Source organism: Zosterops lateralis (genome assembly GCF_965231275.1).
Source record: "Zosterops lateralis genome assembly, chromosome: 6".
Classification (NCBI taxonomy): Eukaryota; Metazoa; Chordata; class Aves; order Passeriformes; family Zosteropidae; genus Zosterops; species Zosterops lateralis.
This window is the reverse complement of record NC_139761.1, coordinates 3,547,044-3,682,575: the sequence shown is the minus strand read 5'-3', so window position 1 is coordinate 3,682,575 and position 135,532 is coordinate 3,547,044. Positions and strand designations below refer to the sequence as shown.

Below are 135,532 nucleotides of genomic sequence, written 5' to 3'. Positions count from 1 at the left end.
CCCAGCCACAGGGATTGTCCTCTGTGCCAGGCACTGCTGCAGCACCTCCAGTCCTGGGGGCGGCTTTGGGCCCCTCAACAAAATAAAGATGTTGAGGAGCTGGTGCATGTCCAGAAAAGGTAACAGAGCTGAGGAAGGGGTTTGGAGCACCAGGGACAGCTGAGGAGGGTCAGCCTAGAGAAAAGGAGGTTCAGGGAGAACCTTCTCACTCTCCACAACTTCCTGCCAAGAGAGTGCAGCCAGGGGGGCTCAGGCTCTGCTCCCACAGAAAAAAGGACAGGACGAGAAGAAACAGCCTCAAGTTGCACCAGAGGAGGTTTAGACTGGGTATTAGGGAAAATCTCTTCACTGAAAGGATGGCCAGGCACTGGCACTGCTGCCAAGGGCAGTGGTGGAGTCCCCATCCCTGGAGGGATTTAAAAACCATGTGGATGTGGCACTTGGGGACATGGGTTAGTGGTGGCCTTGGCAGTGCTGGGGGAATGGTTAGACTTGATCTTACAGGGCTCTTCCAACCTAAATGAATCTATATTTTTCAGCACAAGAAAGTCTTAGGAAACCAAAACATTTCTTGCAGTATTTGAGAGGATGTTTCTTGGGATAAAAGGCAGCCTGCCTCGGGACCAGTAAAAAGTGCCCTTGGCTCCACCAGACTCCAGAAACTGCAAGTTTCCCCTTTAAATCACTAGCAGCTAACACACACCTATTATCTCCAGAGTCAGAAGATAACAAATTATCTTTACACTACCTTTTTCCAAAGTGCCTGTAAAGAATCAAAGGTTTCTTTCTTCCAGCAGGAATTACTCAGCAAGTCTGCATCTTCCCATCGTTACTTCCAAGGAGTCCCTGAGGCTTCCCCAGCTCCTTCCTTCACACATTCATGTACAGACATGCTCTGCCCACATCACCATGAACTATTTGAGAAGTATTCAAACACCCAAGCAGCCAGCTCAGGCTTTTGGGCAAGCATTTCCCCTTTCCCTGCTCTCCACACAGACAGGGACCAGATCAGACATTTGCTCTTCAATCACCACCTGCTTCCATGCACAGGGAACTGGGAAACGGATACTTCTCAAAATAGGAAAGCATTAAAAAAAGATCACAGAATTTTCTCAAAATAAAACTACAAATAAGAGCCAAATCTAGCAGACTTGTGGCCAAAGCAGAGTTTAGGCTCCCAGTCTGAGCAGCAGTTCCATATGTTGTGTAGTTTTTGAGCATCAAGGGAGCTCCTGCAGCACGAGCCCATCCAAAAGCACAAGCCAGGTACAGATTCCAGCCAGGACTCTTGGGTGAGACAGGCAAAAGCATTAAACACACACAGCCACGCCTGAAATCTGCCTCTGCCCAGCACCTGGACAGGAGGGAGGGACCAGACCACACCTGTTTTTATCCTAATCAGCTGTCTGGGAAGTTCACAGAGGTTTGTACAATCTGGGTTGCTGTGACACTCCACAGCAGCTCAGCTTTACCACACACAAAGCCATTTACGCAGCTTTAAAGCCGCTGTGCACCTCAACAAAGGCCTTAAGACAGCTGTTGTGGTCTAGGGTATAAATAGACATTCACAGTATAATCTTCACCTTGCACCCATAGAAAGCCTCAGGGAGCAGCTACCAGCCTCTAAAAAGCAGGTACAATACAGGTCTGAGTCCAGCTGGGTTTGCTCACTCTAACACAGTTTAATCCCTTTCTGACGCAGGAAGAAGTTGCATTAGTGTAAGTGTGTTCATTCAGCACCTACCCCTACCATGATCTATTACTTTAACTCAATTAAAACAAGGTCTGCAGCACCCATGGGAATGATGCAGTCAACCACCCTCTGCTCACAAGCAAGGCAGAGCCCCAACTTCCAAGTAAAACAACAACAAAAAAATAATATCATCTCCTGAGAAATTTAGGACTGCTACATCCCTTTTATCTCCTTACATCCAGTTCCAAGTGTGGAAGGAAATTCTTGGCTGTGAGGGTGGTGAGACCCTGGCACAGGTTGCCCAGAGAAGCTGAGCCTGCCCCATTCCTAAAGTGTTCAAATACATTTTGGATGGGGCTTAGAGCAGCCTGGTCTAGTGGAAGGTGTCCCTGCCCATGGCATGGGGTGGAAATAAGATGGTTTTTAAGGTCCCTTCCAAACCCAAATCATCCCATGATTCTATAACAGAGGAAAGCAGGTATGAGCAGTAGCTCCTCAGTACTCAAATTCCTCTCATACCTTCACAGCAATCTGCAAAGAGAAAACAGCTGGAATGAAATTTTCCCTTTCCCAGTGTATATAGCAAATGTAACTATATAAATACACACTCCTGTATTGTGAATTCTTGTTAATATTTTAAAAAATAAATGCAAAATAAGAGGAGACAGAAACAAAAGGAGCAAAGCCCTTTGGTCCAGCTTTTTTCTTTTTTTTGCCTGAGCAGATTCTGTGAAAGTATGAATGGCATCCGACTACTGGGAGGCTAATGCTCATTCAAAAAAAAAAAAAAAAAAAAAAAAAAAAAAAAACCACAGGTTTTTATATACAAGAGCTGCAAAGAGCCAAGGAGAAGACCCGAGTGTATTACCTGCCTGTGCATCCCAGGAGAGGTAAAACCCCCTTCCTGCAAGCTTTGCACATCCCCAGCAGCAGGCACAAGCTGTGCTCCCTCTGAATCCAGGGCACAGCAGCCGCCCTCGGCGCCAGAGCGACAGGAAAACCACGACAGATTGCTAAAGAGGATGGCATGTTGTTTATGGGTTGTGTTTCTAAAGTTTGGACATAACTGAGGAGAGATCAGCCTTAATTTATTGCTCGATTCTCTACTCGGCTTGGCCCTTAACTCTGCTCGCCAGGCAGCTTTTTAGCTTATTCACTTGAATTCCTCCACACACACACACAAGGAAAGTTTTAAACCTACCACTTGTTCTGCAGCTCTCCAGACCACCTGGTGCTAAAGCTTTTCTCCCAGATTTCTCATTAAGGCAGCCAAAGAAATAGAGAAGCAAAAAACACCCAGCCTTCAAGGGCAAGCAAGTTACTCAGGGCGACTTTAGCAGGTTCCTGTAAGTTGGATTTATTAATCTTTGTACCCCCACACCCCGAGGTGCAGAGGCTGCCAGAACTACCCCAAACCGAGCCATGCACAGCCCAACAGTGTCACACTGCTGTTTTCATCAAGTTTCCACCCACACTGAATGAGATCTCACAGGAGCTCAGGGAAGGGGGAATGTGATGGGCACAAGAAACCTCAAAATAAGTGAATTTGGAAAAATTTCCTCTAGCAATGTAAGGTCTCACCAAAGGTCTCCCTGCAAGAATATATTAAAGTCATGATAAGAATATTAATCTTGTTCATATTAGAATTTCTTTCCACTACAAAAAAATAAATCACACAAAGATATTCTTAGTCTGAACACCATAAAAGTGACTTTATCCGGACTTATTTTTGAAAGTACATTGAAGGGATGAGAACAGAACTCTTCTGCCAACAAAGACAGGTATTTAACCAGAGAATCTATTTAGCTTCAGACTTCTTAACCAGACAAGATTTTACTCAAGTGTGCACACGCTGTCCTTTACCCTGTTGCGAAAGGAACAAAAGAAGAGGAAATGACTAATCAAAGCAGCAGCACATTAATACATTTTGGTATGTGGAAAGGGAAAATTGTAGCTGGTATTTTTAACATTCCCAACAGGAGAATACAGGGCCATGCATGCACCAGCTGCCACGGAGGCTCAGCAGCTCCCGGGAGGGGAAAAGAAAAAAAAAAAAAGAAGAAAAAAAAAAAAGTGAAGTTGTGTCCCAAAGAGGAGTTCTGTAATTTCCATTTTTTCAGCATGAGCTCTGCTGGAATGAGAGCCTGGAAAGGAGGCATGGCTGGGGCCAGCAGAAAGGCCTGAGTGATAACAGGTGCACTTTGTCTGAACTGTAGGGAAAACCCAGCCGGGAGAGGTGCTCTGGAGGGAAAAGGTGAGAGTTTCTTGGAGCACTGCCACCAGCAAACACTCCTGTAAATCCCACTGCCACCCTGCTCTGCTGGGTGCCCTCAGCCACAAACTGATAAGAGACAGGGCAAGAAAAGTGTCCCAGGTGACATCCAGCAAGTCACAGCTCACCCATGTGCCCCCATCCCTTAATTCCCCCTCAAAACTCTCCATTCCCTGCACGAGCAAAACACAAAACACAGCATCTTCACATCTTTCCTTGCAGTTACTTTGTCACTGAACCCACATAAGCCAAGCTACTGATGTCCCACTTCAACAGGATTTAACAACTGGGTTTTAATCTCCCCTCCATGGGAAGTTCTTTGGGGCAGCCAGGGTAACAGGCAGGCTTAGAGCAACAGGAGCCTGACTACTGTGATAAAACCAAAATTAAGAGCTTCCAAACCCCTTCCTAAAAGGGATCAAAACCAATCAATCCAGCAACAGCCTGGCACGGCCATTTGTGCAGTGGGATGGCACAGCACAAAAGCTTTGCTCGCTCAGGAAGAGGAGCTGGACTGCTGCCTGTCTGTCCAGCTCCAATTGTTCCCACACTTCATAATTAAGGGCTACAATTCACCCTTTTTCCAATGCCAAACCCCAAAAGGCTCGTAACAAAACCATTCTAAGCACTAAATGAGAGTTACTGCTGAACCGACTGTAATCGTTCAGATTTCCTCCCCTTGCTCCAACACTGCTGGATGCAAGGAGACACAGAGAAACTAATATTTAATGTTCTTGCAGAGGGATTTGTGCTCTGCCTCCCTGTAGCACAGCCAGAAGCCTGAAGCTTAGACAGGTCTTTACCCTGGTATCACAAAATGACAACCCCAGTCATTCCAGCAACAAGATTTTCCCATTATTTCTGTTCAGTGTGCTGTTCCACACAGCTATACAAAGAGGTTGGACCACTGACAAAAAGAAAAAAAAAAAAAGCTTCGTTAACCTCTCAGTGACTCAACAATCCTATTGTTGAACAGCAATGGACAAAAGGAGATGCCAGCAGCAGACTGATGCTCTCTCATCTATCCAAATTTCTAGAGGAAAATGAAATTGAGCTGTGCTGGGAACAGGCTGCAAAGCAGAGGAGAGTTGTTAGCTCAGAGGGAAATCAAAACTTCAGTGATTGTGAATCATATCAGATCTAGATGCTTTCATGTGGTTTCTTCTAACTACCTGGAGTCTCAAGACATTATTTATTGCACACATTACATCTCAGCAGTTGAGTGATTTCAGTTGTCTCTGAAGAGAAAACGTGCAATTGCTGTATCAAAATTACTGTCAATGTGGCACAGATGTAGCTAAATGAGAGCATCAGAAGGCAGCAAGTGAAACAAGATTGCTGCACCCCATCATCAGACCGAATCTTGTTAATACTTCAGCTGCAAACGGAGAGGAATCAACGGGGAAGATCTTCCTTCTTTGTCACCACACACAGTACAATAAAATAATGGGGGGGAAAAAGTATCCATCAGTTAAATAACCAAAGTACACAGAGTGGTAACAAATTTTCAAATGTGCCAAGAGTTTAAAACTCAGGGGTGTGCAGGTAGTTTCTCAACCCCAAGATTTTTAAAGGGCAGCTTCAATTTAGGCTGGATGACTGTAGGGACAGAGACTAAACAGAGAGAAGTCAAAGTTCCTGTAAGCTGACAGAGGCATCACAAATGAAATTATCACCAACATGCACAACTACCAAACTAGAATTTAGGGAGTACTACGAGGCTGGAATTGCCTCCTCTTCAGCCCACACAGCCTGGCGAGCACTGCATCAGCAGCTCTGTTTTTACTTTTAATACTCTACACCACAGTCGTGGGTCAGAAAGACACAAAAACTCTGGAAAATCCAAACAGCCAGGCTCGAGCAGGCATTACTTGCTACCCTCCCTTCCTCTGTGCACGAACAGCTCTGCTGCCCTGAATTGCACCCAAGGAACAGGACCCTGCCCAGCTTCCTCTGCTCCCACCTTGCAGGGAGGGGCTGAAGCCAGAGGACAATGCTGGCATGGGAACAAATGGGCAGCAATGGGCCATGGCTGCATTTTGGCTGTAAGTTTGGAAAAACATTCTCAATCCTCAATCCAACAAGGTGCTCAGGGCTGTAATGGTCAATCTGCAACCTCTGCATGAAGCATAAAACACAGGGGCACTGCGTTTTATCTCAGTCTTTTGCTGGTAGCAATCAATGAGTTTTAATCCATAGTCACATTAGGAACGACATCTCCAAAGAGGGTTGGATTTTATGTCAACTGTGCATTAAATTTAAAATCATTTGCCAGATTAAAGCATTGTTCACACTCTACTTACAAACCCTCTGAACACAGGCAATGTTTAGAGGTATGCTCAGGACTGGATTTGGACCACAGAAGGTTCTGCTGGTGATGGGGCTTCCTACAGCACTGATATTACAACTTTCTGCTCCAAGAGAAATTTGTGGCAGCTGAAGGCTGAACAAACTTCCATCATGAAAACTTCCACAGTAGATATGAGTTAGTTTGACTGCTCCATAGCAAAGCTGTCTTTCAACATTTATCCTAAATTATCATGAAGGCATAGAGACAGCACCTCTATATCCAAGCCAGATCCCTCCTGTTGGAGAATATGGTGCTGTTAACACTGTTAGAAATAAAGTATCAAAATAGTTTAGGAACAAAAGAGGCTTTAGAAGCAATCCCTGCAGCACTGGCACCATGCAAGTTACATCAGTGCATTTCAAAGTATAAATTGCATCATGAGCTGAAACTTCTAACTCTATTTAAAAGCACGACATGAAGTTTTAGAAATTGCTGCTGAACTGTGGTTGTTTCCCTGCTGAGGCAGGTGAAGCGTTAAGGCCTTTCTCTCCTCTCCTTTGAGACACTGCACAAATCTCATTTATCGAGGGCAGCACCAAAAGCTCACCTCATCATCCATCCAAAACACCTCCTGCACTTCAGCAAGAATTCCACTGGCTACAGCTCCACTGAGATGTCAGCCTTTCAGCTTCCACAGCAAGGAGAGATGTGCTCCTGAACAGCAGCACCGCACATTCCTCCCTACAAGGCTTCTTTTCACCTTGTTAACCTCTCTGTGCTTCACTGACCAGCCTGCTGAAGGCACTCACAGCTGAAGAAATGATACACACAGCTGGTGTCATCCCGTGGTGTCACCATCGGCATCCTTTAGGCTCTGGCAGGCGGCTTAAGAAGGTCACATGTGCTCAGGAGTCAGTGCAGTGTTTCAGCAGACCCTGAGGCTGTATTTGCCTCTTAAAACACCCAGAGGAGGGGACCAGACTCCCCTGCAGCTGCAGGGGAAAGGCTCCAGCTCCTCCATGGACTTGCTTAATGCTGGAATCACACCTGAGCCACATGGTTGATGGAGCTTTCTTTGAACACCTTCCTCATGCAGGTGTTGGTGCCCCAGGTGAGTGATGCTGAGGGTTGGTAATGCTCCTCTGAGCAGCAGAATCCCAGGGGATGCTGTACCTCTCCTTATTGGTCCCAGTTCCACAATCCAGTTCCCTGAATAACCCCACACACAATGCAATTCTGAGAGTGGGGCAACCCCACACGAGAGCCCTGCAAAAGGCATGTTCAAAGCACATCCCTAAAGTTTTCCTGGTTCTTTCCACTGGTGACCATAAGGACCAAGACTGCAGGAGTCTCTTAAAGAAATTGGAAACAGTGAAATGCACATTTGAAGAGCTTTGAGTTCAAGTCAAGAACCCAAGAACATCCCAGAGTTCTGCCCCCAAAACGGCCTAACACGAGCACACACACCCGCCCCAACACGCTCAGCACTGCTCTGAACTCAAGAACATGCCAGGTTGTTAAAAAGGCCTAAAAATGCTCAGCAACAGAAATGCAGAGTAATTGAGGTCATTTCTCTCACGCTTCTCTGGGTTCTCACTCCCTTTGCTTTGCTGTCCCACAATCTGCTCCTCTTTTGCCATGCAAGAATTGAACAAACACTTCATTGCAACCACACAGATCTAAACTTATTTGCCTCCAAGTTAAGTTACATCTCAAACTATTACTCCAGTAACCTCTAATGCCAAGCAGGGATTAAAAAAATCTACTTAGAAATAGGTACACCAGACCTGAAGCCAAAAATTTCTTCTTTTGGCACACAAACAGCATAGGAAAAGAGCTAGAAACTTGGGAGATGGAAGAGGGGGGGCCCAAAAAAGGCAGGATTGTAATGGAAACATCTGATCAAGAATTTTCACAAGCCTTTAAAACTTCTGAAACCCAACCCCTTCGCCAGCACTTCTCACATGCCTCAGACTGCAGACCATGTTATGCAAGTTCTAATTGTGCCTCCACAGCCCTCCCTTCCCACCCACGGGCTCTGCACCTCAGCAAATCCCCGTGTGGAAGTAGACTGAGGCAGAGAAGAGCCCTCCCACACCTGGCCTGAGGTGCTGCCACCTGTGCAAAGAAAGCCTGGCCTTGCTGGGCATCTTGAACCAAGCTCTAACCCCTTAAAAGCTGCTTAAAAACCCCCTCTGGTTTTACCTACACAAACCAAGCTGTAAAAGGGTTCACTAAATTTAGCACGCAACCCAATCCTAGCGGTAGTGTAGCACAGGCTGAAGATATGGAAGTGACCTTAGGTGAAGGTAACAAGGAAAAACTCTCAGCACTCCCATTGAGCTGCCATAGGAAAGCCCAGAGAACCCAATAAAATCCTAACAAAACCTCCATAAATCCTCCAGGCAGCTTGGTGGTTTCCAAGGCTTTGAGATGCCACCTCTCTTCTGGATAATGCTGCTCATTGTCCACGCTGGGGACAGGGTTGGGAGGAACCTTCTTAGCACAATTCAGGGCAAACAATTCTCCATGAGCTTGGAGAAGTAAAGCTCAATGGACATCCACCATCACTGCTATAAGCACAAAACCAGGCAGCATGAAGAGAAAAAACAGCACAGTCCTTTGTTCTTCCATCACAGCTGGAGCCACATGTGCTGCCAGCAGGTGTTGATTGAAGCAAGCAAAGGTCAGTAGGTGTGACAGGAGATACAGCACTGACCTGTAAATTCCATTTTCTGCCAGTTCCCAGCACCACACCCCCTGAGCACTGCAGACACTGCCTGCTCCAAGGGCAGGACAGAATCTCCCTGGGGAACAGCAAGCTAAAGGAGGCAAAAGAGTTCTCACCTAGTCCTGGGGAAAAAGGACTTTTCCTGGCACAGCACCCTAAACTCCCATCACTTCCCAGATCTGAAAATGGCCTGTAAAAGCTCCAGTGGCTATCAGCTGCTGTAGCCATGGTGATGCTCTCAGGTACACCTGGAGCTGAAGCAGAGAGGAGCAGCAGAGATGCTGTACCTGGTTTCATGGACCTGTTTCTAGGTCCTCACACAGAATTAAAGGCAATGCCCATGTGAAAGCCAAGCTGAGATGTCCACTTACAACATTAAGCGATGATTTAAGAGGACAAAGCAGCACTAAACACCAAGGCAGCCTTTCAAACCAGTTTGGGAGGCAAGAAGCAACACCACCTTCTGGGGCCAGGCCTGGCCTCCCACCCACACCAGAGACCCTGAAAGGAAGGGGCACATGGGAACAGCCCTGGCTGCTGCAGGAAAGCAATTTTATATATCACAGAACAATCTGGGTTGGAAAGGACCCTTAAAGATCATCACATTCCAACCCCCTGCCCATGGAGCAACTACCCCAGGGTGCTCCAAGCCCTGTCCAACCTGGCCTTGAAAACTTCCAGGGATGGGGCAGCCACAGTTTCTCTGGGCAACCTGTGCCAGGGCCTCACCACCTTCACAGGGAACAATTCCTTCCTAATATCTAATCTAAATCTCTCCTCTCTTTGTTTAAATCCATCCCACCTTGTCCTGTCACTATCTGGCAATGCAGCTCACCCACCCAAAGCTGACTGCCAGGGGTTCAGGTCACAGATGAGACCAAGAAAAAGGCACCACCAGCTGCTCTGCTGGTGATCTCCTGCCACCTTCACCTGCAGGTGCTTGGACTCTGCTTTCCCTTGTGTAAAATGGGCAGGTAAGTGCCATGCCAGAGCCTGGCAGCAGCACAGGGCAGGTGCCTGATGGAGAAACACCCATGTCAGCCAAATAAATGCAAGGTATCAGCTTAAACACTCCTGCCACGCAGCACTTCCCACCCAAGGCCTGGGAACCAATCACTTCCTCCAATAAATTGGACTTTTTAATTTGTTGTCATCAAGCATGTAGACTTTCCAACTTAAAACCCCACAGCAAACTGGCTGGGAAAGAAAAGTAGTCACAGCCAGTGGTCAGATCAAACCAGTAATAATTAAAATTAGGAGCTGACTGGTATTATAGGCCCTCTTATGAGTCAGTCATGATCCAGTCCAATCCTGGCGAGCTCCCTGAAGAGCTGCACCTTGTGCAATGGCTTAGTCATCATCTTCCTTGACAGCTACGCACTTATAAACACATTTTTGAGTCCACTCATATTTTCCCATGAAAATTTTCCCCTCTGCCCTACTACAGGCAGGACAGAGCAGAGTGGTGCCAGCCTAGGAGTGGGCAGCCTGTCCCTTGCAAGGGAGGAGATAAAGCTTTTATCTCCCAGACTCAACAACTTCCTTCCTGTGTAGTAGCAGGCAGACAAAAGACACCTTTTCACACCACAGACAGGAATGAGATGTACCAAAATTTGTCACGACCCTGAAATAAAACACCCTGTTTACCATTTCCAGTCCACACAGGAGAGTGTAAAACAGAATTAAGCCAGAGTTTCTCCTACAAGGAACTTGCAGGGTGGGATTTGGAAGCAAAAGAATAAAGAGCCCAAAATAACTCGGGTTGAGTTTGTATTGCTCTGGCAGCTAAGCAAAAGTTGATAACACTGGACTGAGGTACTTCCCCTCTGCAGGATGAGAGCTGGATTGTTTTTGGAAGCACCACGAATCACAGGCATAAATATACCAGGCTTTAAGAGCCTTTGACACCCACGTAATTCTGAACTCCAGCTTGATTTTCCCTGGGTCATTCAACACATGCTGGACACTAGACAGGCAGGCTGAGAAGGTCACCTACTCAATTAATAGGTGTAATCCCAAAATCAGAACTTGTGTTTTGCTGGATAACATTAACACACCTTTTCCCAGAGAAAAAGAGCCTTCCCTGATGATCCATTAGTCATTCAACTTGCGACTTGAAGGAAAACAGGAGTTTTGCTCTATTTCCTCAACTTCACAGCATAAAAGGGTTCAAAGATGCTTCCTGCAGCAGGGGAACTGTGATGCAGCAGCTCCAGCAGAGCAGTGATTTGCAGGATTGTCTGGCTGAGAGCAGATCCAGACAGGGAAGCCAGGCAGAGGGACCAGCCAGAAGAAAGAGTGTCCAATGGAAAAAGAGAAAAAAACACTACAAGAAGAGCTGTTCCCCATGTTTCACTACCACTGAAAATCCTGCACACCTGAGAGAAACCACAGCAAAGAGCTGTAAATTCAAGCAGAGGACAACACTATTTATAATAGGGATTATTAGTGCAACAAAATGAGTAGCTTGTCCACATGAATGATTTACAGACACTTTCTCCGAGTTACAATGCAGCTCCAGTGATGCACAAGCAAAGATGAGCTTTCATTTGAAACAGAAAAAAAAATGCTATTCCTCTAAATAAATCTTCATGGGAAGAAAAGGGGAAGAAGCTACTTTTACTTCTCTTCAGTAACAGCAACTTAGAGCTGTGGATTTTGGTAAGCAGGATGGCCACAAAGCACTCACAAAAACAGAACATTGCAGAAAAGAAGGAGGAGAGCTGCAAAGAATTAACTTTCTTGATGACCCACAAACCTTACAGCTCCTACCCCTCTCCTCTCCCTCCCACGCCACTCATTCCACAGCAAAACTCAAGGCTTGAAGCACCCAAACTATTTCTCTGCATCACACAGTGGCAAGGAGATAAAGTTCTTTATTTGTTTTTGTACAGGTAGAGATTGTTTCCAGAGTTTTCGTGTAACAGATACCGTTCCTCTTTTTTCCTTGTTTTCTACAGTAACTAACAGACTTTAAAAAAACCCCCAAAAACCTCACCTCTAGTTAAATTGGAAGCATTAAAAAGGATCATGAGATTTGCACTCTTTAGCACCTCAGATTTATTAGAGTTTCCACTGTCATGACTTCCCCTTCCAACTCCACACCAAGCTTCAATTAAAGAGAATCTTCATATTTGGGTGGACTTTGGTATTTCTCCTATCAAGACACCGGAGCATCCAGACTGACAAGATGGCCAAGGCAGAGGAATTCAAGCACTCCCAGGAGATCCCTGTTTAATTCTGCTTTGTGGAGACATCCTGCACCAAGCCTGCCCTCTGCCCAGGACCTATATTTAGGGACTGAGCTGACCCGACAGTGCCCCTGTAAGCTCATTTATCGAGATTCACTTATTCATTCTAATATAATCTAATTAGATGCAGCAGTCCTGTACACAGGCATGGCAGTGACCAGGAGAGGATGAGTTCAGAGACAGAGAATCCAGCCCAGGTGCTACTTAGTTCTCACACAGAGAGGGGAAAAAAAACCCTTTCAGAGGAATGGCAGGAATTGCAGATGCCTGTGCACTATCTCCGAGCAGCACCTGCCTCCACTCTGCTTCTACCCTCCACAAGGGAAAAAAACAATTCCTCAACTGGAAGCAGCAGCAGCAGAGTCCAGATCAATGCATGGCGCTTATCCACCAAAGGGCTGCTGCTCCTGCTCTGAAATCACTGGAAATGGGGGCAAAAAAAAAAACAAAAAAAAAAAAAAAAAATCAGGAATCAGTCTCTAAGGCAGTGCCCACGCCAGCAGGCACAGATGCATTCCCAAACTGCAGACCACAGGCATCAGCCTGGAAAACATGCCAGAGAGCCCACATTGTAAGAAAATACTTTAAAGGCTCCATTCTGGCAAGAAATAGGAAGTTTTCAAAGCTCCCAAGTACCCTCTCTCCTGCCACCAGCTGTAGTTCAGGCATGCGAACAGGAAGAAGCTTTTACATTTCTAAAAACATAAATAAATACTTCTTTTTTTTAAAAAAAAAAAAAGTCCCCCGTGTGCTTTATTTGCTTGGACATCTTGTATAATGGTGAGAGGAGAAGCAGATTCCTAGGAGTCATGGGCTGGTAATTCTCCCAATTTATCATCTCCATAGTTTATGCACAGTCATTAACAAGAAGTGATTTGTCTGGGACAGATTTAGCCCAGCAACTCCCTGTCTCATTAGCCAGAAACAATCACACAAGGAATGTCAAAAAGTTAGTGAGCTTAGTGCAGCAATCAGCCCCCCTCCAAAATATTCCTACTTTTAAAAATAGCCCAATCCTGCTGCTTTGCCAATGCAGAGCAGGAAGTTTAAGAGCTAAACAGAGATGCATAAAATTCCCTTTATATTAAAAAGGTTCTGATGGGTAAAGGCAAAAAGTTGTCAGTGACAAGGAAATCCTGAGAATATCAATAAGAGAACAACTCAAGGAGACTTAAAGACTTCGACTTGTTTAACCTATGAAAACAAGAGGTCAAGAAGGGATCCGATTGCTCTAATTACATCAGCGAGGGAAAACAATCATTTAAACCAAATGGAAACAGTAGAACCCAAAACAAATTAGACAAACAGGCCAGGAACACGGTGAGGATGGAAACTCAGCAACTCCTCGAGACTTTGAGGAGGTTCTCCAACAGCTCTCCCACGGAGATGGAGAAAGAATAAACTGCTCAAGTTTCACCTTGGAAGTAGCTGTGTTATGAAAGGCATCCACAGCACTAAAAACAGGGAAATTAAACTCAATTTGTGCTGCTGCCACAGCTTTTGGAGTGAAGAATTGGCATGAAGAATTATCTCCTCCTGCCACTCTGCCTTTCTGCTTCCTCCCCATCCCTCCGGGACAGCACAGGGGGCATTCACACTATTTACTCGGGCACATCACTGGGGTATGAGCAGGGAACTAAACTCGGGAGCTGAAGCCTCAGCAAGTCAATGGTGAGAGGTGGGTGCCTTGGCAGCAGCAGGGGAAAAGGATTAGGAGCAACCGAGCTTGATGCTTAAAATAAAACACACGTCCTGTCCCCTGTGTCCTCACGCTTCAGGGTCTTGGGCGCAGCTTAAACACAGACCTGGCCATCACCTCTGAAATTCACAGGGAACTTCAGTTTCTACACACAGACCTTACCATCACCTCTGAAATTCACAGGGAATTTCAGTTTCTACACACAGACCTGGCCATCACCTCTGAAATTCACGGGGAATTTCAGTTTCTACACACAGACCTGGCCATCACCTCTGAAATTCACGGGGAATTTCAGTTTCTACACACAGACCTTACCATCACCTCTGAAATTCACAGGGAATTTCAGTTTCTACACACAGACCTGGCCATCACCTCTGAAATTCACGGGGAATTTCAGTTTCTAAGGGATTTTTTTTTTAGCTCTAGGTTTGCAGCACTCAGGGTCAAGAATGATTAGACATTTTTGAGCCATAACCACCAAATCTCCAACAGCAAGAGCAGATGACACAAACAGAAGTTGTTACAGAGCTGACCAAGCAACACCACAGCTCTACACAGGTTTGAGCAAGTCTTTCCCTTTTCTTCAAGGGGTTTCAAAAACAAAGTAGTCATCAGGTCTGTGACAGGGGTTTTGTGGCAGAAGGGGGATGAAGGATAAAATTAAAATCTCATTTCGTCCTTCAGATCCTACTGCTGCTGTTTCTGAGAGCAGAAAGCATCTTCTCAAGAGCAGCTAGAAAAGGGGGGTGGTAAGGAAAAAAAAAAACTACCAAAAAAGGTATTTGGTAATAACTCTACCAGAGAATTAAGTGTTTCTCTCCAATCCCCAACCTTTCACTGCTGCAGTTACACACAAAAGTTATTTTAATCACAGTATGCAGAAAGCAGCATCAGCATATGAGGCAAGAGAAAAAATATGTGGTAAAGCGAGTTGCATGGCCTGTTCACGGGCAGAAATTACAGCACAGTTACAGGCAAGAGGTCCACGAGGCAGAGAAACACTTCCAGACCAAGCCAAGCAGCAGGATGATAGGGAATCCACAGAGAGAAAATGCAAGGGAAAACATCTGAAAGGAGGTGGAACACGGGAAGTGAATCCCTTCTCAACTTTTGCAGCAACCAGCTTGGATTGCCCAGACAGAGATTTTTGCCTTGTCATAGGTAAAGAGATGTCAAATAGGATAGTTATGTCAACTAAATACCATTTGTGTTGGTGGACAGGGGCAGCAATGGAAACACTAAAGGAACAGGGAGGGGGAAAAAGGGAGAATTTTAAACATAAAAGAGCTACAGCAGGGTATCAGCTCAGCTGCTCTTCCACAAAGCGAGAAATTATCTTTGAGGTTTTCTAACAGTGACCTCAAAATACACAGCACAGCCTTAGGGGGGGCGGGGGAAAGGGAAAAAAAAAGGTTATAAAATGACAACCCCAAAGCACACGGGTGGATGCACATCACTAGAGAGCAGAACTTATCACCGTCTAATGCGGCGACTAAAAGATGCTAAGCTACGTTATTCTTAATAACCACCTACTCAATTAAAACGCTTCATCAATTGAAAGGCAGCCGGGTACAAAAGGTGCAGCTTTGCCACCTTAAAACTCCTCTTTCCTTCTCCACAACTCGCAGGCTGGGAGAAGGGAGTCAGCTTGGAGTAAAAGAGATGTGATGGGGGCATAAACACCTCCAGCGTTACCAGAGCTGTACCGAGGCTGTACCAAAGGGCATGGGGCAAACTTAAAAATAAAATAACACCACCAACATCACCTAGGGAGGGTGGGGAGCAGCATTTACGAGCGTCTGACACCAGCCCGGGCACCCGAGGCGGCCCAGACCGCGGTAATGAAGCGCAATGCTCATTAAAGCTCGCACGGCCACCCGGGCGCTGCAGCCGCCGCCGCCTCCGGCCAAGCCTCCCCCGGGGGGCTCCCACAGGGCGGGGAACGCTCCCAAAATCACATTTCGGCCGTCGATTCTCGCCCGGCCGCCGTTTAAGGCAGCGGGCTCCGGGAACGCGGCGTGTTCGCCGGGCTCTGGGGAGATGAGCCCGGGAAGCACCGGAGTACCCTGAACCCTGCCAGCCCCAGGGCAGCAGCGGCCTCTCCCCGTGTGGGGCCGCGCCCGCTCCCCCTCCCCTCCCCGGCCGGGCCGCAGCCCCGGGCCCGCCGCGGCCTGGGCCCGCCGCCCCTCACGGGAGGGCCCGGCCTCACCGCGACCCGCGGGACTCACCGAGACGGCGGCGGGCAGGGCAGGGTAGGGCAGGGTAGGGCCGTGCCGGGCCGGGGCTGCAGGGACGGAGCGGGAGCGGCCGGTGCTGCGCGGCGCGGGCGGCAGGAAGGGGAGGAGGCGGCCCCGCACGTCCGCCGCGCCTGCGGCCGCCCCCCCGCGCGTTAAAGGCACCGACACCGGCACCGCCCCGGCCGGGAGCCCCCGGCACCGCCCGGCCCTGCCCGGCACCCAGCCCGGCCCTGAGCCCGGCCCTGCCCGGCACCCAGCCCGGCCCTGAGCCCGGCCCTGCCCGGCACCCAACCCGGCCCTGAGCCCGGCATCCAGCCCGGTCCTGCCCGCGGGGGAGCCCCGGCAGCGGGGACGGCCCGGCCCGGCCCGGCTGTGCCCCTTGTGGGGAATCGCCCCAGGGGAGCCCGGCCGTGCCTGGGGATCGCCCCCCGAGATCCCCACACCGGGATACCGCACCGCGTACTGAGGGCACACAGCCACACTCTGCCCACACGGGGATCCCCCAGGGATCACCCACCGAGACATTCCCCACCTGGGGATCCCCAGGGATCACCCACTGAGACTCTCTCTCCACTCGGGAATGCCCAGGGATCACCCATCGAGACACTCCCCACATTGGAATCCCAGGGGTCACCCACCAAGATACACCCCGCGTGGGGATCACCAGGGATCACCCACCCAGACTGTCCTCACCCGAGAGTGATGGTCCACCTAGACTCTCCTTACCCAAGGATCCCCAGGGATCACCCACTGAGATTCTTTCCCCACCTGGGGATCCCCAGGGATCACCCACCCAGAATCCCTCCTACATGGCGATCCCAGGGATCACCCATTGAGACTGTCCTCATGAGAGGATCCCCAGGGATCACCCATCCTGATTCCCCCCACCTGGGCATCCCCAGGGATCACCCATCCTGATTCCCCCCACTCGGGGATCCCACCACCCCCAAGCTCCCCCATGCTGCAACCCCTCACCTGTTTCCGAAGGATCACCTACCAGACTTCCTCCAGGGATCACCTACCCCCAGTTCCCCCAGATGTGGATGCCCAGGGATCTCCCCACCATACCCCACCCATGGGCAGGGATCCCCCTCTCGGACCTCCCAGAGGCAGGGATCCTCCCATCCCTGTTTCCCACAGGCAGGGAGCGCAGGTACATCCACGCCAACCCCACCCAGGCGTGGGAATCACCTCCTGCAGCCGCTCTCCCCAGGGATCTCCCCACCCATGTGTGGGGATCATTGTCCCCGGTGCAGGGATCCCACTGCCCAGACCCACCGGCTACAGGGATCGCCCATCCAGCCCCTAAATTCCAGCCAGTTCTCACCACATCCCTCTCCACCCCCTTTCCCGGAGCTGGCACAATGGGCAGCTGTGGGATTCCAGGGGCACAAGGAAAGCAGACAGAGCACACCCCAAGGCTTCCTCCAGGACATGAAAGAGACCAGACACCTCCTCATGACCAGGAATAGGGTTTATCCTTCAATTTCCTTTCAATCTCTTAAAACTGCCTGCAGCACAGACAGAACAGGGGCTCATTCAGTGACATCTCAGCAGGCTGTGGAGTCTGCAGGGAGGGAGATTAACTGGATTTTTTTTTTTTTTTTTCAGCTCTGACTTCTTAGAGCCCCAAGTTCTTCTTCCCTCTGACGCGGATTCTTTCCAAAGCGCTCACAGGGCAGATTGTTTTCCCCTGCCTGAGCCCAGCGGCTGACCACGGATCTGTGGGTACCCACGGGGATGGAAACTGATGCTCTGTCAATTACTTGGAGACAGAGAAACAGCCCAAGAAGCCACCGAGGGCACCAGTCCAGCTGCATCGCCGGGGGACAGCTATTAACTCCCAGCTTCCCGGAATGCCAGGCATATTGGGGAAAATATTTTAAAAAGGACAATTTTTGGCTCAGCAGGACGGCAGAGCCAGCGGTGGTGGTCGGGTATCCACAGGGTCCGGCTGCAGCAGGAAAAAGGGAGTTATCCCAGCACAGCAGGGAGGCTGAGATCACCCCAGGGCTTTGCTCTCACCCTCTCATCATTTCTTCTGACCTCTGGCAATAAGGAGCCTGGTTTGACCTCCAGGCCGTGTTGCTCAGAGCAAGCCATTGGTTTATTTGTCCTAGAGCATCTCTGAGGTATCACCCGCTCGGTATCAAAGGAGGATTTGCATGGAGCTGCGGGGAGAGCTCAGCATTCCCCTCCTGGCCAGCCAGGCGTGTCACTCAGCTGCAATCCCGCCGCATTCCCAAACTCTCCGGAGCAGACAAAGGCAGCCGCATGAGGTGGATGCTGACGGAAGGTGAAGCGGGCCCGGAGGCGAGGCCTCGCTGGAGGGGTGGCCAAGGGGGTGTGGAGGCGGCCGGACACTTGGAATGTGTGATTGTACATCAGCTGGCCAGACAGCGTTTTGCTGCTTCATCCCGGAGCTTCCCTGGCTCAGCACATCCTGGCCGGTCACTCCGCTGCTGAGAGCAGCACATGATCCAGCCAAGGGCAGCATCCCCACCCTGCGCTTCCAAGGTGAAAATGTATCGCCAGGACTTCCTAATATTAACCATTCCAAGAGTGCTGGTGGCAGGGCTCGGCAGCAGCAGCAGATTCTGCAGATGTTTCGTTGCTTTTGTCCACAGTAGAGTTTTCCAGCTGGCATCAGATGCAAACAACAGCTTCCAGGAATGGGATTTGCTGCCTCACAGACAGTGGGTGAGGGTCCTGCCAACAGAGAGAGAAAGATTGGACCCACGAGCCTGGGAAGGGCGTTGGAGGGACAGAGCTGCCCCTCCTGCCAGGAGAGGAGCTGCAATGGAAGAGCAGAGAGTGCAAATCCAGCTGCTACAGCTACAGAAGGGACAGGCACTGATCTCTGTGCCCTGTGACAGTGACAGGAGCTGAGGGAACAGCTGGAGCTGTGTCAGGGTGGGTTGAGGTTGGATATCAGGAAAGGTTCTTCCCCCAGAGGATGCTGGGCACTGCCCAGGCTCCCCAGGGAATGGGCACAGCCCTGAGGCTGCCAGAGCTCCAGGAGTGTTTGGACAACACTCTCAGGCACAGGGTGGGATTATTGAGGTGTCTATGCAGGGCCAGCAGTCAGACTCATCATCCCAGTGTGTCCCTTCCAACTCAGGATATTCTCTGATTCTGTGATTCAGAACTTTCTCCTCTTCCTCCTTCCACGACTTGGAGTTGATTTCCTTGTTGGTGGTTGCTGTTTTCTCTGAAGAATTTCAGCTCTGAAGTCTCTGGTCCTGCACATCTTACAGATTTGCCAAAACATCACAGCATAAAGGACCTGCAAATGCTCTAAAATCCCATGTGAGACACCATTACCCAAAACTTAAGGCACTAAACTTTCTCAGGTGTGTGGATTGGGAAAGCTGGTGGAAAACCTCACCGGAGAGCCAGAGCTGTGCTGAGCAGCCAGGCAGGCTAATGGTGCTGCATGTCCCCACTGCAGGGAGGAAATAATGCAAACAGCCACTGAAATCCCACTCACATTAGGCAGCCACTCATGGGGAAAAGGAAAAGGTTTTAAAATGCCGCAGGAGCCCCAAGTCATTAGTTTTGTCAGGAATTTGGCTTTCCCAGATCACAGGGAAAAAGCCCTCAGATCTGTGGATTCAGAGGAAGCCCGAGAGAAAGGGGAGCTGTGCATTGAGCAGGGCTGTAAGTCGTGGGGGCTGATTATTGTTAATTTAGCATTTTATATAAGAATGTGAGAGATCCTTATCAAAGCCTGAAACAAACGCCCTGCATGTTTCAACACCTCGCTGAATCCAACTAGGAAAATAAAAAAGACCAAATGCTGGATTTTCTCTCTCTCTCTCTTTCCATTAAATTTTTTCATACTATTTATAATCATGAATCCCTGCAATTGACAGGAAGTGGAAATCAATAGATTATATGCACACGTACCAAAAAACATTTCAACTGCTGCTAAAGAAGGTCACAAAAATGACTACAATTTTCTTCCCAGAGTAGTCAACTAGGAGTAACTCCATTGTGGAAACTTGAGCTATATGGAAAAAGACGTTTGATCCAATTCAACTGTAAGGGAATAAAAATAAATCTGTCCTAAGCAGCATCTGTCAGCAGAAATGACACTGGAAACTCTTACGAGAAGAGTAAAAGCTCCTAATAAAAAAAAAATCCAACAATCTAAACCATGACATTGTACGTGAGCAGGATGGAAATCCATCAGGCTACTACCAGTCTCCACATAATCCGCACACTATGACAATGTAGATGTGCTGTTAATTAAATTGACATGGTCACATTTTGTACTGCTGGAAATCCAGCTAATTAAGTGAATTGTTGGAAACTGTTTCAGAGCTCACTGAAAAAAAATATTTATTTATAAACTACATTCACCTTCCATTTCTGGATTTCATCATTGTAACAGAGCACTGAAAAGCTCAAAATTTGATTTAAAACTGTGCTGTTCAATTTTTTATCACATTCAAAATGTGACCAAATATGAGCAGCACAATTAGAGGCCCCCAGACAGCTGAGTGCCCATCTCAGTGACTGACATCTTCAGAGTGATCACACTTACATCATGATTTCTGCCACTTTCCCTTGAGGCTCTTCAGTCCTCACCCCCCAGCACAGGCCTGACACCAGTCACTCCCAGCTTCTACATTTGCAAAATAAAACAGAAATCACAACGGGAAAATCCCTCTCCTGCCCTCCCCAGGCTGCTGTTCCTGTACCAGATACCCAAACCACACCTGTCCGCCCCTGAAGTCTTGTGGTTTATACCTAATTTAGCAGCAGGAATTGCTTCCTTCTGCTGGAAGTGCTGCATCCACCCAGCTGTGCCAGCTGCAGAGCTCCTGGCCATGCCACAGCCTCCCCTAAACCCCCAGGACAGAGCCCTCCCAAATGTCCTGTGTACTCACACATGCCAGTAGAACAAAACAAGCACCTAAATCCCTGCAAGATCAGGGCCTGCCCTCACTCTGCATAATCCCTACTCAATTTCAACTGAGTTATTATTCCTACACCTGCATCTCATGGCTTTCATTACACCTTTATTTTCCAAAGAAATTTGATTTTGACCAAAAAGCAACAGCTTTAGCTGGAAGCAAGCACTGTAAAGGAAAACCTATTTGCTGTGACTCCAGAAGGTCATCAGGTCTGGGCCACAGAGGTGGAATTTAAATTCTAATCTGGAGATCTCAAGCCTCTGGTATCAGATAGAGCTAAAGGAATCACAGGAAAGCTGGACAGAAAAGCAGCTTTCCAAGCAGCACAATACTAACCATGCTTTGAATTCTCATGAGAGCATTATTACAAAGCAAGTTCCAAATTGTCTTCTTCTGTCTTGGTAGCATCCTAGCAGAAGATGATATTTAAGAGTGGGCAGTCTGTGGTTACTGTTAAGTAAAGCAAACACACAAATGACACAGAAAACACCTTGTCTCCTGTAAAAACACTCCCTGTGTGGTGGAGCAGTGACAGTCCAAACCCTTTTCTCCCATTCATCATTCACAGCACCTGCTGGTTATTTATGCTCTTCTACTTTAATATAGGGCAGGTTTTAAATTAATACTCTTCTTCATCAATACCTGTGGAATGAAGATGTTTTCCTTTGCAAAGAAAAACCTTCTCAACACCAACACAACGTCTCCCTCCTCAGCACCTGTCACGTAGCAGGATGGACAGCAAACAGAATATGAAGTGACAGATGGTGTCTTAGGTTGCAATCCAAGATGTAACCAAAATAATGTATTCTATCACCAGCTGTTAAACCAGGTGGGGCCGTGTTCTTTATCTCCTCCACAACTCATCCTCCCTTCAGGGGACACCTGCTGTCCATGGGCCATCCAGGCTCACTGCAGGGCTGAGACAATTCCATCATCCCATGGGGAGATGCTCCACCCAGAGGGAGGAGCCCAGCATTCCCACCTGGATCAAACCTGGCATTCAGAACAGCAGCACAGCCTGTTTGCACTGGATTCCCAGAGGAAGACTGGACCCATCTCACCACCACTGGACATTCAGAGGAAAACTACACCCTTCTACAGGATCATCTCTGCTCCAACAGAACCACATCTGTCACTGCAGGAGGACTTGATTGGACTGACACCAACACCCTGACCAACAGAGTGTCAGGTTGTGTTCTGACTCTGTCAGTGTTTTCTTTTTGTTTGGTTGGTTTCTTGCACTACTACATTTTTCTTTTAATTTTCCTAGTACAGAACTGTTATTCTTATTCCCATATCTTTGCCTGAAAGCCTCTTAATTTCAAAATTAAAATAATTTGGAGGAAGGGAGGTTTACATTCTCCATTTCAAGGGAGGCTCCTGCCATCCATAGCAGACACCTGTCTTTCCAAACCAGGACAGATGGGGAGAAAAAAGAAATGGAGAGTCAGACAGACCTTGTGCTCTGAGGGCTCTTTCAGCCTGAGGATCAGGTATCCCAGGGCTGGAGCAGCTTGCAAGGCTGGCTCAGCATGTTTTCCTCCTGCAGCTGAGGAAGGACATTGATTGAGCTCTGCAAAGCATCACGGGAACAGCGTGTGTGACAAACAGGCTGTGACAAACTCCTAAGGAAACCTGCAGCAAACACCCTGGTGGCCTGTCTGGATGAATCAAAGAGCACAGGAGCCATCCCAGCTGCTCTTCCCACTGCAGAGTAGGTTAATGTGGAAGTATTTTGTCTGAGGCTTCACAAGGGATGTGTCTGCCTGCCTAGAACAATGAGTGTCACACCAAGGTCCCCAGTTTGCCATCCCTGGTGGTGACACACACCTGTGTCCCAAGGGTGACTGGAAACTTGTAGAGTTGGAAAAATTTGCTGGTTCACAAATCCTCATGTCTGAGGTGACATCCTGTTCTCTGGTGGCCCAGGTGATCCACATATTCCCAGTGATGTCACAAACTCACCGTGCATCCCTCTGCAAGCTTCTGTTTCAGCTCACACCTAAAATGAGAAAATATTCTCCTCTTCACCTATATATCCAATTTTTTTTACATAGTAATAAGCCTCTCCCTAGTGAACCTACAGCTGCCCACATTGTGGCTACACTTCTAAGGTATCTAAGGGTTTCTGTCATACTCTTCATAAGGCCTGGGGGGCAGAAAGGGTTAAGAACCAACTCAGATTCTCTAGGGAAAACAGAAAGGCACCAAAAAAGCCAATTTAACTGATTTTACCCCAAGGGACAAAAGAAGGCTTAGTAGGTCCTTTATAAAATGTCAGACAGAAAAGCTTTATTTTCCCACAGGGAAAAACATACCCATTAACAAATTAGGTGAAAGCTGAGTGAGATGTAAAAGGTCTGAAATTCCTCAATGCCTTTAAACTGTCAGTCTTCACACACTTCATTTATTTTGGACAGCAGCACTGCCCACGCCAATTTAGGAGCAAATGGAAATACCAGGGGATGAATGTATTTTTAATGTTAATAAGCAAATCTTAATTGATCTGAGCAACAGTATTTGGGTTTTAGAGAACAACCAACACAGGATCCTCCCAAAACATGAGCCCATCTGGGTTCCTTGTTTTCCTCAGAGCATCACTGAGCAAACCTTCACAACCCTACCTGAGTGGAAACAGAGTTCAGGGGAGCTACTCCTGTATTTATGAGTTGGGTAAATGCCCATTGAAGGGCGGCCAAAGCAATCACAGCATTTAATTATTCTTGAAAAGTCACAGGAAAAAAAAAAAAAAGAGGAAAAAACCCCACCTTTGTAATGAAGGGCACTGTGACAAGTGAGCTTCCTCCACAGCCTACAGATACCAAAAATATATAAAATATATATATAAATATTCCCGATAGTATCCTGGATAGTGTGGGGAAAATTAACTCATATTCCACTTCCAGAGACTGACCATAAAAGCCAAATGCCATAACCTGTTGGAGGGAAACTGCAAAGACAGCAAGGATGCAGGAGGAAGATCCAAATGAAGTGATGAAGCTGTAATAAAAAAGATCTTAGGCTGGGTTCCTGCTTGGCTGGGATGAGCATGGAAATGAGACGAAGAGCAGGAGCATGAAGCAGCAGAGCTGGGCACAGACTCCTCCATCACAGCTAAACTAACAGCACTTCTCAGCAGACCACGGGTGAAGGGCTGGAGTGACAGAAACAGGACAGTGTTAACAGTTAATTATGTGTGTTAAAAGTACAGAACCATCAGGGCGAGGGGATTGGAGCTTCTGCTGACATCTGGCAGCGTTTTGGGGAAGATTCGTTCCTCCCGAAGTCCTCGTTGATTCAGGAGCACTGATTTGCTGACATTAATTGGAGGAAGAGGTAATGAGAACTGACTAATCACCGAGCTGTGTGCCCTGCAGACTCATTCCAGTGTCACTCATTGTATCTTGCTGATCACTCAGACAAAACTCGGTTTTAGGGGGAATTCGGTGATTGGTCAACACCCTTCTTTGACTCATTGTATTTGCATTTAGTTGTACAATAAGCTGATAAAACTGTGGTGGTGTCACAGCTCAGCTCTCCCAGCAGTGAAGGCATCACAGTACATGCTCTAATTCCTGGAGAGCTTGCACTGAAGGTCTGGACGTACCAATGTCACTGCTGGTGTCTCCAATGTGACTGTGACCCCTGCAAACTGAATTACCAGAGCTCTGCCAGCATCTGCTGCATGCACACCTCTCCTTTCCTGTGCAAACACGCAGGACTGCTGTTACTACATTGTTTTTCCAGACAAGGCTTAAAGGATCAGTATTTAATTGCAGCAGTGAGTTCAAGGTATGAGACACGGTGTTTGCATTAGAGAGATTTGTCACAAAACTTGGAGGGAAACAGCAGCGCTCGGATGATCCATCACACACTCACCTCATTTAAATGCAATTCAATTTAGCCAGACCCTTTGGCACAGAGGTGGGGAAGATGACTTAACAAAAAGCACGGAAGAATACTCCTGACCCCAGGTGTCAGATGGATTTGTGTGTGACATTCACGGAGGAGCTGTCCAAGAAAGCCTGCAGCCATTCATTGCTAGGCTGCAATTAAGGTGGCAGCCAATGTTTAAAACCCTCCTCATCCCATTCCCCCCTTTTCTGGCCACGTTTTAAACACAACACAGAATGAAAAATAAAAATAGACTGCTGTGCCCTGCCCCACATGAGGCTGGGCCAGGATGAGTGGATTTCTATGCAAACAACACACAAAATGCCTTCCTTCAGTTTGTTGCCTCACACAGATAGGAAAATTAAATGACATTAACTGTACAGTTTTCAAATCACCATTCAGCCTTTCAGCTGAGACAGATGACTTCTACTTACAGTGCTTCTTCCTCTGGCATTCAGTGGAGAATTTGGCAATCCTCTCAGGGTCTGGTTCTCAGCAATTCTCTGACATGGGGGCAGTTACTGTCGCCACTGCACATAATAGAGCTGTAGAAGCCAGAAAAAAATGCCTCTTTTCTAGCCAGTTTACCCCTTTCCCATCTGACAGAAGTGATTTTCTTTCCTGATCCAAAAGCCAACACAGCCTGGTCCCTGCCAGTGAACATGGCAGGCACAGGCATTAGCACACAAGTGCTCAGAGTCCACTAATGTTTGCAAAAAGTATAGAATTCCTCCATTACTGCTCCTCTCAGGGAATAAGAGAGCCGTGGTTTAACCAGGGCAAGGAGGCAGGCTCACCACTGTGTGATTTGGGCTGCATCATCTGATCCAGGGAGGGCACACAGCACTAGGGGTAAAATATGAATTTACAGCCCTTCCCATCACCCAGCAAACCTGGGAAATTACACTGGATTCTGCCTCAACTTCCAACCATTGTAACCTCACTCCTGCCAGAGGGTTACTCCTGATTTACACAGGGCAAGTTAGACCCAGATATCAACTCTAATGGACCTGACTCTTCATGTTTACACCAGCACAACTTGATGATGACGCTAAATAATTCACAATTAAAAGTCAAATTACTCACTATTACTCGGTGAGTAGCCATGGCAACTTCTTTCCTTCCCTAGTACCCAGTATCTGCTGATACTGCCAGGCATTGATCAGGTCTGGAATGGAGTATTTATGGGACAGATGAGGGTGATGGCCGCACCTGTCAGACCAAAGGCACTCCAGCATCTCTCCCTGAGTTGCCTTTTGGGCTGCAGGCATTTCTCAAGAGCTTTTCCAGCTCCATGCAGATCCTTTGCGCCTACTGACTTGACTGCAGCTCACCTGCTCCTCTCCCTGACCCTCTCCAGGGTCCCCCTCAACACCTCACTCTATTTACATCCCTGACATGATGGGAATCAAGGCACAGGGACCAAAACAAGGCTAAACCACGCAGAAGGAACAATCTCTGCAATAAGACTTGGATTCTGCTGTTGACAGAGGAGTGCTGGCTCCTGGACTAATTAGAAGGTGCTGAATTTAGAGATATCTTGTGCATAATATATTGATTTTTTTTCCTTGGAACACAGTTCCAGCTCTGCTCTTCTACGTGCTCCAAAGGCAGAGCTTTAACCCTGCAGGCAGTGAGGACACCAAGAGATGGAAGCTACACCTGAGGCAAGCTCCACTCTTCTGAGACAATTGCAGCTATAAAGGTTTAGCATAAAGCTCAGGAGAGCAGAAAGCAGAACACCATCAGTCACAAGATTTTCATTCCGAAACTGGCTCCTCAAAAAGATAAGATAAAGCCAAACCAGATTAACCAACTTCAAAGCAAGCAGCAAGGCATTTAGGGCATGCTAGAATAGAATGCAGCTGTGCAGAGCACTGATGAATTAAACAGGTAGAGGTTCCTTAATGACTTGCTCCTTGTCCCTTCCAGGTTTTTGGAAGTCTCCTGTGATTAGTCGCATCCCCTAATGAGATTACAGAGTCCAGGTGATGCAGCAGTGCCTGCTACAGGAATGTTTAAAAGGCTGATGGAGGCGGGCTAGCAGGAGCTCTGTGGAGTACTCTTCCCCAATTAGTTATCCAAGGAAGAGCGATATTGAATGACTCTTAAAAAGAATACACAAAGCACTTATTGTTGCGCTAATCATCAACTTTCTAAGTAAAATTAGCCAATTTGCTAATTAAGGCTCATGACAATTCATCATCACAGTAACTCTGCACGGCGGTGATTCATCAGCCGGTCACCGGCTCCTCTCGGGGACGTGGGGAAGGGCTCCTCCAGTGGCTCCTTCCCTGCTCTGAGCACTCCTGCCATGACTCACTCGGGCTGGGATCAGCTTTCTAAAGGAATTTAAAAGATGGAGGGAAAGAGAAGTGGAGAAAAAAAGAGAGGGAGGGGGGGAAAGATAGAGAGGGGAAAAAAAAGGGGTGGGAGGAACCCCAGACAGCTTAAGAGAGAAATCGTCTTTTTTAAAAGTGGCATGGGAAAAATATGTCTTTTCTAACATTATTTGACTTGGACGATCAGAAATTAAGCAGGTAGGTGTCATGAGTTATAAGTGGTCCTTTTTGCATTAACATCTGTCCGACCCATGACAGGGGTCAGTCTCCTGCCAAAGAAGGAAGGAGCAGAGAGGGAACGATGCCTCTGCTGACTAAGAGGGAGAGACACAGGCGTTGGGAGGCTGAGGGGAGAAGCCCAGGGATTCAGTGCCTCCTGCTCACTGCCCTCTGGGGCTCCCCATCACTGCACATCCCTCTCAAGGAGCCTCCCCCACTGGGCAGCTTGGAAGAGAAGGCTGTGAGCACAGAGCCCTCCTGAGGCACAGCAATACCTGCTCCTCCTTTGGGCAGAGGCCAGAAGACCCTTCCCCTACAGCAAAACAACCCTGAAAGCTTGGATTGCACACACAGTGTGACTCTTGGATCCTCAGTGCTCTCTCAGCTCTCTAAACATCTTCCCTTCTTCAAATGGGTAAACAATCTTTCACCCGTTTAACCTTAGACATCAAACTCTGTGACTCACCCAAAATCTCAACACTTCCTTGTGCCCCTGCCATTTGTCCTTATTCAAGACAAGAAACAACACCAGTCTCAAGAGATTTGTATTTTATGTTCCTCTCTGATGCAGCCTCACTCACTTGAAGACCATAATTTGACCTTCTGTATCTCAGGTTCACAAAATGCAGACAAATCAATTCCCAGGGGCTGCAGGATGAACACATCTCCTCTCCAGGGGGTTCTGCAATGAAGGATTAATTAGCTGAGGAAATTCACAGGGCTGCAATGAGCTGCAATGCTCCAGCCAGGGGAGCCCCAGGAGCACCTCCAGCATCCCAACTTAAGCACAGCAATAGTGTCACACACTGGGGGAAACACCAGCCTCCTGGCCCCCTGAGATGTCACTGCAAGGGCCCCACTCAGCGCAATCCCTGTGCTCAATTCAATGATTTCTGTGGGCAGGGCAGGCTCACACTGTCAGGAAGGAGCTGTGAGGGGTGGGCTTGCACTGCTGGTAGGAGCAGAGCCCCCCACCACAGCCCTATTGTGCCCACAAAGGCAGCTGAGACCACAGAACTGTCTGCAAGCACCCCAATTACCTGCCAGCCCTAAATGGGACTATTTGGATTTAACCATCCTGAGCTGACTCGAGCTAGCTCCACCAGCCTCTCTGAGTCCTCTTCCTGCTTTGCTGCCTGATTTGCCTCCCAGGAGCTCCAGGACAGGCTATATGATGTAAATCAACCTGCCTGAGGCTGGATTTTTCTGGGGCTGGGAGGATTTGGCACCTTTTACTTCTCACTTGTAAGGTGAGTCCTAGAAATACCACAAACAAGCCCAGCAGGCTGGCTGAGGAGGGAAGGATGCTCATCAGCTATGTATGCTCTGTTCCTTGGATAAAGGGCACTAAACTAAGCCTTTGCACCTCTGGGGCAGTGAGAAGAGCCTGGCAGCACCTCCCAAGGACCTGCTGCATGTCTGAGCTTTGACATCTTCCTCCAAAGGGTTTCTTCAGCTCAGCTTGCTGTTTGTAAGCAAATCTCACAGCAAAGTCCTGTCTGGCAGAGCAACAGGTGCAGTGACCACGACAGTCAGCACATCCACCAGCCCAGGCAGGCACAGGGATGTATCCCCAGCTGTGCCTCCACAGAAATCCATCCATCCATCCATCACCACACAGCAACAGGACAGGAGAGAAGGAACAAGTCAGGCAGCAAGTGCTGGCATCGACTCAAGCAGTGCCCAAGCCAAACTGTGTCAACAGCAGGAGACTCCCACAGCATCCACCAGCCAGGCACAACGTGAGCTCCTTCCTGGGAACGTGCTGCCTCTCACCGAGACAGGGGAAAAGGGAATGGCCCTTGAATCATCATGGAGAGAGGGAAGAAATACACTCCAGAGGGGAAACGCCTGCACGGGGAGGACAGTGAATGTGAAGAGTAAAGGCTTCTCCCTACCCCTCCTAAGCAGTGTTAGCCCAACTCAGAATAAACCATCAAATGCCTTCGGTTTGAAGTTTACACTTTTGGCTGCGGAGGATTCCTCTTGAAGGACCAGATGTGCCTCATTGCACTCGATGAGGCAGGTGAGAGAAATTAAGGGGCACTTGCTAAAAAGCATCATCTGTGCAATGTCTAAATTACAGGTCCAACTCCATTTCTCTTCAGCCCTGCAGAGGAAAGCAGGGGAGGAGGATCAGAGGAGCTCGGGGACAGGTTGTGATTTTTAGGCTCCTGTAAAGCACAACGAGAAGAGCATCTCGAATTCTCTGGTCCTGCAGGATGGGGCAAACCCTCTCAGACAGCCGTGCAGGCAGGCGAGAGGCTCCAAGGCTGTTTGATGAGGGTAAAGCTCCCAGGTGTGATGGGCTCTGCTCCTCGACAAGCCGCACCTGGTGCCGGTGCTGTCCCTGGGGATTAAAAGCGGGACTAGAGCAGCGTTGAGGGATTTGTGTTGGCGGCTTTGCCCATGGAAGGCTCATCGCCGCTGGAGCGGTACCTGGAGAGCTGCAGCGGGCAGGTAAGGGAGGAAGGAAACAATACAGTGAGGGAGAAAATAAAAAGAGAGTAAACCTGAGCAAAAGGTAACTGCGTTGGCCGGGAATCGAACCCGGGTCAACTGCTTGGAAGGCAGCTATGCTCACCACTATACCACCAACGCCGCGCTGAACGCAGTTTCGCAGCCGCGCCTCAAGTCCGTCATTACCGCATCCCTGCCGGGCTGAACCCGAAATTCCAGTGTCCTGAGGGATTCCTCCCTGTCCTGGAGCTGCCGAGAGCAGGGAAGAGCTCTCTGGAGCGTTTTTACTCCCTGTAAGAGAGAGGATGCTGCGGCGTTTAAACTCTTGCCGATAATGCTGCTTGCGAGGCTCAGCCTGGGTGCTGCTGTGGGTGGGCACTGAGAGGGCAGGAGGCTCGCATCGCCCCGTTCTGGTTGGTAAATGTCTGCAAAAATTCATTGTTTCGGTATTTGGGATTGCTGTCCTGATCTCAGGTGGTTGTAGGAACGACTGGGAGAGGGTTGCATTCCACAGCTGAGCATCGTCGTTATTCAGGGAACAAAACTTCTTTCCATCCTGTTGTAAACTACTTTTCAGCTCAGAAAACAGGCTTAGCACAAGCTGTTTAAATCCAGAGACCTTCCTGTGGCAGTGGGTAAAGCCCTCTGAATGTGCCCTCACAAAGTATATTATCAGGAGCATACCACAACAGTATATAACGTGGTAAGGTATAATACAGCTTTTATAAATGCTGGTGAGATTTTTATACTGAGACTTGCTGGTACACTTGATAATAGCAGATGTGTGATATCACTGCAGGGAGGAAAAAAAAAAAATCCAAGTCTGTTGCTTAAGGCAGCTGGGTTTGATTTGTGTCTACCTGAGTTGCAGGGATTTCTCCAGTGGAAGTGAAAACGACTGTTTCTCCTCGAGCTGCCCCAAACCAGGGGATCTCAGACAGGATCTGTGTGTGAAATCTCCTGCCTGGAGCTGCTGGGAGATGCCCAAAGCTGTGCAGTTGGTGGGGCCTTGGGTGAAGTTAATTAACCCAGAGTCTATAGCAATAACCCTTGGCAGCCAGCCCAAAGCAAACATGGTCTTGTGCCCCTTTTGCAGCCTCCAGCATCTGTCTGACATGAGGGAAATATTCCCCAGCACTTAACCCTATCAGGGCTTTTCCTCTTAGGTGCAAACCTGAGCAGAAAGGAAAATTTGCTTTCTGTTTCTACCTGCTCTATGCAATTGAAAACTTTACAGCTGTGTGATGCTTCTAGCCCCATGTACCACTCATTTCTCCACCAGTTTCTTTAAGATATGTCACAAACTGGCATTGGTTGTTTGTGGGTGGCTTTTTTTTTACTGTTGTGTTCATTCTCTGGTGCCCATTAATATGATGTGAATAGTCTCACAGGGAGCTTTTTTGTAGCATTTTCTCTACGTTGTGGTCCATACAAAGCCTTCCTAATGAGCTCCTGTACAGCTGATCCTTAGTTCGCTGGAATTCCTGCAGAGACTGTGGCTTCCTTCCTTCCCTGTTTTTGTGATTCTGTAATATTCTGTTTGTAACTGTTAACTACATATTGACCCTTTTATAACTTAATTACATATTTGACCCTTTTTTTCTAAAGAGTAAAGGAGTATCCAGACTTATTCAACAGCATCCTGCCCCACCAGATCTTTTGTGGGGTTCTGTATTTAGAAGCAGTTTTAAATGCAGGTGTTGGCAATGCTTTCCTGATTGCATCTGTATTCAGGCTAGTGAGGGTTCTCTGGGAGGACTTGTCCCTTTGTCAGAGTTTTCCAAGTGTCTGCAGGCAAATATACTGCAAAGTAGGAGCAGAGATCTCCCCGTGTGCATGGCTGGGTTGCCAAGTGAGCTGACTTAGAAGAGAGCAGCACTAGCTCAGGGCTGGGAAGCATTGATCTGGAAATCCTGCTCCTGCTGGAGGTCAGGCAGTTGCTGCCAACTCAAGGGCCTCAGTTTTATCCACCATTCCCTGCTCTGATTTGTGCTTGGACTTTTCAAGTCCTTCTGGCTCTTGAACCTAAAAATGCCTGATTGAACACAAAACCTCTTGTATGGATTCTTTAGTCCAAGCTGTCACCTGCTGTGGATGTTGGCAGAAACCACCTTCAGGAAGAGGATTTTCACTGAGCAGAGGCTTATGTACCAATGGAGAGGGAATAAATCCTGTCCTGAAACTCTTGCCTCATCAATGTGATGATGCTTTTTGAACAGCTTTTAATAACAAATAGTTGATAAAGAAGGACATTAGTATGAAAGAGCTTACTTGCAGGTGTGTTGTGTGCTTGGTGCAGGGCAGGATGCAGGTTCTGCTGACTGTGGTGAGGCTTTTTTTAGTCCCATCTTCATATCTATAGCTTCAATCAGGCTGGTGGCCTCCAGGAGCTGAGGAATGAACTGCTGCTGGGTCTGTGAGCTGCTGCCCTCTGTTGCACAAAGCAACGCTGACACTGTCCCCTGCTAGCAGGGAGAGGAAATGGAATAATACACAGAATGGGAGATAAAGACAGCCAGAACATGCTGTCTGTCTTCCTTGGAAAAACTCATTAGTGTGATAATGTGATTGTGTGCATGGCTGAGGTGTGACAGTGGCTGTGAAGGGTGAAGTGCCAGTGTTGTACTTGCATTTTTCAATTTGTGATATCCCAGGAGTTCTCTAGAGTGCCCATGGACTGTGGTGGGAAAATTCATTACAAGTTATCTGGATTTTTAAACACTCACAGAAAAGCAGAGAGACATACTTTCAATCTTAAAACTAGTCTTTGCTAAAATACATATTGGGGGAAAATTACTGAAACTTCCTCATTGGAGATTAATCTTAATTCACTCTCCCAGTTACAGTAACTGTTTTAATACCAGACCCTTAATGGCACTTTTTCTTCATTCAAGGATGACTTCTCCACTAGTCCTCATCTGTTCACTCCTATGAGCCCTTATGATGTAGAACTTCCAATTCAAACAGCTGAAGATGGGGTGTTTGCTTCCCGGTTAAGTCAGTCCAAGGAGCTCCACACAGACTTCTCCTCTGTGGATCTCAGCTTCCTCCCAGACATTACCCAAGATAACAAAGAACAAAACCTCTCTGAGGATGGTCATGGAACACAAAAAGAGCTTGATGGGTCACTGCCAAGTAATGAGGAGAGTGGTGTTTCCACGGATGAAAGCAGCTTGTCACATCCAGGTACAGCTCAGCCATCTCCTGAAGCATCTGGTGACTGTCCTCCCCTCACTCCAATGACTCCAGTGACCCCGCCAACATCTGCAGAGAGCTCTGGAATAGTCCCTCAGCTGCAGTAAGTTATGTATTGTTTATGTAGCTCACATCATAGGCAGAGTTTGGCTTAAACTGCAAGGTGTTGCTCTAACTTTTCACTTGGAGAATGTAGCAATGTCTTAAATAAGCCAAAAAATGACAGGAGCAGTTGTTCCTTTTGAAGGGGAGAGGTGGAGGAAATGAAGTGACAATATTGGATGAAAATATGAAGATATTTGAAAAGGAGGATTCCTTCCAGGAAGGAGAATGTGAAGGATGACAGCAGACTCCAGGGGTTTAAAGATGTCACTTTGCTTTTTCAAAAGGAGAAATAGAACTGAGTGTGAGAAACTTTGGCCTCATTAAAAGATGTTGTCCTGTCTAGGATGGAGCAACTCTGGAACAGTTTATACCTGTAGAAAACAACCCACCCTTACCTCCCTTAGATGCTGTAGTAACTCTAAATAGTCAGTAATGGTTCAATCCAAAGCTGTGAAAGTCTTCAGTGATACAGGTTTTGGAAGACATACAAGCTTATAAATCAGAGACTAATTATTTCATGCCTTGTTCCATCCCAAAGTGCAATTTTGGGACTGAATTACTTAAGTTTTGCCAGAAGTAGCTCAATGTTGGAGTGGGGAAGAGACAGAAAATCAGTTTATGACAATTATTAATTGGAATGTGACTCCACATTTAGCCAGTACTGCTGGGGGGTGGCTCTGCAGTGGCTGGATTGTGCAATGAGAAAATTCCTCCCTCGTTCCCCAGGAATATTGTGTCAACTGTAAACCTGGCTTGTAAACTGGATCTGAAGAACATAGCTCTGCATGCCAGAAATGCAGAGTATAACCCAAAGGTAAATCTTGGGCTCAAAGCTTTACCCCTCACTTCCTTTTCCCAGTGCTGATGGATCCCAATGGTCCTGTGACTGTCATCTTAACTTTCCTGCTCCTAGGTGGGTGGAAAATAACTTTAGGGTGGTAAAAAAACACTTACAAAGCAAATATGTGTTGTGAGAAGCTTTGAAAGTGTTAATTGTTGCAAGACTGTACAGAAATACAGCTAAATTCCTGTCAGGCCCTCCTTTGAATTTGTAGAGGTTTGCTGCTGTGATCATGAGAATCAGGGAACCACGAACAACAGCCCTCATCTTCAGTTCAGGAAAAATGGTCTGCACAGGAGCAAAAAGGTATTTTTCTGGTTTTTCCCTTCCCTCTGAAGGTCTGGGTTTGCAGCTATGCATATAATCTGATGGAAAATGTCTCGAAAGTCTTGTTTAAAACATCTAGCAAAGGGCTAACTGCAAGAAAAAGTTAAGCACTGATATTGAAAATCTTGCTTTCTTCATGATGGCACCTTAGCAGTTTCTGAACTGTGTACTTCTGTCCCCAAATTTAGATTGAGCTGAGCAGACGTCAGTAGAAAAGCTGCTAAAATTCCCAATAGTTAAGGGATTGTTTGCATTTCTCACTGATTTTCAAAGTGTTTAGGACATAACTTGTGTCTGTCAAGTCTCTCTTCAGTGTTTGTGTTCACCAGTCAACACATCTGCCTCTAGAAGGAATGGGAACTGGGATAAGGAAAGGTTTCTCCCTGTATTCTGAAGCTTTCTTCCTGAACTCCAGCAGAGACTGCCTTGGTTTTTATATCCCAAAGCAGTCAATTAGAATTAATTAACTCCTATTTAAGAGACCTCTTTTCCAGCCCCTACCACCACCCCAGGTAGGTGACTGTACTAGATGCCTGCAGTCTAACTCCTGGATCGGGCACTGAGAAGTTGTTTTGAGGAACTGAAAACCCCTCAAAAGGGGAACCTCTGAGTGATGAAACATCTCCAGTGGGTTCAACCAGACCACAGGAAGGTGAATCAACAAGTGCTTTACTCCTTTTAGCTCCCTGCAGTAGTTCTGGGAATGGAGCCTTGCTATTTTGAGTGGCAGGATCTCTTTTTCTGGAGTGCAGATTAGCACACTGGTGGCTATTGCAGTGTGGCACCCCACACACCCAGCAAGTGTTTTCCATATAGGGAAAAGTTTAAGACTCACCCCTTAAGGTAAAGAACCCAGAAAGTTCAATACCCAGTGCCAAAAGAGAAGCATCTATCTGACCTTGTCACAATTCCTCGAACCCTGTATCTCTCTCTATTGGCTCCAAGCCAAGTTATCCCTCATTCAGTATTTAGGAAGAAGCACAAAGGAAGTAAAAAGGCTTTTTGGAGTGTTTTAGCAGGGTGTCTGAGGTTTTCTCAGACACCTGTGCTTGGCTTATCATTTGTTTTCTGTAACATTTGTTGTTTTTGTTACATTTATTTATTAAACCTTTTGCTTTATAAAACACCTCTGAAGAGCAGTCTCATTTAATTAATTTTAGCCACTTCTCTGCAAAGGCTGGACTCTCAGAGATTGATACATTTACAGGTGGCTCATTACACTCTGGCCACGTGCTAACCTCTATCAGGCTATAAACTGAATTCCACCTCAAGAGCAGAGGAAAACACTAATAAAAGTTGATTTATTTTTTTTTCCCCTTTGCTCTTTCTTCAGCGAAAAGCCCCATCCCTGGAAGTGTCTGAGGCCAGGTTGGATGGGGCTTGGAGCAACCTGGAATAGTGGAAGATGTCCCTGCCCATGGCAGGGAATGAGTTGGACCTTAAGGTCCCTTCCAGCCTCAGCCATCCTGGGATTCTGTGATTTGAGGGCTGTTTGGAGATTACAATAAAGGTTTCTTCCTTCAGTGAAGAGCAGTCGAGGCTGGCAGCCAGGAAATATGCGCGGGTGGTGCAGAAGCTCGGCTTCCCTGCCAAGTTCTTGGACTTCAAGATCCAGAACATGGTGGGGAGCTGTGATGTGAGGTTCCCCATCCGCCTGGAAGGCTTGGTTCTCACTCACCAGCAGTTCAGCAGGTATGAGGAAATCAGGTACAACCCTGTGCACCTTGCAGCAGGGTCTGCAGCTACTTGAGCCTGGTCCATGCCTTTGCTCCACTGTGGACTTTGAATACCACGGTGGCCTCTTAACTCCCAGCAATGCAGATTCCTGTCTGCAGGGATAAGGTTTTCAGCCTTCAGGCATGAAGCCAAACTGCATTTGCAAAATACAGAATTGCAGCTATATTGTGTTTTTCTGGGATATTGTTTTGGTTCTGTTTGGATGTAATTTAGCCAAGAACTGGAAGTAAAGCTGTAGCTGAGTGATGGCCACATTGTGAGATCAGCTTGTTCAAAACTAGATATTGCCATCAGGAAAGGATGATTTCAGCACTGACAAAACCAAAATTCAGTTGTCTTTTATTAGCACAGCATCTAATGGTTCACATTTCATTTAGGAACTAGATATACATTAAATATTTACATTGACGTGTTATCTTGTCTTAGCTGCACAAGATGCTTCCTGACAAGGGCTCTTTGCAGACTAGGAAGGATTTACTGTGAGGGTGGGGAGGCCCTGGCACAGGGTGCCCAGAGAAGCTGTGGCTGCTCCAAATCCCTGGAAGTGTCCAAGGCCAGGTTGGATGTGGGGCTTGGAGCACCCTGGGATAGTGGAAGATGTCCCTGCCCATGAAACTGGATGATTTTTAAGGCCCTTTCCAACCCAGGCCACTCCATGATTTGAGGATTGTTTGAAGATTACAATAAAGGTCCCAATGCTATGACAAATCAGAAGTAGCTCACAAGGCTTTAAAAGTCAGCATGAAGATCCTCCACCAGCTCCAGCTGGCTTTAACAGGTTTCTCTTTGAGATGTCCAAAACCTGACCTGCCTTTCTCAGGGCAGCTAGATAAAATCTGTGCTTAATTACCCTATTGTGACTGTAATCAAAGAGCACTTTATTCATACAACACTGAAACAGCATCTGCATTTTGCTAATCTTGCCTGCTTGCTTTGCACAGCTATGAACCTGAACTCTTCCCTGGCCTGGTTTATAGGATGGTCAAACCAAGGATTGTGCTGCTTATCTTTGTGTCTGGAAAAGTTGTACTGACTGGTAAGTCGTGCCTCTCTATATCTGCTGCTTCACTTTCTGAGAGAGCATTTAAATTAAACATCAACTAAAAATCAGTATCTTTTGCCACAGTAAAGCCACCCGGGGGGGGTTTTAATGGCTGCTGCAGCTTATCTGTGTTTTCTGCAGATAACATCAGTATTGTTGCATTGGAATCTTGTACTGTTTCATATATAGAGTCTCAGATTTCCATGTTAAGTATTTTTTTAATCCAAAGCCTGATGCCACGTGCCAATGCAGAGGATGCCAACAGGATACTGACATGCCAGCAACTACTCAGGCACTTAAATAGGAATCTCACAATAAGCAATTTAAAATTGCTTGGACAGGAAACAGACTTCTTAAAACACTTCACTGACAACATTTAGTAGGGATTATCAGAGGAAAGGGTGGAGATCTAAGAGCTTTTTCCAGACTGGCAAAAAAAATCATGAGGCAAAAGCCTTGCTGAGTCAGTGTGCTCAGCAGATACCTGTACTCAGATCCCAGGTCAGAAAAGGTGAATTCCTGAGCTCCTGGCACATCCTTTTTGTGAAGCTCAGGAAAATGCTTCTATTCAGATGTACTGAAAAGGTAAGTGGTGCTTGTTCCCAGAAGCTCTGAATGTGGCATTCATATTCACAACACAGCTTTGAGACATGTGGAGGGCAAGAGAAGTGCCTGCCTAAGCCAGAGATGCTCACAGCCACAAATCAGGAATGAGCTCAGTGAATTGAAGGATGGGGCACTCAGGACAAAGCTTAAATGCTTCCCCCTCCAATGTCCACAATTTTCTTAGGTCCAGTAAAATGATACTGGTCAGTAAAATCATATTTGTCAGTTCCATTCCATTGATGTTTGCATTTTTTTGGGGTACACCACTTGTAATTCCCTTGCTTCAGGGCCTGCTGCACACTCAGTCCTTTTCTGTGAGTGCTGGGCCCAGCTGTAATGACAGAACTGAATTTGCTGAGCTGTGAGGAGGTTTTTATTTTTTTCCCTAATCAAGAAAGTAACTTTACTATTGAAAGTAAAAGTTGTGGTAAGGCGGATGAATTATTCAAGTGAGGACATGAGAAAAAGTTTACACATTCAACCTGAGCAGGGCTTAATTCCACTTTTAGCTCGTTTAAATGTAGTTTTCTTGTAGCTGATGTTTGTTGGACCAGCATGAGTAGTGTTGCTGGCAGGGAATGTTATTGCCTACTGCAATGCAGTTAGTGTATGCAAGACTTGGTATTAAAGCTTTTTTTACAGTACCATGGAAAGGGATTTGAAATCAAAGGTGTCCTAACACACAGCTTAAAATTAAAATTGCTTCTCAGAGCTGGAGAAAGAGAGTTCTCAAGCTGTGGAAAAACTCCCAGTATGAAATAAAGGCCTTTCACTTCTTGTTTCTAGCTTTCCACTCACCTTATGAACAGGCAGAGCTGTTATTCTTAAGCAGGTAACACCATGGTGGTGCTCAGTTGCTTTTTTTCCCTTCTTCAAAGCCAATATTTTGTGCCTGTCAAGAGCAGAAAATTGCTTTTTAGGTTCCACAGATTAAACAAAACTAATCTTAAAGCCAAGCAAGCTAGAAATTGTTCTTTGAGGTGGCAGATAGAAATTTTGCCTTTAATAGTAAGGTGCCTCCAATCTCCTGGATTTCTTCATTGTTTGTAATCCTACTGGGTTTAAACTGCATTCCATTATTCTCAGCCCTCTGTTAATTCATGTTTGAAGTTTTTTTTCTTTAAATGTCCATTTAGGAGCAAAAGACCGTTCTGAAATCTACGAGGCATTTGAGAACATCTACCCCATTTTAAGAGGTTTCAGGAAACCATCCTGACAACTGTTCACAAAATAATCCAGAATAACTCCTGGTTTTGTGCTGCTGTGCCTGGAACAGAAGCCAAGGGGATTCCTGGACCCATTTGTGGATTATTAAGCAAATTATTCACTTCTGAATGCCACATGTGCTGATGCCTTTCTGTAGCCTGTGAGATGTTCTTTTCTTTCAGATTATCTGTCTGTAAATCCACCTGAGTTCTGACAACTTTTGTCAAGTTAAAACACTTGATAAATGAGAGCACTTTTAATGGAATGTATATTAAGGGTGGCACTTAAAAATATTTTGTAATAGAAGCCATGTGTCTCTTTCCCTGTTGAACAGGTGAATCCACACTGCACTTCAATCTGGCTTAATCAAAATCCTCAGCTCTAAGTGTCTTGAATTGCTCCTGCAGTGTTGTAGTTTCATGTTCAAACTCAATATATATATTATTGTCTATAACATGGCTTACAAAATCCTGAATGAGGCCATTTTGGTGTTTAGAAGACATGCACTGAAATCACTCTGATCCCCACTTGGCTGGCTAAACTCTTGTGTGTGATGGTGCAGGATTTTCTTTCACAGAGAAGACATTCCAGATCCTGACAGCTGGGATATACCTAGAAAACCTGTGGGTGGAGGGGTAACTAATTAAATTATCTAATTTGACATGGGACGAGTTAGATTTTTAACTAAATGGTACCTACTCGTATTACTGAAGTGTCCTCAGATGATGGGAGTTTGGTGCAGACAAAAACGTGTTGGTTTGGAACTTTGTTAAAAATGGATTTGAGGAAAATATGAAATGCTTGGATGCTCATGACTTAATTATCTGTATTATTTAACCAGAGTTCAGCCAATGGCACTACATTTGGTAACTCTGGAGCAAAAACAATGGGGTTTCCTGTACTTGGTTTGAAGTCAAAGTACAGACTTTCAGGTGTCCTGCTCCGAGCTCTGCTGGGAGCAGGAACAGGGCAAAGCCTATCTCATGGCTGCTCTGGAAAGCCCCTGGAAGGAAGCCAGAACAGTCTGTGGCGTGTCCTCCCCTCCTGAAGGTGTGGTACCTGTCTGGAAACACCACTAGAGGTTGCTCTCAGATGACTTAAGTGTAACCCAGGCCAAAATCTTCCTCTGTCCTTGCTGGAAATACTCGGGATGGGCTCAACTCAAAACAGGCTCTTGCTGGGCTGAGTTTTGCTGCCACAAGTTTATTTTCTGATTCGGTGAGGGCGTGACTTCATCTCCTGTATCTGTTATGTGTCTCTCACAAGTGGTTTTATATCTATCTCCCTCCTTCTTCTGGAAAAGAGTTTGAAAAACTTTGTGCACTTCCTTATGATAAGCTGGTCTTAGCTGTTATCAGCTCCTCTGTCAAACTCTGGATTTCCACACTCCTAATCTATTTTAAACACAGGCTTACTTTTCTGTTTGCTTTCTAACATTTAGACTTTCCACAGCCATAGGCTGGACTTTTATTTGCACTGTAGCTGTAGCAGCAGCTGATGAGCTCCAGTTAAAATAATCTTTTTTAAATAAAAACACCCTGGTTTTAGTGAGGTGTTGGGGAGGAGGGAAGTTTATCTAAGATGAGCCCTCTTCAAGAAATCACATTTTGCTTAAGAGCTTGCCCCATGATTTCAGTGGTAAAATTAGTGCTCTTTAAAAGTCCAGATAAAGCCTTAGAGATAAGAAATGGGCTCTGTGCCTTTTCACTGAGCTACTGATTAAGTTTAATGTTTGCTGTGGTAACTCTTGTCTTAAAAACAGCAATCTTGGTTCTGCCTCTACTGGTGCTGGTCCTGCTTAGGGTTTGATAACGCTGGGAAGGGCAAAATACAGGCTGGGAATTGCTCTTTAAAAAAAAAATAGGGCAATGTTTTGTTGGAGTTGCATTTCTTTTGGGAAGAGAGATATGGGGATATTGCTTAAGTTATTCCGGCTTCTGTGGGCTTTGTCTCTAATTGTCCTACAGACAGAAGATGGAATGGCTTCAAACCGAGAGTAGGTTCATATTAGGAAATATTGTCAGGAAAAACTTCTTTATTCAGAAGAAGCCCTGGCACAGGGTCCTAGAAAAGCTGTGGCTGCTCCATCCTTGGAAGTGTCCAAGGCCGGGTTGGACAGGGCTTGGAGCAGCCCGGGATAGTAGCGGGTGTCCCTCTTGAGCTCTGGAGATTAGAACTAGATGACTTTTAAGGTTCCTTCTCCTCAACCCTACTTCATCTTCCGTATTTAACTCCTCATCGTCACTCCCCCATGGGGAGGCGGCTTGAGGCAATCTCCCCCTGCGCCGCAATCGGTTTTTGCGACTCGGACAACGCGATTTTGATGTTACTGATAATACACGGCCGTGCTTTGATTGGCAGCCGTAGCCACCACAGCAGCGTTACGGACTGGTTTTGCTATGTGAAGCCCCACGAACTGCAATACAACACCCCCATCGCTCAGGGGTGCGATCCCTTTAGTTCTGCATAGGGAAAAAGGCGCATTTTATATGAAATCTCGGCGATTTTCCCGCGCCCTCCCCTCGTTCCCGCCCGCCGCCTCAGCGCCCCATTTCCCACAATGCCCCGCCCGGCAACAGCGTCCCACGTGACCCGCGCGCCCAACATGGCGGCTCCCAGCGGCCGCCGGCCGCAGCCCGCGGGGCCGGGCGGGGGCAGCGGCGCCGGGCCCGGGGCTCTGCGGGGCGCCGAGGAGGACGCCGAGGGTCTTTACGTGGCGGTGGAGCGGTGCCCGCTCTGCAACACCACGCGCCGCCGCCTCACCTGCGCCAAGTGCGTGCAGAGCGGCGATTTCGTCTTCTTCGACGGGCGCGACTCCGAGAGGTACCGGCAGCGCTGAGGGGGACGGGGCGGCCTCTCCCTGCCCTAGCGCGGGGGGCTTCGCCTCGAGGGGACGCTTTGGGCTGTGCCTCGGGGCCGGGGGGTGTGGGGGCCGGGTTGTGCCCCTTTCCTGCTGTCCCGGGCTCGGGGGGCTCGGGGTGTGGGCGGGGGAAGGCGCCGGGCCCACCCCGGGGCTGGGGGCGGACACAGCGGGAGCCTCGCTACGAGCCTTGAAATTATAATAATTTTAATAATAATTAAGGAATCACCCCGGTTTTCGGTCAGTCAGATGTGGATGTGTCCACATGAGGATGTAGCCACAGAAGCTTCAGGCAGTTCAGGGCACAGAGATCCGTTTAGTTTTATTTCAAGTGAGTTACCTATTTTAATCCACACTCCTCGAAACGGGCGTTTTCTAAATCGCTAAGTAAAATTAGGAAGGTATGTAACAAAGAGAATAAACATTTTCTCGCGTGTATACCTATAAAAGTGGACACCCCCTCCTTTAGCAGGACAAAAAAAAAATAAATACTCCACTTGAGTTAAATGTGTGCCTTTCTGCTCCTCTTGGAGCACTGGCTCTCCCTGAGGGAGGCCGCACCACTGCTATGCCCATAAACAAATTTTCTCATCATTTGACTCACTGCCTCCTCCACCGCTGTTGTTCACAGCCTGCCCAGCCCAGATTCTTAAAAAGTCTCCCGGTGCCATGTCTGGAATGGCTCAGACTCTTGGCTGACTCTTGTTCCTGGTGCCTCGTTTGCAGCTGTTGGGAGTGAATTCCTGCAGCTATTTTTGGGAAGGTGTGGGGTGGTGGTGTCGTCGCTCCAAAGGTTCCTTGTGTCCCCAGAAAGGAGGAGACAATGTTATTTTTCACCCCTAAGCACCCAGGGAGTGGGGAAATGCTGTCAGCCTGTGTGAGTCAGCTTGTGGAGCTGAGACTTTAGTCTGTCACCGGATGGCTTTCCCTTTTTTAAAATAAAATTTAAAAAAAAAGCTGCGTTGTAGAACCACAAACTGGATTTAGCCTTTCTAAAATAGGTGGAAAACGTGTAGTTGTGTGAGGCTGCTTGGGGTTTTCTGCAGGTTCTATTAAAAGATTGGATATAGAGCTTGGAACGTAAACCAAGTTTGGGGGTTTTTTTTCCTGTCTCTTTTGCAGCCTTAAGTTTTTGGCTAAACATCAGGTTTAATTATAGAAATTCAATTGTAGCCTTTGTTTGAGTTAAAGCACTGTTGTGTTCTGTATTAACCAAGGCTTAAGAAGTGTCTGCCCATGAGCAAAATGAAGTCATAAAGAAGCAGCTTTAGCAGCCAAAGTAGCAGAAGCAGCAGTGTAAGAGAAAACCCTCTTTATCTTCTCACATGAGACAGGATCAGCTTTTCTGTCTGACAGTTGTCACTGCATCCTCCTGAGAAGCTTTCACTGCCCCATTTGTCTGTGGCTGGAAAAGCTTCTGTATATTTACAGTGTGGTTTTTTGACTGCAAGGATGAAATCTCTCTCTTTTTTTGTCTTTTTAACTTTTTTTTTCTTGGTCTTTTTCCCCCCTCCTTTCCCTGGACATCACAGTTCCATCCCTGGGGGTCACTGCTGTTGCATTTACCTGGAGCCTCCCTGCACACTCCCATTTCCCCAGGCTTTGTTTCTCCTGCTGCTCAGAACTTTCCCATGAATGAACTGCAGTAGTGCAATTCATTAAAAATAGCAGGTTTATTTTAATGAATTAAAGGCCCAGCACACCTGTATGAATAGCTCAGTGTTAACAACCTAAATATCCTCAGTGGCTGCAGGAACACTGTTTAGAGACAAAAGCTTGGGGTTTGAGGATAATGAGATTGTGTTTAAACTGTGCCTGAAATGTTTTATCTGAATTCTCTAATTAATATTTAGAATGACTGATGTAAGAGTGGGGAAGAGGTCAGTTTTCTCTGTCTGCTCTTTGTGGGTGTCTCTGAATTTCTTGTGCTTGTGAGCCCTGGGAGAGGGGGAGATATTTGAAATGGTGACCAAACACCACCAGGGCAAAGCAGGGACAGGTGCAGTTCACTGGCTTCTTTTCAGCTGCTGTTTACAGCCATCTTTATTTATTTGTTTATTTTATGCCTTCTAGTACTACCTGGGTTAATTTTAGATCAGCCAGTGCTGGAGGAGTGTCACAACAAGGGCTTTGCTGAGTGGCTCAGTGTGAGAAATTCAGAATGTGGAAATGTTTTGGGGGCACTTGGGCCTCCCATTTGTCTTTTTGAAGTGTTAGAAAAAGGATTATTATCTTCCTGGTTAAATATAAAGAAACCAAACATTACTCCTTGTTTATTTTTAGAATTTTCTTGTGAATCTTCCTTATGTGAAGACAAACAGTTTCATGTTCTGATTATTCCACATTTCATGGGACTATTTTGTGTGTTAATTTTCAGAAGAGCTGCTGTAAAACTGGAAGTTTTTCATCTGTCTGGCAAAAATCACACCCCGTATCTGTGAGGGGGAGAGACTTGAGGAGCTGTTGAGATTAATTATTTCAGGAGAGCTACAATTAAGGATGAGTAGTCCAGAAGTCCTCCAGTAAAACAGTCACTGACATCCTTCTTTCCATGAGTAATGTGTTGTGTGGTCAAAAGCCAAGCTGGTATCTTGATGTTGGTCTCAGCTCGGAGGTTCTTCTTCCTCCTGGGAGTGTCCTCCAGCCTGTCATGTGCATAAATTCTCAGAGTGTGTTTCCCAGACTGCTGAATTGCTTTGCTTTGTGTGTCTGCAGATGGCAAAAGCCAAAGACAATGTGATTGTGACGTCTGAGCCTGGCTGATTTCTCCAAGCTGTGGGTTATGGTTAGAAATAGTGACTTTTTACAGCAAGGGAGTTATAGTGAATATAGTGCCCTCAACTCCTTCAGCATTAATCAACTCCTGTAGATTAGGAACTCCCTCTCTCTAGTTGCTTCTCTCTAATCATGAAGAAGTGGAAATAAGCCAAGCAACCACAGAAAATCTCATCTTAATGTGATAAGACCTGAGGAAAGAGAAACATTTCATGGGTAATTCGAGATGTTCTCTCCTCTCAGTTTACATTTTATGGGAGTTCCTATAATAATTCATCCCAAGATTTGTTTCTTTGCCAAATCGAAAGGCTAAAGATATATAAAGAGAAATGGGCTGCAGGATGCAATGCAATTGAAATCAGAGCTATATAAAGAAGTGGAAATGTTTGCTCAGGAGAAATCTGCTGGAGAAGTCGGTAGGAGCCGTTTGACATCGCTGCCGAAGCGCGTGGTGAACTGGAATTTCTACAGCCTTCCACAAATACTTCTGTCTTCCCTCCACAGTCAGGACTTAATTTATTCCTGTATTCTTTGACAGATCATTCAGCTTTTTGCTGATGTGATGGACAGGAATTGGGTAATTCTGTTCAGTCACAGTCTGTGCCCAGCCCTGAAACCAAGAATTGCCGAATTACCCCGGCGCTGTCCCTGTGTGGCTGCTGAGCTTTGCTCTGTGTTTCTGGGCCAGGGGATTTTTGGTGAGGGAGCAGTAGGTGTGCACTGCTCTGTGGTAAACAGGAGGCTCATGCAGGGCCTTTTGTCATTCCCACGGTGACTGCTGGGGTGAGGACACACAGGAAGAGCTGGGCTCCAGTTGCGCCACATTCCTCCAGCTCACGTGTGGCCTCCGGCTTTTGTGCCAAGCACCTACAGTTTGGTTTTGGTTTGCTTTGGAAGGAAAACAGATTCTTTTGCTTGACTACAGAAGCAGCAGCCAGTGGTTTTGTTGTTTTAATGCTAATGTCATCTGGGAGGGTGGTTACACACGCTCTGAATCCAAAGGTAGTCACCAAGCTTTCACATTTCGTCACTTGAAGGAAAAAAGTGAAGCATTTTGAAGTTTTACCTGAAATTAAATCCACAGAGTAACAGAGAAGGAAATCCAAGATGTCATCTTGTCAAGGCTTAGTGTACCATTCTTTCTAAATAAAGCTTAAATATCCATGAAATAAAGGTAAAATCATAAAATCACATGGTTTGGGTTGGAAAGGACCTTAAGGACCGTGTAGTTCCAAGCCCTGCCATGGGCAGGGACACCTTCATGGCCCATCCTGCCTGGCCTTGAACACTGCCAGGGATGGGGCACCAACAAATATCACAGCTCTGTTAGGATGGAATTGTCAATTCTACGTGTTGCAGAGGAAAATAGAATTGTGGAACAATAAGGGGGGCAGAATGTGGCTTCTGTGTACTCAAAGGGTGAAAACAGAGAATGGTGAATCCTGAAAAAATTCCTTTCTGATCAGTTCCCATATCCTAGAATCCAGTGAGGCAGAGCTGAAGTAGACATTTGGGTCATGGACTATGTGAGATAGTACTATTAATTTCTCCAGTGGCTGAAGGTTTTTAAAGTACTCAATGTTTTTTGTAACGCACAAAATACTGATCTTGCTAAGCTATAAATCCTGAAATAACAATAATTTGCTGTTTGTTTGATAGTTCAACACTCTGAAGTTTCTCCAGCTTAGAGGTTCTGTTGCAATTCCAGTGAGACACATGCTCTAGAATTCTGCAAGAGTTTTACATTTAGCCATTAACTTCCCAAGATGAAGACAGATAGCTGAGGTTTGGAGAATCCCCAAGCTCCAATTTTATTATCTTTTTCAGACAACTTACAGTGCTGTAATTGTGCAAAATATCAATAAAAGAATTTAATCTCTTCCAGGTTTTCAGACAAGAAAGAAAGGCTGATGCATCTTAAAGCCAAACAGAGAGAATTCCAAAAACAGTAAGTTGTATTTATTAAATTGATATAAAAGCTAAGAGATCTCATAAAAGGAAACAGTCTCTTTTAACACACTGTTGCTGGAGACAGAGTCCAGATAGTCATAAAACTTTCAATCATGTTTTTTCCTCTAGTGTTTTGAAGGCCATGGAAGGGAAAGAAATAACTGATCAGCTGGTGAGTTGCTCCAAGAGTCCCATGGTTTTTAAACTCTCTAAATTCCTAGATCTCATAGTTTAAAGTTACAGTTTGCCTTGAGGGCATTGTGTTGCTTTCCCAAAGAGCCTGTTGTAAGCAAAACTGGAATGGGCTCTGCCAGCAGAGTGTTCCAAGCTGTCTGAATTTTTCATTTCTCTCTAGAAATCTGTTCAATAACTTACTTTACCCATTGACTTTATACTAAGCACTCGTTTAGTTTGTGACATTCTCCTGTGCACAAAATACTGCATGAAATATTTAGTTGTTTGATCCATTCAAGAGCATCCTGCTACTTTTGCACTAAAGCTGCTGGCTTTGTTGTTAATCATTAGTTCAGCCTGTTTGAAGTCGTTTGTGCCCCAGAGTTGCTGAATGTTCTTTTTCAGAGATGGAAAATAATGTCTTGCAAGATGAGGATTGAGCAGCTGAAACAGACCATTTGCAAAGAAAATGATGAAATGACAAGACGTGAGTAATGCCTGTGCTTTTGTGATGTGGAAAAAAACTCCCTGTGCCTCAGAGTGAGAAATCAACTGAGGTGAATTTGTTTTTTAAAAAAATGGTGAATTTCCAAACCGTCGCTTCCTAAATCAACTTGAAGGCAAATCACTGAGTGGATTTTGGCCTTTTTATGCTTGGGTTTTAATTAGCAAGCAGCAGACATTATTCAGCTGGATGGAGATGGTTTTGCAACAGCTTTAAGAGCAAATGCTTAGCAGCCTGTGACTCTGGCTGTGTCCCTAGAGATGGCTTTATTCAGTGTAGTGTTTCTGATCACTTCCTCTTGATAAAGAGTAGCAAACAGCTCTGCAGCTGTCACAGATTTCCTGAAACTGCTCAATTTTAACCCACACTGAAAAGCCTAAAATCCTACTTGAGCAAGAGTCAATGAAATATGGTGTGGGCTCCATTCAGAAACTTCAGTTTTTGAAACTCTTTCGATTGTTTTACACTAAATTTGCAGGGTCATTTTTCAGAAGAGAATGTGCAGCTCTCCTTACAACCTACATGCAAGGGAAGTAGAAGAAGCATATTCAGAAGGCTATTGATTGAATCTGGGATATTTTTATGGCTTGAAATTCAAGAGGAGCCATACAGAGAGTGGAAGCAGAGGCAGAACCTGAGAAGAGTCATAAAGCATTAGCACAGGCTTGGGGTGGAAAATCAAAAAGGCTGAGATGCAAAATTATTTTCAATTAAAAAGGAGGATGGATAGTAAGAATCATAAAGATGGATGATAAAGAAAAGGTGAAGGAGCAGACAAGTGTGTTAGTTAGCAGAAAAGAGAGCAAATAACAGTGCAGAGAAGTCTGAAGCATTCATTCACTGCTGCCTTTGCTTCATCTTCCTGCAAAGAAAATGGGATCAGCTGCTTAGCCAGGTTAAATTTGACATCGTGACACTGCAGGCTGAGGAAAGGAAACAGACAGTTTTATGGAACATTAGTTTGCTTTATGGAACCCAAGGAACAAGCTGAAGTGGCCTGTGGAGCACCTGGGAACCCGTGAGGAGCAAAGGGTGTCTGAGGAAGCTGAAAACAGGAGCTGCTTTCAAAGGCTGCAGGAAGGGAGAACCTCAGAGTGATGACACAGGCATCCTGTCACAGACCTGGGGAGCTTTGCTGGTGACTGACAGAGAAGGTGGTTAAAAATAGGCATCACTTGGTTATGAGATTCATGTCAAATCCATGTTTTGTTATTTATGTCATGATGTTCATGTCAAATCAACCCCTCATCTGGAGATCGAGCGGTGCAGTGGAGGATGAAGCAGGAGCTGCACATAACTTGGATTTGGGCACTGCCTGAAACTGTGAGCAAACTCCTGTGAGCAAACAAATTTTGCTCTGGGTGTAACCCCTGCAAGGTCATCACAAAAAGTTAGAAAAACTGCATTCAAAGGGTGGTGACAATGGTCAAGCTGAGGAGGTGAGACAGGTGGAGCTCAGCAGGAGTCAGTTCCTGGCCCAGTTCTCTTCAGTATTTCCCATAATAGCTCAGTAGAATAGAGGGTGGAATGGAGGAAGCCAGGCTGGATCCTGAAATTACTTCTTTGGAGACCAGGAGCAAATTCAAAATCATGCAGCTAAACAGACAGCACAATCTGAAAAAACAAAAATCAAGGAACATGTTGTTGTAAAGAAAAACATAAACCCAGAATGGATGATTGTGGTGAGATTTAGCAGGAAGGGATCTGGGGGATTGCAAATTAAATAAAAATGATCAATCTTGTGCTGCTCCAAAAAGGTTCAGGCCTCTTTCTGGGTTAACTAATGTCAGTGCTGTATTTAAGATGGAAGCAGTTATCCTGCTGTGACAGGTATTGCTGTTGCTTCAGTAGGAGTCTGGTGTCCAATTTAAACAATTTAAGAAAGATACAAATCAGCTGAGGAAGTCTGAGTATTGGAAATGAAACAGAAGAGCTAAGAAAATTCATGTTTGGTTTAGAGAAGAGGAAGTTGAAGAAAAACAAGCTTTTCAGTAGGTAGAAGATTATTGTTATGGAGATTAGATTATGACTTTTTGTCTTTTCCCTGTGAAGAAAGAAGAGGAAATTAATGTGACTTTAAGGAATTAGTCATCTTTTCTCAAAATGCTCTGCTCTGAAGGTGGCAGAGTGTTAGGACCAACCAGGGAGTGGAGTTCTCCATTTTCCTACTCTTCTGTGGAATTTATCTTCTGCAACTTTTGCAACTTCTCTTGATTCACAGTGAATTTGAGTAGATTTAACCTAAAAACTGAGCAAACTATTGCCCAACTAACCTATTGTTAGCTCAGTTGTTTTTGGAGAGAGGCCAGAAATGAATTCTAGCTGTGAGTAGCCAACAGATCAGGATCCAACTTGGTCACTTTTGGGCCACGTTAAAAAGTGTGAAAAGGTTGTTTCTCTGCTCTTGGATGTGGCATGGTTTAATTTTCTGAAATAAAAACCATTTCTAGAACGCTGGGTTCCTGCTTTTTGAGTTGACTCTCCCCGAGACCTCAATAATTGGTGGTGCTTAAAATAATGTTTTAAAACCTGTGTGTTTGCCTTCTTTCTGTGCAGAACAGTTCAAGGAGACAGGCTTGGCAGAGCTCTCTGGGCAGAGATCAGTGTGCCTGGGCTTGCATTTCTCAGGCAGTGCAGGTGTGTGGGACACAGTGGTGTCCTGAAATACTCCTGGGGACAGATTTTTAATCACCTCATGAACTGGGTCACAAAGCTGAGGTGCTGTGCAGGGAGCAGGACAATTGTTTGTGCACTGGGACTGCTGAAGGGGAAACGTGAGTGCAGTGTCTCCCCTGCTCCCAAATAATTGCTGTTGGACCTGCAGGGAAGGGAGTTCACTCTGAAAAAGTGGCCTTTCAAGTTGAATATGGATGTGAAAATTGAACAGATGGATGTTTTTCTCCTCCTGTGTCTCTTGTTCTTCAGGCAAAGGGAGAGTTTGGGAGTATGAGTGCAAGTGTTAATTGATTTTCTGTTGATGTTACAGGACTGCTTAAAGGAAAGGGAATTGCAGCTGACACATAGGGATTCTGGTATTGCTCAGAGAAAAATGGATTTTTCCACTGCTTCTCTAACAGGGGTCACTTATATTTATATTATATAAACCTGAGGATTATTAGTTCTTATCTGCATGGAGGAGCTTTTCTCACCTCCTTTAATTTGGGACTTTGCATCCCCCACATGCCAGATCTTCCTTCCTGCCAGACACACCATGGATTGCAGCAGATCAGATGACTGGAAATAATTCCTGATGTTCAGAGAGAGCAGCCTCTGTGTCTGCAGGGGCAGGCACACTTCAAACTAGGGCACAGGGAGAGTTTTAAACATATATTTGGGGAGAGCACAAGAAATCTTTCCTTGTGCTTTTAAAAGACAGAGGTGGCTGACTCCCTGTTTGTGGGAGCATTACCACAGCCAGTTATTTTATAGCAAAATCAGCAGATCACAGAATCATCAAGGTTGCAAAAGACCTCTAATATCATCAGGCCCAACCTTGGATACTTGGAGATGCTCTTGCAGGGTATTTTTCCAAGCCTCAGTGTGCCCGATTTGTGGAGTGAATCCAGGCAGCCCTTCAGCACATGAGCACAATTCCCATTCTGTGAGTGGAAAGGGAGATAGAATTCCCATTGGGAACAAGGAGCCTGCACTGATGAGATCCAAGTGCTGTGGGAGCACATCCATGAGTGAAGCCCAAATTACCCACAGTAACAGCAGCAGAGGTGCCAGGAATGGTGAATGAAGATGCTATCTGCTCTTGATCTTGGCTGCAAGCAGGGCAGGGCTTTTTTGGCCAGCACAATGCAAACATGTACAGTCAGGCTATTTCTGTCAGGATGATTACCTCAGGAGTTTAATTAAACTGGGAAATCTTGGCTTTTTGTGCTCCAAATCCAAAAATAGCCGGGTAAAAGATAGGGAAAGAATAATCCCGGTTGCAGTCTCTTTGGAGATCTTGAGAGGAGATTACAAAGTTGTACCACTGAGCAGCTGGAAGACGTTAATAGTTTAGCAGGGTTTTTTGTTTTAAGCTGCCACAGATCTTGTTTTCAATAAGTATTAATAAAGCTTTTCTCAAGCTTTTCCTAGCAGCACCTCCCAGCTCTCCTTTTCCAAGGGCTAACACCTGCTGCTGCTGTTCTCACAGACACAGAGGGGCTGCTGAGGATCAAAGAGGAGAACCAGAAGCATTATCGCAGGGCTCAGAGGCACCAGGAGAAGAAGGAGAAGATCCAGAGGCACAACAGGAAGCTGGGAGACCTGGTGGAGAAGAAAACCCACGAGCTGAAGACGCAGTACGAGCACCTGGCGAACCTGCGGCGGGCGCACATCCTGGAGCTGACCTCGGTCATCTTCCCCATCGAGGAGGTGAAGACAAGCATGAGGTATGGCAGTTTTGTCCTGTTGGGGTGGTTTTGCTTGGCTTTAGGCAGCCAGGAGGGAGTTGTGTCAGTCTAAGGTAGGTGGTCTCAGCTCCCTTAGGGTATCTGTGGGGAGGAGGAGGAGCTGTGTGCTCACCCACAGGTAGAGGTCCAGGATAGAAGAATCTGAATCTGGAGGTGTTTGAATCTCCTCACTGAGAGATCTGAACTGCATGTCCGGTGTTAAACTTCCTTAAATTATGGATTCCCCATCCCTGGAAGTGTTCAATGCCAGGCTGGGCAGGGCTTGGAGCAGCCTGGTCTAGTGGAAGGTGTCCCTGGCCATGGGCAGGGGTGGAATATGATGGCCTGTAAGGCCTGTTCCAACCCAAACCATTCTGGGATTCTACAAAAACAGGTAATTAAAAATCCCAGAGAAAATCAAAGTAGTTGTGGGAGCGAGGAGTTTTGCAGAAGTGGTCTGTAAGGTCCTTTCCAACCCAAACCATTCCTGAATTCTACAAAAACAGCCAATTAAAAACCCCAGAACAAATGACAGCAGTTCTGAGACGGAGGAGTTTTGCAGGTTCCTACCAGCACTTTGCCTTGAGCAAAACCTGGCTCAGCACCTGCCAAGCACAGATTTGGTTCTGTTTCCAACCACTCCTTTCCAACCTTTTGTGGGTCCTGCAGGGACCCTGCTGATGTGTCCTCAGAGAGTGACAATGCCATGACCTCCAGCACTGTGAGCAAGCTGGCAGAAGCTCGGAGAACCACGTACCTGTCGGGGAGGTGGGTGTGTGACGACCACAACGGGGACACCAGCATCAGCATCACGGGGCCCTGGATCATCCTGCCCAACAACGGGGACTACTCAGCTTACTACAGCTGGGTGGAGGAGAAGAAGACTACACAGGGACCTGGTAAGGGGCAAGGTTTGTTTTTAAGGCAGGTGGGACACTCCAGGAGCTTTGGGTGGCAGCAGAAGGCACTGAGGAGTAGGAGACTGGTTCGATTGTTCTCACCCTGAGCCAGAAATGAATGCCAGAATAGGGATTTTAGGAGAAGATTCCCTGCCCAGTTGGAACTAGGTGGTCTTTAAGGTCTTTAAGGTCTCTTCCAACCTAAACCATTCTGTGATTTTATGATTAGTCTGCTGAAATTTTGTATGAAATCTCGCTGGGATGCACAGCGCAGTGAAATAGAGAAAGTTAATTATTCACAGTTTTGACACAGTTCACATGTCATCATCTTAACAGGAATTCCAAGAATTACTATTTTCTTCCATCTTCTGACAGATTTCACTGGAAATGATTGCTAGATTCAGGCTGTTCTCCTTACTTAGAAATGACATATTCCAGAGTAGACTCCAGGAACATATTAACACACCCACCGAGGCTTCATTTAAAACAAAGATTTCATGTTGTTTTTGTTTCTTTCAGATATGGAACATAATAACCCTGCTCATACCATCAGTGCTGCATTGTGCTATGCAACTCAGCTCGTTAACACTTTGTCTCTCATACTTGATGTAAATCTTCCCAAGAAGCTCTGCAACAGGCAAGTAAAAATCAGGAATCAGTGACCTCAGATCAGTTAAGTTTGAGGAGCCAAGTCATAAATTGGAACAGCTTTTGATAACACAGGTGGCTCGTGGATTTTTGGGCTGTTTGAGGGGAGGGTTAGCAGGATTTTAGACCACAGTTAACAGTCCCTCCCTCCTTTTTTACTTCCTGAGAGGGAGATCAGCCATCACAGTTGAAAATAACACCTCTCTAATTGACGTAGTCAGCATCCTCAAATGAGAGATGAAATATAATGGCACTTTTCATTTTATTGGAACCCACTGTGCTTCACAAAATCCCAGCCCAATCCAGCAGCTCTTGATCAGCTCTGCTGCCTCCTGTGCTGTAGGACAAGTCCTGTAATATGATATGGCAGCAGTGTAATTCCCAATGGGATAAAACACCCAGGAGTGCACTTCATAAACTTCATTTGGGATGAAGAGCACTGTTAGAGTTTTGGTGTCTGTGTGGAGCAGTTGGGGTCTGCACAGAAGGAGCTGCAGACCTGGTCAGACTCCCCAGGGGTCCCAAATATGCTGCTGAGATTCTTTTAAGTGTTGTTAAAATAGTGATTGTCAAAGTGAGGGCACAAAAGTTGTGTAGGGTTTCAGCTTTTCCCCACCCTGTGGCTGGAGGGTTGGAACCAGATGATCTTCAAGGTCCCTTCCAACCCAAACCATTCTGTCATTCTCTGATTTTTTTGGGGGTGTTCAGCCCTCACAGAAGGAGAAAGTTTGGAACAGGAAATGATGCAAGATTTTAAAGTTGATCTGAAGCAGTTTGGCTCTGGTGGATCTGAGTTCCCTACACTTCACACCACCTTTCCTGTGGAAACTGGTGAGGCCAGGGCAAAGCAGAGCTTGTTGATTAAATGCTGACAGTCCTGCCAGGTTTAAAATTAATCTCCTCAGCACTCCAAAACTGGCTGTAGACTTTGAACAAGTGCTCGCTGCGAGGATTTTTACTCCAGGATTTATTAGGAAGCCAGGGCACGGAATGCTGATGCCTCCAGTTAAGTGTATTTTCACAGCATTTTGCTTTCTGTGTCTTTTTGTGTGTGTGGTGTTTTAACAGTGAATTCTGTGGAGAGAATCTCAGCAGACACAGGTTCACACGGGCAGTGAAGAAGCTGAATGCTAATATCCTTCACCTCTGCTTCTCTCAGGTAGGGGGGATGCACGTTTGATATCTTTAAATAGCTTTTTAAATATCAGCTGTGCCTGCTGGTTTTCCTTCAGGACCTGATTATGGTTTTTTTTTTTCCCTTCCCCATGTCAGCATGTAAATTTAGATCTGTTGCACCCCCTGCATACCCTCAGGAACCTCATGTACCTGGTCAGCCCAGACACTGAGAACTTGGGCAGGTAAGAAAAGCAAAATATGGATTCTTCTGTGGCTGAATCCTTTTGGAATTTATGTTTTTGCCTTGTTATTTGTGAGGGAAATTCTCTTCTGCTGTGCCTATAGGTCAGTCCTCAGCACAAAAATCAGGGTAGTTCCAGGAGCAGGAGGAAAGACTGGACAGGAAAAGGGGCTCCTGAGTAGGGAATTGAATTTCACAGACGTGTGTTTGCTGCCTGTGGCAGGCTCAGCTGGAGGCTTTGCAGCTGATGATGGACTTATTTCCCCTACACCCAGGAACAGGAACTCCTTCCCTCCAGGGAACAGCAGCACAAATGCCAGGCAGCTTTGCCATGCTCCAAGTGTGACCCTGCCCACGCCTTGCCAACGTGCAAATACCTGAGAGCATCCAGTAACACAAACCCTGAAAAGAATCCCTGGCAAACCTTTCCCAAAATACTTCCAGTCAATGAACTGCCTAGACCAAAGCTGACCCTATAAATAATATTAATTTATATGTAAATTAAGATTAAAGACAACTGTTCTCTTAGCTTAGAACATGATGAAAAGAACATCAGTTCTGGCCTGCACACACCAGGTTTAATAATTTATTTCTTCTTTTACAAATTAAATATAAGAAAGCAAACTACACTGATTTCCCCATTGGGATAACCCAGACACAAGTCACTTGTGCCCAAGACAGTCTGCAAATATATGTTTGATGTGCCTGGTGTTTTATTCCTCCCCCTTAAACACAGTAAAGTTCTGAAATCTACTTTTCTGCTATGTTCTCTTATATGGCTCTGGTTTTATTCAAAAACCTGCAGTGCCACTAAGAGGAGCTGCTTGTTCCCATTTCCTTGTGTTCTCTGGATAGATTCCTGCTGATTCAGCCCAGAGACATGGGGAGCCCCATCTTTGTAAAAGATTTTGGACAAAAACCTGCACTTGCTGCCTGAAAATAGAGTGCTGGAAGTGGAGAGCTGTGTCCTCAAAGGAAAGCAGCTGCTCTCAAAGCTCCAGGGACTGCAAAGGGCACCTGTGCAGGTGTCACAGAGCTCCACATGCATCAGCTGGGTCCAGAGAGTAAAAGAAAGGGTTACAGGAGGGTCTGATAAAATACCCACCAGGCTGCTGAATGGCTTTACAGACACCACTGGGAGCAAAGAGTCTGAGCTGGTTGCAATGAGGCACATGCACTTAGCAGAGACATTAATTAGCCACAGGAATGAAGGTGGGGATTCTGTTTCCTCCTGTCATCCTCTGAAGGCTGGATGAGTTGCTGGAATGGATGCTGTCATCAGGCAGGAGTTGCTGGGCCCGGGACAGGGAGAACGGGTGGGACCAAGTGGCCTTTGTTAGAGAGGAGGTCACTTGAGATGATCTCATGGTCCATCCTGGCCTCAACCCTGATGACTCCCTTCTTGTGTTGCCTTGTTAAGCAAAAGGCTTTGCCAGGAGGCAGCGCTCCCATTCCTTTCCAGATTATGAAAGAGGAGTGTTTGCCTTTAATTTCTCAGCTGGCTGCAAAGCTTGCAGCAACCAGCTCTCTTTATTTTCCTTTAGATACCTAAGCCTGTGGTTGCCTGACAATCTCCTTTATAGGCTGCTGGTTTCATATGCTTATAATTTTACCAAGCTTTAATTATCTGGATTAATATTTCCCATGATAAATCACTGCTTTGGGCTCCTTCTCCCACTGAGGCTGGATAAACTCCTGCCTGTGTTCAATGGTTACTGTATTTAATGGTTGGACTCAGTGATCTTGGGGGGTCTTTTCCAACCTAAATGATTCCATCAAATTCTTGCTCGTGTTCACGGGGCAGTTTTGTGGCTGGGAGTGACCTCATTCAGGGACACGCTGCTTGCTGTGGGGAATGTGCCTTTTCCCATGGAATACAGGCAGCCTAAAGCAGGGGGATGGGGCAGGATGCAATCGCCTCTCCCACCAGGCAGTGGCAGCAGGGAACTCCGAGTCACAGCACAGGTGGGACCCCGCAGGACCACGGAGATCAGCCCATGGATCAGAGCAGAGCCCGTGCCCACGACTGCAGCTCCTCCCTGCCTAGGAAAGGCTCGAGAGGGGACCTGAGCCTTGTCTGTCAGTGTCTGCAGGGAGGGCTCAGAGATAGACCAGGCTCTGTCCTCAGAGACAGACCAGCAATGGCACCAGGGGAACCAGCAGGAACTGATGGCCACAAGTTTCACCTGAACATGAGGAAGAATTTCCCTGTGCAGTGACCCAGCCCTGAACAGAGGCCAGAGATGGTGTGGAGTCTCCCTCAGTGGGATATTCCAGAGCCATCTGGACACAATCCTGTGCCCTTGGCTCTGGGATCACCCTGCCTCAGCAGGGATACTGCACCAGATGAGCCACTGTGGTGACTTCCAACCTGACCCACTCTGTGATTCTGTGTGGTGGGGTTTGGAGTGTCTCCAGGGGAGACCCCTCAGCCTCTCTGGGCAGCCTGTTCCAGTGTCTGGCCAAGCTCAGAGTGAGAAGGAGGTTGAGGTGCTGCTGGGGCAGAGTGGAAATCTCCACCGGTGAGTTGTGCCAGAGCTGTGAGTTACAGGGTACAGCCTGACAGAGCTGAGCTCTCTTGGCCTGGGCAGGGCTGGTGCTGGAAGTTAAAGCTGCTCCACATCAAGCCAAGATTCCCACCAGTGGAGCCCTGAGTTATCACCAGTAGCTTTCTCTGCTGTGTGTGTGTTCCTCTATCCCTGCCAGAGCAGAACCACCCTCCCACCGTTCCTGCTCCCTGGTCTGGAACCCTGTCCCTTCCTCAGCCAAGTGTCACCAAGCTCCCCGTGCAGTTCTCTGCCAGCTGCCAGAGCTGACTGACCCCTGCTGTGTGCTGAGGGCACAGAGGGAGGCACTGATGGCACCCTGTGCTCCCCTACAGGTCCGGCCCCTTCGAGATCAGCGCCGACCTGGAGGACTCCATGGAGTTTGTGGAGCCCAGCGCGGCGGGCGAGACGGACGAGAGCGGCGACGAGCACGTGAGTGACGAGGAGACGGACCTGGGCACGGACTGGGAGAACCTGCCCAGCCCCAGGTTCTGTGACATCCCCTCGCAGCAGGTGGAGATGCTGCAGAGCCAGAGCACCCAGGTGTCCCAGCCCATCGCCAGCAGCAGCGCGGGCGGGATGATCTCGTCCGCCGCAGCCTCGGTCACCTCGTGGCTCAAGGCCTACACTGGGCACCGTTAGGAGAGCTGTGCCAGGATCCCCTCCCTGGCTGTGCTGTAGTCAACCTTCACCTGTTCAGTTAAGTAGTGCCTGGAACAAAGGAAAGGTCAGACTTGAGTTTTGTAAACCGGAGAAAAACCTTTTTATTTACCCACGATGACTGTGACAGCCCCGTTTTGTAAATTAGCTCCGTGCCCCCGGTGGATCCCCTCGAGGGCTCTTTGTGTCTTGGTTCTGTCCATCAAGGATTGCAAAAGGACCCAGCGACCTCCAGCTCTACTTTCTTGAAGAAGAAACAGATTTTGGAGTGTTTGGATCGGGCTGAGCGCAGGGAAGGCTGCTCAGGGCGCGGTCTGGACAGTGGTGCAAATGCAGTTCCCACTTTCTTAACTCCTTACAGGGTTTTTCCTTTGTGTGTGTGTGTTTTAAATCTGTCTTGCATAATGCAAAAATGCGTATTTCTAAATTTTTTTCATTCAGGACATGAAAATTATGCATTTTTAACATGTTTTCTAATCTCTGTTGCCATATTTTTAATACAAGTGATCAGCATGGACAGGTAATTCACACAGCAAATTGCTCTTGGTTTAGATTTGGTTGTGGATCTTTACCCAGTTTTGCCATAGAAAACTTGCTTGTTTCATGCTGTTTCCACTGGTAGGTGTAGAAGTTTTGTGTTGTGCTGAGGCACACAGGCTCTGTACTCTTAATACCATACACCAAAGAAACACTGGACATTCTCTTGCTAGACCCACATTCGATGCTGATACAGAATTGCATTGTTGCAATAATATCCATACCGTGTTGCCACTTTTGAGCATTAGAAAAACCTCATTTCAAGCCAGTTTGCTAAAGTCACACGCTCTCCACACTACATGTGTTTTTAACCCTATTTTTATTGTATGTTCATGGTGGGGTTTGTTGTTTACTGGCTGCCAAGAGGTTGGTTTGGTTTCCTTGGCACAGCTGGCTCGTGGAACCCCGGGAGGTGAGTGCTGAATGGTGACTTGGTGAGCAAGGGCTCCTCCTCCTCCTCTTCCTCTGCCTTGCAGGACGGGGCACCCACGGGGGGTTTGCTCAGCAGAGCTTCCAACGTTTACATTTAGGGCTGGGACAGTTCCTCCACAGCCCCAGCTGAGGGAAGAGCCTCCTGCCCTCCCTCCACCAGGGAGGAAATTTCTGCCACTGCCCCGCAGCTTGTGGGGACACAGCTGCTAACGGGGACATGGTGACAGAGGCCACATCCCTGCCCGATCCCAGCTCCAGGGCTGGCTTTCCCAGCCATCTCCCAGGGTGTTTTGTGGTGGATTTCTCTGTTCCTCCCCAGGCTGGCCAGTGCTGCCTCTGTCCCCACCCAGGAGGGGTGGAAAGGGAGGTGTGGCAGTGACACACCCGTGTCCCCCATGCCAGGGGGCCTGGCTGATCATCGTGCCACCCACCCCTCCACAGCAGCTGCTTCTCTTCAGCCCTGAGCTTGGGCATCTGTTGTCAGTAGTTTCTTCTAATCTTCCTTTTTTTCTTTTTTTTTTTTTTTTTTTTTTTTTTTTTTTTTTTTTTTTAAACCAAAGACCCTTAACTCTGCGCGAGCACCGCGCACATTGTCAGACACCACCCCCCTCATCCTGCCGCTCCCCTGCTCCAAGGGTGGGGTTTGCTTTGGGAGAACAGCCCAGGCCCCTGGGCTGCTGCAGCCTGATGGGGGCCAGTGCCCCCAGCCCCACTGCCAGCCCCAGTCTGGGCTTTGGGCTCTCTTGGCTCACAGCACTTTATCCCTGCAGCTCTGAGCAACCAGCACACACCAGTATTGGAAACTGGGCTCCCAGCCCAGCCCTTCTGCTTCCCCGTGGATTTTGCACTGGACCCCACCATCTAAATAACCCTCTTTTTTTTGTTTTGTTTTTTAATAGGCATTTCAGTCCCTTTTTCATTGCTGCCTTTGTGCTTTGAGCCCCGGAAGGTCAGGCCATGACTCAGCTTCGTGCACTGTCACTGAACTTAGGGAAAGAAAATCCAACACAATAACTTTTCTAAGCCATATACTTCTTATCCATGTTTTCCAAAATAATTTATTTGCAACCCTGTCATACTCTTGAGAGTGCACAAGGGCACTGTGAGGGTGTTCCAATGTGTTGGGGTGGGGCTTTTCATGGAACCTTTTTTTGTAACAAAACACAAGGTTGTGGTGGTTTTTTTAAAAAAGTGTTTTGCACATGTGTAGCCGAGGAAGAATTGTGTGTGTCCAAACCTTGAGTGCAATCACCAGGATTCGTTTCCCAGGTTGTTTGGGGGGGGGTGGGATGGGGGAGGGAGGGCAGGAATATCTGTAATTAGAGAATATTTGAAGGCAGCCAGCTGAGAGTTTACAAAACATTCTGTGTAGCGTGAACACGGGAATTTCAGTTCTGGCCAGGACTTCCGGTCGTGACCAGTGACCTGGGGTGGCCAATTTGGGCTGCCAGGGAAGAGCCTGATTTTGGGTGGCCAATTTGGGCTGCCAGGGAAGAGCCTGATTTTGGGGCCCCAGTCCTGTGCTGAAAATCAGGTGCCTGTGCAGGGTCCCGGGTGGGACACCCAGGGGTGGCTTTGTCACTTGCAGAAACTCATGGCCCCTCCCTCCAACTTCCAGACTTAAAATGTAACTAAACACAAATGGTTTGGGGTTTTTTTTGTTTTAGTTTTTTTTTCTTCTAAATTTTATTGTATTATTGCAATAAATCTTTAACAGTATTTTTTTTTTTTAAGTTGTATATTTATGACTGTCACTTCTGTGTGGTTTGTTTTTTCACCGTGCTGGGCAAAGTACACAAGAATTTCCAGCCTTCAAAGCATCACAGGGACCAGACCTGTTACAGTGCAATAGTTGTACAGTGGTGGAATAAGCAATGCCCATTCTAAAAAAATACTCTTACATAAAATAACTGCATCTCCATGGGAGCAGGGCCTGGAGTCCTGCACAGCACACACACACACATCCCTCTATATGTACATGTAAACAGACAAACCTCTTGGGTGAGCCTGGCTCGGGGCTGCTCCTGTGCTGGGGGATGTTTCTGCAGGTGCTGGATTCCTTCTGCATGCAAAGGTTCCTCCTTACAAGCTCATTTCAGGATGCACGAAGGTGTCTTTTGAAGGATGGAGTTATTGAAGTGAAGCAGTGTCAGAGTGACAGGGATGGGAAAGGGCCAGGCACGGGTCCTGGTGGCCTGGCAGCCCATGGGTCAAACCCTCCCACTCTAATTTTTGTGACATTGGAGGGACAGGACCAATGGCCCTGTGATTCCTGGCTGTTGGACACTCCGGAGTGGGAGCAGCAGCCAGCTGGGGCTCCTGCACACAGAGCTGGGGCAGTTGATGGCCTCACTCCCAGCACAGTCAGCTCATGGCTCAGCCCGAGCAGACACTGCTCAGCCACTTCTGCTGAAGCAGGACCAGCAGCTTCTGTCCTCTGCCCACTCTGGTTTGTGGCACAAGAGCAGTACTTTATCCCTGACAATGTCCTCACCTTTCCCTGCACAAGGACTGCCTGGACCAGCCAAAGGCAGGTGGGAAGGAGAAACAGCCCCAGGTGAGGCTTCAGCACCATTTCCACCGTGCAGGAAGTGGGAGTTGAGACACAGGCTGGATCTGTCAGTGCAGTTTTGTGAAGGTGTGAAATCCTAGAATGGTTTGGCTTGGAAGAGACCTTAAAGGTCACCTCATTCCACCCTCTGCCATGGGCAGGGACACCTTCCACTATCCCAGGCTGCTCCAAGCCCTGTCCAACCTGGCCTTGGACACTTGCAGGGATCCAGGGGCAGCCACAGCTTCTCGGGCACCCTGTGCCAGGACCTCACCACCCTCACAGGGAAGAATTTCTTTCCCAATATCCCATCCAGCCCTGCCCTCTGGCAGTGGGAAGCCATTCCCTGTGTCCTGTCCCTCCATCCCTTGTCCCCAGTCCCTCTCCAGCTCTCCTGGAGCCCCTTTAGGCCCTGCCAGGGTCTCTGAGCTCTCCCTGGAGCCTTCTCTTGTCCAGGGAAACAACCCCAGCTTTCCCTGCCTGGCTCCAGAGCAGAGGGGCTCCAGCCCTTGGAGCTTTTCCATGGCCTTTCCAACAGCTCCAGGGGCTGGCAGGGGAGCAGAGGCTGCAGGAAGGGACCTGGGTCCAACACAAGGAACTGAACTCTGCTGCAGCATCCCAGGATTTCTCCACAGGGAACAGGGCCCAGCAAAGGGAAAAGCTGCTGCAGAAACAGCCAGGATGGAGCAAGAGCCCAACCACAAGGCTCAGCCACAGGCAGCTTTCTCCGTGCTGTCCATGCCAGGAGAGCCCCAGAGCTTGATGAAAACTGGAAGCTCATGGACAATGGAAATATTATTACAACATCTTCCCAGGCCTATCTGGAAATTCAGTCCAGACACTCCAAACGCTCCCAGGCAGGGAAGTCAAGCACATGGTGCAGTCCTTCAATGCTCAGTTCTAAACACTGAACTTTGTAAATCCAACACTGGATTGTATTTTTTTTTTTTAAATTGCTTCTTAGGAAAAAAAACCAAAACCCTAACATTCATCAAACCTTGGCTTCTCCCTGAACCATCCCTTAAGGAAACAGAAATCTGCATTTTACAATGTTACATGAGAGAAAAAAAAAAAAAGCCTGCAGGCAGCTCAGCATGGCAACACTCAGAACCAACCCACTTCTGGATGCAAAAGCTTGCTCTGTGAAACAATTTTTAACAGCAATGCTGTGCAGGAGGGACAGTTCTGGTGGCAGACAACGTAATAAATGATGTATAAACCAGCCCACACTCTCCAGCCAGCCTGGAGGGAGGGCAGGGATGGGGTAAGGTAGATAGTTGTCCTCTGGATTTACCTACTCCAAGAACAAAATAGCCTCATGATATTATTTTATCTTCATTGTTCCCCTTGTTCAACAAAAATGACCAAAATCTCACACCCTGTTCTAAATAAAATGACCTCACTGGCCCCTTATCTAATTACAAAATATTTTCCTCTGCAACTCCATTCCAGCCTCGCAGGGACTTTCCTCGCTGCTGTCAGCCTCAAGTTTTCCAGAGTCTTGGGTGGAGGGGCAGGAAAGCAGCTTCTTTCCCTTTTCCCCTAATCAACATTAAGCTGAAGGCCTCTGATGCCGATGGCTTTGGCAGAACAACAGCCTGGAGGTTGTTTTGCTGCTGGTCCAGGCGCAGCCGAGGGAGCAGATGGAAGTTTGGGTGAAGCCTGTGCCCGGTTAGAGGATGAAGTCAGGGATTAAGGAGGAATCCCACTTTTCCTCTCTCTCTTCCCAGCCGATTACAAGGCGGCCACACCCTTCTTTTCAGATTCCTAATTCATTCCTCCTGGTTGTCATCACGTCTGCGGTGCAGGGAGGCTGAGAGCTCCGGGAGGGGTGGCTCTGACACTCGGTGGGTGGCAGGAGCAGGTGAAGGCAAAATATAAAACCAGCACATCCTTTAAACCTCCCTGCAAAGCCTGAGCTCACCAAACCCACATTTCAGGCTGCCAGGGCTCGATTTTTCTTCTCCCACAGTTAAAGGAAAGAACAAAAAGCCTTCAAACCTTCTTTTGTCCTCCTCAGGCTCTAAAACCAGGCAAGTCACTCCCTGTGAGCCCAGGGCAGGTGGAGGTGGCTGGCTCAGCCTGGCCCCCACAGCCAGCAGTTGTCCACACCTCGCTGATCCAGTACCAAAGGACAGAGAGCAGGATGAGCCAGGCAGGGCCACCCCATCCCTGCTTTTTCCAGCAGCTCCCTGGGCTTGGCAGGGCAGAGGAAGATCTGAGGTGAGCCCCATGGGAAGGTGGCACCGGCTCTTCTTGCACCAGGTCAGAGATTTTGGGCTGCTCCAGCTGGAATGGTGAGAGCCAGGAGTCTATCCATGCCCTGAGAAGGGGCTGAGGAACAGCACCAGCACCAGGTGGGGGAAGAGAAGGGATGTGGCCACAGCAAAGGCACAGGGGCCTGACTGAGCTGCCCAGGCTCCATTCCCAGCCTTCCAAACCATCCACCCTCCGAGGGGTGTGAGGGAGGCTGAGGTCTGGCTCACAGCAGGGCAGGACAGGAATAATCCAGGGAAATTCTGCCAGGGATGCCACACTCCACTCCTGTTCTCAGCCTGAGGAATCGCCGTTCATCTGACACAAACCTCTGCCATTCTCCTGGGAAGCACCGACCCACAGCCCTGGGAGGAGAGGCCAGGGGCTGCAGCAGAGCAGGGCAAAGCACTGCAAGGATTCTTCTTGCAAGGGAAAAACTCCATACAGAGCAGACAGGAAAGATTCCAGCACATCACAGAGCCAAGGCAACTCCACTCTCATCCTGCTGGACCCACATTCCATCCTCAAGCATCCAGGTGCCCAAACAAGAGCCAAGAAGCAGAAGGAGCAGAAAGTGCCTGTTTTTTGCAAGCTTTACACACCTAGCACCAGAATTCCCAATGGCAGGAAGGAAAGGAAAAGCTGGAATCTGTGAATGTTACAGCAGGGAGTTCTCCAAGTACTAGAGATTTGGGAGGTTTTTGTTTCTTTGTTAGTAGGAGGACAGGTTTGCTAGAGAAAGCACATTGCACGTCTGAACTACAGCACAGCACCAAGTTTCTGCCACGTGTTTTACAGCATTTTTATTTTGGGGCAAAAGTCTTACAAGAGAAAGTCTGGTAAGGCAGATCTAGAATGCACATTTTATTTATGTAAAAAAAAAAAAACCCAACCAGACAACATGGGTAAGATTGACAAGAACTTTTTTTTTTTTTTAATATTCTGACTATACAATAATATTCCTCTCTTTTTTTTTTTTTTTTTTTCAATCCACTGCCACGCTACTATAATGTATCTGTTCTATAGTCTAAAGTTTCAGGTTGTCCAGTTAAGTTGTCTGCAGCTTCTTTAAACAAGTTGACCTTTACCTATTTAGAGTTTCTTCTCAGAAACATTCATATATTATACAGAATATACAGATTTTGAAACAAGACACTTAAAAACACACACACACCTATAGCCGCAACACTGGGATAGCTGCATTGTAGGGGTTACCTTGTTCAGCCAGCTGTAGACTCTGTATGTACAATTAGTTTTTATAGTGTTATTTACAGAGATGGACTTTAATCTAAAAGGTAAAGGCTCTTGTGTTTGAGTATGTGCAGTTTCATAGCCCTGTGGAGGGGGAAAAAAAAAAAATCACGACAATTATATACACTGTAAACAGCACAAGGCATGAGAAATCTCCTCCTCCTCCTCCTAATCCCAAACAATCTCGCAGGAAAAGTGTTTGTGCACTAATATTCAATATTCCTCTTCCACCTCCACTCCCGCTCCTCGGGTTTTCTTATGGATGGCGCGGTTAAAGCTGTGGCAGGCGGGGACCCAGTGATTGTCGTGGAGACCCAACTTACAGCCCGGGATGCCCTTCTGGGAGCGGTGACAGCACATCCAGTAGCCAGGCCCGTAGGGCAGGGCCTGGCAGTAGGGCTTGGGGTGCCACCTGCACAGGGACACGTCCCCCTTGACGTATTTCTTCTTGCACTGCTTGCAAGGGTCTTCCCGGTAGCGAGGGTCGCGCACCCAGCGCGAATCCGCCGGCCGGATGTTGTAGTACTCGATGATGAATTTGAAGTAGTAGCAAGTGCATTTTAGGGCCACCAGGCTCCTGGTGGGAAGCAACCCGAAGATCTTCACGATGATGTGGTGAGGCAGGAAGGCCATGTACTGCTGAGGCTCCAAAAGCTGCTGAATTTTAAACCTGGTCTCCAGAAAGTCATGTGAAACCTGCCGCTTTAGGCAGGAGGCATCAAGTACTTGCAAAGCCCCTTCTGTGGGAGGGACAGAAGGGGCCGATGGCTCTGTAGGGACACTGCTTCTGACACAGGATCTACCAGCTGCCAGAGCATCCTCATCCTCATTTTGGGCTACTTCCCCTGGCTTCTCCTGGGTACTCTCCCGCTGTGGCTGTTGCTCATGAGCAGCAGGCTGCTCACCCTGGAGGAAAAACAGCCTCCCTGGGAGTGAATCCTCACCAGAACTGGAGATCTTCTCCTTCCTGCACCCTTCCTCTGTCTTGGTGGCTGATATACTGATGCATAAAGGCTCCTTCCTAGCAGGATGCTTGGGGAAAATTACAGGCTCTTTCGACGTACAATCAACAGTCGCGTTCTTGCTCTGCAAGGGATCCTGGGGCAGCCTGGCAGCAGCTGCACAGGGGGACAGCAGAGCCCTGGGAGGCTCAATCCGTGTCTCGGCGTCGTTCCTGCCAGCTGCCATCGCCAACACCGCGTGGGCAAGCCCCGAGTTCACATTCCCCACCCGGGTATCCAGCCCCAAAGGAAACGGCTGCCGGGCAGAGGCACCACCATCCCACAGCTCGGCGTCACCCAGAGGGCCACAGCCACCTCCGTACCCACCCTCTGCCACCCCTCCTGCCTCCCCCAGGCTGTCCCCATGAGCCTGGCCCCCCTTCCCCACCTCTCCCTCTGGCTGGGTGCCGCTGGCCAGGAGCACCCTGCCGACGTTCCTGCGGAAGCTGTTGTTGCGGGAGAGGCTCCCGGCCTCGCGCTCGCTCTGCCGCCGCAGGCACTCGGACTCCAGCCTGGCCACCATGTCCAGCACTCGAACAGGCTCGCCCTGGGGCTCTGCCTGTGCCTCGCCCGGCGGGGAGAAGGGCTCGGGGGCGGGCAGGGCGGCCCTGGGCTGGGCTGGGCTCAGCCTGGTGGCAGAGGTGGCGGCGCAGGTCTTGGCACAGTCCACCAGCAGGGCGCTGGCCCGCTGCTCCAGGAACGCCACCATCTCGATGACCGACAGCGAGCGGCCCGGGAAGGCGCCCTCGCTGCTGTCACTGCCAAAGTGCACCGAGCAGTGCTCGATGCCGCAGGAGAAAGGCTCCGGCTGGGAGCACCTGGCGTTGGCCTCTCTCATTCTTTCCAGCTGGATTTTGGCTTTTTTAAGATCCACCGATTTTTTCCTGCGCTTGGCCGTTCTCCCGTCGATGTCCCATGTGCTCTTGATTTTCATGGAGCCCGTGCGGGTGCTGCTGCTGCACTGCTGGGCTGCAAAGAAGGCGATTTTCTCCTTGGTGTTGCCAGGTTTCACCACGGCCCAAACATCCAGAGGCCCTTCCCCTTCTTCTCCCTGGTGGATGGTGGCAGACAGGGAGTTCTTCTTTTCCCTCGCGCTCGGACCGTCCGCAGGGCCTTTCCCGTTCATATTGCACATAGTATTTGGATAAATAATTCCCAGGAGCTTTTGAGATGGAGTCACAAGGGAGGGTTTTGGGAAAACGCTCAGTTTGGTGCAGTTGGTGTATTTTTCTCCTTGCGCCGGTCCCTGGTGGCCTCGCAGGGAATCCTGGCTGATTTCTGGGGATCGCTCCTTCTTCTGTAACTTGAGATATGGCTTTAAGTGCATACCAGAAACCCTGGAAAAACAGAGAGGGAAGAAGTTATAGTTACAAAATATGCCTGTCTGGAATTAGAGAAGGTGGCCCAGAGCAGGCACCAGCCCACACCTCAAGAGGAACTACATGAGAAAGGAAAAGAGCCACCAAGGCTGCAATATCCACCCTTGAAGAACTTCCTGCAGTAGGAAGAGAACTTCCCAGTAGAGAAATCTGTTCCCAGGCAGCTGCAAGGAGAAATCCTATAGTTTAAGTTGTATCAGTTGTGAAAACACAGCTAGTGGTTCATTCTTGAGCTAGAGCCATCCTTCTGCCTTCTGTTCATTCCTTAATTCAGCTGTAAGGCACACATGGGTCACAGGCTTTATCTGGACATCAGCTGCCACACACACTCCTTACAGTAGATAAAATGTGCTTAAAGCTCAAAAGGGAAATTAGCAAGAATAATTATATTAATCAGAGATCCCAGGGGATATCTGATCTCCTTGCATCACCCAAAATCACAAAGTGGTTTGGGCTGGAAGGGACCTTAAAGCTCATTTTGTTCCACTTCTTTCCATGGGCAGGGACATCTTCCACTATCTCAGGTTGCTCCAAGTCCCACCCAACTCATCCTTGGACACTTCCAGGGATGAAGCAGCCACAGCTTCTCTGGGCAATGAAACCTTTCCTTCAGCATATTGATAATGGAAAATCTGGTGACTTTCCCACAAGGGTCCTTATGTTATACATCAGATGCCACTCCCAAAGTGACAGCAGCATGACATCCAGCTGAGGACACCCACTCTCAGGGATGGGATTTTAGAATCAGGAATTCCAGAGCTGTGAAGGAGCCCTTGGATGCTGCAGACACTGCAGCACAGCCCCAGACTGCCCTGTCCTGTCACACCTCCACAGCCACCTTCCATCCAAAGCTCAGGAAGACCAGAGCCAGGCACTGCCACACAGGATGCAACCACCAGGAGACTCCAGGCTCTCCTCCCAGGAGTATCACATAAGCACATTACAGAACTAACTATAGATTATATTTCCATGGTAATCTTTGAGTTGTTGCACTCAAAGGCCTCCTCCTCAGGGAGGATCTGTGCTCGAGAGCTGAAGAGCAGCAGGTTCAGTGCCACATTCATCATGAGCTGACACAGGGACCACCTTTGGGCACTGAACACGTTTCCCTTGAGAGCCAACACCAAGAGAGTTGTTAAAGTATTTCGACTTTGTAGGTTCTTAGCCTAAAACCAGCTTTTAACTAAAAACCTCAATTTGTTGGTCTGTAAGGTCCAACAGATTTCTAAGTGATGTTGCCCAAGCAGAGGAAGCCTCCAGGACCAGCAGCAGCTGTGCTGCCTGACCACTGCTTTCCCTGGAGGATTGGTTCCTCCTCCTGGACCTAGTGACAAGGGAGGGCAGGCACAGAGATTTTGGGGAGGTACATCATGAGGAAGGGCTTAGTTCACCTTTCTATACCTTTTTGGTATAGAGGGCAGGGCTTTGAAGGCCAGGAAGCAGCTGCTGGAAAGGCAGATGTAATGTTCCTTCCCTCTGGATTTTTTAGGGAGACCATCACCTGGCTCTTGCAACCAGACAGTGCCCAAACCACCTGCACCTCACCTAGAGACTGTGGGGATAAGAGATCCCAGTGCTGCAGACACACCTACCCAGCCCCTGGGTTAATTCTCTCCCCCTGCCTCCTGTGTGCCAATTCCAGCTCGTTGGAATTAGGTCACCTCCCAGTTTAGTCTCTTCTGCAAAATGCAACTGAGCTACTTTGTTTGCCTCCTCAGTCGGATGCTAAAAACTAAAATAATCTCATAAAAATAGAACTTGGGGGCATTGAAATAGATGCATGGAGAGAAAAAAATGGGAAATGGAGGCTGCTGGAGTTCGCTTTGGCCTCATTTTTCACAGGGGCTGCCTCATTCTGGTTGTACTTCACAGTGAAGCAGGGTCAGGGCACTGATGTGGCCTGGCCAAAGCCCAGCCCAGAGGAGCAGCAGGTGAAGCACTGCAGCAAAGTGCTGCAGAGAACAGCAGCCTGCAGCCTTCCCCTCCCTTCCCTTCCAGAAGGACATTTCCCAGACTAGAGACAGAAAAGCTCTGGTGGCTGCTCGCCACCGTACCCTGGGGAGAAGAGGTGAATACAATTAAAACACGACTTTGCATGCTGAAATCTCCTGAGCCAGGAGCAGAAAGATCAAATTTCATTCATGAGTTTTCAATGCCAAGGTGTTTGAAAGATGAGCTGAGCTTGTTTTGAAAAGGCTTTCTTCAAGCAGTTTTCAGGAATCCAGCAGGACAATCAGCTCAACACCCTTCATTAAGAGAAGCTGCAAATGGAGGTGAGACCAGGTATTATGTGAATAAAACCAGAACCAAACTGGTTACCCCAACAGGCTCAAGGGACGTGTTCAGCCAGCAGAGTTGGTTCAGCTGCTCCCAGCTATTTCTGGTCTATGGAGAAAGACAAAGGGTAAAGTTCTGCCTCACCTATTACAGATTTCTTGTTTAAGGTTATATTTTCTGTGTTTCAGTTAGTCCCTGGCTAAGCCAACAATACCATTTAAGGTTGAAAAGTTATAATTTACATAACAAAATTATGCCTTAGTCAGAACTTTTACTGCCAGAATAATTGCCTCATTTGAATTCAGCATTCAGTTCATTGCACACGTTTTAATGGATCTGGATTTAAAGCAAACCTTCATCTAATAACTTCAGACAGCTATAAAGAGCATTACAAACTCCACAAGACCAGCTGCCACCTGCCTCACAGTTTTCCAGCAGCAGAGAAGAGAACTTTAATTTTAAAAGTTATCTTAGGAATGGGCCTTACCTGAAAGTGTCACTTGGACAAAAGAGGCCCCCAACTCACACGCCCGTTGCTGTGGACATTGAGAATGAACTTTTAGGCAGTCACAGCTCCTTCCCTGCACGTCAGCAGCACATTTCATCTCTAGCTCCTAGAATTAGAACAAGGCTTCCCAGCAGAAATTGCTTTGAAGATGAACCAGAGCCCAGTCCCCACCCACAGACTCCCCTGTTTCTCAGTGCTGTCAAGCAGAGAGCTGTGGCAGCTGCAGGTAAGCTTTTAAATATTTAAAACCACCAAAAATAGTTGTTAAAAGGTGAAGTCACATATTCCCTATGACACTTCATTCCAGAATAATTCTGTTTGCTTTCCTCCACCCTTTAAGTTATCAAGCTCTCTAATTTTATCTTTAGAGATAACAATTCTTCAGAAGTCCACGGGAGCAAACATAAAAGGTTTTCAATCCCAAATGTACGGTTTTAAATTGCTGATAAGAGGATTCTGCCAGGAATGATCAGCCCTGAAACAACGAGCAATGCTGCCTTTATACTGTTATTCCATCCTTAAGCTGATGAAATAAAGGGGCCAGTTTTTCTATTTCTAATCAGCCATGTCTGAAAAACAGGATACTTGCACTGCTGGAATGACATTGCTGTTTTTATAAGTCGTAACTACAGCTTGTTTCCACTGCAGTTTTATCAAGTTGGTTACTACACATTGTTGATACAGAAATATATTCCTCTCTATGAGCTCAGACACTCAGACAGCCCTTTTCTCCCCACCCAAGGGATGACCCATAACCCACTGGTGGACTCCCCATCCCTGAAAGTGTCCAAATCCAGGCTGGATGGGGCTTGGACCAATCTGGTCTAGTGGGAGGTGTCCCTGCCCATGGCAATGGGTTGGAATGAGATGGCCTTTGAGGTCTTTTCCAACCCAAATCATTCCATGATTCTACTTGCCAAGCTGGCCAGAATCTTCCAGCATCCTTTTGTATTTATGTACGTTCTAAATCACAGCAGCCTAAAACAATAATATATTTGCTTTAGTGGAAACTCCAGAGTTGGAGGGAAATCTGTTAGAAAAGACTCAAGTTTTCACAACTCCTTTGTAAGGTCCACAGAGAGCCTTAATTCCCCCTTGCAGCTCCCAGCTCAGGGACGCTATGATGTCCCTGTGAAGCCAAAAGATTTGCTCTGGCCAGCAAGAACAACAATGACAAAAAAAGCCTAATTTTGACAAACAGCATATTCACACTGCAGGTTTTCTGGACAAAGCACCGGAAGGTTTTATTAGGGTGAAAATTTCCATCAAAACCCCCAAGTTTCCTATGTATTTCTCCTTGTAAACACCAACTGCACTCGACAAAAACTCCTCACGTTGCTGACTGCACACCCAGTGCCAACTACAACTATGAAAAACCCCTCAGGACATACTAACACAAGGCAGAAGCCAAAAAAAAAAAAAAAATCAACAACAATAAAAACCCCACACCTCTTGCAAAGCATTCCTCCTTCCCTGGCATCCCAGCTCTCTGCCCATAGAGTTTTCCTCCTCCATAAAGGACACTGACAATTAGCAAGGACTGAGCACTGAGTGGGAGTTAACCACGGTCAACCACTTGTTATTTCTGGAAAGGCTTGGTGGGTCCTTTGGGCTCGATCTCCAGTACCATTTCCATCCCCTTTGCACTGCCAGGGCAAGGCAAAGCAGACACAGAGCTGCTTCAAAGGCATTCCATGGATTCTGCCGGGGCGGGAAAGTCCCGGGATGGAAGGAGCTCTGCTACTCATGGAGTTTGTTCTGGAGCATGGCAAAGGTCCAAGCTCAGAGAAAGGAGGGCTGGGAAGCTCCAGAGCAGGGGTGGGTTTGACTCCAGCAGCTGTGGAAGCATCTGATTTCCTGAAAACCCACTCCCCTTGGAGCAGCAACTGCTCCTGACCCACCTCCCAACACTTCCAAAATGCCTCCTGCAGCAAAGGGAGAGCCAGCAAGGATTAGAGGGGGATTTGAAGGCAAACAGAAGACATGAAGCTGCTGAAGGAGAGCTCTCTGCTCCAGTGGCCAGCCTGGGGCAAGTGGAAGAATGCCAAAACCGTGGGGCAGAGCTGGCCCAGCAGAGCTGAGGAGTTAAATGCACTGTAAGAACCAAAGTCCTAATTCTGGGTCCCTCCCCAGCTCGTTCACCTGAGTCAGATAACCTGACCCTGAGGGAGACAACACCCAAATACAGCTGCTCACAGCACAGCCAGAAAATCCATCCCACAAAGCCCATCACCCGCAGCACACAGAGGTTTTTGGGTGACAGAATGCACCCCCAAGCCCAACACAGACTACTCCACTTTGAGGGCTCTCACACATTAATGTTTTGAACATGTTTTACATTAAACACACACACCTCCCTCAGTAAAGCACAGTTGCCTTGGCTACTTACTAAATTTTGTACAGGAAGAAGTGTCACTGCTTTGCCAGGCTTTTGTATAAAAGCATTTACCATGAAGGGAGAGATGTAGCAGCAATTCTGTGCTGAGCTTCAGGAAGCTCAAAGCTCTGCTTCCCAACCATACCAGACATGACACAGAGATGACAAAGCAGAAGGGAACAAAATAAACTGAAAGATTTGGAATTCGAGGTTATCAGCTGCTCCAGAAATGTGCAGCTCAGAGATGATGGGATGGCACATGTGGCTGTGGTGGGGACAGGATGAGGGGAAATCACAGAGGGACAGCAAGACAAAAACTGGTGGGTTTTATAGGGCTTCTGCTGAAAGCTGCCCAGAGCAGCATGTAAGTGACAAGTGTCCTTCTGGAAATGTTTCACCTTTATTAATTTGTTTCCTGATTTATAAAGTGCAAGAGGACCAAGACCTTTCTTCATATCACAGTGCAACAAATTTCTCATGTTAACGAACCAACACAGAGTGATGCTATTTATAGCCCTCATTTTTGTGCATACCTAATGAGAACACACGAAAGGTTGCAGAAATTAACCTTGGACCACAAGATCAGTAACAGACTCAGCGTTCAAAAGAAAAAATACAAGCAAAAGTAGAGCTGAAGGCAAGTTATCAAGTTGCCCTGTTGAAACTGAAGACTGAAAGAAACTGGTTCATGAAGTTCATGGGGACGATTTTGCTGCACACAGCATTCTCCAGGGGTCAGAAGGTGTTTTCATTATTAGGAACACATCCCAGACAAGATCCAAAGCAACTCCAACTGGATGTGATCCTTCTTTGTGAAGCATAGCAGAAGTAGACACAAGTTTCAGGTCACATCACTTGGAAACTTCTATCTTAGAGATCAAAAAGTCCAGGAATAAACATGAGAACTGGTGCAATGTTAAGTCACTGCAGAGATATTTAACAACAAAGAAATAGTGAAAGGTTTTTTCAGTTTGTGACAGAAAAGAGGAACAGGGATGCAAGCAAGGGCAGGGCAGAGATCAAGAGTACAACACAAAATACCAAATTTGACTTTACACCATTTTTAAAGAGGGGAGGTAAGGGTGATGGTGAGGGCAAAAGCCCAGGCGTTAATCTGAACAAGAGCATTGGCAGGGGGAGGATTAGAGAGCTTCATAAAAATTGTGAGGATTGGCTCATCCCAGTTTTAGAATCCAAACCAGATAGGCTCATGCACTGCAGGCCAAGAAACAGGATTTATAAACCTCTTGAAAGGCAACAATAGGAGATAATAAACATGTGGCACATTGGAGGGGGCACTGCAGGGGAGAAAGAGAAGGAGAATGATCACAGCCTCTCCAGGGCTCGTATTCTGACTCCAATATAAAGGTGCTTTGCAAGCAAAGAGGATTAATGTGACACAGAGAAAAAGGGGGAAGAGGGAATAGTTCAATATGCCAGACTAACCTCAAGGTTCTCAAAAAAAAGCCATCTTTTTAGACCAATCTACTATATCTTCCTCACATGGACTTCAGAGAGCACAAAGAGATTTACTGGTTAAGACAGATTGGCAGAGGAATGGGAAAACAGACAAAGGAGCTGGCTTAGCAGCAGACAACCCCAGGTGATGCTGAATAAGAAAATACCAGCCTGGAAACCAAAGACATGCCTCGAGAATCAGCCCTGGGAACATCTGATTTTGTTAGGAATGACCTCAGCACTAATTCTGCACCCACAGAAAGAGAAGCAGTTCCAAAACAGCAAAAGCACAAAGCTCCAAGTAACAGAAACTGAGGAGAGTTTTGAAATGCAGGCAGTGATGCACCAGCAAGAGGAACACCAATTAATTTTGGAAGTAACTGAGGTGAACTGGCCACCATAGAGACACCAATGAAATAGGGAAGTGGAGGTGATGCTGTGACAGCAGTGAGGAGCCCTCCAGCCAGAGCAGCTCCAGGGCACAGAACACACTTTTAGCCAGGACTGAGAACATTCTGTGAGGGGCTTCACACTGAGAATTGCTACTCAAGAAGCTCCCACAGAACACTTGAGTCACTTATCAAAACCACAGGTGAGGCTACAACCCCCTTTCACAGAATGCAGAAGAGGAGGTAAACCACTGAAAATAAGCAGCGGTCCTTAGGCAGAAGGAAAAGAAAGGAACAGAAACTCAAATGAGTTTATAAACTGTCATGAATGTTCAGCCTGGGAGTGAAAAGAAGGTTCCTAATTGCACAGCAAGATCTGTCATCTCTCAGTAATGGCTTAATCTACAGGAGGAGAGAAGAAAAGATGCAAGAAAAGATGTAAATGTTTTTAGGCTGGACTAAGTTCACAAAAGGGATTATGAGATCCTGCTTGGGAAAGTAAGGAGCTGGGTGACCCAGGAAGTCTTTTCCAGCACTAAATTACCATGAGACTAACATAGCAAGTATATGCTGTCTACACGACCACAAAGAACAAAGGTTAAAAGTTTGCTTTAAACCCACACAGCCTTTGGAAACCAAAAAGCTGGCACTCTTCCTCCAGACTGAGGAAGTTTAAGAGCCTTGGTTTCAGAAAAAGAATTAAAAAAAAAAAAATACACATGTATTTTGAAGTAGCTTGAACTCCAACAAACTGGCATGTCCTTGCATTTGCATGAGGACAAGTTGTTCTGCACGGTGTTCCTGTAAGGAGACACAGTGAGAGGCATCTATTTAATTGTCACATAAGCACAAGTGTTTGAAATCAATCGTGCATTTCTCCTTAATAAGAGGCACAGGAGAGTGAGCAATGCAAAATCTGAGCTTAAACTAATCTAATTACTTAGTCCATAGTAAGACAAACCGCAACAATGACTGCCAGCATTTCCACTTGCTTTAAGCTGCCTGCATGTTTTAAAGCCTCCTCTGATGAGCCTTTTGCCAATTAAGTTTTACTTCAAAGTCATGTTTCCTAAACTAATTTACAGCTGTTGCTAGAAAGGATTTCTGCAAGTACACTACCAGCTGCACTGAATCTGTAGTTGTCATTATCAAATAAAAATGTCAAAGACCATTTCTGCCCTTAAGCCATTACAATGTTTCCAAAAGTCAGAAATGAGAGCAAACATTTGAGTGACAGCACAAGACAACAGGAGAGGACAAGGAGAAGGCTCAAATCAGTGCTGAACCCTCATCTGGAGGCAGGGCAGGAGCCTGTTCGTACCGTTTGACTTGATGGAAGGTGGAGGACGTGGAGTTGAGTGGTTCCCTGTGGAGTCCAGCTCTGCAGGAACTCTTCATGGTAACGACCTCTCCGGCTAAGGCACGTCGTCGTCACAGCCAGTCCATCCTGGGCTACACCCCAGGCTCCTCCATCAGCTCTGCCTGCCCCACACTCAGCTCCACCGTGTCTCTGCCACCTAAAAACTGAACAATAAGAGAGCTACGTGAGAAGACCACAAGCACAGGTGGTCAGGACATGGAGTTTCCCATGAGAGGGAATAGACGTATAAATATATACAAACACAAACATGCTAGGCATGCATAGATATAATAAAAGATACATATTCAGATATAAAAGAACTCAACATCATCATGCCAGTATTGCAGCTGGGAGTCCCTGAACACCACCAAACACAAGTGAACACGCCCCACCACAGCCTGTCTGCACACACAAGAGGTTTTTTTTCACCTTCTATCCGAATGCAGCGCTACCTTGGCACCTCCCACGGAACACGCTGTCTTCCCAGCTCCTTGTAAACAGGACGCACAAGATCTCCCTGCTTGTTAGCACCACATCAGCCTTTGGAGGGAAGGAGCTGCTAGCAGTGAGATTTGAGGCTGCCAGGAGTTACGTTAGCTCTCTAATCAAAATAACGTGGTGGATTTTTATAAAAAGGACAGAAAACATGTCACCACGCAGCCTCCAAGTCTTGTGAAAACTGCCCTGGTCTTTGCATCACGTGCAGATAAGAGCAGATTACACCAAAACAAAGCTGTTCTGCAGTATCTCTCGTTCTCCCCGGGCTGCTGCCTTCCCCACCTTGTCCTTGGAGCAGACGCTCTTACCGGCACTTTAAACGCACTTTGATGGAGAAAGAACAACAACCTTCAAGCTGGAACATTAAAGGGAAGAGTGACACAGCAAAAGAGCCCTGGAAAACCTCAAATGCTCCAGCCTGAGCTGCCAGCAGATTGTTTCAGAGACCGTTTGCTTCCTCTCTAGAGGACTGTGCACAATGATGCACGCAATAAAGGAATGCCATTTGAGGATGCTAACTATGGAGCTGTGTCCCCAGGGGAGCTGTGATTTAGTGCAGCAGGTTGTTCTCTCCTTTTCAGCAGCTCTGCCCTGTGTTCCTACTGCTGCCCTACCCCTGCTTTTGCAGAGACTGAGCTCTCACATCATCCCCTTCCCGATGCCTCCCACACAGAAGAGCCCCCACCCCGCCCAGCTCAGCACTGCTTGACCACTGTGGTTCACTAAACACTCTTGAACTGGAAACCCTGCTCTTGGTAGCCAGGAAAATGGTGAAGGATGAACTTTCCAGGCAGGAAAAACAGAAGCTGGTTCAGATCCACCTGACTTGATGTCTGCTACAGCAATTTCATGGTTTGTCTAATGATGGCGAATAAGAGGTTAAGCGTTTGCCTACATTTGAGTAGCAGGAGCCTAAAATAATATATAAAATATTATATAAACACATTCCAGTCTTCGTGACGAAATCTCTGCTGAGCTCTACACAAGGGTAAGAAATGTGTGGGGTGGAGGAGATGAAGGCAGGGCAGTGGCAGAGCAGGAGGAGGAGAACATGTCCTCTGCTCCAGGGATTCCAGGTAGACCAGGAATTAGGCTGCCATGATCAGCAACAGCAGAAACTGAAACTTTTGTAGTTAAACACCATTTTCATCAGACTACCCAGAGTCTCTAACAAGGACCTACCTCTATGAGTGAAACCTAGGCACAAAACCAGCTGTTTCTGATGTTCTCATGCTGCAAAGATATATATTCACAAACAGTAATTCACAGAGAAGAAAAAAGCATATGCCCAGTGCTTTAGGAAAATCAAACACAAAATCGTTACTTTCCCAAGAACCATCACTAAGAGGCACTGAAATTCTGACTTTTCTCCAAGCTTTTGTCTGGCTCTCCTTCTGGCTTTACTAACACTAGCATTTCAAACTCAGCAGGAACTGTATCACAGAAACATGATTATATCCACACCCAAATAAACGCAACCACACCATTTCAAGAATGCCACTCACTTTTCCAATAGCTTAAATAAACCCTCTCCACGGATCCCTGGTTAAGAATATCACATGTCTTGTCCTAGTCCCACTCCTCTGGAGATCAATTGAGAAGTGAAAGATAAAAAAGCCAGACAAAATTGAAACCCAAAGATATCTTGTTTGCAGTAAAGAGCTGGAGAAACAAAACCATCAAGAGAAGTGGTTCAGGTCAGGAGCAGAACCCTGATCCAAGCACAGGCATTGCATGGTGGGATTTCATGAGTTTAGGAAGGGACCAGCAACTACTAGAGGGAAGGAAAAGCTGACAAAATAGACACAGGCAAGTTCAGATGGGCACTGCAGCACAGACCCAACCACAGCTCCATACAAAGCATGCTTTTTCCCTCCCTCTGTAGCTGCTGGGCTATAGAAAAGAGCTGAAATAGACTATTAATGCCAGCAAGCTCCTGACAAGTTCCTACTGTGTGAAGAGTAAAAAGCTGTGCTTGTGAATTAAAAAAAAAAAAAAAAAGGAAAAGAGAAAAAAACCCAAAAAAACCCAGCATTTAAGCTAGCAGATATACTTACTGCCTTTTAACTAGCACTGTTTCTGTACCAAGGCTGATCCTTAGCAGAAGGAGCTGCAGCCGATTTGTAAAGTTTTGCACAGAGTCGGGTACAGCCCGAAAAACTGAAATACAGATGCACAGAGAAACAAAACAGAAGAGGAAGTTAAAACCCTAATCGTGTTCTTCTCCCTCTACTGAAACCACCCCCAAACATATGCCTTTCTGCACAAGATGTGGGAAGGACTTGGGTTTTGGCAGCAGAAAGCATCACATCCTCTCAGCCGCGGACGGAGGCTCAGGGAACAGTCCCACAAGATTCCCTGTCTTATCACCAGGTTTGAACTGCTGCAGCTCAGGAAAACAAATGTATCAACTCAAGCAGGCTGCAGTCAAGGTCTCCCAGTCTGTGTAGCAATTCACTACAGCTCTCGATATTTTGATAAGTGCAAGTGTGTTTTAGCTGTAGCAACAGTAACTGATCAACAAACCAGTTCAAAGGGTGGGCACATCCTCTCAGAAAATTTACTTTCTTGAAAGGAGGCCACGGCCTCGGGACTGGAGCTGAGCAACAATTGCCCTGTGGGTAAAAAACATGTGTAAAAACACATTTGACCACCCCACCTCCATGCAGGGCAAGCTTTGGGATGTCACTTTGAATCAGCTGGGCAAAGAGCACCAGCACACTCAGGATGCAGAAGGAGGCAGCAGCAAGTGTTTCAGAGCAGAACTCAGAGGAGTTAACACCAAAAATAGTCATTAGAGAGGATAAAGTCAGTGCTGAGGCTTTATAATAAGATAAGGGTATTTTTTTTCCTTGCAAGAACTGGGTTCCGTGTCCATTCTCCCACCATGGAGCTCAAGCTTTGGTTACATGATCTGTGTCTCCAAAGGAGTAATTTACCAGACATGAAATTCTGCCATCTCCCAGCCAAGTCACCTCTCCCTCCCTCCCCAAACACCCCTCAGGACACCTATAACAGCTCCAGATTCTCCTAAGCTTTGGCACAAAGTCTTTCCTCATCCCAACACTCCCACTGGGAATGGTCCACAGCAGCTCCCAGGCTGGGGCTGACACTGAGGTGATTGACACCTATAGGAACATAACCATTTCCTTTTAACTGCTCTTCAGGTAATATCTACATATTTAAAACACCTAAAGAACTGCCTTTTAACCCTAAAGAAGCCACCACAGGCATCGTTTGCCTTGTGAAACATTGAGTGCTCAGCTTCCCCTCTGATTGTCAGTCAGATCTGATCTGATCTGATCTAAAGGCAATGAAACTGCCACAGGGGCTCCAGCTGGAATTAATGTGGGGGAGCTTCCTGTGTCTACTCCCACACCAAAACCAGCTGATGGCACTTCTGCCAGGCACCAGAGCCCTTTGCTCATTTCCCCACCAAATTCACTCCAGCCCTTCCTTCTCAAAGCTCCTCCAGGCTCCCATTCTTGGATCACACCAGACAGAGCAGCAATTGAAATAAAAACTGAAGATTCCCATGTGAGCAGAATCAGCAGAGGCCACAAGGATGATGAGGAGTCTGGAGCACCTCTCTTATGAGGAAAGACTCCAGGAGCTGGCTCTGTTCAGTCTTTCACATCTTCCCCTTTATCAGCACTGCCTTCCTGTCTGATTTCTCACCTGAAGCCACTCAAGGAGCTGGACTAGGGCAGAATTGACCCCAAGTGGCTGGTTCAGCTCCCTGAACCCACTTACCCCTGACCTGGCAGGACAAGGTTCTCAAACCCAGACTGGACTCAGCCATTTCCAATCCACACCTGGAATCATGCTGGAAAATGTGTCTGCTACAAAGTGGATTTTAGGTCCTTTCAGTGGAAAGGAACACTTCTGAGAATGCAAAGGGAGCAAAATCCAGAGTGTTTCAGAAGCAGGGAAATGAGCATGTAGAGCTCCAAGGCAACATTTGACTCCTCACTGCTGTCAAACAGCACTGCTTGCTGTACTGATATGCATGTGAAATGCTTATTCCAATGAAACACTACAGGGAGAACCTGTTTTCCTTCCAAGATCATGTCAATAAAGCTTGAAAGGCTCCACATTCATTGCTTACATGGTTTCTCTCTAGGTGGGGTAAGCATTGGAAGGACTAAGTTGTCCCCTCAAAAGGAAAAAATCTCAGAAGGGAAAAAGAAAATAAAGACAAGCTCTGCTGCATCCTTTTAGCCCTGCGTGACCATTGGGAAAAATAATATTACAAGTGTTTCCCTTGTTCAACTATTCCTGAAAGGTTTCAGCTGCCTCACACGATTTGGGTAAGGACATCACTGGCTGCTCAGTTGGGAAAGAAGTTAAGAACTGGCTCATTAGATTTGTTCTGCTCGATCCAAGAGGAAAACAAAACCAGTAAATCCCTCACTGGGCAGTGCTGCTGCAGCAGCTCTGGTGACAAAAACACACGGGGCTCACACATCCCTCTGCTTTCTAGAAAGCTGCCTTGGCACCCCTCGGCACCGCCGCGTGCCCTGAATGACAAACTGGGGTGAGCAAACCCTCACAGGGCACAGCCAAAAATCCTCCCTGAACACACCACACTGAGCCCACAGGACCCACGAGCCACCTCTGAATTATTTAACCTATAAAATCACGTCTGCTTTGCCATGCAGATTGTGAATTAATGAAAGCTCAGCTGAAAGGCCACTTTCTTGGGGGCGAGAGGAAGGAGAAAGCTTCCAGAAGCCTTTCCTATTATAGAAGCAATAGAGCTGGTTCCAAATATAGTAGAGCAGCACTCCCAGAGCTCTGGAGACGTCGTGCCCTGGTTTTGTGAGGCTGAGGTCTCGCTGGATTGCTCCTGCACATGCAAAGATGGGCAGAAAGGGCTGCAAGATGCTGAATTGACGTGAAAAGGGAGTTTCAGGACAAACAGCAGAGGCAGAAACCCAGACAGCCCCTATGAGAGATCAGCCTGAACACCAGGAGAGAGTCAACCTGCCCCACTTTATGGAAAGCCAGTCAAAACCAGCAAGAAGAAACTCATCTTTTTCAATAACACAAAATAAGCTTGCTAGAAAAGATCCTGATTATTATTATTATTATTATTACAACCCTGACGTGGCAGATTAGGATTGCCAACAATCATTTCATCACCCTGTTTTGCCTGTGGCACCAGGGGTCCTGGCTGGAGAGCTGCACTTGACTCAACTTTGGCACGCAGAGGGTGGATTTGTTTTTGCTGTGACAGCTCATAAAGTGACCATCACACGCCCTGCCTGACAGAAATTCCTCACCAGCTCACCAGGAACAGTTTGTTAGTGATCCATCAGCACGGGATAAGGACCAATTTTAGTTCTTCAAGTTCCCTTCTCCTGTTTCACGGCAGATCTTGTAACACAACAGAAATAAACTCAGTTGCAAAACTCTGATTACAAGTGTATCTTTGTGTATCTCTGCGTCTGTGTGCTCCAGCATAGGACTGGGCTTTTGATTGGTAAAGAATAACAAAGTAAAATGTCACCAGGAAACCAAAGATCTCCTACAGGACACTACAAAGGGAAGAAAGCTCCCTGCACCATGGCACAAAATGCACAGGAATAATTGCTCCTGCACATCTCCTCATGGGGTACAAAACAGCTTCTAAAATAGCAGAACTGACTTACTGAATCTAAAATACAGCTGACTTCTAAATAGCCAGCAAATAAATAAATAAATACCTAAAGTTCCTTCTTTAGAACTCTGCTAACAAGGGAAACCCCACAGCAGGTGACTCAAGATTAAGCACTAATTTCATCAGCTTAAAACTCAATTCACTGAACAAAATGTGGCTTTAGCTGGTTTGGAGCAGCCCTTGGGTTGCCAATTCTCCTTTCTGAGACCACCTCGTATTTCCCCATCACAGGTCCAGCCCTACATAGTTTAGCAGAATAAGGGGTAATTAATTTATTTTTACTTCTGTGGAATCTTACACTTTACCCAAAAGGTTATTTTGTGCATTTCTCTGTCCTATACCACTGTGGGCACCTTTTCAGCACAAAAGAACCCAAAAAAACCACTCTCCAAAAAACTCCAAGCACACCAAACCCACCCAGACACAAAAAACTCAAAGCAGAACGACATAGTTTCATCCACATGGATTCATTCTGCCAGTCCATGCAGGGCTGAGAGGTTATAATATCCATCAGGCATCTCTAAAGTGCCCAGATTTTTCTTAAAGGTCTCCAAACCCAAATTCAGGAAACCTTACTCATCAGCAGAAACACTAGATTAAATATAACAGGACCAAAAAAAGAGGTTTAGAAGTAACTGTGCCATTACTTGCAAATATTTGGATTGGTTGGATAAAGCCTTAAGCAACCTGGTCTAGTGGGAGAAGTTCCTGCACATGGCAGGAGGTTGGGATGAAATTATCTTTAAGGTCCCTTCCAAACCCTTAACATTCTGTAATTCCAGGATTTCTGTCATGCAGATACCCAAGTTTTTTCTATCATATTCCTTAACCCACTCTATTCTCACATAAAAGCATTTTCTGCTGTTTTTAGTATCAATGTCTCATGAATTGTCACAAAATCTTACATCTTTTGTTTAAAGTAGGCCACTGCTGGTGCCCCAATGTCGCACTTTCACAGAGAACTATCTTGCACTTTGCAAGGACAATGCAAAAATGCTGAACTCAAATCTCAAATTTAAAGGTCAGCAGTTTACAAAAAGGTCTGCTCTGCACTTAGGGAAAGTGCTATCCAAGTATAGCCAACTTCAGGACAGATTTCGTGCAGAAAGTAGTTCAAACGATTTTTCACAGCACATTTTGGAACAAAATGCCTGATTACATCTGCAAACTTCCACCAGAACAGATTCCTCAGGAACATCTAAAAACAACTCACCCACCCACAAACAAACAAGACACACCACCACCCACACCCTCTGAACAAGCTTTGGATTCACTGGGATTTCCAGCTGTGTCTCATAAAACAAAACATAAAGCTTCTAAAGAACAGGTTGCAATCTGAGACAAAAAAAAAAAAAAAAAAAAAAAAAAAAAAAAAAAAAAAAAAGGAATCACTAATTAGTGTGAGGTTCTAACAGAGCTTCTACTGGAGAAGGTCAGGGCTATCCCAGACCCTTTCCAGTCATTTCCTCATGTTCCACCACAGGATGTGGCTGAGCCCATCACTGAACCAAGTGGTAGCACTGAGGAAACATTTAAGAAAAGGTGAAAAACACCTGATAGAGAGACAGTGAGGAAAAACCCCACCAAGGCCAGGGAAGGATAAGGGGCACTCCATGGCAGAGCAGGTGACACTGGAGAGAGATGTTGGCTTTATGCTTCTTTTATGTTTCTTACTATTATTTTATTATTCTAGCCATCAATAAATGATTTTTTTGTTTGTTTTGTCGACCACAGTAATCTCAATGAGTAATCTCATGAACTTTATCTTGACCTTTAACTTCTCTTGGCAGTCCCTCTGTGACATCTCCAATTCCAGCCCCTGGCAGGCAACAACCTCCTCTGGACCATTAGGTGGGCAGGTGGATGTGTCTGTCCCCTGCAGCAGAGTCACCTACTACAGTCACTCACAGCTTATTATTAATGTCAAGTCTTCAGGAGGGACAGGAATAATCCTTTCCAGTCTCCCTGTTTTATTCACTTCTGACTTCTGGGAAATGTGGTGCAAACCCCACTGGGACCCCCTGATGTAGGGGGGAATTCTGAGCTCTCTGAAAACATCCTATTTCATGGAACCATTAAAGGTTCAGGTTGGAAGGGACCTCAAAGTCCATCCAGTTTCAACCCCCAGTCAAGGGCAGGGACAACTTCAACTACTACAAGTTGCTCTAAACCCCATCCAATCTGGCCTTGGATACTTCCAAGGATGGAGCAGCCACAGCTTCTCTGGGCAGCCTGTGGGGACAGAATCACATCCCTCGACCTGCTGCCCATTCCTGTTTTGAAGCAGCCCTGGACTCAAGTTATCCCTCTGGACTGTGAGCACACATGGCTGGCTCACAGCCCTCTCTTCATCCACCAGAACTCCCAAGTCCTCCTCTGCAGGGCTGAGGACTCAGTGACTCAATGGCTCAATGATTTCTTGTCCCAATCTGCACTCACACCTGCCCTGACCCAGGAGCAGCACCTTGTACCTGGACTTGTTGAACTTAATGAGGTTTTCCATTCCCATGAACACCACACAACCTTCTAATAACTCCTGGACCTGGTGACACAGCTCCTCAGTGAGGACACACCTTTTGGAGAGTTGACTCAGCCCCAGTTTCCTGGACAAGGAACAGCCACTCTTTACAACCAGAGGCCTCCAGAACTCTGTTGCCACCAGATCTCTTTGGGAGGGACACTCTGGGACTGTTGGAGCTGCCAGGAATGAGCACTTCTCCTACAGCTCCAGGCCTGCAGTGTGAAGTCATGCAAGGAAAGAAACAGGACACCACCAGGGTGTCACAGCCAGCAGCATGAAGCTGGAATCCTCACCAGGGACAGGAGGAACAGCACAGTGAGGCAGACAAGACTCACACAGCACTTGGCAATGCAAGCAGACCCCTCGATATCCATCAGCCAGAACCAGGCACCTGCAGAGCTCATCAGAGCACTGACAGAGCAGCAGGAGCTCAACAGGGAGAGAACAGGGCATTGCTGAGCAGAGCTGAACAATCCCAAAGCAGCACCAGGGTATTTCTCCAGCTTAAACTGCTCTGCAGCTTGTAAAAAAGCACAGAACCCACTGAAAGGGACCAGAAGGGATTTTGAACACCCAAAGCACAGACACGTCACACGCCATGGCCAAAGAGCTCAGGATGAAGACAGAAAGCAGCCAAGAGGACACACTACAAATCCTCCCCAGACAAAATAATCACCTGAATTTACAGAAATTCCCAAGACAACGTTACACACAAAACATTTGCTAAACCAAGTCAGCTTCAAATAAACTCAAGGGTTTTGACTGGTAAACTGCAGCAGTAACCAACATTAAATACAGTCTCTTATTGCATCAATGTTTCAAAGGATTGTTTAAAATCTAAGCTGATCTAGAAACCTACCAATTCCACAGATCTTTAATCTTTTCTTAGCTCTGTTTTGAAAGAATTTTTTTCCCCTCCCATTAATAACTCAAGAATTATTGAAGTTAAAAAATAGTTTGATATTTTCAGAGCTTTGCAGTCAATACACCTAGCAACTGACACAATTAAAATTTCAGGAATCCTAAGCATAGCACAAATTCCACTGTAACTCATTTCTTGAGGAAAAAAGGCCCCAAAATAGCATTGAAATTTCAGTAAAGGACAACTTCTGCACGCTTCTGAACTATGACAACTTCTGCTTTCTGCTCCTGCCTTTCCATTTTCACGTTTCCTTCTCAAAATTCAGTGGCACAGACCTATAGGAAGACACCAGAAATAATCCTGGTGCAATTCTTTCCACGTTAATAACAATTTTGGAAGTATGAACTTTTCTAAAGTCCACTGAAAACATCAGGCTCGGGTCTGTTTTACATGACTTGATTTTTTTTTATGAAAAAACACAGAAAACATAAAATCCTAGAATGGTTTGGGTTGGAAGAGACCTTCAGGATCACCTTGTTCTAATGCCCTGCCCTGGGCAGGGACACCTTCCACTATCCCAGGTTGCTCCAAGCCCTGTCCAACCTGGCCTTGGACACTTCCAGGGATCCAGGGGCAGCCACAGCTTCTCTGGGCACCCTGTGCCAGGGTGTCACCACCCTCATAGGGAAGAATTTCTTCCCAATATCTAATCTAAATCTCTTCTCTTTTATTTTAAAACTGTTCCCCTCAGTCCCATCTGTATCTGCTCATGTAAAAAATCACATTCCCTATTTTTTCCAAGTCCCCTTAGGCACAGGAAGGGGCTCCAAGGTCTCTCCAGAGCTTTCACTTTTCTGTGAACATTCCCAGCCTGGCTCCAGAGCAGAGGTGCTCCAGTCCTCAAAGCATCTTTGTGGTCTCCTCTAGACCCACTCTAACAGGCCCAAAAAAACAGCTTTATAATCAAAACAGAAAAGGAAAAAATACCTGCATTGCTCTCTAACCCAATTTTCCCATTGCTCCCTCCAGCACAAACAGTATTTTCTTCTCTAAGTTTCCCCCTCTTGGACAAAATGGAGAAAATATGAATAAACCCCACCAAATCTCTAAGAAGTGAAGCAGAAAACAAGGAGCCCACAGCTGTGGTTTAGAAGGGATGGTTTAAGTGAGGAGGCTTTGGAACTGGGGGTTGTGACCCTGCTGTGGAAATCCTCAGCACTTTACAAGCCAAATGTGCCACTCCAGAGCTCCCCCTCACCACCCTGGCTTTCAACAACCAATTCTCCCCCAAAAGCCAGCCCAAACACTGAGTTACCAAAGCAATCACCAATCCTGAGCCCTCACCATTTGACATCTCTCACCAATTCTCTACGAGCTTGCAGGAAATAATTTCAAACAGCTCCCTCAAGAAAATAAGTTTCAAGCCTTAGTTTTTTCCATCCTGAGCCATCCCTGCACTATTTCATAGCTCTGATAATTATACCACTGACTAAACTTCCATCTGGGAATAACTGTTTTTATCATCACTATTAAAAACAGTCCCTCACACTGTCAGGAATCTGGAAATTCACTGGAGCTGCATCCCACCCTTCGGCCTCTCAAAACACTACAGAGCAATGAAAGTATGTGCTGAAACCAGAGGATCCCTGTGCTGAACAACTCCTGTAATTTCTGGGTAACTGGAACTGCTTCCTAAGCCAACCATGGAGGCTTTTTTATTGATTTTAGAGGGGCAAGTGGCACCAAAGCTCTGAAAGTCAAAGTTTTCCATACTGGACTGGGAAAGTTTAGTTACTTTTAGAAATGCAGCAGTGACATGCATGGTAAAAAGCTTCTCACATTCAACTAGTTTTGTAGTTTTTATGCTTTTTTTAAAAAATTGAAGTAAAAAGATGATCTGTAGTTTTCCTTTCCTAAAAACACATTATCTTGGTTTTTACACCTTGGCCAGAAGAGTGACTGACAGCTCTCAGAGATGCAGAAAAACAAGAGTTGAAAGAAAAGTGGATTTAAAAAACAGCTTTTAATTATCTGAAGGTACGGTTGCCAAGTAGACAGCAAAGAGGCCGTGCATCACTTACAGATGGGAAAATTCCCTCAGGTTGATTTCACAGCCAATTACAGTGGATTAACCTATTAGGAAGAGCAAAATAGATATATGGGGGTTTTTTTTGTGGATGCAAGTTACAACAGCTTGAAAAATCATTGCCACTGGTACTTTGATACACAGGATCAGCAATCTGTTTTATCACACTTCAAGTCATCACCATCCATAAACACACCCTAGAAAAAAACCTCACCCTCTTTTTTAATGCATCTTCTGTCATTATTTCCTTCTCAGGGAATGGCACCTCTCTTGGCTTTGAGTATCACTTCATATATCAATACTTCTTTTACTGTTGTTAAAGAGAGGCATCAAACACCTTCAAGCTGTTTTACACACACCTTTGCACACACATATATTATTATATCTGCCAGGGGCCACTGTAAAAGGCATTTGTCAAGCAGAAAAGCACCAAAAGCACTGATTTTCAGCTTTCCAGGGTCCCTCTGCTAAATCCTGGGTGTGCCTACTTTTGTTTGGTATCAAGTTCCTCCTGCTGGCTCCGCTGCAAGAGCAAACTACAGGGATAGTTAAGTTTTTCCCCACCACCAAAAACATCTGTTCCTTCTCTGAGTTCTGCAGACTTCCTTCCCTTTGACCATATCACAAAGCCTCTCTTTTCAGCAAGGCTGCCTTCTTGATAGTCCATCACCATTATCTTCTTGTTCTCTGCAGAGCAGCTTCAATCACTGGGTCCTGCAGAGCTTCCAGTCCTTTCAGCTCAAGGCCAGGATCTGAATTCAAGCATCATGATTTACACAGAGGGTTGTTAGACTCCTTCCCTGACTCTTTTTTAACACTCCACAGTTTCCTGTCCTGGGAGGCAACCAAACTGCTACAAGAAATGCCAGTTTCTGTTAAATATCCTCAATTCCTGTGACACTGAGCATTTAAAACAATTACCTTACTTCCAAATCTCGCAGTATAACAGATTTTATTCCACAAAGTGCAAAGATGAGCAGAAATTCCTTGAGCACCAAGGAGTGTGAGTTGGTTATTTGCTGCATCTCACAGCATTTCTAGTTAACATTCAGGCTTGGCACGACCAGCTCAAGCACAGAACACAATGTCACCCCTCAAAACCCCACTGCTCAACCTAAAGGCACTTTTTAAAATTATTTTTTTTAAGGGTGCATCAGCTGCTCAGTGAAAAGTGGGAATGCTTCGTTTAGCACACACACACACTTGTTAAACTGCTCACAGCATGCAAATAAAACCCCGCATTGTGCAAAAGTCATTCAGCCTCCCCATCCGTAGATATGAGCAGTGGAACCGCGGCCAGGAAAGAGAAAACTTGGAACAACGTGCAAATATTTCAGTCCCTTATTCCCAGTGTTCGCATCCCAGGCTCAAACCCACAGCCCTGTCGTGCTGAGGGGTGACCATGCTGGAGAACCTGCCCTGTGCAATGGGTGGGAAAAGGCCCATTATCTGTCTTGCCCCTGGACTGCACTCTTTTATTTGTAGTTATTACTGCAAACTGCCTTTTTTTCCAGACAATGGTTGTGTTATTATAGGTACCTTCATGCCGTGCCAAAGCACATACACACAGCAATTCAGAACAATCAGCCTTGTTTTCATGGGAGCAAAGGTTGCAGCCAAATGAAATGGGTGGAGATCACATTAAACAATCTTGGAATCTGCTAATAGGATATAGGAAAATGTGACCATAATGCAGATGCGGAGTTCCCCTTTCACCTTCCAATGTTATGGATAAAATAAAAGCTTTGGAAAACCAATTAAACTGTTTGAACAACATTAAGCAAGTCAAAGCCTTCTCAGGGTGCTTACAAGACCACTGAGAGGTTCCTTAAAATTAAAACAAAGCAGTGGCCTTTCAAAGCTCTGAAACCAGAGAGCATTTCCCCACCCCAAAACAATGATCTCTCCCACCACCTGTTTTAAAGATATAGGAGACCTGCAAGTCATCTGCTTGTCCATGGTGAAGAGAAGCTCATCAAGACAACTGCTCCTGTCTTAAGAGACAAAAATCAGCCCCTCCTCTAAGCAGGGAAGTTTCACACTGAGGCACCTTGGCTGGTCAGCTGTAACCTGCATTCCCCTTGTTTGCTTTTGAGATGTGCATTAGTCAGCTTTCTCCTCCACAAATCTGATTGTGCCTCTGCATGATCGTGCACTGAAGTCATGTCCTTGAGCGTGTGACATCAGTCTGTTGCCATGGCAATGCACAGGGCAGTCCAAAATTCAGTATTATGGCATCACTGCGGGATCAGACAGCAGAACAAGCCAACGCCTGAGAGCTGGTTAATGCAGCACGAACGGCCAAGACGTTTCAATCTAAATGTTAAAGTGTAACTGCACTTCATCGCAATATTCTCCATAAATACGCCCAGAAGCCTCAAGAAAGACAATCCAGAAGGTCACTGAATTGAAGAAACAGGCAAAGCATCATGCATCACTAAAAAGAAGGGCAATATGTTTCCAAGGATGGCCACCAAGTATGAAGAAAGCTTAGTTCAGCTCTCTGAATAGAAACCACCATCTGTTCCTAAGGCAACACCAGAGCTGCCTGAAGACATCATCCACAGAGAAACAGGGATGGCCCCTCAGCACCCCAAACCAAGTGTTAGGCTGCACCCAGTTTTTCTGGAAATCAGAGACTGGAGGATCACAGCACTGTCAGCCCTTTCAAGGGACAGCATTACATAAGACACAGTTCTTCAATTGCAAGCTTTGAAGCAAAGATCAGTGCATCAGTAACCCAACCTGTAACAAAGCCATGTAGTTAAAAAAGGGTGGTACCTTCCAAGAGTTGTTATTCCGTGGAGGGTTAGACATTACAGTTGTGTAGGTTCCTTGCACACTCACGAGAATGGCATTTCTGAAGAGCAAAAGGGAAGGAAAAAGGAAATTAGTGACACAGTAACGGTGTTAACAACCACTACCCAGCTCCTAAAACCCAAAAGATCAGGTTTGCCCAGAGCAAAGGGCACATGGGAACAACAACCCATGCATTGCTGACCTGGAGAACCACCAAATTCAAGGTCTTCAGTGCTGGCTGATGGAGTACACCCCAAAAACAGCCCAGCAAAACTACAGGTGGCTGGGCAGAAGCCAATTTGGCACGATGAGAACAGATAGCAGAGAGGAGGGACCGCAAAGCCCCCAGAAGCCACAGTGGACCTCTTTCTTTACCGGTTCCTCTGCTCCCATCAAGCACACACGTTTTGGGGTCTGAGTGTGGACTCCCAGTGGCTGCTCTGACACTCTAATTTCTCAAGCCCTTGGAGTGCCAGTGCTGCTGTACATCAGTTTCCGTGTGACCCAGCCCTTCCCCGCACGCTCAGCCGGTTTCATTTCGCCTCCTTCCGCTTTCCCTTATTAATCCACGAGCCTCCAATAACTCAGTCAACACTTCCTCCTGCAGAGCTGACCTCCAGCCCTGCCATAACCCCAGACGCGCCCACGGTTTCTTAACGCTGCCATTAACCAGGCACATTTCGTGTTCTCCACACGGATGTAGCCCTCACCCACTTCCAACCCCTCCACCCATGTCCCTGGCTGTAATTACCCCAGCCCTCGTTATCTAATACCCACCACAAGCCTTGGGGCTGGGATCAACTGTTTGTTTGGCTCTGCAGTGTCACACACACCCCAGTGGCGCTGTATAAATAAATTCCACAACCTGTTGGAGCCTGAGCTCGATGGAGGCTTGAATTATCCCAGTTCCCAAGTGACTGCTGCAAACACCTTCGCTCGCTCCCCGCTCGCTTTACGCAATCGGCCACCAAGGAGCTCCAGGGCCAAACACACGACAAGCCAACTGCCCCCACAGAGCACCACTGCACAAAAAACAACTTAAATCCCTCTGCTTTTCAATACAAATTGCAGATTATAAAGGGATGAGACAGGCAGAAGCACACAGCTCTCAGAAATGCACCTCTGCTCGTCACCTGAAGGACAAGTTCCACGTGCCAGTGTCACCTCTCAGCCACCAAAGCAGCCAGGCTTTGCCACAACCCTGAACACTCAGCAGGTTACCCAGTCACAAGCCTCAAGTACCAGGGAGGATGTGATTCTGGAAGCAACTTTGAGCCAAATGGATTTCAGAGCAAAATAAAGCCAGCAGGCTTCATCTCCATGGAGCTCCTGCAACACAACATAGCCTCAGCAAGTCACTCAGGGCAGAGGTCTTTCTTATTAAGTACCTAGTAAATTCAGATTAAAGTCAGACAGCTTTTCCCCCTCCCTCATATAAAAATCAGATGCTATCCAGCCCCGAGGAATCAATCCAGCTTCTGCAATAAGAAAAACCTGCTCACAGCTATATGACACCACACACGATCCACAGGATTGTGGCCCTTCAGGTACTTATTAAAAACCTTTTCCCTAGAAAAGTCTCCAGTAACAATTTGCCTTCAATTCATTTTCTGCAGTGAAGATGGATGGTAACCAAGTACTGGATATGGAAGCACGTGAGAAGTCCCAGTGCAGCCATCCCAGGCCATAAACACACCAGTGTAATCCCATGGACCTTCACCAAGTACCCACCTGCTCCCACGTGCTGATTCCAACATCAGAGGGGCCATCAAAGCCCTGAGCCAAACACCAGGAAGGCAGGAAGGAAACACCAAGGCACTCTACAACTATTAAAAGGTAAACAGAAGCCAGAGAAGAGCCAAGGCTGGGTGTATGTGATGGTGTTTACAGGTGGAGGAACTTTGTCCACTCACACCAAGGAGTTGTGCTTTGCTGATGCTTCCTGACTACCCAGCTGAACCTCCTGTCCACAGGAGAGTCCCTTTCCACCTGGATTACCTTTGGAGCAGCACAAAAGATGTCACAAAAGCCCATTTTTTTGGCTTCTTTTCCCTACAAAGTCAAGGCACCCAACCTCTTAAAAAGGCAGCGTGGCACCTGTGCTCACACATGAGACTCACATCCGCAAACCTTCTCCTAAACAAACCATGAGCAAAGAGCACTGTGAGTCAACACCCCCAGCAGGTGAGGGTTAGGCAGCCCTGCCAAGTTAGAACCTCATTTTTATTCAGGCAATACCCAATCCAACCTGCCAGCCTCTTGTCCCTGCAAGATCAGGGGTTAGAAAGGCATACAGGAGTCTGATCAGCTACAGACTCTCAGGAAAAATGTAATTTTTCTCAATATGAATAAATAAATGCCTCTTTTCACAAAGAAGATGATGCAGTCCATCTCATTAAATAAGTCACACTGTTCCTACCAGAGCATGGATCCACTACAGTACACAATGCACAAGTTGGTTTGCAAAGCATGTCTGGGCCTTTCCCTCTGAAAGCCACCTTAAAAACGTAAAACTCAATTAAGGGGGCCTTGTATTCTTTAATCCTTTGAAATTCACACCACTTCACCTTATTTATTCCCAGAGCTTAACGCTGCAGTTGGATCTACACAACCAACCAAGTTACAACCAAGCCTGAACTCACAAAACTATTAACTTTTACGGAGTATATTACATTTTCTTTCCCAAAACGTTTAACCTGCTAAGAAAGAGCTGCCTTAATACATTACCATCCTCCCATTGTCCTGGAGTGAGTTAGCAGGCTCGCAGCAAAACACAGGGAGAGCCAAGCACACTCTGCCTCCCGGCCAAGCAGAGCCTGCAAGAACAGACCCCCTTTGGGGCAGCGACAGTTGAGGTCAATTTAATGGGAAAACAAACTACTTTTCCATTCAAGTCCAAAGCAGAGACAAAGAATTTTATGTGGCTCAGATTGCACAGTCAGCTGTCTTTTTAGGAACGGATCAGATTTAATGGTTCTGTGGCAGTCCAGAAAAAATGAGCCTGAAGAGAGTTTAAGGTTTGGCCAGCACTGCACTGTGCAAAGTCCAGGCACTTGTCTGGGGTGCTCTTGTGGCCTTCAACTGGTACCTTAAAGTCATCATCAACAGCAGTTCCAGGTATTTAATGAGACCCTGGCACAGGTTGCCCAGAGCATGGAAGTGTCCAAGGCCAGCTTGGACAGGGCTTGGAGCAACCTGGGATAGGGGAAGGTGTCCCTGCCCATGGGAGGAGGTTGGAATGAGATGGGCTTGAAGGTCCCTCCCAACCTAAACATTCTGGGATTTTATGATTTCCCAGCGTTCAGCCCAGAGTACAAATTCACTTTTACCCTGTTTTAAAGAAAGGCAAAATCTCTCTCCCAAGCTCTCTGCCTGATAATTCTCTTTTGCATCACATGGGCTGCATTTAACACCATTTCTACACCAGAGAACCAAAATGAGGCAACGCTTCAACATGACCACCCTCACCACAGGGACTCGTATTCTGAAGCAGCAGAGATGTGCTCAGGCTCTTTCACTTGACTGTTTCAGGGCCTAATACAGTCAGAAAAGCTAATTAACATTTATTGCTATGGAAAGGAATATAATCCAAACCTTCACTGGTTTATATCTAAACCCTCTGAGACATCAAATGTCAAAACTAAACGGATCTTCACCTGGCAAACATTTGGAGAGCCTTCAACTGAAGCTTCCAGGTAAGGGAATGCAGTATTTTAGGATATTTTTGCTCCATACACTGGGGACATCCCTCTAACACAAAGCCCAGAGAATCATCATGACAGCTGCAAAAACAACTTTGTCCTGGCTAACATTCACATAACGAAATTACAGTTTCACTCCAGGGAAAAAGGAAAAAGCACTTAAGTTTTGTTTAGATTGAAGTGCTGTGAGCCACGCCACTTAGCAGGGCTGCTCCAATGATTATTCTGTAATGAAGTAACTGGAATTGGAAGGTATGCAATTAGTCCTATCTCCTCCTCCTCCGCCACCCCCCTATCAAGAAGAAAACCAGCACAGACGTTATCACCTCTCCCTGGAGCTCTGCTACCCTCATCACTTAAAATACCCAAAAAGCAAAGTAGGGCTGTCACTTACAAGCTGCTAACAAGCCTGGCTTGGCCCTGACTGGCAGCAAAGGTGATATTCTCAGCATCTCCCCAGGAGAAAGTTACAGGGTTACCTAATGGGAAGCTTTCTCAGGTACCCACACACACATATATATTAAGCTTAACATCCCTGCATTTAGCTATTTTAGTAAAAGCAAACCACTTTTGAAAGGGGAGGAAAAAAAAAAAAAAAGCACTGCTGCTCCTAGTAGCTTTAGGTTAAAGCATCTCTCACTAATCCTCCTGGGCATGCCCAGTGGGAAGGGAATATATTAAACTCAGGACACAGGTATCACTTGCTGGCACTCTGGGTAGTTTTACTGACTCCAGCCTGGCTCATTTTACCTGGGTCATTTACCCTTCCCTCCCCTAAAGAGCTATGCTTTATGTCAGTAAAGTGGGATATTGCAGCTTTCCCATAACTGCAGCTGAGGGATGGAAGATGCAAAAAGGGCCCAGACAGCCCAGAGCCAAATGGAAACTCAGTGAATCCCTGATCCCAAACTGCGAGTCTGATAAAATACAATCTGACATTTATTCAGGCTCAAAAGCTCACTCATCTCTTCCCCTCCACCCCAGTGATACCCGTTGGTCTAATTAAAGACAAGGCTTCTCTCAGCAGCCTCTGCCTTGCATGTATCCCAGTAAAGACTCTCTCTCTGTGACCCAAGGAACACAGGAGAGAGCTGGGAGATAGGGGCCATTCCCTAAATCCTTAAAATAAAATAAAAATATTAAATTAAAATAACCTTACAACCACCATTAAAGCAGCATCAACAAACATGTTCTGTATAGGTTCACTAGAAATGCAACACGTTTTATTCAGTGAAATTCACTCAGTTGAGTGAATTTCACTCAGTTTTCACTTGTTCCTCAACAATTTCTTTCCTAAGTTCTTCTCAATTTCTTAAAAACATTTTCCCAAAGAAAATGGGCCATCCCTGCAGGATGCACTGGTGCCTTCACTGTTGGATTCAGTCAGGTCAGGGATGAAGCTGTGTTAACCTCACAAAATCTACATAAAGCCTTTCCTCATTTTGTACATCTACTGATCCAAAAGAGCAAAAAGGGCTAAAAAAACTCAACCCTTTTAAGGCAAGAAGAGTGTGCAGAATGCTGCAGAGACATTTGCTACAAAGGTATGTAAACTACTGCTCTTCATCCTACAATTTACCCCATGGCCTCCAGCTGACACCATCTCAACAACCCCACGAGTAGCTAAAGCTGAACAAAGCATTCATTAGGAAAACTGGTTTAGTCCACTGCTGGTGGCATCCCATGTCCTCTCCATGGAGGAAGAATGACTCAGACTGCTCTGGGCTCCCATCCACAGCACAAGGCTGCAGAGAGCTGAATTAAAAAGAGAATTCCCAGTAACTTCTTACCAAAGTCACGTCTCCAACTCCTTCTGCTCAGAGACCAACTCGAAGCGAGTTGGTTTATATTTTAATATGACTACATCTGCAGTCCTACTGCATCTAAAAAAAAAAATCCATGAGCACTTTAAAAGAAATACAGGAACTTTTTTTTTTCCCTTTAACACCATGGAAGATGGATTCATTGCTATCAGTAATCCTCCCACAGCCCCAGTTTCAGAAGCGGCAGCAGATTCGCAGAGATTTCAGCCCCCAAAAACAAGCACTCTTTGCATCACTTCATTCATCTGTTTATTAAGATAAAGTTACCTCATGGGGAAGAAAAAAAAAAAAAAAAACAATGGTAGAGTGTCATCCATCTTTAGAGAGGAAATTAAATAAAAATCCACAAGGAACTAACAGTCTGTCCCACACTTGCTGGCAAGTGATGGTGCCATGAAGGATAAAAAGAGGTGGATAAATCCATTTTCAGGCAATGAGATTTAAGAATTTTTTACACTTGCCTCAAGTGTAAAACATGTCCTCATACAAATGTTCAGCAGTGGATCCTCCTCTCCCCAGCACCAGGACACTGTGCAGGAGGTCAGGAAGGGAAATGAACAGGAAAAACCATCATGGCAAAGCCAAAGTTGCCTTTCAGCAGGAGAAAAAGGGGCAGTTTTGCATGTACATTTACAGGGAGCTAGTCTCAACCTCAGGAGTCAGGGTGGGAAGAAGCACAGAAGCTCTGAAGACATAAAAACATCAAGAGGCACAAGAGCAAAGACTTCACAATGGAAAGGATTTTTAGACTTTACAATAAAGGCGAAGCTCAGAACAAAGACCTCAATGAAGAGTTTCATAAATGAAAAAAGAACTGGGGTGCTCTGGAAGCACATGAACATAATCCACAATCCCACACCAGGCGCTATCACTGATGCACAAGCCCTGCTTGAACCCAGGGTCCAAACTCTTTTTTTTTATTTTAAAACATAGCCTCCAGTAGGACACAACTCAGAAAGCCAGACCACAGGCACAAGCCATGAGCTTGTCTTTGAAGTTCAGATACACCAGAAAATTACTTCACCTCCCTAGATGCAGAGGGGATAGTGCTGCCTTTGATGCTACAAGACATTTTGGTCTTAAACTGCCCAAGGACTTCAAATTGCTCTCTGGGCTGCAGCGTGGCAACACCCAAGCCTACACACACACACACGAACATAATTATGCCTGGTCTAGACTTGGGGGGAGGGAAACAAAAAAAAAAAAAAAAAAAAAAAAAAAAAAAAAAAAAAAAAGTATTCTCAGTGATGTTAGCACGCAAAGAAAATAATAGCACATACAAAGAAACCTCTAGGGTGACTTATGAAGAAGAGTTTATGCTTGGCTTTCTGCCAATTAGAGAGGAATTAAAGAGTCTGGCAATATAACCCTGCTCATCCCGAGGAAGAAATTGCATTTTTTAAGTGGTCAACAGAGCAAGAGGGATGAGGAAAGAGGGACAAAGACTCGGGAGTGAAACTGCACAGAGCTACACAGGAAGTTACTGATGGTACTGAGACAGAAAGTGGGCACAAATAATTCAAATTTTATAATTAATCCAGTCTATTGCCTCCAAAAGAGAATCAGCATGTAACAGCTGACTCTGAATGACAGCATTCCAATAAAGCAGACAGGATTTTTTTGCTATAAAATTCCAACTGCTTCAATATTTTACAGATTATCCGCCTCCACTGACTGCCAACCAGCAAAATCAGCAAAAGGTGGAGGCCACAAAAACAAAAGCAAACCAAGTGGAAAAGGCATGGCTAGACACCTTGGGAAGCTGAAAATGTGTCAAAATACAGCCTTTGAGTAAGAAAGAACATCAAGTAGTTATCTGCAAGGATGAATTTACATCCAAACTCTTTGGAGCTTAAAAATTCCCATAATAAGACCAGCTTTTTACCAGAACAAGGACCAGACTTGACATGCCCCAGTTTCCCCAAGGTTACTTCTGGAAACACATCTACTCTTAAAATATTCTGAGTGCTCTTCTCACACTGCAGAAGAGCAACCAAAACCTACCTTCTAATTTTACTTTTTTAGAATTATATTTTTTTACAAGAACTTTAACACTTTTTTTTTTTTTTAATCTGAATGACAGAAGGAATTCTGTGTCACATTGCAGGTTGAAAGTTACTGGAAATGGCAGCAAGCTGCTGTTGCTTATATAAGGTCATTGCAAGGAAAAGAAAAGAGAAGCTACTGAAGCTTTCAAAAATCAAACCCCTGTAAAACACCAAAACCACAAAATGAACCAGGAGTAGCTTAGGAGTTGCTAGGGATGTTTAAAGTTAATAAAAATTCTAAATTAAATGGCTGCCGCTTAGGTTTGCCAAAAAATTATGCAAATTTCCAAAGTTCATACATAGTAATTAGCAGAGCAAAAAAGCAGGTCCCAAATAAGTGATGAAGTTAGCCTCGCTCTTATTTCTCCAGCAGATGGAATTAGCTATGTGTGAAGCTAATTTTTTTGCAATTGAAGATTAAACATATTATCCTGAATATCAATTCTGCAAGAACAGCACATTGGATCTGTGCATTCATGGCAGCAGGAACATGCAGAAGCCAGCCTGAATCCTTCTCTTCCATCATTCTGAACAGGACACTGAAGAGGCTGGGGGAGGGTTCACATATTTAAGGCTTCTTTTTTTTTTTTCAAACTGATTGCTGACAACTCGGTTGAGACAAGTTCTCTCAAAGTATATTTAGAGTTAATAGTCCAAACAGGTTTTTCCAAAGAAATACGTCTGCCTCGACTAAAAATACATCCTCTCTTGATGTGCTAATTGACAGATCACAAAAAGTCACCCAAACTGCAAGTCCAAACAACATGTGTCAACACAGGCCCCTGGGTTTGCACATTACTGCTCCAAAACCTGGTTCAAAATGGAGTGTCCATCATCCACTGTGTGATACAAATTCACCTTTTCCATTCCTATTATGGATTTGTCTCTCACTTCACACTTAAAAAGACACGACTTTCCCTCAGCCCTGCAGTTCTCCAGCAAGGTTTGAACCTCGTGTGTGCCCTTGACCAAAATACTCCACCTGTGTTCCACATTCTCAATTTAATTTCTTCAGCTCTGCAGCCCAGAGCTGCCCCACCACAGCAAGTTCCTCTCCCAAAGACACTGAAAGAGACCCAGCAATTTTTCCTCTGTTGTCAGGCTGCATTTTATCTTCCTTAGAGCAGCACAAGCCATGAAGGCTCATATCAACACATCCATCCAGTTCAGGGGGCACCACCCAGGAGTCCTGAGAAGGTGCAGGGAAGGGCCAGCAAAACCAAGTGACTGCACTGATCACAAAGACAGCAGATCAGCTTCTTCCTAAAACACCAGCTTCAAAGCAGAAAACTAGTAAAAGGAGTAAAAAGAAACTACAAGTCTCTTCCTACACGAATATTATTACTTTCAGGCAGCCCAGAAAAGATTTCTAGAATCTGTGTGTGTGTGTTACAAAAAGAAAGCAAAACTTACATAATTAAAGGAAGGTAGGGAGGGGAAGGTAAAGTTTAATGCTAATTTCAAAGTCGAGTAAGTGACACCCTGGATTGAATACTATTAACCAAAACTGTGCAAGTTAAAAGTGGATGGACTGAAAGCAGCAGAAACCCTGCCCGCAACAAAATGAGAATTCTCTTACAAAAATACTTCTGTGGCCAAATGAAACACTGAGTTTAAATAAGAAAGCAAAGCACTTACACCTATCGTGCTCTCCCCCTCGTCCTTCTCATCTAGGGAGTCTCATTTATCTCAAAGCAATCAAAAGAAAACACTTTGATTTTTTTAAAGTCAGAAAAGTTGCAGAAATTACAGCCCTGTCTGGCACGAACAAATCATATTTCTGAAACCAAAAGAAGATTCTCCAAGTTAGGGGAAGGGCAAAACCAGTCCTGAATAACTTACTTTGCACAGCCCAATTCCTGCCAAAACAGTTCTGTAAATCCCATGGTAGTTCAGATAATTTTCATTCTTAGAGGAAAGAAAAAAAAAAAAAAACCTAAATTGAACATTAGCAACATTAATTGTGTGATATGACCTGAATGATGCAAGAACAAGTAGTTAAGTGAACCACAGCATCTGCTGAATTTTTAATCACTAGTTGTTTTGCTGCAAGGCAGAAGAGCACTGTGTATCAGCTTCCAAGCACTGCACGGAATGGCACATTAGGACAGCAAGATTTTTAACTGGCAGGAATTCTGCCTCCCTGCCACCCAAATGCCATCACTTCGCTGGGAACTGCAGACAGAGCAGCTTCTAAAGCAGGATTATTTTTTAATCACACAGAAGAGGGAAAAAAAAAAAAAAAAAAAAAAACCACTATTTTCTGCACCCCAAGATACCAGTCAGCCATTTCTAATTTTTTTTTAAAGCTGACACTTTATTAACAGCCATTTATGTGTCTCTCTCTGTAGAGTTTTTTTTTCTCCTCTCCAAAAAGCTTTCAGCAGTCATGTGGCTGCCCAGCAGCAACTTGCTACCAAAGAGGTGGTTGAACCTGGGATGTGTAGGAAGGTGATCTATGTAAACATTCCTATTTATTAGCCCTGTACTGCAACGGGAGGAGCAGCTGCAACATGTTGGGGCACACCTGAGCTATATTTAATCCTTCTCTCCCTGCCACCCATTGCAGTGACGCTGCAGACACCCAAATTTGGAGAGCCAGGTCATGGTACCACTGATGCTCACCCTGTTCCTACACCAGACAGTCCTGCTGTGAGTTCTCTGTGTTTGACACCCAAAATAGTTAAATAAACCAATCACCATGCCTACAGTGGTAAATAAAGCTCCAGTTATGCTCTAGGCGTAAGATTGCAACAGCAGGATTAGCAAGTGATACAGCAGATATTCCCCTTCCACAAAAAAAGACAAAAGAAAAAGTTATTTAGGGAATAAACACTAAATCCACAACTACAATGTGAATTCCAAATACAAGTCCCACAATTACAGGCAGAATCTGAACTATGAACAATTATTCTGTTTCATATTTTAGGAGTGAAAAAAGGACAACATTTCTACATTAAAGAAAGACTGTCACACTGACTTCAATAGACTCTAAGTTTAATAAGTTAATAGAATCAAAATAGCTTAGAAAACAAAGCCAGTAAAATATGGTACAAATAAAAGTGGAGCAGCCATACATACCAAAGCAGCATTCCTGTGCCCTCCTTCCTGCAGAGCTAACAGAGCTGGGAAGAGGATCTCCAACCCATAACTTTCACTACACCAGTGTTTCCTTCAAAAGCTCAAATCTATGGACAGGAACATCCAGTGATAAATCCAATGACCAAATAATCCACAAGAGATAAAAAAATCCCAGCAGACAAGGGCAAGAGAGATGATTCACAGGCTATATTATCTGTTATGATAGGTTTAGGATCAGTCCTGTGTTTTCCTTATGGGCTCAACCATCAGGTCTAAGACAAGCTGCTCTCTTCTCTGAAACCAGCAACAGGAATATTGAAATATGCTCTATCTGCTGGGAATACAACAAGCCTTGTGTGAGGATTAGACCAAAATGCTGGTTTGGCTGTGCTATGGGGCAGCGAGAAGTGAAAATAACACGTGTTGATGAGGGTGTTGACACCTGGAACCCCAGGGAGTGTTATTATCCAGGCAGTGTCCTGCATCCACTGCACATCACCCAAACCTAACCTGGCACCTCCACACCCCAAAACCACGGGAGCTGCAGACCCAGTCTGTGAACACTGAGATAAACAACCGCAGCACAAGCTTCAAGATGAGCCTCCAAATTTAAGAGACATAAGAAAGATGTTTTATAACCTCTAAGTCACTCAGCTGCAGCTTTAGCACTTAACAAGCCACTCGCAATTCTCCAAATGGAGAAAAGATTTTTAAAGAGCATTTAGTGCAAGTGAAACATCCCCAGCTTTCTCTTCTGCTCACTCTCCAATTAAATATGAAAGCGACAACTTAGTCATACTGAGCGTGCAGGATGATTTTAAGACAGTGGTATTAAATCAAATCCCACAACTTTTCACACCTATTAAATTGTTACTCTGTCATTAGGAGGGGAGATTTCGATAAGGGCGATGCAATTAACAGACAGCGCCTTTGTTACCAGGCTGCTCCTGATGAAGCCCAGGCTCCTTGACATTCCATTTCTTCCCCTCAAAGGCTCTGTGCTACAGCAAATTTATGGGTTTTAGCATGTAAGAGGAGAATTGGGCAGGTTACCTTCAAAATCAGTCAATAAGGCCCTTTCACTCAGGCTGGGGGAAGGCGGGTGGCTGCTGGAAAGCAACACAAGGCGCTCCCTTCCCCCTCCCCTCAGGACCCAAAAATGCTGCCTTCAAAACACTCCCATCCCCTGCAGCAAGGGATTAGCCATTTATTAAAAAGGAATCAAAACACTGTAAAAGGCTTCCAGTTAAGATTTCAAGGGGGAAGGAAAAAAAAAAAAAAAAAAAAAAAAAAAAAAAGAAAACCCTCAACCAACATTAACACCGGTAGAACCAGAGTCACATCAGGAATTCTCCTGGGTACCCAAGAACAAGCAGCTCAAATACAAGCAGGATGTCGCTTGTCCCAATGATGCTGATCAAATGGCTCAAAAGGAGGTCAGAATTAGATTAATTCTTTTTTTTTTTTTTTTTTTTTCTCAGTCATTTTGCAGCCTCCACACCGAGCACTAACAGCACACACAACCTACAGCCATTTAGACTTTGGACTTTCAAGACAACTACCTACCTCCACGCTTGCTTTTTAAGGAGATTTTTTTAGCTCTTCTCTAAAGGGGTGACAGACAATTCTAATGGCCAATTATGTAAAACCTTCCATCCGAGAAAACACGAAGCGCCAGGCAAACACTCATTAAGACTCTGGGCTGTTCTCCTGTTCCACTGGAGCTCCCCTGGATCTCTCCAGCCACCAAACCTGGATGCCGAGAGCTTTGGCACGGCCGGGACAGCGCCCAGCAGGGCAGGGCTGGCCCCAGGAGCTCTTACAGGGGTTTTACACGCTCCGGGTGCTGCAGTTCGGCTTTACAGCCCCATCCAAGCCGGTTATTTAAAGGCAGAGCAGAGACTGGCTGCGCTGGGCGTTGTAGGAAGCGCCTCGCAGGACGAGCCTTGTCCGGCTGAGAGAAGCAGATTTTTTTTCCCAACTGGGAGCCGCATGGCACAACAAGTCAATAACATCGGTTTGCTGGAGAAATTAAAAGCTGCGCTCATTGTTTCGAGTAAAGGCCTGGGAGGAAGTAATTCCGAGGAGAAATCACTTCCACTGTAATTGTACTTTTAACCTTTCCTTGGGTTCTTACGCCATCCCCCACGTGAAGGCGTTATTCAAGAATCACCACCACAATATCTAACATTGAGACACCGTGTAAAGCCCTTTTTCTGATCACTATTTATGTTCGGCGAGTTCACAACCCCTCCCTTCTGAAGGATCGAGGTATGAACCACGGGGGGGGGGGGGGGGGAAGCCTTGCAGGAAAGAAAAAAAAAATTAAAAAAAAAAAATAAAAAATAAAAAATAAAAAAATACACACAACGAGGAAGTGACCGCAACTCAGGAGACCAAAATTTGGGGGGGAAAAACACGCGGTTTGGGAGAGAAGCTCCGCTCAAAGCCTGACCCCGCAGGACGAGCTCGGTGTCCCCGGCCACGCGTGGTTCGGGCGCGTTACGCAACCGCGTGGGAGCAGCGGGGGATGCTCCGCTCCGCTCCTTGCCCCGCACGGTGCCCGGGGGACACGGCGCTGCGGGGGACACGGCACCGCTCCCGTCCGGGCTCCCCTGCCCGACCCCGGAGAGCAGCGCTGCCAGCGGGGAGCGAGCGCCACAAAACCCCGCGGGAGGGAGGGAGGCCGAGAGCGGGGCGCTGGGGGGAGCACCGCGGACAGAATCAAGCGAGAGGATAAAAATAACGCCGAGCGGAGCGGGGACGCGGCGCGGGCCCGTCCTGCGGGCGGCAGCGGCCCCTCGGCCGCCATGGCCGGCGGAGCGCGGGCGCTGCGGGTGGGCCCCGCTCTCCGCTCGCCGCCCACCTGCCCGAACCGAGCCGAACCCAGCGCCCACCCACCACCCCTGCCTAGCCCGCGGGAGCCTACCGAGAGCGGGGCCGGAGGACGGGCCGTGGCGGAGCCGCCAAGCTCGGCTGGGCTCGGCCGGATCCCCCCTGCGCCCGGCGGCGGCGGGAGGAGCCGCGCGGCCGCGCCAATCCGGGGCGGGACGGGGCGGGACGCGGAGCCGCCCCCGCGCCGCGCCAGGCACCGGCCGCTCCGCCGCGCCAGGCACCGGGGGCTCGGCTCGGGGCGCCGCCCGGGCTCCTCGCTCCTCGCCGAGTCTCTGTTCGAGGCCAGCCCCGTGGTTCCCCCCGTGTGCCGGGCTCGCAGCTCACCGATGAGGTTTAGCCACCAACGTGGCACTGGAAGCCGCGGGGGTGCAAGTTCCCAGCCCGCTGCGGGTTATCAGTGGATTTAGACTGGTGATAACGAGCTAGAGATCTCTAAGGTGCTCTACAGGAGGCCAAAAAGTCGTTCGATAAACCTCCTGGCTTTGAAACCTACTGAACTCCCGAGTGCAGGGCCAGAAGAATCACAGAATCAATTAAGTCGGAAATGAGCTCTGAGATCATCGAGTCCAGCCCATGACGGAACGCCACCCTGACAACCAGATCATGGCACTGAGTGCCACGTCTAGTTTTTCCTCAAACACCTCCAGGGATGGTGACTCCGCCATCTCCCTGGGCAGTCCATCCCAAAAGAGCTGCAGGGAGGTCACTGGGAGTGTCTGTCCCTGCTGGAGCCCCACCAGCGTGGTGCCAGCCTTGCCAGCTTGTTTTGCCATTGTTTCCTCCCCAGCAAAATCACTGAAATACCCTTTGCCGTCATCTGGCCTTGGCAGCGGAAAACATGAGCTGCTGTTCCTGCTGTAGATGTACCCAGAGCAGTGGTTTGTCATGCAAGTGTCACCCCAGCTGTCTTCTCGGTGCTCAAGAAGTCTCAACCTGCAGGGAGAAAGAGAAAGGCACTGGAGAAATCATCTGAAACCAAAGGTATTCTCTGAGAACAAGAGACAAACACAATGGGAAGGCACTGGGAAACATTGGGAAAAGAGGAATTAAGTGGTGGCATCAGATGGTAGTTTGAACCTAAAAGGGTTTCTACAATAAGGAGTTTCCCCTCTCCTTAAAAGATTTTGGCAAATCGTTTCCACTTAGATGGAAGCAGGCAGCCAGCTGAAAAGGCCTGGTTCCTTCCCAGCCCAGGGAACAGCAGGAAGCTGTTCAGAGGACGTTTAGGTTATCAGGATAAGGATATCAGGAAAAGGTTCTTCCTCCAGAGGGTGCTGGGCACTCAACAGGCTCCCCAGGGACTGGTCACAGCCCCAAGGCTGCCAGAGCTCAAGAAGCGCTTGGAACACGCTCTTGGCACAGGGTGGGATTGTTGGGGTGTCCTGTGCAGGGCCAGGAGTTGCTCTGGAAGAACCTTGTGAGCCCTTTTCCACTCAGGATATTCTGTGACTCAAAGACTCCCTGATCTACTGGAGGGCAGCATTATTTACTCTCTCCATACACTGCAGAGAGGAGATCCTTGAGACTGTTCTCAAGCTAAAAGCAGTGCAAGTATGTGAGCACAGCACAGTGCCAGGACAGTCCTGATGAGGGGCAGAGCTAATCAGCCAAGGCCCAGGATCACATTTACATGGTGTCTCAGATGGCTGAGATGATCCTCCCAAAGTCTCTGGAGCCCCTGTTGACTATGGCTGCTGGATACACAGCGAGGGTGTGAGGAAAGATAGAGGTAAGTTGAATTGCTGAAGGTCAATAATTAGATCAGGACAGAAAACAGACCCTACTGTTCTCACCCCTCCAGTGCTTTCTCCACTGGACTGTAACAAACCACAGAACAACAACGGGATTTAGCTGCTGCTGACACAGTGGTTTCCCGTCTTCCAGGGGAAAATTCTGTATTTTGGTATAGGACCAAATACATTTGGAAAAGAAAAAAAAAAATTACTGGCACCGCCCCACGGCTTGGTGACACGCAGTGAGATGCAAGATATCCCCAGATAACTCAAAGGGCAATGAAATACGTGCCTTGTCACACTAGAAAAAGGCCCCACAAAGATACGGCCCCAATCTTTTATTGTAAATTGATAAAGACAGTGGACTGCCATTTGCTGCTAAGTGACTCCTAATGATTAAACAACCTTTCTCCTCCCACCCCCTCGGGGCATTTAGTGATAATATAAGAAAGATTTTGCACATTGTTTAGCTTAAATGGCCATCTGGCCCTTCTGCATTTCAGTAGCCTTGAACATTAAAAAAACAATAGATAAAGAAAACCAGTCCTATCTTATCGAGACCTGGAGAAGTTGAACTGTGTCAGAGGAAAGAGGATTAACCAAGTCCTTACAGCTCTTTTATTGTTTCCATCTTGATTAGCAGTGATATTCCTCACGGCTTTGTGTCTCCAAACCAAGAGAAGAAACTGTTCCTTACTGGCTGTATTCATTTTAACCTTGAAACACAACTCCAGAAGTTCCATCCAGTTTCCACAGGAGTGTTCTGCTCCTGGGCAATGGAGCCACATGCCAAAGAAGATACAGGTTTTCAGCCAAAATTAAAAAAAAAAAAAAAAATACTGGAATTATTGTGCAAGTAGGGAAAAGGATGCTCTTTTCAGAGGAAAATATAATGGTCTGGCCTAACTCAGAAAGCTGCTTCCTGCTGCTGAGACTTCATCTAATCCCACCCCTCTAAGTGGTTTCTTCATCTGCTTTTGCTCAAGGGGATAAAAACACGATTTCCCCAAAGCAACCCACTCAAAGTCCCTGGAAACAAAACAAAAAAAAGCTTGGCCTCAACTCAGCTTATGGTTGGCTTATGGTTGAATCCAGCATTTCTCCTGGGATTAATTCCCACTCCCCTCTTTACCATGGAAGGAAACTAAGAAGGGTTGAGTCTGTTTGGAAAGAAGTGTGATATCCTTAAGAATGTGGCCTTGGGCTTTGAAGGAAGAAGCCAGCTGAGGACTCTTTCACCTGCAGTGCTGGAGCAGCTTTGTGAGTGAAATCTGCAGCAGCAGGGAACATTTGGTGTAAACACCCCGTAAATAACAGAGGATGTACCGATATGCTGAGGTAAAACCACTCAGGCTGTGTTCCCAACTGCACTTTGCATGCTGACATTGCTAGTTTGCATTTTTGTCAGAGCTGAGAGCTTAGAAATGTGCTACAACATCCAGCTTTTGGGTATCAGCTGCCAGAGTGCAACAGAATCTCCAGAGTCAGGTACCTCGTCCTTCTATTTATAGTCCAGAGACACTTCCCAAGGGCAAGTGGAAACTCCCACCTGGGAGCAGAGAGCAGGGAGAAGGAAACATCAAACGAGGGCTGTGTGAGAGTCACTTTGCACAGCCAGTGTAGGAGTTTCCATCACCTCAGGATCTCAGCCCCACACATTGGGGTTTAGGAGTCTGTCAGTGCTCTTTGAAGGATTGGAGCAATAACAATTTCTGTTTAACACCGTGGGTGTCAAGGTTTGATCTTATTTGTTGTATGTGCTGATCTGGGGGGTGGAGAAATGCCCAGGAAAAGGGAGAGACTCTCCAGACTCATCCAGGTGAAACAACACCAACCATCTCTCTCTACCTGCTTGGACCATCCCTTTCTCCCAGCCTGAGCCACTGGGGGTGGCTTCCTCCCAGTCTTGGTAAAAATGGGCTGCAGAGCAAAATAAACCTCACAGAACAGAGCAAGAGGCTTTACTGTGTTCCCTAGTTGCTCAAAGACAGGAATTTCACTTCTATTTTCTGCTCCTAGAATTTGTTCTGGTTTTTAAACTAGCAACCACTTCAGCTGAAAAGCCTGAGCAGAAGTGGGAACAGCAGCCAATGCATCACGATGAATTTGCTGTTCCATACTTGACTGACAGATTATCAATTAAATTTGGCAACTTGTGCCCTCTGCAGTGTTTTATTTTGCCTACAGAGGGTTTTCTTTGCATGCAAGTGGCTGTGGGGTACAGCTTTAAAACTCCACTTACCTGTCCTTTCACCAAAAACATGATCAGAAAATGTAATTATTTCAGGGCTAAACTTGAGGCTAAATTTCCCTACACGCTCCATATTGTTCTTCATTTGTTGCAAGGGTGAGGAGAATCACCTTCACAAAGAACAATATTCCCTGTGAAGGAATAAAGAGCAGAAAGAGCAAGTGAGCAGATTGCCACATAATGATCTCCTCAGTACAAAATGTATGGGATAATGATGGTTATATTGCCAAGAAATAAAGAAATTCCAATTGGTTCTCAAAGCTCTGTGGCTAAAATGGGATATTATCATAAAATCATCAAGTCTGTGTGAGAACAAGGAGTTTAACCTTTCAGGCATGGCTAATATCTGCACAGGATAAATGAGTTTAGAAATTCACATCCCTTGTTTATTTCCATGAAACGGTAATACGTTTACTTCTCGTAATACAACATTTCTCTTAGCACAACAAAATCAGGAGCAATCAGGAATTTGGCTGGAAAACACCTGATTAGAGTGTTTTATCTGAAGTGACACCACAACACTTTAAAATCTTGGCCTTATTCAAACACACCGAGACCCTCGTGGTGACCTAAATATTGTCAGTGGGAGGTGTTTGCAGCACGTTAAAGGAAACCCACTCTGGCTGTAACTTACCTGGCTCAGGTAACACCTGCAGAGGTGCACAGCAAACCCAGGGCAGCTACTCGGGTTCCTCAAGGGCCCATCATCGCTCCTGTTGTTGTTATTTGAGCTCCTGAGATTAAGCCCAGGCTGTATCAAAGCTTCCTAAATTCTGTATCTACACCCAAGAGAGTGGAAATCACAAAGGTGCCGGTCCAGACGCTCCAAGGAGCAAACAAATATTGTTTTAGGTATGCAGCAAGAAGAAAAAAAAAAAAAAAAAAACCCACCCGATTTTTGGTTGAAATGACACTCTAAACTCACTTTCTCCCTAAAACTTGTGTTTCAGCATCATTGGACTATATCCTGGTATGAGGTAGAATTGCTGAATGTCCTCAAATTCCACTGCCATAGGAGAAAAAGTGGAGTAAGAAAAGTCAGCAAACACCGAGGGCTGCAATGGATTGGACTCTGTACACCCTACAGATCTGAGCCCCTGTGGTTCTGTTTAATTGGATCTTTTTCAAACCATCACTTTGGCAGCACTCAATAACCTCCATGCTGATCTTTTATTACCTCCAGCAAACAAATGACCGCAGGATTAGGCTGGATGGTCAATATTTGTAACCTTTGCTGTAACCTTTGCCAGGCTGTGCAGAAACAGGGGGTGACTTTTCCCCGACTGCTCCAATCTGGGATGCCCGGAGCCACTCACTCTGTGGGGAACAGCTCTGTGCTCTTACTGTGGTGCTTAATCCATTTATTGCTGTCTTAAAATCGCATTTACATCCAAAAATATTGATGTATTTGTGTAGGGCCAGAGGGGATCCCTCATTTTCAGGTTGCTGGAAGGACATGGCTGTCCTCCACTGACCATCGCACTTTCCCATTTTTCGAACACTTTTTTTCTCTCTCTCTCTCTTTTTTTTTTTTTTTTTTTTCCCTCCAAAGGCCGTCCCCATTTTTGCAGTGCCACCAAGCGGATGGTTCCCCCGTCAGCATTTGAATTTCCCAGGTTTGTTTCATAAACAAACACAGAACTCTTCCAGGAGCCGAGAAGGGTGTTTTAAACCCAGCAAACCGCAGGGTTGGTGCGCTGCTGGTGTGGCAGAGTCATTAATAAAAAAAACCCCACTTTAATAATGTGTTTGTGGCCCTTTCAGACCCGTGGAGACCCTGTTTCGGTTCCTCAGGAGGTGGCACAATGGGGATTTTAAGGGGTGGACACAGACCTTGTGGGTTCCTTGGTTCAGATGAGACATGGAGCTCTGGGAGTGGGCGCAGGGGAGCAGGACAGGGGACTGGAGCATCTCTGCGGAGGAAAGGTTGAAGGAGCTGGGGATGTTCAGGTTCGAGAGGGCACTTGATCCTTGTCTGTCAGTGTCTGCAGGAAGGGCTTAGAGATAGAACAGGTTCTTTCCTCAGAGACAGACCAGCAATGGCACCAGGGGAACCAGCAGGAACTGATGCCCACAAGTTCCACCTGAACATGAGGAAGAATTTCCCTGTGCAGTGACCCAGCCTTGAACAGAGACAGAGATGGTGTGGAGTCTCCCTCACTCGGAGTATTCCAGAGCCGTCTGGACACAACCCTGTGCTCTGGGATGACCCTGCTGGAGCAGGGATATTGCACCAGATGAGCCACTGGCGTCCCTTCCAGCCTTGTCCGTTCTGGGATTCTGTGGATGCCAGGAGGGCTCATCACTGTCCCTGAGTGCCGGTGGGAGTGAGGGCTTTGCAAGCCCGAACCGGTGCCAGTTTGGGCTGACCCCAGAGCCAGGTGACCCTCAGGCACAGGTGACCCTCGGGCATAGGTGACCCCCGCCGCCATTTTAGCGCCCCCCGTGCCCCCTCAAGGCCAGGCCTGGCCCCCGCGCCCTCACCGGCTTCCCCTCCCTCACTCCGCCAGCCAATGAGCGGCAAGCATGGGCGGGGAAATGCCTCGAACAACCAATAGAAATTAAAAATGTCCATCGGGCGCCCAATAAGCAGGTCGATGTCGTTTTCCGGCGCTGCCAATCACCGCCCGCGGGTGAAGCCAATGGCATCCGGCTGTCCGGGGCTGGCCAATGAGCGTTGGCGGGTGAGATTTGAAAGCGAGGCGGGGCGGCGCGCGGAGGGGGCTGCGGGCGCGCGGGGCCGGGGCAGGTAATGGCGGGCCCGGGGGGGATTGGGGAGCCCGGGGCGGGATTTGGGGGGTCCTGGAAGGGCTTTGAGGGCTCGGAAGGACCTTGGCTCCCCGGCAATGTGCTCCCTAAGGAGTCCCGGCCGGCGGGCTCGCCTGGCGGGGGGCTGGCAGCGGTGGTTCTCTGGGTTGGGGTGGGGGCGCCCGGAGGCGCTGGCGGGGAAGGGGCTGAGGGGACAGTCCTGAGGTGACCCCACAGCGCGGGGTCTGGGGGTGACCCCACAGGCCGGTCCGACCCCCGGGGCCCGGCTCGAAACCGTTGAGTCCAAGTTTTACCCAGTCTCTACCCGCTTTAAACGTAGCGATATTTGCTCTTCCTGTTCTGTTTTCTCACTATTCAGGCTAAAAGAGCACCTAAATGTTTTCATGCTCGTGTTGCCCTTTGGTTCCTAGTGTGTTGCTGGTCAAAAGTGTCTCTTTTCCTTCGCTGTTGTTGATCAAAATGAATGTTCAGCTTTAATTTTTTGGTACTATATGTTAGCCAGGCACAAATCTTTTGTGTAAGCCCTCTGTCACTTTCTTGCTAATAGTCTTCACTTGAATTTATGCCGATTTAAATGCCGATTAATCTTCTAGGCTCCTGTTTGCGAAGATACTCCACGGGAACAGTAACCTGGGAAGAAAAGAAGACAGGTATTGTTGTTCTAAACACATCTTTGGGGTCTTGAGCATGACACACATTTTTAATGAGCCCACAGATATCCCTGATAACCTTGCTGTACTTAAAAGAACGTGTCTAAGGGTAAATTTAGGAATTTAGTCCTGAAGAGGGAGTGTAGAGACTAAACTGCTGCTTTGAGGAGTATTTATCATCCTCTGGGCTCAAAAGCCTGCTCCTTCTAGGACACAGATAGCAGAGGTGTGTATTCCCAGTGTTTTCTTTATGGCTTTCTGTAATGCCTTGTAATTACTAACAATTCTGTAATGACTAATTCTGTAATTACTAGCAAGATCAGTTCACATATGATTATTAGGGATGCTCATGAATTAACCTCCCTTAATCACTTAAATGTAAAGCAGGGCAAATATCACCTATGAACTGCAGTGGAGTTTTTTTTTTTCACTCATCATTAAGTGGCATTTTTAATCAGTTTCTGAAAGCTGGAGTGCAAGAAATTCACAAATCAGGTGGTGCTGGCATCCAACTCTTCCAGGATTGTGTGGAAGAGATCCAGTCCCTGATTTAAATTTGGATATTTATTCCCCTTTGCTTTCTAACTTCCACTGACTATTTTTTCCTTTCCTGCAGCACTGAACATATCAGAAAAAAAAAAGGGGAAATATATATGCAGTTTATTTCTATTTCTCTGCTTTTTCTTCTAACATTTGGGTTTTTCCAGGCTGCTGGTTGAGTTTTTGGCTTTTGATAGCACAAGGGGATGGACTTTAAGAAATCCTGTACATCTATTGTCATCATTGTCAACTTTTCAGTTCAGTTCACTGATGGTTCCTTCTTGCTGTCCTGAAGTGAAGAGCCTCAGTAAATGACTAAATTACCAATGAATTAATTACTGTTGGGGGTTTAGTTTAGCTCTAAGTCACCCTGCTTACTGTAAAGCTGTTTCCTCTTAGTGGTGGAAGATGAGATGTGTGAAGGACCATGGCTGAGGTGGAAAACCCTGGACAAGACAGGTTTTATTTGGGATAACAGAATTCCAAAGGGGTTTGGGTAGGAAGGAACCTTAAATCCCATCTTGTTCCCACTCCCTGCCGTGAGCAGGGACACCTTCCACTATCGCAGGCTGCTCCAAACCCCATCCAACCTGGCCTTGGACATTTCCAGGGATGAGGCAACCTGTGCCAGGGCCTCTCCACCCTCACAGAGAAGAATTTCTTCCCAATATCCCATCAAACCCTGCCCTCTGTCTGTTTACATCCATTCCCCCTTATCCTGTCATGCCAGTCTTTTGCCCAGTGTCCCTCTCCAGCTCTCCTGGAGCCCCTTTAGGTACAGTTGGCACAGCAAGTCCAATCCAACTCACAATTGCCTTAAAGGCTTCCTCAGATTAAAAAACATGGGGGGAAATGCTGTTTGAAATAACCACTATTGTATTGCAGCTACATCCTGGTTCTGAATGCTCTGCTGCAAAATTCCTTGCTATCAGATAGGTCTAATCTAAATGGAATGTTGCTTCCAAGTATTGTCCTCACAGCCTTGTCATTTACTTGCTCATCTCCTTAATGTGGGAAACAGCTGTGGAGAAAAGCAGCCCAGCCAATCCCAGGCATGGGTGTAGTGTCCTCTCCTAATTCCCTGTCAGACTTGGTGACTACTCAACAGCCAAACTAGTCCCTGGAATGAATAAAAATAATGAGAAATTGCTGAAAAAGTCATTGCTGAAGTTGTCATTTGAGTTTTCTCTGCTTACATACAGAAATGAAGAATTCAGGGTTTTGCTCATAATGTGCAAACTTCAACAAAAACGGGAAACAAACGGTGACAGCGTTTTCCTAATCCCTGTGGTTGTTGTCTAAGGTCATCAGGATGGCTGCCACCTCCCAGTTTGCCAGCAGGTACAAGAAGGATTTGAGCACAGAGGCCCTGAGGACCAAGGTTGCCCGCAGGAAATCCATCCTGCAGAAGGAGAACAGGCACAAGCTCTTCGAGAAGGGCCGGCAGTTCGGGCTGGCAGATGTCAACGTTCAGCTCTCCAAGGAGAGGGGAGTTTCTAACCTCAAGGAAACCAGGGAACTGTGCTCTCAAGAGAACAGCACTGTGAAACAGAGTGAGTAAAGATTTGCTTTTTTTTATAGACATTTTTTTTTAAATGTTAAAAATTTTAAGCATTAGTATTATTTAGTAGCGTTATTGCAAAAACCTAATAGCAGTCAACATTTTAATTTGACAGAAAAGTTTTAAATTTAAAACCCTATCAGTTTTTCCAAGCGTTAAAATCAAGACAATAAAAGCTTAATACAACTGTACCCTTCTCACTGCTCCAGTGGTATGAATGAAGCTTTGCTCTGATTTGGCTGCAGCAGCTAAAGGAAGAATTAATTTTGTTATTAATATTCAATAGGAAGTGCATTTATGATTGCTTTGTCTTTTAAGATGTGAAAAACTCCAATCTAAAATACCATCTAACTGATGCCTGTCACGTGCTTAGCAATTTTATATTATATATAACATTTTTAATGAGTAACTGCATAGTATGATTTTATTTTGGAAATGTTTTTGACAACTTATTTTCCTCTCAGAAAATAGGGCCTTGCAGATATGCTGAGTTCTGTTCCTTGGCTCTCCTGGATGCTTGTGGTCTAAGAAATTAAGTTAAAATTTAAAAATGTTAACAGTTTTTTTTTTAGAAATACTAAAATACCTTTGGTATTTTGATAGCAGATGATTATTGCAGGATAGTAATTTTTGGAAGATTATTGGAATGCAGTATCAAATATGAAATTTAATATGTTTGTCTTGATTATCTTTCATAAATATCAACTTTAAGTGGATATTAATTTTTCAGGTAGACATAATTCAAGTTTGGCATCATCTTAAGGTTTTATTCTTTCATATAACCTCTGCCTCATTTATTCTCAGCCTGAGTCAGACTTTGGTATCTAAAGCTTAGTTTTTAATGACATTGCAAGTGTTTGAATAGAGAATTTGGTACAAATAAACCAAATAAGAGGTTGAAGTGTTAATTTTCATACCAGTAACTTTACAAGCCTGTGAAATGGGAAAGTAATCCTCAGGTGGAGGTTTGGGGAAGTTAATTTCTAAGCTGAAATTTACCTTTTGTTGAATTCCTTTTTAGTGGGAAGGGTTAAAACAATTTAGAGATTCCAGTTGGTTCTACTCTTTGATTTACGTTCCTCTTCTAGCTTGGGAAAGTTTATTGGGAATTTCTGACTTCTTTTTGGCTCAACAACAATATCCTGATGATTTTATAACTGGTCTGTGTTCCGTGTCTGCTGCAGAACAAGCCCCAGATGCGGCCACCAGGAGGATGAACCAGCGCAAGGAGATGCTGCAGCGCTACAAGGAGGAGAAGGAGCTTCGCAAACTGCAGGAGCAGAGGGAGAAAGCCAAGAAAGGGGTGTTCAAAGTTGGCCTCTACAGGCCACCTGCACCTGGATTCCTGGCCCTTGCTGCTGAGGAACCAGCAGTGGCAAAGCCAAAAGAGAAGGAAAGCAGGGTAATGTTTCATGTCTGAATTAATTGCATCCATGCACTCTGTTTAAATCACTGTTTGTGTACAAGATGTGTGTGTTGCTCCAAATAAGCTGTTTATTTTGCAAATGCTTTACTAATGTTTGTTATGATAAGGGAGTAATTTGGCTCATTCTTTTTTTTAAACAAAGCTGGAAATAGTACTAATGATACGTGGATTTTTGTATTTGTGACTACGTTCAGTTCAAAAAACTGGAATGATTCATCCACAAGTGAAAGAGCTGCATTATTTTACAACTAGTGACTTGTTCATATTTAGTCAGCTCAGCTTTGAAAGCTTTCCAGATTGCACACTTGACCCATTTTGCACAGACATGTTGTTTTTTCACATTTATGCTTCTTGCTCAGTCTCTCAGTGACAAGGGGAAAAAGGAGTTTATTCACTCTCATTTCCTTGGGGATGTTTCCAGGCAGCTCCTGCTTTCTCTGGGAGGATTACTCGATCAAAAGCCAAGATCCAAGAAGGAAAAACCATGATACCAGTTCTGATACCAACTGCATCTAAGTCCTCTACGGTTTGTTTTGTATATATAAACTTCAGTGAATAAATTTAGAAAAAGGGATGCAATTTCAGACTCAGGGTTGTATCTTTACAAGTTTGATTAGATCAGTATAACCAGAAAAGAGCACAGGTTTTCCAGATCAGTTTTGCAAGATACTTAAGGTGTTGCTTAAATATTTTTCTTCATTCTTTTTTTGACAATTTATTAACTAGTTGGATAATGCATGGTAACATATCCCTAAACCAATACTTTAAGTTATCCTTAATATCTACCTTTTAAAGCACCCTGTGCCAAATTATTTGACTTTTTCCTTTAGTGTAATCTAGGATAGATAGATGAGGAAAGAAATTGGATTGCTGAATTTCTGGAAATCTGATACTTCACAAAAAAACCTGATTTTTTTTCTTGTAGGTCAGTGCCCACGGGCAGAGCGTGCGCCCTACACAGGCAGGACATAAACAGATAAATACAGTCAAAGTGGCAGAAAAAGAGAAAGGTATGGAAATTAACCTGAAAATTGGGGTTTGTGGGGGGGAAAGATCCACATTTTTGGGTGTAGGAGGGAAGCAGGAGATTTTAAGGTGGCAGATTGTCAAGTGTGGCTCTGGGGGTTACATGGGTTTGTTGCCTCCATAGGCTGGGGGAAATGGAATGCAGCTTCCTGAGAGTCCTGGTTACTGATTATTCCCCCTGGGAGAGGGAAAAGAAACAGGTCAGTGGGCAAATTGCACAGCTGCCAGATGCCTCAGCCCCTGGAGCTGTGCAGAGGTTTCTTTTTGCCTCAAGAAAAATTTCACAGGTAGTGACTGCTGTTAGAAAAGGGCAAGTGCCTTCTCTGTCTGTCACTTTTTGTGCCACAATTACAGATATTTCTTAAGAAAACAGCAATAAAATAATAATAAAAAAACCAACCTGTGCCACTTTTAAGGGATTAAAATACTTGGATCAGAAACTCTTCCTCCCAGCTCAGTGATATCCTTAAGTAGATACAACCAAGTCATGTGGAATATTGATGTTAATGCAGAATATTCAGTAATGCAGAGTGAAATGACTTTCACATCATTAATCTAATCAAATCAGCAAGCAGCAGACCTTTATTTAAATAAATTTCACTAGTGCCTTTGGTGAATACTGAAAAGATGTATTATTAGTGTTTGATATGACAATTAAAATGTATAATTTTTGCAAAATGTTCATCCATTAATTTTGTTCTTTTTCTAAATACATTTATTTTTTCTTTCTAAAATTGATTATTTCTTTTGTACTGAATCAAGAATATGCATTATATCCACTTAAACTTCCCTGCCCATGGCAGAGAGGTTGGAATGAGGTGATCCTTAAGGTCCCCTCCAACCCAAACCATTCTGTGATTCTGTGAAACACCAATATAAAAATATTTGGGAAGTGAATGTTTGATAAATCCAACGTTGCAGTTATTTACCCAGTAATTTTTCCCCAACTTTTCATTCTAGCTTCTACAGAATCACAGCTTGACATTAAAGACAGGAATAGCATTAACAGGAGCCAAGTGGGGATTTCAGGCACACAGGGAATGGAATAAAGAGCTCCCATGAAATTTGTCTGTGCAGGAAAAACGCTGTCATTTTAAAAGCCTATTAGAAACAGTGCTAAAATACAAAGATGAAAATGATTAAGATGGATGATACAGTGCATGAACTTGTCATGTTTTATAAAATATTTCAGAGCCAATTAGTCCTAAGAGTACTTTGTTAGATTACATTAAATTCAGACCTTGGAAATCTTTCATGTAATGGCCAGGGCATCACTTTCTTACACCAATGGTTTGCTTAAGCTTCCAGCTGTGCAAATAACCATGGCAAAGATATTACTCTAAAAAACTTCATCTGTAAAACAGGGAGGGCCTGGACTCTGATTGCAGGGAGCAGTGGGAGGCATTCCTTAAGGACACTGGTGCCTTGATGGACCTGTACAGTAAATCCAGCTCCAGCCAGGATCCCTCAGTGTTTAGTAAACAGTGTTTAGTAAATTTGGCCCTGTTTGCCAAGGCCAGGCTGTGTGCACTGAACTGACCAAAACCACCCAAAACCCTGTTCATTCTGCCAAACCCATGCAACTGATCACTGCTGGTGCCTTTTTCTGATTTGTACAAAATGGAAACTTTCAGTTATTACTTGAGTGCAGCTCCTTATTCATCTTGGGATCTCTGGGATGATTCTCTCTTGCAGTGGTGCAGACTGCAGCCCAACCAGCCCCAGGTGGGAGAGTCACCAGAGCAGCTGCCTCTGCAGCCAGGCAGGTGCTGAAACCAACTGCTGCTGCTGCTGGTAAGTGAGGCAGGGTTGTGTAGCTCAGCTGTACCTTAAACTGCATCTAAATCATGCCAAATTATAATCTAAGAAAAGGATTAAATGCTGGATCACTCAGACTCTTGTCTGTAGCTCCAGTGCAATATCTACATCAGCATGTTGAAACCAACACTGGACAGTTTCCCACAAAACCCATCAGTGTGGGGAGTCCATGTCCACATGGTGATTAAAACTCAAAAAACAAAGCCAGGACTGGTAAAGATTGGCACTTTGGTTTATGGCCATGTAATTATTAAATGTGTAGGCAGGAACATCTCTGGAAGAGATGAGAGCCTTTGTACTTCAGGTTAGGAATTTCTCTCTGTGTTTGCCTGTTTACTGGAATTCAGTCCACCAACAGAACTCCTATGCCATATATATTAAAAATCTAAACTCAAATTGGCTTGACACTCTCTCTTCAACATTTTAGGAGATAAGGTGACTTTTATTTTTACTATATGGCAACATCTAAAGATTGATGACTTAATAAATCTCTTTTCTTGGTGATACATCTTTTACTAGGCTGTTAAATCCTAGGCCAGGCTTTCATTTGAATGAACCTTTGCAATGCCATTTCTTCTCTTTAGCCACCTCCCACCCAAGAAATAAAAACAGTCTCTCCCTGTCTTTAACAACTGGATTTTTATGGCAATGTTTTGGTAAAATATTGCATCAATCAGATGCCTTTTTGACCTCTGGGAGTGTCTCTTTTTGTAGGTAACCAATCACAGAGGAAGACAGCAAACACAGGAAAGCAGAAGAAAGCTGTCAAACCTGATCCCACAAAGGTAGGTCATGTAACAGTTGACATGGAAAAGCAGTAAAACTTATTTTAGAGCCCATAACTGTGTCATTGTAGCTGAAGCGCTCAAACATAAAAGCAGTAATTTCACTAACGAGTTAGAATTTGGGAAGGAGTTGTATTGTATTGATACTGCCATATTTGAAATATTAGGATCAAATTTAGTGCTCATGCAGAGTCACAGAATACTGTGAGTTGGAAAAGACTCACAAGGATCATCCCAATCCTCCTGGCCCTTCACAGGACAACCCTAGAAATCCCATCATGGATATGGATGTGACTGATGAGTGATGTGATTACTCTTCAAGATCTGGACAATGATCTAAAATAGACAAGAAGTTCTTGCATGACATATATCTGATGTTTTAACTAGTCAAAAAAAAACCCCAAACTGCTTTGCTGGTTTAATCAAGCAGCTGTAAATTTTGTGCAGTTCCTTCCTTTTTGAAGTGTACTGTGAGTGGATCCTTTTCCTGCTCAGGTAACAATATGAGGCTCTAGAAGCTAAGAAATAAATACAATTTTAGGTTTTGAACCACCAAAAAATAAAGCTGGAAATGCTGTTCTCTGCAAGGTAGAGCACTCTTCTCTGCATGATTTACAGCTGAGGGCAGTCATTGTGGTTCTTGGTGTCACCACTTCCAGAATTTTTTATGCATTCATGTGCAGACACTTCTGTGCAAGAACTGTCCATGATTTTTTCCTTCTTTTGCTCCACTCTTTCCTCTCACACCTCCCATCTCCACCTTGTTCCTGTAACTGCAGCTATGCCTTAGTGTGTTTGGGATTGTGCAATCACAGCCAAACAGGAGGTAAGAGCACTTGGATCTTCCTTGGACAAACACCTCTCTCCAGGCAGGAGTCCCTGCCAGTTGGTAAACTCTTGCTGTAACCACAGGCAGCTCATTTGAAAAGGTTGGTTTAAAGCAAAATTCAAGGTTTACATTCCTAGCAGAGGTGACTGAAGTGTAACAAGGCTTTCAATGGATTGAAGATGCATATTTTCTTAAAAAACACCCCAAAGTTTTTCTGGCTGGCTTGAGCTAACAATCTCAATTAGGTATCTCAGAAATGTGTTCTGTGTGACTATCTGATCACTCATCTCATAAGAATGTGAATTATTGTTTAATTTTTTTTCTCCTCTTTCAGTTACATTCTGTGGTGCTAACTGCACTTACCTTGGGTTGCATTCCTCAGCTATCAGCCTATTCCAGCTTGTTTTCCAGTCTTTGGATTGGAGTATGTGCATAAACTATGATTGTTCAGCAGGCTTAATTGGGTTTGGAGCTAGTAGTTCTGCTCTTGAAGATTTTACCACCTTAAAGCTTTTTTTTTCTAGCAGTTGGAGCAATCATTTGCCAATTTTAATTATTATTTTGGTAGGTGAGGTGTTCTGCTTTAACCCCTGGAGTGGATTGTTGCATTCTTTGTACTGAAGTGTTTCTTCTGTCTCTAGAATGATTTGCAGGTGTCAAAAATAATTGTACTTTTTGGTAACTCACCACTTCTGCCCAAGTGTGCTGTTTTAGGAGCTGATTTACCTTAAGTTGTTTCCTTCCTGATGGCTTTTAGACACTCATGTTATAATTCAGCCCATGCCCATTGCAAACACATGTTGGATTTGATGATTTGATTTGTCTATCTGTGCTGTTACAGGTAATTTCTTCTAAACATGAAGTGGAGACAAATGCTGGAGTGGATCCAGGAGTGAAAAGTTCTGCAGCTGATTCCAAACACTCAATGCCAGTAGAACTTCAGCAAGAGCAAACCTCAGTGGAAAACAACAGTCTTTCTCCAAGGAGACCCAGAACACGTTCCTTTGCACCTCAAAACTTTGTGTTTCAGCCTCTGAGTGGATTAGCAACCTACACTGTGACGCCCATGTCACCTTCAAGGGCAAATGCTTTTTTGACACCTAGTGCTGTGTGGAATTTTTCAAAATCTCCAGTGTAAGATTCTTCCTTCTAATGGGGCCTAAAATGCAAGTGAACCTCTCTGTGGGGATGCAAAAAAACATTTTTCTATAGAAAGATTAATTTTGCAACAAATTATTGTGGTGTTGTAACAGCTGATCCTCATGGTTTGTATCACTGTGGACTTAACACAAGAGCAGATATGGATATAATCCATATAGCTTGAGGAGCAGCTGTCAAGGACTCTGTCCTGTTTCTATCTGCACAGATTTATTTATTTGAGTTCTGTAGTGCTGTGTGGAGGTTTTCCTTCTAAACTGTGCATTTCTGTGAAATTTGCCATATTTAGTGTCACTTTCTCAATGTGTCTTAACTAAATGTACTTGGGTTTGTTTCCAGCAAAATATTTGAAAAATCCAGTGAAACTAAAGCACCAAAGCCTGATTTAAAAGGTCAAACTTCATCTTCTGTTAAAGGCATTCAAGAGCAGGAAATGACCACAAGTTTGAAAGGAGGAGGTGAGAAGTTCACATTTCATTTATTCTAATGCTTTGAATTCTCACCAGATTCTGAACAAATTCCTTTCATGTTTTGCAGCAGGTGAACCAGATGAGAGAACTTCCACTCAGAGATCAAACAAAACAACTCCTGTCTCAACAGCACTTGCAGTGAAATCAGATGATACAAGAGAGCAAGAGCATGATGTGCCCTATTTCAGGTTTGAGTTCACTTGTTTCACTTTCCTGATGTCCATTTGAAGGTGCTTAATATGAATAATGAGATTTCTTCCAAAGATCAGCTTAATTTAATGGTGATTGGTGTCTGTCAGCTGTGACCTGAGCAGGCAGACATTCCTGTCTTCCTTTTTTGTACTTTAAGTGCAAAGAAAGAGTGTAAAATTCTGGACACAAACACCTTGTCCTGAGGATCATGAGCTTGAAAGCAGCAGAAAGGAAATTACACCTCAGCCATTCAGCAAAATAAAACAGTTTAATCTTCAGCTCAAAGAGTGTGGCTTCTCTGAAAGCAGAATGATAGTAACCATTAACAGCCACAAATCAGGAAATTCTCCTTTTTCTATTCCTGTGTTTTCAGAAACATTCTTCAGACTGAGACAGAGAGGCTGCTGTCTCAGTGCCTGCAGTGGGAAGGAAACCTTGAGCTGGACATTCCAGAGGATGGTAAGAGTGAGCTGCAACAGGCACGAGAAGGGAGAAGGGAGAGAAGGAAGAAAGTGTCTTCTGTTTGCAAAATAGCAAAAAATAAAATCTGCAAAGCTGTCCTAGAGAAAGTTTAGAGGTGTATCTGCCCCAAGATACAAAAAGTCTCCTATTCCTAAAATTTTTGTAGCACTTGCACTTATGGTGATGGATAAAGTACATCAAAGTAGCTGTTCTGTTGCCAGTTTGAAGTGTATTTAAATGTATGCATTTTAACCAAGCTGATTTTTAAAACTAAGATTAGTTTTTAATGTGGAATAAGTGCCCTTATCTGGGAAAAGAGAGATGACTCCAGAAATGCTTCTCTAAGACTTGAGAGATTAATTTTTTTTTTTTTTTTGAAAGAAGCTACTTCAGAGTGTTTCAATGGACAGCAAAGCTCCATCTGAATTGAACTGCAGATTTGCAATAGATGGGACAACAAATTCCAGACTCCTCAAACATTTATTTATCCATGATATCCTGTATTTTTTTTTCTTGTTGCTACCAGCTAAAGACCTGATTCGCACCACAGTTGGTCAGACCAGGCTGCTCATAGGAGAAAGGTTCAAACAGTTTGAAGGACTGGTTGATAATTGTGAATTTAAACAAGGTGAAAAAGAAACCACCTGTACAGATCTGGATGGATTTTGGGATATGATTAATTTTCAGGTATGTACTTGTGTGTTAGTAGGATAATTTGATGGAGTTATTTATGAACCAAGTATTGAAACTTTTTTTTTATTTTAAATTTTCAGGTTCTTTTTTTATGTAAAAAATGCAGGTCCTTGTTTTAACATTTTGTGACAGTGAATAGTTGCAGGTGGGATAGTATGACTTAAAATTCATGGACCAGTTCTTCTGTTGTGACTTCTTGTGGTCTGTCTCTGGAATGAATATGTTTGGCCAAACATATTCTCTCTCTCTTGTTTGTCTCTGGAATTAATATGTTTGGCCAAATTTTATTCTGTTTTGGAGTGAAGATACAGTCACAATGTCTACCTCACAGTGTTTGAAAAATTCCTGGAGCTCGTCTGAAAAGTAGGGGTTCATATTTCAGTATGAGAATAATGCAGAAACGACAATAACTCTATTTAGGGTTGAGCTTAGGTGGTAGAGAACCTTCATCTCTTTTCCTCTGTTGATGCTTTCTTCAGTTTCAGAATGAAATATAATCTCAATTACCAAAAGGGCTCTCAACAGTATTTGTAAATCAGCACTCAACAAAGGCGTTTGTGAGTAGTTAAATTAAATGCAGAGATGGATTTGTTATGGTTCTAGTCATAGGTTTGGAGTTCTCTGCAGAAAGCAGGAGTTTGATCTGCTTCTTCAGAGGTATTTGAGAGCTATTTCCTGTGCTTGTTTAAATAAAAGATTATTTTACAATGTATTCTTTTGCTTTCCTTAAATGTGACCAACAGATTGAAGATGTGAATAAAAAATTCGATAATCTGAAGAAGCTTCAAGACAATGAGTGGCAGCCACTTGATGTCCCAAGCAAAGCAGTTGTCAAGGTATGAATATCCCCTAAAGCACACCTTGTGTAGCTTCTTTAGATATATTGAATATTAAATGAAATTCCTCTCAGGGTGCACCTTTCTCCCTCACCTCTCCCACATGCACTTGTATGATTTGATGGGTTTAATCCCAGTTCCCTCTTTTGGCTGGTAAAATTAGAATTAAGAATTAACAATTACTTTTTTGGAGTCATTGGATTCTGTGCTAGTAAGACAAATCTCTAAAATTTAGGATATAAACTTACCCTTCAGATGTAAAAAAATTTATCTGAGCCACTGACTTAACTGGAAAGTAAATCACACAGGAATTTGGGAGTGACTGCCAGTTTTGAGCAGGGATTGCTCAGTCATAATGGTGCCCCATTAACCAACCCCATGGTGGCTTTAAACTGCTGCTTCTCTCAGCACAAATGGATCTGACACCCTCCAAAATAAGTTAGTGCTTATTCCAAAATAATATGTAATGGGAGTTGTTTTATCTACTCTTTGGTTTGAAATATATAATTACTTCTGACTATGGAGTTGTGTTTGCATTGCCTAAATTTTGTGCAGTTCCTTGGGACTGCTTAACTAACCATAACATGGAGATAAAGGTGGATAAGAAACTCCAGGCATGGGAAAACAGGGAATGTGGTTTGTGGGAGCTGCCCATAAATGCCAGAACCCTTCAGGTGGTACAAAACAAAACTTCCCTTGGAAAGCTGAATGCCAAGAGAGACTTCACTGAGTGCCTGGAGTCTGTCCTGTGGTTACACTGTGTCCCTGCCACTAGGAGTCCCTGCATCCCGGTGCTTCCAAAATCTTCCTGAATTTATTAGGGGAAAAAAAAAGTTATATTGAGGATTTTTGAACTGCAGATTCATCTGAAAAAAAAAAACAAAACTTAATATTGTCATCACAGACTTACCTTAACAGCTAGATGGATTCCAAGAGATGCTGAGGATGGGCAGATGGATGGATGGTTTTGATGCATAAAACTGTAGAATTGTTGAGGTTGACAAAGTCATCAAATCCAACCATTCATCCATCACTGGCAGTGCCACCACTCACCCCTGTCCCCAGGTGCCACATCCACACAGCTTCTAAATCCCTCCAGGGATGGGGACTCCACCTTGCTCTGGGCAGGCTGAACAACCTTTTTAGTGAAGATATTTTTGTGATATCCAATCTAAACCTCCTCTGGTGCAAATTAAATCCAGTTCCTCTCATCCTGTTTCTTGTTCCTTGGGAGCAGAGCCCGACTCCCTCCTGTCAGGGAGTTGTGCAGAGCCAGAAGGTTCCCCCGAGCCTCCTTTTGCTCCTTTCTGTGGCAGCAGCACCTGTCTGGAAAGATTCCTGTGTAGAATTTCCAGGTGTGATGATCCATCTTTCTCACCATTCCAGAAAAAGGCAGTTCCAGGTGGAGTGTCCAAACCCAAGGAAGCAGCTGCCAGAACTGCAGCCCGGAGCCGCCTGGCTTCTGTGAAAGCAGCCATGAGGGATAAAATGAAGCAGGGGGGAGCTGCTGCTGAGGGTACACATCAGGAGAGGCTACCAGAGGCAGAAAAAGTGGCTTTTACAGTGGGATTTTTCAGGCTTGAAAGCCCTGAGAAAAACTTTTCAGGTAGGTGAAGCTTAGCCATGATTTCTGTGACCTGAAAGTGCTGAATATAGTTTTTATCCATTTCACTGGGGAGAGGAATTGTGCTGTTTATACTGGCTACAACTGCAGTGCTGGTCACATTGTTTTAACCAGTGACTAATTTCATCCAAAGTAAACTCGTGTACATGAATGTGCTGATTTGAGTGGTTATGGCAGCATAAAATCCCTGCTTAGACAGAGGTGAAAATAGCTGGTTCATGTTTTTTCCAGCATAAATTTAATAATGAAATTCTAATCTGAGCGTTCCCAGATTCAGCTGATGAACATCTTCATCAAAGTCAATGCCAGCTCACATCCTCTTACTGTTGGACAGGAATTGGGATTTTTTTTTTTTTTAATTAAACTTCTTGCAGTGCTGTTTTCAAAACTGCCAATGAGGTCCACCCATAATCTGTTAACAAGATTGTAACATCATCCAGTTTGTCATAAAACCTGTTTAATAGTTCAGGTTTTTTAACAGGTGCTCAAAGTAGAACTTCATTTTCAGCATCTTATCTTATTGACATCTGTCTGCAGCCAGTATTTCCAGTAATTTTGCTTCTCTCACATTTCTAGTTCATAATTTGATTTTAAATTCCCTTTTTTTGGGCATAGATCTCTCTTCTCATCACAAAATTAACAATTATTTTTCATGTGCCTCTTGTTAATAGGGGGGAACTCCTGAAAAGCTTTGAGCAACATTAGGTTTAAGCCAACTCCAGCAGAAAATCTCTTATAAACATAGTTCTGAACCTGTGTCTTTTAAAGTCTGTTAAAATTGCCTAATTTGAAGGATGGGAGTTAATAATTTCAATTTCTCCTTGCAAGTGTACATAAGATTTCCATCTCATATTTGTATAAGATGATTCAGCAGTCAGAAAACAATTGTGTCCCTGGTTAGGATTGTAATGATCGGTTCGTTTCAGCTGCTGGAAACTGCTGTAGGAATGAAACATTAAACGCATTTTCCAGGTTTGCTTCCAAGGACCCCTGCAAAACTGGCAAATCCCAGATCTTTGCTCCTGAGCAATCCTTCTCCTCTCTGTGACCCTGAGGATGCACCTGTAGAACAAACCCCATCAGACCTCAAAGGCTTCCACCCAGCACAAAGCTTGAACATGGACCAACTTTCCCCTGAAAAAACTCCCCCATTGGATCAACTCCCTGATGGTGTTGAACCAAGGTAGGCAAGTTAAAGCAGCTTCTAATTAACCTTGTACAAATCATTTTAGAGTTGGAATTGAAAGACATGATGTTAATACCCATTAAAGGTTACCTTTCAATTTGGCAGTGATGAAGTTTTGTAAAAGTACTTGTGACTTTTTCCTTCCCTTAAGCAAATATTGAGATCTTTGCCCAAATGTAATTTTGCTGCTGGGTTAGAATTGTTTGCCCAGGAAGTTTGATGTAGCTCACCTGTGCCAACCCAGGCAGCAAAATTGCAGAACAAATTGTAAGATTAATTGGACAATATGATTGAAGGTGATTGATGAAGATGATTGATGAAGATGATTGATGAAGGTGATTGAGAAGAATGAAAATGTTTTGGTTTCTCTTGCAGCATTTCTGTGGCTGCAGATGAAATGTGTCTGGCTGCTGGCACAGCAGAGGGAAATAAGGTAAGCCATGCTTTGTTCATGGATGTTCTTTAAATATTCTGTTATTATTAGCAAAGGAAAAATTCTTTTGATTACCCCAGACACTTGGACTTCTGATCAAATCCTCACTTAGAAATCTTGTGTATTCCTCAGGGCAGTGCTTTTTACCTCTGAGTGGACAAAGGTAGGGGCTGCTGCAGTTTGGAGACCTTGTCTTGCTCTTTAGGGCTATATTTTGGAGGTCCTGCCTGCTCCAGGAGGACACTTGTCACTTGGACAAGCAATGTTCCTAGAAGTCCACCACATCCTGTTTTCTGGTGTGGATTTTTCAAATGCTTGTTCATTTATGGGCCCTGACTAAAAGCAACAGCACCCAGTCCTCAGAGCATCCTCCACAGCAGAGCATTGGGCTCTTCATCTCCTTAAAGGTGTAGCAAGAACTAATCCAAGTGTCGGAAATGCATTTCATGAAATGTCTGAAGACTTGGTGACATTTCCTGTGTTTGAGTAGCCTTAAAAAAGCAGGAATGTGGCCTCTAATTGAGGTGATCCTGTGCTACCTGTGAAAGCCACTGCTTTGGAGTCCATCATACTTTAGTAACTTCCATTGGAAGAGTAGAGTATTTAAATTTTATTTGTTACTGCTTGGACTGCAGCAGTCTTTTCCCCTCCCATCCCACTACATATAATATATGTTTTAAAAATTTTTGGTTATTAAATTTTTCTTATGCCTTTTATTCATCCTTTCTCTACCAAAATGAGAAATAATTTGTTGGTGATTTCACTCTCTGGGGGAACATTTCAGTGTTGCTGACAGGTTTTTCTGGAGGAAAAGCCACCAGATAACACTTGAAGTTCAAAACCTTCTTTCCTGTGGAAGAACTTCCTTTATACTGTCAGGGGGATTTTTGGGCTTGAAAAAAGGTGTTTGGGATATGAGTCACAGCCTTAAACCCTGAGCTGTGCCTTGTACAGTGCTTGGAATTAAAACTCCATCTCTCCTGAGCTGTCCATAAAAACTGTAGGTTAGATGTGTGGACTTGGTCTGACATAACAAGGAGCGGCTGAGAACAGAGAAAATCCCTGTTTTTCAGGTTCTGGGAAATTCTAGCAGTGGATCAAAAGCAGTGGATGGCACGGAAGAGATGGAGCTGTCTGCTGCAGAGCAAGGACAAGACATCATCATGTGCAGCCCAGAGAAGGAGACAAACTTTGCTCAGTCTGGAGAGCCACAAATGCATCAGACAGGTGCTTGTCTTAGAGCTGCGTGGTGCAGTTTGGGTGGCATTGCTGGGGCCTCCTGGTTGTTCTAAGGATTTATGATAATCTGGATATTTGAAATCAATGTCAGCTTGGTTTGTGTGAGCTGTTAGAAAAGCCTCCCTTAGCTGGTGTGATTTAAGCACATGTTGCACATGAGCAAACAGTGCCCCTGGATTTCTCTGTACAGTTTGAGTGATGTGAAGGAGAAAGCCAATATAAAGAAATAAATACACTTTGGAATTTGGATTTCTTTTAATAAATACAGAAAACTATACAGGTTTTTCAGCTTTATCAGCATTAGACTAACTTTTTTTAAAAAAAAATTATATACTTCTTTTTCAGATGTTTCACACAGTGATTTGAAACTCATTGACAGAAATCCTTTTGATATGGTAAGTTGACCTTCAAGTTTATTTGACTAAGACAAAAGCTGCGTGTTGCAGGACTGTTCACCTGTTCACTTTTCTGCAGACTCAGTTACTGCACAAAGAGAATTAAACTCTTAAAGATGTTATCAAATCCAATTGATGTAACTTCAAATACAAACCACATTCCAGCTGTCTCCTTGCTTGGGCTTACACTGATATTCCTTGTTACACATGATGAGTGTAGGATGAATCACATTTGTAGCAGGACAATGTCTGATTCTTGTCAGATTGAGCCTTTAAATTGTGTTTCTTAAACATTTCCTTCTAGATCTTTACTAACAGCCTTTTTTTTTTTTTCCTTCCTGGAATTTTTTAAGTCTACCCCAACTCTTTTTTAATCACTTCAGCATTTAGGGCTGGAAGTAACATTCAGCAGGGAAAAGCAGGTGTGCAAAAGCTTTCACACTTAATAGAATTAATAGAATTTAAGTGTAGGATTTTTTGTGAAAAAATCCTCTTTAAAAATGGATTACTAACTTGAGTAAAGAGTGTCTGTCTTCAACACAGACCATGTGTAATCACTTTTTTATTTTATGCCTGGGAAATAAGCTTGCAAAATGACTCTTGGGGGGAATCAGAGTCCTTCCAGTGCCCTGTGGTTTAAGTGCTCCTCAAACACTGACTCCACACTCTGGTCCTCCCGCAGCCAATACTGGATGCTGAGCTTCCCTTCACTCCAGTCAAGACCAAAGCACAGAAGTTTGCAGCAGCTGAAGTGTTCAGTGACCTCATCGTGTTTTCTCCTGTTGGCCCCTCTGGGGATCAATGAAAAGTGACTTTAAATGCAAAAGATGTAAATGCTCTGAACAGGAAGGCCACAGAGAGTATCTGGAACACAGGCTGCTACCCTGGAACTGTGTGGAGAGAGGAGGAGTACCTGTGGTAATGGATCTGATAATGGGTTTGTATCATTTTATGGTGCACTTCTGATGCATCTGTGATGATGCATCAGTAGTGGGCTGTGTTCTGGTGATCCCTGCTGTATCCTCTGGCTGTAAATTCTGTCTGCAACCTGAAGCATTTTTATGTTGGTATCATTTAATGTATTTGCTGTCTGCTCCAGGTTGTAACACTGTTCACCTTTGAACTTTTCTGCGCTGACCTGACTGACCTCATGATTTATTGTTCTTACAAGGTGCCCACCCCACCAGCTGTGCCTGTGCCCTGTTTCTGCTGGGAGGGCACCTGGTGTGAGATCCAGCCTGTTCCCTCCCCAGGACACTCTGCCATGCTCTGGGGGTACCTCTGCACCCTCAGGCTGCACTGTCTGGTGTTTAATCTCCTGCCTCAGCACCAGCTGTGGCAGTGTTGGATGCAGGCAATTCTTTCCTGGGAAAGTTTTCCTGCTGTTTAACAACCACTGGGTTTGTAATATCACAAACTAACTCAGAACAAGGATTTCTAAGTCAGATAATACTTTTCTTGGTGATGTATTGAAATAGGCATTGATATTTTTTTCCTTTAAGGATGCAGTTTTCTATTGAGTATCTTAAGGACATGTGTTTTCTACTTGTTTTTGACATGTTTCTGCTCAGTCTCTTCTCTCATCTTATTCCTTGTGCATTCCCAGTCCAGATTGTGACATGTTTGTGCATAAGGAACATGCCAGTTCTATAGACTCTGGATTTGAGGAGTAGCATTACAGTTGTTACATTTTTAACAAATACCTCACTGGGCTGCTTCTTGTACCGGTGACCTGAGTGTAACACACACATCCTTCCAGCAGCCTTGATCCCAAACCAAGCAAAGATTTCAGTCCCTCAGCAGGAAGTGTTGCTGCCACTGCCAGGGGAGCTCCTCTGGCTGCAGTTTTAACCTGGATGGAAGCTGTGTACTGACTACACTGAATAAAGAGAGGAAGCTGATGTTGTGCTGGAATCCATTTTCTTGATTATTAAACTCCAATTCTAGGGATCCTTTCAGGTATCTTTTAATGACTTTCCTGCTGAGGGGTGGTTTGGGTTGGGAGGGAACTCAAAGCCCATTCAGGACCAGGTTGCACCAAGCCCCATCCAACCTGGTCTGGAACCTTTCCAGGGATGGGGCAGCCACAGTTTCTCCATGCTGGTGCCAGCATTGTGCTGCTCCAGACTGCTGCATCTGCTGGAAATTTTAAGGACTCTGCTTGTAACTTGGCACTCAAAGTATAAAAGGAGTCACTGTTATAAAACAGCACGAGCCACGTCAGAGAAAGCTTTGGAAACTTCAGTGGTGGCTGTTGCGCTGTTCTTGTTTCCCAGACAAGACTTCAGTGACTCACAGCAAAGAGAACGTACTTGTGTTTTCTTTTTTTACCAGCCTGACTCACGGGGTGAAGTTGCCAATAAACTTCCCCACCCTTGAAACTGGTCTTGACTCAGAGTGGGGTGATGAGCGTGGAGCAGCACAAGACACGTGGAGTACGTAACCCTCGTGGGGATGGGACCTCCCTGGGCTGGGAAATGCACCTGGGACAGGCTGCTTTGGGCCCCCAGCTGGGCAGAAATAAAGGACAGGGGTGGCTTTTCCAGCCACAGTCCAGCAGAGAGATTCTGCTTCCTCTATGTCTAAACTCTCTCCTGAAATACCTCATCCTGGTCAGGCTCAGAGGATGTCAGGTTTTCCCTGTGCTTCCTAGAGGATTGCTGCCCCTGTTCACAGGACTAGGGGCAGAAAGCCACAGGCCGCTTTCCCAAGTTCCTCTCCACAGAAATGAAGCTCCTTGTTGCTGTCTCTGCAGCAGGAATTCAGCTCCTTTCAAATCAGAGCTCAGCTTGCCCGGAGGGCGTCCCATCTTTTGAGATATTATTAAAACCAGATTTTACAGGTTCAATGTTTTATTAGCTCACAGTGATCTGGTGAGAAGGCACTTTTGTTACACCCCAGAAGGAGCCCAGAGCTCCCCCCCAGTTATATCATGGTGGGCACAACGCTGGTGAGGGCGATGTCCCCCCCAATGCAGAGCTTGGTGACCTCGTTCAGCCTCTTCTCACGGAAGTTGTACTGCAGCAGGTGAGCGTCGTTCACGGCCACCTTGAAGTGATCTGTCTCACAGAGGATCTGGAGCTGAAATAAAAACCCCAAATCAGCCCCAAACTACGATTAGATTTGTTCCAGAACAAGTTTTAAGCCACACACTCGAGCAGGCTGGCACTGGAGGCTGCTGCCAGCTGAGTCCAGCCCTGGGGCGTGTGGAGGAGCTGCTGCAGCAACTCAGCTGCAACACCAGTGACCTTTGCCTTCCCAAAACTCTCCTGTGCTCTCCCTCCTCCGTGTTTTAGCCCAGTTTCTGCCTCCTCATCCCTAGGCCAGTCCCTCAAAGCAAAACTCCACAGTGTGAACCTCCTTTGCAGGAAGAAACACCTGGTGAGGAGCTGCCAGCATGGAAAACATGTTACAGAAACCTGTCCAACCACTGTGCACAACAACAGTGTAAATAAGGAGGGTTTCACAATCCATGGGGATACCAGGAGGGAGAAGGCATGCCCTGGACAGCTGGAGCTGCAGGAGGGGGTCAGAAGAGCTGGGGAAGTGCTGTAGGGACAGCCAGGGCTGCCCAAGAAACACCCCTGGGAGCTGATTCCTCTGCAAAAGCATCATTGTCCTTACACAGGTCTTGTTCCCCAAACTCTCTCAGTGCTTTTGGTGCACTGACACTGTGCTGGGATGGGTTTTTCTGGTACCTTGAAGGGTTTTCCAGCTTCAAATGGGAACCTGGGAGCTGTCCTCTCCTCCTTCCCCCAGTTATTTTGGAACTTGGAATTGCAGACGATGACTTTGTGGTGGTCTTCGTTGAAGCGGGGGTTGAAGTGGAAGGCAACATCATCCCCTCTCTTGAAATCCAGTGCAAACCTGCAAAAACAAAAATGGAATTGCTGCTTGTGCCACAAAAGCCTTGGACTCTGCTACAGAGCTTCCCAAAAACAGCAGAAAGAAAACCCTGCTGGGCAACAACAGGGCATTTACACATTTATTTAGTGTAATATTTGATGTTACACCAGGCAGGTGTTGTTCAGGGATTGAGAGGAAATTCCAGCCCCCCCTGGTCCACCCAGCAGTGCCCCATGGAAGCCCCAGTACCTGTCTGCATGGGGGTTCACAGTCCCAGTGATGGTGATGAGCAGCCGAGGGACGAGTCCTGCCTGCAGGGGCAGCTCAAAGGGGACTCTCTGGGAGACAACAGGGATTTGAGGTCACCAAAAAATCATGTCAAAAGCCCAGTGCCACCCCTGGGGACAGCCAACCTCACACCCCTGCAGTGGCCAAGCAAAATCAGCCACTGAAAACACAGAAACCCTCATGATGATGAGAAGCCATTACCAATGCAGGAGTCGGTCCTCCCTGAGGAGCAGTTGGTCCTCCATGTGGAGTTGGTCCTCCCTGAGGAGCGGTTGGTCCTCCCTGTGGAGCAGAAGGCCCAAATCCAGGGCCACTGGGTGGTTGTCCTGGGGCTGGTGCTCCTGGATATGCTCCAGGTGCTCCTGGATACGCTCCAGGTCCTGCTGGTCCTCCAGGGTAAGCTCCAGGTGCTGCAGGGTATGCTCCAGGTCCTCCAGGACAGGTTCCAGGTGCGCCAGGATAAGCTCCAGGTGCTCCAGGATAAGCTCCAGGTGCTCCAGGATAAGCTCCAGGTGCTCCAGGATACCCTGGGAATGCTCCAGGAGCTGCTGGTTGGTTCCCCCAGGAGGGCCAGCCCTGGCCTGGGGCAGCACAGGGGGCTGGGTTGTTGCTGTTGCCCAAGGCATCAGATAACTGGGGACAGAGGAGAGGACAAGGGTCAGGTGGGGGAGATTCCTCCTGGGATCACACTGAGTTCTCCAAAGTCCATCTTTGGTGGACTTGCAGCCTGGCCAAGAGCTCAACTCTCAGCTGCTCCCCGGGTTTTGCCAGAAAACCAGTAACTGGCAAGGGTTTGGGGATTTACACAGGTTAGCAAGGATGTGTTCCCTCCCATCCCAGCCAAAGGTCTCTGCTTCAAGGCCACAGCCACAGCCCCCAGAAAAAATTTCTTTTTTTTAAAGAAATCCATACTTACAGAGAAACCGTCCGACATTTTTCCTAAAAAAAAAATTGAAAAAAGAAGTGTCAGTCATTTTTAACCTGCCCCATCCAAAAATGAGAATTTTTGAGGGGAGTTGCAGTTTAGAGTGGCAATCAATGGGAATTGCTGAGTTCCCATCACATACCTGCCCAGCAGAGCCAACAGCTCCTGTGCCAAAGAACAAATCCTGGTCCAACACCTGTGGGATAAACCGGGAGTCACAAATGCTCTGGGGTGAATCCAGCCCAGACACCCTCCAGATGAAATCCACCACTGAGTTTACAACACTCCCAGTGTCAGTCACTTCCCCAGCCCTTGAGGCGCCATCCAGGAAAAATATTTCCATAAAAAAAAAAAAAAAAAAAAAAAAAACCACCAAACTGTGGGGGGAATGCATGAACAACATCAACCAGGAGCTGTTTGGGAGCTGCAAATGCAGCACATCAGGGACACAGAACTGTGCTGTGACACATGGGGTGGCCTGGAATGGGGACAGGAGAGTGGCACCAAGGATACAGGTCCCTTTTCTCCTCCCATGCACCCACAGTTGTCCCATTCCTGCAGGAGGGACACAGAAGCTCCAGGCCAGCAGATAAAATCTGCTTTGCAAGTTTTAAGAGTCCACAGCAGAGCCGGGCCGAACACACACCTGTCTGTGCACAGGAACAGCCCGAGCTGGGTTCCACCCATTCATGAGAGGAGGAAAAAGGGAGAGCCGGAAGCGGGGAAAGAAAAGGAAAATTCCACATTTAAAACGGAGAAGGCAAATTCTCTTTGGAGAAAACATTTCGGATGCACACAGCTCGCAGGAGGTGTGGCTGCCCTGCCTCGGGAATAGCAATCCCCAAGTTTCATAACTAGCAATTCACTCCTCTCCCTACAAAACACTCATTCTCCTGAGCCCAGGGGGGGTTTAAGGCAGCCTTCCCTGCAGAATCCAGTAGCCTGGAGTGTTTGAGCAGCCTGGATCTCCCAAAGCTTTTATTTGCCTTCTGGGTTCTTTTTAAAGCCCTTGGGTTTGCCATATAGTCTGGCAGGTGAAGCCAGGGGTGCACACACAACCTGGACCCAGCCAGGTGGGGTTTGCTCCTGGCTGTCAGTGCCTTGTCCTGCATGATCCTCCTGTTTCCCTGGAATATCTCAGGGTATTGTTCCTCAGGGTATTGTAACCTCAGTTTTGTTCCCTTAGGGGGGGAACAGGGTGGCCAGAACCTCATGTCCCCCAGACAGGTCTGGGCACAGGTCTGACAGTTTGGAGTCTGTAACCAAAATCCCCCAAAGCCACAAATCCTCTGCCTTGGAGCCTGGTGTCACCTTCCCTCTGTCACTGCAGTGCTGGAGCTCTTGGAGCTCTCTGGGGATGCCCCTCTGGGTTATTTGTCTGCTGCCAAGGGAAGGGGTTTTCCTCCCTCCTTCTTCAGCAGAGCCCCAGTGATGGATTGCAGAGAATCAATCACAGCATCAGTGAGGCTGGAAAAGCCTCTCAGAGCATCAAGTCCAAGCATCACCCAGCACTGTGTCCCCAAGTGCCACATCCACAGGGCTTTTAAATCCCTCCAGGGATGGGGACTCCAGCATTGCCAGGGCTGGACAAACCTTTCCATGTAGAAATTTCCCCTAATCTCCAATTTAAACCTCCTCTAGTACAACATGAAGCCATTTACTCTCCTCCTGTCCCTGTTCCCTGGGATAAGATCCCAAATCCTCCCCGGCTGTCCCCTCGTGTCAGGGAGTTGTGCAGAGCCACAAGGTCCCCCCTGAGCCTCCTTTTCTCCAGGCTCACCCCGTTTCCCAGCTCCCTCAGCCCCTCCTGGTGCTCCAGACCCATCCCCAGCTCCCTCAGCCTCTTCTCATCGAGTCCTTTAGCTTTGATTTCCAGCAGCTTTTGGGCAGCTGAGCTCGAACCCACTTCAGCTCTCCCTGCCCCGGCAGAGGATCCCCCTGCAGGGACATCCCAGAGCTGACCCCAAACATTCTCTGTGTTCCCACCAAGTGGAAATAAACCTTCTGTTCGGGAAATAAACTCCAGTTCTCTCCCCTTTCGGTGCCATTCCTGCAGCTGCTCCCTTGGGTGTCCCTGGGTGTCAGCCACCCTCCCTCCCACCTCCCACCCCGCAGGGATTTTGGGGCACGGGCAGGGCTGTCCAACACCTCGAGATTTGCAAACACCCTCCCCAAACCACCATCCCACCATTATTCCTAAAAACCAGCCGGGGCTTTCCGCAGAGGACCCACCCCGCACTCCCAAGGGAGGAGCGCACCCCAATCCCTTCCTTTTGGAGGATATTTGTGCCTAATCCCCTGTTCCCCCCCGGGATCCCTGCAGGAGCCTCATCCCCCTCACCTGCGTGCGGCGGCTCCGCGGCTGCTCTGAGCTCCTGCCCCGGGACACGGACACGGACAGCGGGACCCGCCCGGGGGCGGGGCCGGGGACACGCGGGACAGCCCAGAACTGGGATGTGTTTCCCTTTATCACCGGTGACGTCACCAGCGGGAGATGCTACGGAGAATAATTTGTTTTTTTCTGGCGGTTTGTACCTTGCACAGGTCTGTTCCTCGTTCCCCTGCCCGCACCTGGAGCCGCCGCCAGATGTTCTCCCCGCCAGATGTTCTCCCCGCCAGATGTTCTCCCCGCCAGATGTTCTCCTTGCCAGATGTTCTCTTTGTCTGATGTTCTCCCTCCCAGATGTTCTCCTCCCCAGATGTTCTCCCCTCCCAGATGTTCTCCTTGCCAGATGTTCTCCTTCCCAGATGTTCTCCCCGCCAGATGTTCTCTCCACCAGATGTTCTCCCCGCCAGATGTTCTCCCCACCAGATGTT

At 46.1% G+C, this 135,532-nt stretch overlaps 5 protein-coding genes across 11 annotated transcripts; 3 read left to right on the top strand and 2 right to left on the bottom strand.

Moving 5' to 3' along the window:
* Positions 1–29,959: 29,959 nt before the first annotated feature.
* Positions 29,960–39,079, top strand: TBPL2 (TATA-box binding protein like 2; the record flags this gene model as incomplete). The annotated part of the gene is made up of 7 exons (XM_083863777.1): positions 29,960–30,010; positions 32,899–33,308; positions 34,037–34,124; positions 34,366–34,457; positions 36,003–36,170; positions 37,157–37,251; positions 39,000–39,079. The coding sequence occupies 7 exons, from the start codon at positions 29,960–29,962 to the stop codon at positions 39,077–39,079; spliced, it is 984 nt and encodes a 327-aa protein (XP_083719903.1).
* Positions 39,080–41,674: 2,595 nt separating this feature from the next.
* On the top strand, positions 41,675–57,810 carry ATG14 (autophagy related 14; the record flags this gene model as incomplete). The annotated part of the gene is made up of 10 exons (XM_083863298.1): positions 41,675–41,892; positions 46,590–46,652; positions 46,784–46,826; positions 47,234–47,315; positions 51,481–51,718; positions 52,388–52,617; positions 53,137–53,254; positions 54,334–54,424; positions 54,538–54,623; positions 57,504–57,810. 10 exons carry the CDS (start codon positions 41,675–41,677, stop codon positions 57,808–57,810), a joined length of 1,476 nt encoding a protein of 491 aa, XP_083719424.1.
* A 5,944-nt stretch (positions 57,811–63,754) lies between these two features.
* FBXO34 (F-box protein 34) lies at positions 63,755–103,698 on the bottom strand. Of its 6 annotated transcripts, none has more exons than XM_083863295.1 (6): positions 103,615–103,698; positions 90,015–90,093; positions 78,160–78,262; positions 77,285–77,335; positions 75,566–75,768; positions 63,755–67,193 (listed from the first exon to the last, which is right to left on the bottom strand). In XM_083863295.1, the coding sequence occupies exons 5-6, from the start codon at positions 75,640–75,642 to the stop codon at positions 65,069–65,071; spliced, it is 2,202 nt and encodes a 733-aa protein (XP_083719421.1). In that variant the 5' UTR covers positions 75,643–75,768; positions 77,285–77,335; positions 78,160–78,262; positions 90,015–90,093; positions 103,615–103,698; the 3' UTR covers positions 63,755–65,068. The 6 variants fall into 6 exon arrangements, with proteins under 6 accessions (XP_083719421.1, XP_083719422.1, XP_083719420.1 ...); XM_083863296.1 differs by lacking the exon at positions 77,285–77,335 and adding an exon at positions 95,524–95,616 and having other exon boundaries at positions 103,615–103,689; XM_083863294.1 differs by lacking the exon at positions 77,285–77,335.
* Positions 103,699–110,924: 7,226 nt separating this feature from the next.
* On the top strand, positions 110,925–128,837 carry DLGAP5 (DLG associated protein 5). The gene is made up of 19 exons (XM_083863813.1): positions 110,925–110,983; positions 112,827–113,076; positions 114,269–114,486; positions 114,932–115,036; positions 115,436–115,520; positions 117,232–117,330; positions 118,069–118,139; positions 119,810–120,102; positions 120,466–120,584; positions 120,664–120,784; positions 121,162–121,247; positions 121,777–121,937; positions 122,687–122,779; positions 124,166–124,385; positions 125,376–125,586; positions 125,965–126,022; positions 127,096–127,249; positions 127,607–127,656; positions 128,339–128,837. The coding sequence occupies exons 2-19, from the start codon at positions 112,836–112,838 to the stop codon at positions 128,459–128,461; spliced, it is 2,508 nt and encodes an 835-aa protein (XP_083719939.1). The 5' UTR covers positions 110,925–110,983; positions 112,827–112,835; the 3' UTR covers positions 128,462–128,837.
* A 1,653-nt stretch (positions 128,838–130,490) lies between these two features.
* LGALS3 (galectin 3) lies at positions 130,491–135,139 on the bottom strand. 2 transcript variants are annotated; one of them, XM_083863187.1, is made up of 7 exons: positions 135,057–135,139; positions 132,858–132,911; positions 132,707–132,729; positions 131,992–132,423; positions 131,752–131,840; positions 131,355–131,523; positions 130,491–130,737 (listed from the first exon to the last, which is right to left on the bottom strand). In XM_083863187.1, exons 3-7 carry the CDS (start codon positions 132,722–132,724, stop codon positions 130,582–130,584), a joined length of 864 nt encoding a protein of 287 aa, XP_083719313.1. In that variant the 5' UTR covers positions 132,725–132,729; positions 132,858–132,911; positions 135,057–135,139; the 3' UTR covers positions 130,491–130,581. The 2 variants fall into 2 exon arrangements, with proteins under 2 accessions (XP_083719313.1, XP_083719314.1); XM_083863188.1 differs by having other exon boundaries at positions 132,858–132,914; positions 135,056–135,096.
* Positions 135,140–135,532: the final 393 nt, after the last annotated feature.

Bases quoted from the DNA above. Each gene is read 5' to 3' on its own strand.
- FBXO34 (XM_083863295.1), bottom strand. From the start codon at position 75,642: ATGAAGAGTTCCTGCAGAGCTGGACTCCACAGGGAACCACTCAACTCC. The intron at 67,194-75,565 runs GTACGAACAGGC...CTGTTTTTCCAG, and splicing joins ACCTTCCATCAAGTCAAACG to GGTTTCTGGTATGCACTTAA.
- DLGAP5 (XM_083863813.1), top strand. From the start codon at position 112,836: ATGGCTGCCACCTCCCAGTTTGCCAGCAGGTACAAGAAGGATTTGAGC. The intron at 120,785-121,161 runs GTTTGAGTTCAC...CTGTGTTTTCAG, and splicing joins CATGATGTGCCCTATTTCAG to AAACATTCTTCAGACTGAGA. The intron at 121,938-122,686 runs GTATGTACTTGT...TGTGACCAACAG, and splicing joins GGGATATGATTAATTTTCAG to ATTGAAGATGTGAATAAAAA.
- LGALS3 (XM_083863187.1), bottom strand. The intron at 131,524-131,751 runs GTACTGGGGCTT...TTGTTTTTGCAG, and splicing joins GTGAACCCCCATGCAGACAG to GTTTGCACTGGATTTCAAGA. The intron at 130,738-131,354 runs GTACCAGAAAAA...TTTTTATTTCAG, and splicing joins AAGCTGGAAAACCCTTCAAG to CTCCAGATCCTCTGTGAGAC.